The 144179-nt window shown below is 35.7% G+C and overlaps 3 protein-coding genes, 1 long non-coding RNA gene, 1 other non-coding gene and 2 pseudogenes across 7 annotated transcripts in view; 4 read left to right on the top strand and 3 right to left on the bottom strand.

Moving 5' to 3' along the window:
• Positions 1 to 12028: 12028 nt before the first annotated feature.
• On the top strand, positions 12029 to 21652 carry LOC114383988 (annotated as a pseudogene).
• Positions 21653 to 35668: 14016 nt separating this feature from the next.
• On the top strand, positions 35669 to 35775 carry LOC114385585. Its single transcript, XR_003660953.1, has one exon. It is a non-coding gene; the product is annotated as a small nucleolar RNA R71 (small nucleolar RNA).
• An 11556-nt stretch (positions 35776 to 47331) lies between these two features.
• Positions 47332 to 60525, bottom strand: LOC114383177 (alcohol dehydrogenase 1-like). The gene is made up of 10 exons (XM_028342787.1): positions 60378 to 60525; positions 59408 to 59544; positions 58319 to 58365; positions 49434 to 49759; positions 49002 to 49084; positions 48842 to 48917; positions 48505 to 48566; positions 48230 to 48325; positions 47965 to 48126; positions 47332 to 47694 (listed from the first exon to the last, which is right to left on the bottom strand). The coding sequence occupies exons 1-10, from the start codon at positions 60409 to 60411 to the stop codon at positions 47578 to 47580; spliced, it is 1140 nt and encodes a 379-aa protein (XP_028198588.1). The 5' UTR covers positions 60412 to 60525; the 3' UTR covers positions 47332 to 47577.
• Positions 60526 to 68122: 7597 nt separating this feature from the next.
• LOC114384612 lies at positions 68123 to 71560 on the top strand (annotated as a pseudogene).
• A 34996-nt stretch (positions 71561 to 106556) lies between these two features.
• On the bottom strand, positions 106557 to 109327 carry LOC114384596. The gene is made up of 2 exons (XR_003660731.1): positions 107605 to 109327; positions 106557 to 107120 (listed from the first exon to the last, which is right to left on the bottom strand). It is a non-coding gene; the product is annotated as an uncharacterized LOC114384596 (long non-coding RNA).
• Positions 109328 to 127483: 18156 nt separating this feature from the next.
• LOC114383556 (probable calcium-binding protein CML44) lies at positions 127484 to 128376 on the bottom strand. The gene has a single exon (XM_028343248.1). The coding sequence runs from the start codon at positions 128255 to 128257 to the stop codon at positions 127766 to 127768; it is 492 nt and encodes a 163-aa protein (XP_028199049.1). The 5' UTR covers positions 128258 to 128376; the 3' UTR covers positions 127484 to 127765.
• A 1401-nt stretch (positions 128377 to 129777) lies between these two features.
• The window catches only part of LOC114384970, a 21802-nt gene continuing 7400 nt past the window's right edge, over positions 129778 to 144179 (top strand). Inside the window, exons 1-11 of one of the 3 annotated variants that reach the window (XM_028344841.1) lie at positions 129778 to 130143; positions 130242 to 130329; positions 131339 to 131441; positions 132601 to 132685; positions 133345 to 133431; positions 134027 to 134409; positions 135673 to 135754; positions 135844 to 136020; positions 136124 to 136177; positions 138670 to 138759; positions 138849 to 138917. In XM_028344841.1, the coding sequence (XP_028200642.1) occupies positions 130009 to 130143; positions 130242 to 130329; positions 131339 to 131441; positions 132601 to 132685; positions 133345 to 133431; positions 134027 to 134409; positions 135673 to 135754; positions 135844 to 136020; positions 136124 to 136177; positions 138670 to 138759; positions 138849 to 138917 (1353 nt within the window). In that variant the 5' untranslated portion in view covers positions 129778 to 130008. Of the gene's footprint in view, positions 130144 to 130241; positions 130330 to 131336; positions 131442 to 131583; positions 131991 to 132600; positions 132686 to 133344; positions 133432 to 134026; positions 134410 to 135672; positions 135755 to 135843; positions 136021 to 136123; positions 136178 to 138669; positions 138760 to 138848; positions 138918 to 144179 lie in introns of those variants that run through there. The other 2 variants (XM_028344843.1, XM_028344842.1) reach the window with 2 other exon arrangements.

Raw genomic sequence — 144179 nt, 5'->3', positions numbered from 1 at the left:
TTATCCTTCTTAATGTTACTAGATTCAATTAGGCTTTACTACTAAGTTATGAAACTTAAACAAAAGTAAAGCATAAAATTAAAGTACAAAGCGGAAATTAAAAGTGTAGGGAAGAAGAAGACAAACACAAGAATTTTATACTGGTTCGGCAACAACCCATGCCTACATCCAGTCCCCAAGCAAGCACAGTTCTAGAGATTTCTTTCAACCTTGTAAAAACCTTTGCAAGCAAAGATCCACAAGGGATGTACCCTCCCTTGTTCTCTTTGAACAACCAAGTGGATGTACCCTCCACTTGAACTGATCCACAAGAGATGTACCCTCTCATGTTCTCAGTTACAACAACCCAAGTAGATGTACCCTCTACTTGTACCACAAAGGATTTACCCTCCAATGTGTTAAGACAAATAATTCTCAGGCGGTTAGTCCTTTGAATCTTTGTAAGGGGAAACAAAAGATATCTTTTGTTTAAGGGAAAGGGAAGAATCAAAAGAATTCTCAGACTGGGTCCTTTGAATTCTCTTGGAAAGGGAGAAGAGAGACACAAAAGAATTCAGGCGGTTAGTCCCTTGATCTTTAGGAAAAGGGAGAAGAGAGACACAAAAAGAATTCAGGCGATTAGTCCTTGTTGAATTCTTTTTGGCAAAGAGAGAAGAGAATGAAAAGATATAGCACACTTTTGTTTTCTGCAGAATTTTCACTTGCAGAAGAACAAGGTTTGGAAAACAGAAAACTTAGAAAGCTTTTTGGCAAAGGAAGAAGAAGAAAGATGAGTAGCAAAGGTTTCAAGATTTCTCAAAAAGTTATTCAAGAAGTTCTATTCGTTCTTTGAATGCAAGTCAAGGTCTTGCTTTTATAAACTCTTCATGTCTAGTCAAGAAAACCATTGGAAGAGTTATAACCTTGAGAAAATTTTGAGAAAACCATTGGAAGAGTTACATCTCTTGACCTTTTATTCAAAACTTGTCACTGGTAATCGATTACCATAATCATGTAATCGATTACACAATGCATTTTATGAAAAGATGTGACTCTTCACAATTGAATTTAAATTTTAACATTCAGATACACTGGTAATCGATTACCAATATATTGTAATCGATTACACCATTTAAAAATCATTTGAAACGTTGCAAATTCAGTTAAAAACTTTTTGAAATCAAATTTTATCACTGGTAATCGATTACAGGAAACTGGCAATCGATTACCAGAGAGTAAATACTCTGGTAACTTAGAAAAAATTGAGAAATCTCTTTTTGTAAAACAAAACTGTGCTATGTTTGGTTTTTGAAAAATCCTTTTCAATACTTCCCTTGTGAAGTCTTGACTTTTTGCTTCTTGATTTCTTCTCTTGAATCTTGAATTCATCTTCTTTTGAATCTTGATTCTTCTTGATGTCTTTTCTTGAATCTTGAAATCAACTTCTCTTGAATCTTGAATCTTCTTGATTTCTTCTAATGAATCTTGAAATTAATCTTGATCTTGAACTTGTTGACTCAATCTTAACATCATTCTTTTGGGCTTTTTGTCATCATCAAAACTACTTGATTCATACTTGATTAATCATCATGAAGCTTGCTTCTACAACATTGTTTCTGTTTTTCTTTCAGATATATTAAATTATTCATGGTGTTGGGCTTGACGAGTATTCCGTCTATAAAACATATTTTATTGACTTATTTTATGGGAACTGAGCTCTTGATAGGTACTTTGTGCAATGGAGAAGACAAACTTTTATTTTTGTAGCTGAAGGCTTACTTAAGATTAACCTTGTTGCTTCACATAGTTTACATGAACCTGAAGGTGTTTTTATTTCTTTATTATCTGCTATAAATAATTTTGACAAAAAAAATCATCTATATAAAAGGAGAAGATAACACAGAGATTTGAGAAAAAGAGATCCTCTTAAAGAAATAAAGAATAAAGAATGAAAATACAAACAAAAGAGAAATAAAAACATCAATGAAGCAAAGCTACCCAATCTGTACACATATCTATGAGGGAAACCTCTAACAAAACTATCAGCTTTACATCGAGTAGAAGCCAAACACTTTATCCTATCTCAAATAAGTTGCTCACTTAGAGAGCTTTCCTAAAAGATATCATAATTACACTCCAACCAACATATTGCTCGAAATGTTTAGCTTTTCCATAGGTGGTAACCGAAGAATACCATAAGAAATAACTACAACTATTAGTGTCATTCTGACCTAGTAACACACTGTACAAATCAGAGTTGACACAACCTTGTGTGGTTGGGGGACTTGCAACATGTCATTGGTATGGTATTATTTCTATTAAGCCTTTCAAATAAAGGACTTGGCCTTAGAGGGAACTTTAGGCTTCCAAATAGGTTTATCAAGTTGGAGCAAAACTGCATTCCAAGAATGATTTACAAATTGGAAGAATGATTTTCACTATGACAGTATGACACCCTAGAAGGCACAATAGACCAAATCGATTTGTCTGGACCAGATAACAAAATAACAAAGTGAAGAAGACCCAAGATGAACTCACACTCAAAGGATTGTGTATCATTTAAGTGACAAAAAATTTTAAATTCCAAGAAAAATGTCATTAAGCATACAATGTGTATGTTTAAAGTTTGAAAAATTGGTTGTAGCTCTTATAATCTACATTTCTATATTGGAATGACAAGCTAAGTGTTATGCAAAGTATCATAGAAATGATACACAGAAAAATCATAAGTTCTTTCTCAAGATGAGTTTCAAATTACAAAGAGTTTTTCTAGAGAGAATTGAAAAGACTCACTCTTAATCTAAACAGTAGTTAAGCTATTTATACTAGTTTCTATAAATGGATAGCTCACTAATTTCAGTAGTTTGATACAACTGTTTTAACTATCAACTTAATTTTTTAGTTATGTGGACCAACTTATCAACAAATCTCCACCTTGGTTACATAACTAAACAAGGATCAAAGTGGTTGCTCCCTTTTTTTTTACATCAGACTAGTTGTCATTACTTCAAATTTATAAGGTCCAGGCAGTAGAAAAACTTGCTGGTTGGTAGAACTTTAGTGATCATATCAGAGGGAGTATGCTCAGTGGAGACTTTCTTCATAAACACAGCTCCTTTAGCAATAGTCTCTCTCACAAAGTGTAGCTTCACATCTACATGCTTTGTTCTTTCGTGATAAACCTGGTTCTTTGAAAGGTGAACAACACTTTGGTTATCACAATGGACAATGATAACATGATCTTGCAGCTTCAACTCTCGAGCTATTCCCCTTAGCCATAGTGCTTCTTTTATTGCCTCTATCAAAGCAATAAACTGGACAATGCAACCACCTTCAAAAGACTAGCTTTCTAACTAATTGCAGTTCCAAATGCAGTAAATACATAGTATGCGAGGGACTTTCTGGTGTCCAAACAACCAGCAAAATCAGAATCTACAAACCCCTCTATTATAGCAGTGTTTTCTTGGTAACCCTAAACTTCTCCATATATTAGACTCTTTCCAATTGACCCTTTTTATGTACCTTAGGATCCATTTTAGAGCCTATCAGTGTGCCTTTCCAAGATTTGCTACAAATCTGCTTACAAGGCTAACTAAGTATGAAAGGTCAGGTCGGGTGCATACCATGGCATACATGAGTGAACCTACTACATTTGCATAAGGAACTTCAGATATGAACTTCTTATGTTTGCTTTTAGGAGCTTAATCCATAGTAAGTTTGAACTGTTGAAACAAGGGTGTTGAGACAGGTTTAGCATCTAACATACCAAACCGGTTTAGAACTTTCTTTAGGTACATTTCTTGATATAGAAGCAGTAGCTTCTTGTCTCTATCTCTCTTGATCTCTATACCCAATATTCTTTTAGCTTCACCCAAATCTTTCATTTCAAATTCTCTTTTCAAGTCTACCTTAACTTTATTGGATCAAGTGGCCTCGGAATAATTAAGAAGGGGGGGGGGTTGAATTAATTATTAATGTGCCTTGACTAATTAAAAATTATCCTTCTTAATATTACTAGATTCAATTAGGCTTTACTACTAAGTTATGAGAAAGTAAATAACAGAAACAATAACTTAGACAAAAGTAAAGTATAAATAAAAAGTACACAAGAGAAATTAAAGAGTGTAGGGAAGAAGAAGACAAACACAAGATTTATACTGGTTCGGCAACAACCTGTGCCTACATCCAGTCCCCAAGCAACCAACGGTTCTTACGATTTCCAATAACCTTGTAAAATCCTTTACAAGCAAAGATCCACAAGGGATGTACCCTCCCTTGTTCTCTTTGAACAACCAATTGGATGTACGCTCCACTTGAACTGATCCACAAGAGATGTACCTTCTCTTGTTCTCAGTATCACAACCCAAGTAGATGTACGCTCTACTTGTACCACAAAGGATGTACGCTCCAATGTGTTAAGACAAAGAATTCTTAGGCGGTTAGTCCCTTGAATCTTTGTAAGGGGAAACAAAAGATATCTCAGGCGGTTAGTCCTTTGAAATCTTTTGTTTAAGGGAAAGGGAAGAATCAAAAGAATTCTCAGACGGTTAGTCCTTTGAATCTTTTGTCAAGAGGGGGGAATGGAGAATCAAAAGAATTCTCAGGCGGTTAGTCCTTTGAATCTTTTGTCAAGAGAAAGAAGGGATGAAGAAAAAGAATAACACAAGTTTTTGGTCAATCAACTTTTCTTGAAAGAGAAAGTATTGAACAAAAACTTTTAGAAAGATAAAGGCAATCTGTTATGCATAAAAGGAAATCAGTCATTTAAATTCGTGCCATGGTCACATATTTATAATCATTTGATGACTCAAGTTAAAGTTTGTGACTCTTTGCAATTTCTTTAAAACTAGTCACTTTTTAAACGTTGTGACTTTTGAAAAACTCTTCAGAAACAAGTCACTTTAAGAATTGTGACTTTTGGTAATTTATTTTTCGAAATCAGTCACTGGTAATCGATTACCATCATGGTGTAATCGATTACACATCAATAGATGTGACTCTTCATGTTTAAATTTGAAAATCAAAACGTTTAGAAACACTGGTAATCGATTACAAGTATTGTGTAATCGATTACACAAGTTTGAAATGATTTGAAAATGTTTTATCACAAGTTGTGACTCTTGAAATTTGAAATCTAACGTTTTAAAACATTGATAATCGATTACATGATTATGGTAATCGATTACAACTTTGTAAATCAGTTTTGAAAACAATGTTGGCTATTGGTAATCAATCGATTTCTGCCTTCTGGTAATCAATTACCAGAGAGTAAAACTCTTTGAAATTTTTTTTCTTTTGAAAAAAATTGTGCTATTCAACAGTTTTTGAAAAACTCTTTTAATACTTATCTCGATTGAGTCTTCTCTTGATTCTTGAATCTTGAGTCTTGATTCTTTACTTGAATCTTGAATCTTGATCTTGATTATTCTTGAATCTTGAATCTTGATTCTTGATTCTTGAAACTTTCTTGACTCTTGATTCTTTGGCATCATCAAAATAATCTTGGAAGGCATTGCTTCCACAAACTTTGCTTGTTTTATCCTTGTTATTGCTTGCTATTAAGATGTCATCTACATATAGCAATAGAATGACAAAATTATGATGTGAGGCAAACTTGAAATAGACACAGTTATCAAACTTGCTCCTCTTGAACTTGGTGCAAGCCATGAACTCATCAAATCTTTTATTCCACTGCCTTGGAGACTGCTTTAGACCATATATGGACTTGTTTAGTTTACACACAAAGTTTTCCTTTCCTTCCATTATAAATCCCTCAGGTTGCCTCATGTAAATAGTTTCTTACAGTTCTCCATACAAGAAATCAGTTTTAACATCCATTTGCTCCAATTCTTGATCAAACTTGACAACCATTGATAGCAAAATTCTTATGGACCTGTGCTTCACCACTAGAGAGAATACATCATTGTAATCAATTCCCTCCCTCTCAATGAAGCCTCGAGCTACTAGCTTAGCTTTGAATCTTCCTTGTTCAACTTCAGGAATGCATTGTTTCCTCTTGAAAATCCACTTACAGCTGACTAACTTTGACCCTACAGGCCTCTTTACCTGGTCCCAAGTATGGTTATCATGGAGAGACTTCATCTCTTCATCCATGGCCATAAGCCATTTATCCTTCTCTTTGCAATCAATGACAGCTTTGTAATAGTTTGGTTCATCATTCATGACCTCACTAGTTGCAACAAGAGAGAATGCCATCAAATCTGCATAACCATACTTCTCAAGGAGTTTGATCGGGTTCTATCTCGAGCCAACAAATAACCCTCCTCACCTTCTTCCCCTTCATCATCATCATCATCAGTCTGAGGTTGAATATCAAATTCTTCTTTGTGCCAAATTTCAGATTGATCTATTTGGTTTTCTTCATTGAGCTCCACCTTAATGCTATCCTTTTTCTGAGCTTGCATGGACCACCTTATCTTCTACAGTTGCCTTTGTTTCATAAGCCATTTCACACTCATTAAAAACAACATCATGACTTATAATGCATATTCTGTTTCCTAACTCTAGACACCACAATCTGTACCCCTTAACACCTTGAGGATATCCTAAAAACATACACTTGATAGCTCTAGGTTCCAATTTGTCTTGCCTTATGTGAGCATAAGCAACACATCCAAACACCCTGAGTCTATCATAACTTGGAGAATGTCCTGACCATACCTCTTCTGATGTCTTCATGTTTATAGTTGTTGAGGGGCACCTGTTGATTAAGTAACAAGCAGTCATGGCTGCTTCAGCCCAGAAAGATTTTTACAAATTAGCACTCAGCAACATACACCTCATTCTCTCAACAATGGTTATGTTAAATCTCTCAGCCAAACCATTTTGTTGAGGTGTTTTTACTACTGTCTTGTGCCTTGCTATTCCAGCCTTCCTATAGTAGTTAGTGAAAAAATATGAACAAAATTCAAGTCCATTATCTGTCCTAAATCTTTTAATCTTTTTTCCTATTTGGTTTTCTATCAATGTTTTCCAGTTTTTAAAACTATCATGCACCTCATATTTAGTTTTCAAAATGAAGATCCATAACTTCCTAGAATAGTCATCTACCATTGATAGAAAATACCTGGCACCTGAATGAGATGGAGTTCGAGATGGACCCCATAAATCAACATGGATGTAGTACAAAATACCTTTAGTTCTCTATTGTTCAATACCAAACTTGACCCTGTAAGCTTTGCCATAAACACAGTGTTCACAAAAGTCAAGTTTCTCCACCTTATCTCCACAAAGCAGGTTCTGTTTTTCCAGTTCAATCAACCCCCTCTCACTCACATGTCCTAACCTTTTGTGCCATAGTTCAATCTTTGACAACCTTTTGATAGGAACTACAGCAGCTAATTCCATTACCACTTCTCCCATTAGAGAATGCAAGCCATTCTTTTGCATCCCTTTCATGAATATCATGGATCCCTTTAGAACCTTTAGAACTTCATTCTCCCCTTTGAACACATAGCCTTTTTTGTCAAACTCACTCAGAGAAATCAAATTTCTCTTCAAATCTGGGACAAGCCTTACATTATTGATGACTCTCTCAACACCATCATAAAGCTTGAACCTCAGACCTAATTCCGATGATCTTACAGGACTTGTAGTTTCCAAGTAAAACTGAACCACCAACTTGTTCATCAAGCTCCTCAAACCAAGACTTGTTTAAGGTCATATGGAATGAACACCCAGAGTCCAAGATCCATTCTATCTTAGCGTTTTCATGAGACACCATTAAAGCCTCAGCTGACTCATAACCATCTTCAACTAGAGCAACATTTCCAGGTTCTTTAGATCGATCTTTCCTATTTCCTTTCTGTCTATCAGGAAAAAATCTTCGAGTATGGCCTTCTCTTTTACAATGGTAACATCTAATGTTTGGTACATTAGATCCAAATTGAGTTTGTGACTTGAATCTTTTCCCTTCTATCTTATTATCCTTCTTATACTGTCTTCCACGAACTATGAGTCCTTCCCCATGTACAGAAGGCCTTTGTTCATTTCTTTCATTTAATTCCTTAGAGTTCAAGGCTAATTGGACTTCAACAAGAGTGAGAGAATCTATTCCACAGAGAAGTGTTTCTTTGAAATGAGCAAAGGTCTTAGGTAGAGCACACAATAACAGTAATGCTTGATCTTCATCCTCAATAGTAACATCAATGTTTTCAAGATCAAGAATCAATTTATTAAAGACATCTAACTGTCCTTCTGCCATTTTATTTTCTTGCATCTTAAATGAATACAATGCTTGCTTAAGGTAAAGGCGATTTACCAGAGATTTGGTCATATACAAGTCTTCAAGCTTTGACTAAATTCTAGCTGCAGTATTTTCTTTGGAGACTTGTCAAAGCAATTTGTCTCCCAGACTCAAGATGATGCCACTATGTGCTTTTTCGAGCAAGATCTTTTTGTCTTTACCTTCCATCTTCACATCAAGATTGGTTTCACCATTCAAAGCATCTTTGAGACCTTGATGCACAAGAAGAGCCCTCATCTTTAATCTCCAAAGACCGAAATCATTCTGTCCTGTGAATTTCTCAACTTCATACTTTGTAGATGCCATGGCTGATCATCCCACGTTCACCACACCAATTTGTTGTGCAAAGTATCACAGAAATGATACATAGAAAAATCAGAAGTTCTTTCTTAGGATGAGTTTCAAATTACAAAGAGTTTTTCTAGAGAGAATTGAAAATAATCACTCTCAATCTAAATAGTAGTTGAGCTATTTATACTAGTTTTTACAAATGGACAACTCACTAATTTTAGTATTTTGTTACAACTGTTTTAACTACCAGCTTAGTTTGTTAGTTATGTGGACCAACTTATCAACACTAAGTTTGGGGATGCACTGGAAATTCTGTCTGGGAAATTGGGATCACTGTCGTTAGCTTGAAGTTGATAAGCTACAGATGCAGGTTATGTCAATAGTTTTCCTGTTTTGTTATGGTTTAACTTTTGAATTTCATTTTAGTTGTTTGGAGTATAAATGGCCATCCAGTTAAATTAAAGGGATATTGGTACATGGGTGTTGCTCATTGGTTGATGTGGTGAAACTCATGATCAAGTAATAAAGTAAATTTGTATGTTCCAACTTCTGAGTTTAATGGAAAAGGTTCCATTGAGGGGATATTGGTACATGGGTGTTCCAACTTTTAAGGTGAAAGTCATGATCAAGTAATAAAGTAAATTAATGGGATATTGGTACATGGGTGTTACATGTTTGATTGTAAAATCATCCTGTGGGACAACACAAAACAAGTGGTATAGGACAAGACAAAATGATAAAAACTTGTTACTTGCTAAACCATAGAACAACTTTTTGTCCATAAAAAATACAGTTGAAAAGTGAAACTTATATTATATTTCCTCTTCAACTGCATAGTGCTACCCTCTTCCCAAAATGTAACCACTCTTTGATAGTTACTTTCTTCATGCGTGCACAGACGTAATCACATGTTATATATAGGATTAAAAGTTGTTTCTGTAATTTGCAAAATTGTCCTGTACTATTCTCATTGTGCTGTACCTTGGTATGTATCAAATGCACCCTATCGTTCACTATTGAAAGTGCATATTTTTGAAGGAGTGTAGAAAAAAATGTGCAGCTGTTAATTAAACAGACACATTGCATACATATCAGGGCTTAAAGAAAGCTTTGGTATATGTACAAAACTGCAAAATGTCATTAGAATTAATCCTATAAAGTAGTAGTGTCCAATGGAATATTTGACTGTAGAGGCAGCTTTGAACTTCCAAATCACATAAAATATAGAAGTGTGCTCTACTAGAAAACACATCATAAGAATTAGTCTATCATACCCATTTGGGTGTGTTAAAAGATAAATTAATTAAATCAAGCAAAAGGAAGATTTAATTTTCTGAGGTAGAATTCTTTTTGTGGTTTCATGTGGTGGTCTTCACATAATTTGTTTCATGTTTTTCCCCTGTTTAACCTGCATGACCTGCAGAGGAATTGGAAAACTCATGTTTTTCTGTGTGATTCTACTTCTCTCTTATCCTCTTCTTTCCTTCTAATTCCAATATTGTTATTGTTTGATTAAATATAAAAAATAACAGGAATTCAGATCATTATTCATATTTTCTTATTTGACTTTTCATATCAACCTTTATACTTTGACTTTAAGTGGACAGGGGAGACTTCTGGCTCAGGCAGGTGACTACACTGCTGCTGCTGATATCTTTAACAAAATTCTAGAGTAATGGTTTGCCTGGGATATGCCAACTTCTTGTTTGGACAAAAAAATTCCAAATGTTAGATGTGTGGAAATGTGCTAAAAATTGAATTTTGGAATTAAGCTTTTTATGATTATAGATATTCCTGCTACCTTTTGTTTTTGGTAATTCTGTGCTTTTGTATAGGTAAATGTTTAACTTCAGCCAGGTCTTTACGATTAAACTTACGGACTACTAGGAAGGCAGGGTCTGAATTGCTTGATGCATATGGTACCTAGGCTATAGAAGTCCCAAAGCTTGAATGTTGTCCACGATTAAACTTATTATATCACTATTTGTGAAGCACACTTTATTTACGATTAAACTTATTATATCACTATTTGTGAAGCACACTTTATTACTATTTTTTCTATTTCCATTATCTTAATTTTCCATTATAGTACAAATAAATCAGAAACTGTGATGCACATAAATGTGCTAACTGATGTTTTTGTCCTTCAATCTCAATTGCTTTTTGTTTTTTTTTTTTTCTGGCTTTCTAATTGTTCTTTACGCTTCTTTCTTTATCTGGTTTTATTAACCATGCTATGCTGTACTATACGATCTAACTTATAAACTGGCAGTTTATAAATTAAGTTGTACCCTTCTCTATATATTTCCCTATTGAGTTATGAAGTGATTTTTGACTTGTTTGTTTTCTGAATTAAACTCATTCATAGTTTTCTTTTTGCATGTCTTATACTTTTGTTCCCCAACTTTTTCTACCATTGATATTGTTTCATCATTTGGCAGTCCAGATGACTGGGAGAGTTTCCTTCATTACCTAGGTTGTTTGCTAGAAGATGACAGCATTTGGTGTGATGAGGTTGTTAATGATCCAGTTCATCCCCCAAAGCTTGTCAATTTGAAAGTCACACACTTGACACGTGAACACGTGAACGTTTAGTGTATGGCAGCCTTTATTTATGACAGTTATTTATGCATAGAGGGACCATTAATTATTTGCACAGAACTTGATTCTTGTATAATTACAAACTACTATATAAATGCAGCTTGACAGTCAAATATCAATTGCAATTGCATGAAATGGAATACACCTGTAATGCCAAGAGAAAAGGAAAACATTACAAATGAGCCATGAACAGTACCTGAGGATGGATAAGGTTTTGAGGATTCTATCTGCTGTCCAGAAGATCCATGAAAAGAGTAGCTCAAAAAAATTTGAATTATTTGTAGATAAGAGAGTCCTCTGTGGTTCCAAGTCCAAGTTCACTATTTCGATTGCGTCCCCAACTTCAATTGTAGGTGAAAAATGATACAACAATAGTTTAAGTAAAAAAGGTACTAAATAATATTAGAACTAAACATTGAGAAATTTTGGAGATGATAGTGTCAGTAGTAATGCAGGACATGACAAGTTTAAAGGAAAGGAACAAAAGTTTTCTGCCACGTAGAGAAGAGACATATACAATGCAATATGCCACATAGGAAATCAGAATGAAAAAAACTTTTTTTGAACTACTGAAACATAAGACCTGTAACCAGAACCTACATCTAACACTATGTTGCAAAGAACTAATGTATAACTACCTTTTAGCCTTCCAGAAGAAACAAAAGATTTTAATATTGCTTTATCTAAAACAGAATGTTAAATTAGAAGGGGTATCCAGGATATATAAGAGTTAAACTATACTACATGCATGAACCATGGCCAAGGTAGCTGAGGCAATCCATAAAAGGAGAACTTGGGTATGAAATGCTTTAACAGTTACTTTAGTAAGAAAAGATTGAACTCAGCAAGGGCGTGTCTCAAAAATGAAATGGACATCATAAAGCTACAAAGATGGGGCCAAACAATCAGCATGAGCTACAAAGTGACTCTCTGCGAATAGCTATTAGGCTATTAGTGCATGAAAAAAAGGTCGAAGTAGACAAAAAGACAAATAACACAAACCTCAGCACGAGGCTGTCCATGGTAACTGCTCTCATATGACTGTCCCCACAGCCAATATGTTGTATCATTAGACCCTGTAATGCTTTAATGGGATGAGGAATGAGGAATGAGGAAGTCACTATGATCACCATTACCCAACCTAAAGTCACTCACCCCTAGAAAGCCATAATAAGATCTGCTTGAGAACATAAAACATATCCGAAGATACATGTACGTGCATAACAATATAAGCATTACCACTTCACCAAGAAGCACCATATTTGGACTGATCTCATTCCATTAATGTAAATCCTGCATCACAGAAGCCTAAGTATTGTTATAAATAATTAAAAAAAACTTATTAAGAATAGATCTTCTATTAAAAGAATCTTCAAGAAGAATGATAAGGTTGTGATGAAGCTTCCTAACCATGTTCCCATTGCATACGCCTGTGTAGGCAAATTGCCCCCTACGGGGCACTTTAAAAACTTTTTCTTCAGATGGGGTTATTTGTAAACATTTTCCGCCAGGGGGCTGTTTTGCACGTAAATTGCATGCAAGCCCCAAGCAAACCGGCAGTCAAACTGGCAAGTTCGCTGGCAGTGAAGAAGCCGCCATCCCCATTGGCGATTTCGCCATGCATGGGGGAACCGCCAGTCAAACTGGCGGTGGCAGGAGAGGGCAGCTAGTTGCAGGGCTACGTGCAGGAGTGCAGGTTAACGTTGCAGGGACGCAGGAATCGCCATTGGTGCTGGCGAGATGCAGGAAGAACTCGCCAGTTTGACTGGCGAGTTGAAGTTCAATTTTTTTTTTTATAAAACGCAACATATGTGGCTCCCGTATGCATGCATTCCTTTCTTCTGTTTGTATCTCCCTCACTGCATTCGTTTCTTCTCATATTCCTGCTTCCATTGCATTCTTTCTTCTCTTGGTACTACATGTTCTTGTAAGTATTGTGTTAACTGAAAATTTTAAATTTTTGTGTTATATATATGTTAAGTTAAGTTTAATTGATATTTCAATTTTAATTGAGAAATTTTTTATGTGTTCTAGGTGAAGTTTTGAATCCTATTTGCGCTGTCCTACACTACACTGTGTGGTTGCTATTCTTCATACGTGCTTTGGGTTGCTATTCTTAATACGCGCTTCGGGTAAGTTAATTTTTTTTAATGCTGTTTGCCCTATACTTTTCTGTTATATATACATGGGTTAAAATAATTTCAGTTGACATATTAATATTATTTAGGTTAGGTTAGGTTTATGTTAGGTTAGTTTTAGTTGATTTATTAATATTATTTTAAGAATATTAGTTAGGTTAGTATACATATGTTAAGTTAGTATTAATTGTGCTTTCGGTTAGTTTTTGATAATATTATTTTGTTTAGATTTTATAAATTAGTATGGTATTATTTATTTTATATATGTGTAGATGTTGATTAGTATACAAATGTTACATTTGTTTAGTTTAGGTGGTAATTTCAAAATTTAAGTAGTACCTTAAAATAAGAAAATGATTTGTGTTATATGTGTATTTTATAATTTTAGTTGGTATCTAATTATTTGTGTTATACGGTACATTAGTTGTAGTTAATTTGTTAATATGAATTTGTTGAAGTTTTTTAAATTGGTATGTTATTATAATTTGGTTTAGATTTTTTAGATTTGTATGGTATTATTTATGTTATATATATGATATGTTAGGTTTAGTTAGAATGTTAATATTATTTAGTTTACTTTTTTTTATTGGAATATATGATACGTTGTTAATTATATATATTTAAATTTTTGTTTCCATAGTATTTTTTGGATTTATTTTAATTTATTTGTGTAATATATGTAATTTAATTTAAATTTTATTAATCGGAAAAAAATGGTAATATATTTAAATTTTTGTATGTATTTAAATTTTTAATTTTGTTATTTGTATGGTATTTTAGTTAGTATTTTATGTTTTTTATGTAATATAATTTATAATTTAGTTAGAATATTAACATTATTTAGTTTCCTTATTTTTTTATTGGAATATATGATACGTTGTTAATTATATATATATTTTTAAATTTTTGTTTCCATAGTATTTTTTTTTTTTTTTTTTTTTTTTTTTTTTTTTTTTTTTTTTTTTTTTTTTTTTTTTTTTTTTTTTTTTTTTTTTTTTTTTTTTTTTTTTTTTTTTTTTTTTTTTTTTTTTTTTTTTTTTTTTTTTTTTTTTTTTTTTTTTTTTTTTTTTTTTTGTTTCCATAGTATTTTTTGTATTTATTTTAATTTATTTGTGTAATATATGTAATTTAATTTAAAATTTATTAATTGGAAAAAAGTTGGTAATTTATTTAAATTTCTGTATGTATTTAAACTCGGTGACTTCATTGTCTGTATCAGATATACCGTCAACATTGTCATCTTCGTCTAAAGACTCTTCAACGTATGAGTTAGACACAAGATAATCATCATCATCATCTTCGTCAAGATGTAAATTGCTCATATTTGTTGGCGGTTGTGTCTCATCATTAGATAAATAATTTTCACATGATGTAAGCGAATTTGCATAATGAAACATTGAACCACCAGTCACATCCTTTTCTATGTACAATTCTAGAACTGACATTTCTTGTTGTTGTTTAAAACTTTCCAGCATCGTTTCAACGTCTTCGTCATCACAAATTTGCAAGGCAATATATTTTCCTGACACTAAAAATCTACAACTGATAGCAGAAATAATTTCATTATTTTGTAACTTTACCTTGTCTCCAATTTTTTTTCTTCAAAGCATTGAAACTAATTCCATGTTTAATCTGAATCACTTTTTTACTACCTTCAAATATTACACCATCATTATCTTCATATACCCGTCCATTGAAATACAACACTGTTATAACCGAATTCATCGTGTACCTACAAAAATAATATTTTAATTAATTACTCATAATAAATTCAAAATAGTAAAATGTAATCACAAAAAGTCTCTTTAACACAATTTGACATTAAAACTTTATTCTACAAAAAAATTATTAACTTTAAATATTTTTTATGGTAAACACTTAAAAAAATAAACGATTCCAAGGTAGTAATTTTAAAGCCCAAATAAACCATAAACAAAGTTAGTATTATTTATAAATAATTCATTTTCACAATAATAACTTCAACATACGTGCTTCAAATAAATATAATGGAAAAAAATTATTTTTAAATACTGTTCAAGTTGAATGCTCATAAATTTTTAACACACACCAACAAATCATGAACATCAACCTTATCTAATTAAAAAATTACTATAACTTTATATTAAAATAAATTTCCACACTCAAAATACTTACTTCAAATAATTATGATGTTACAAATTTTTTTACTTTCACACACTTTTGACAATACACGCTTGATCAATTTTTAACACACTAACAAAGTATCAACACCAACCTAATCTAATTAAAAATATACTAAAAATTTCATATTTACCAAATTTTTTCGGGACTCAAATATTTTCTTTAAAAAAATATCATGACAAATTTCTTCTATTTTATACACACAAACAAGCATATAAAATATAAAACTAATTTAATTAAAAAATTATTAAAAACTATAAATTCAAACTGCTCTAAAAAATTACTTAAAAATAATTTATAATACAAATTATTTGACTAAAAATTACGAACCTCATTCAGAACACTCAAGAAGCAAATTTCAAACCGTATGCGGACAAATTTAAATCTCAAGAACACTCACAATTTTTTAAAGCTTAAATCTAGTTTTTAAATCTACTTTTGAACACACACCAACACTGAAGTAATTTAATTAAAAATTTGATGACAAATTTCTTATATTTTATACACAAACAACCATATAAAATATAAAAATAATTTAATTAAAAATTTCATAAAAACTATACATTCAAACTTTTCCAAAAAATTACTTAAAAAAATTATAATACAAAGCACGTATGAAGAATAGCAATCACACAGTATAAAATATAAAACTAATTTAATTAAAATTATAAAACTAATTTAATTAAAAAATTAATAAAAACTATACATTCAAACTGCTATAAAAAATGACTTAAAAAAAATTATACTACAAATTATTCCTACGAACCTGATTTAGATATTGAAGCTTTAAGAAGCAAATTTGAATAAACCCTAAACACTCACAGTTTTGAAAACTCAAACTTACTTGTGAACACACAACAACACTGAAACAATTTTCGCGTATATAAAGGTCCTAAATCGCCATCTGGAATGACTATTCCTTCTGCCCTAACTCGCCAGTGGGAGTTGCAACTTGCCCTTAACTCGCCAATGGCAGTTGCAACTTCCCTTTCTCTGAAAAAGCTACCCTACTTGAGAAAGCACATGAAAAAAGCCTGTACGCGCCTGAAAAAAGCCTGCTTTTCAGCAACTTGGAAATCACCAGTTTGACTGGCGGTTCCCATGGATACCGATATCGCCAATAGTGTTGGCAGTTCCTTCTAAAACACCAAACTCGCCAGTTCCACTGGCGGTTTGCGTGTCACCTGCATGCACTTTATGTAAAAAACAACCCCCTGCCGGAATTAGTTTCAAAACTACCCCAGATGGGGAATTAGTTTATAAAAGTACCCCATCTGGGGAAATTTGCCCGCCTGTGTAAGAGTCAACTTTTTGGATTCAATATGAACAAAACATGCACAAAACTATATGGTTTATAAGTAAAAGGGAACAAGGGCTTAACCATTTTACCAGTAAAAGTGGTCATCTTCCACATTTATCCAGGCATGATTACTCCTATAGTTGTCAAAAGTTCCTAAACAGAATCAAGAACCTAAACAAAATTAAGAACCTACACAACAACCATAGCTATTGTTCCAATAATATCTGAAAACCCTATCGCAGAGAAGAATTTTTGCTTTCTTGTGAATGTGACACAAAATCTAATAATCTCACTTTTGTTTTTTTTTGTACTATACCAGAATATTGTCAAATTTAAGAAAAAACACTTAACCTATACATATGAATCTATCGAATAAATGAGTCTTTCCAAACAAACAATTCAAGATTCAATACATTGATTAATGCAAATTATATATATTAATAGTTGTATTGAATCTCAAACGAGAAACTAAGATTCACCCGCAATGCACATAACTGCTTATATAAAACAATAGTCATATATTAACAACCATGAAATAATCACAGGTGTGGGAGAAACAATTAAAACAATACTTTACTTCCTAAGTTTCAATAAAAAAAAGTCGCACCTACAACTAAAACCAATTGTTAAATATTGAAGACTAATTAAGGTAAAAAAAATGTAAATAAACTTTTGTTTGCCTTTAATTGTGTAAAGCCAAGCCAAAATAGTGACAAAAAAGAAAACAAAACAACAAGCATTTAAGTGAAACAATGCCATATAAACATGTCATGTGACTACAAACTCGATGATTTTGATATCAAGTACAGAGTTAGAGAATGAAATGAGCCAAATCCTTTTATTTTGGGTTTTTCCTAGATCCTTTTATTTTTCAATTTTTGGGAGGGATCAAGTATGCAACACTATTTACAGGTGTGCTTAGTAAACTAGTATCATGTGTAATTGGCTTGGAATTATTTTAATTTTCAATAAGTGCTTCTAATGCAGTTATCGTAACACCGGCTATGGGATAGTTCCTTTGTTTATGTGGGAGAATTGTGTATTGCAAGCTATTATTTAGTATCAAAAGGTTGTCCGGTCATGACAGGGAATGTGCATACAAAAGACACTTGAGCAATAAGTTGTTGTCCAAAGGATAATGCACTTTACAAAGCAAAAATCATACATATCCTCTGAAGTTTGTTTGGTCTTTGTAGGGGGTGTTTGATTGGTGGATTGTGTAACAGACCATACAAACGTTGTCGTTAGCATAGATTGCAACTGGGAATCTTCTTTTATCACCATTGTGCATTGATTATTGATCAATATGTATTTAAGCTTTTATTCATGCATGTTGAACCAGCGTTTTGGTTTGCCTGGCTAGGTTAGCAATCATGATACAAATTGGTTTAGGGGGAACAATGTAAGGGAACTTTTATTGGAAGAAATCATGTGTGACGTGACCAAAGATTCTTTCAACCAACGCAAATCCTACAGTATTCCTTTAAACCCTAACCAGATTCACCAAAACTCATTTCCTAAAAATAGGGGAAAATGAACTAAACAAATTTTAACTTTGAGACCATTTAAGCCACTTGGGAATTTCAACCAATAAAAAAGAGTTTTTTTTACCCTGACTTTAACCTGTTTAACTGAAATTATCCAACTCATGTTATTGGTAAAGAAAAAACTCACATTAGGGTTATGTATGACCAACGTTATATCTCACACCCTAATTTGGACTACAAAATCTTAACATCGGTGTCCGGCTTTTTGAGTTGATTTGGTAGCAATGTTTTACAAAAGACAATTTTGAGCATTATGTAATATAAACCAGTGTTGGCCTTTTACAAACCCTAAAACTACTTCTTATTTTTCCTTGTGTATTTATTTCAATTAGACAGATTCACAAAATTCTTGAAATTGTTTTGTGATTTTTGATGTGTAACTAACGCGTTATAAAGCAACTGCATCTGCCAAGGAGAAGGAAGGATTGGGCTAATTGAAGCATCATAGCTTTTGCTTTAGGCCTTCTTAGCTTAGCCCCATAGATGTCTAACAGAAAGAAGGGTGACAATAACCAAAGCAGAAAGAGGAAAAAGGAAATAGAAAATTAAGAACAATGGAGGCTGACTTGACAGTTGTATGAACAACTCCTCTATAATGTGAGAAGTGATGATTGATTGATATGCATATGTTCAAACATCTACCAAAGTCATTCCAATGGAAGATGTGGCCTTTTATTAATATAATTAAAAAAATTATGGGCAACATACACATACTGTGATTTTTAATGAACCCACTATGCCACTAGGCTTCATGTAGAAAGCCTCTTACCCACCATTAGTGCCCAACCAAATTAAGGCAAAGCCCCAAAGACCGGATGATGTGTGTCCTCTTGAAGCATGCAGTAGTTGTTCTTGCGTAATTCTCCCACAATGTTGTTGTTTTATATATTCATGCGAGTCTTTCACAAGAAACATGCTAATTATGTCTTGTGTCTCCTTCCCACTTCCTAAAGCTTAGTTTAATTTATATGTGCTTCTTTACATAGGACTTGTGGAAGAACTTTTCCTGTGTAGATACTGCTAGACAGGTTCTCTTTTTTGCCATACTTCCCACCCCTTCTTCCCTGTTTATTGTAGGTTTGCTGATATCAGCAATATGATACTGGGGAATTTGAAGTCAATCTATTTTTATTCATCCATTTTCTAGTATTTAGTAAAATTTTATAATTTCTAGTGAAGCTAACCCTGATTTTTGCAAAATAGGTGGTCAAGTTGAAAGCATTTTCTAAATTTGAGAACACTTTAGAAGCTCTAGAGGCAGCTACTTTACTTATTGATGGAAAAGCTAGCAAGGGTCTCCGCAAGTTCCTGCGCGTTTATTGTGAAAATGAAACACTAGGTGTGGCAGATTCAAAGCTTGGTGGGTCACTTAAGTTTCCCTTATAAACCTATGATATGACAGTTTACATTCCACTTATCTAATAGCTAACTTGATTATTTATTTTGTTGATCCTTTCAGAAAATTGACTGTATTCACAACAATGCAATTATGAATTTGATGAGAGGTGTTAGAAATCAGTTAACTGAACTCATATCTGGTCTACCTGTTCAAGACATGGCCCCAATGAGTTTGGGTTTATCTCACAGCTTATCCAGATACAAATTGAAGTTTACTAGAGAGAAGGTGTATTTTCTGTTGACTCCTTGGTATTATAAAGCATTGATGTTATCATAGTACTCTTATTCTAAGTATATTGACGTCACTGTAGATTTTTTTTATGTTGAGGTCTATATTCTACTCTGCTATTCACCAAAGAAATTCTCCCAAAATTTGTTCATTGATTGATATGAATAAAGATATCAAGGTATTATTCCAAAGGTGGTGTAATGAATTTGATTTTTGTAAATCACATCATCTGAGGAAAGTAACATACTTAGAGTAAGAGTAATTGTTTGTTTTAACTTGTTAGTAGTTGTCATTTTTTATCTTGAATGTGAATTCCAATAATTTGGCCTTCTATTTCAATTTAAACTCTTTTAGATCATGCTTTTTATGAGCAAAGTATGTTCCATATGGGACTTTTATCATTGCCACAATAATTATATTGCCATATCAGTTATCTAGATTTCATAGTTTGTCTCATACGTTGTTTCCCATTGAAGACCAGTATTTTTTGTATGTTCATATCTTTAGGAGGTTTATCTGGCTACTTTTTTTTGCATGTCTAAATAATTGATACCAAAGTAGCAGTTTAAGCATTTAACTATACACAATTGTTTAGAGTAGGAATAGGATGAATCTTCGAGCATTCATAGGTGGACCTTACAAGCAAGATTGTATCTATTATTCATATTTATAAATCACTGAATTTGATATGATTTAGTTTTGTAATGGAAATTTTGACCAATGAAATGATTGTTCATTGTTTTTTCTCTCCCAGTTTTCGTTAATATTTTTAATAACTATTTCGTGACTTTAAGATGTTTTTTAGGTGGATACCATGATTGTCCAGGCCATTGATTTACTAGATGATCTTGGTAAAGAGTTGAATACCTATGCCATGAGGGTTCTAGAATGGTATGGTTGGCATTTTCCTGAGCTTACTAAAATAATACAGGATAACATCCTATATGCCAGGGCAGTCAAGTTGATGGGTGATTGTGTTAATGCAGCTAGCATGCTACTCCCAAGTATGGTCTTATATACCATGCTTCCTTGATTGGTCAGGCAGCTCAAAAGTTCAAGGGAAAAATTTCTCGGTCACTTGCAGCAAAGACGGCATTGGCTATTAGGTGTGATGCTCTTGGAGATAGCCAAGATAACACCATTGGATTGGAGAACAGAGCTAAGGTACTTGTTATATTTTGTATAGTTATAATCTTGGCTTCCTTCTTTTTTCTTTCAGACTTTTAACCAGTTTTAGTGCAGCTTGAAGCACGATTGAGGAACCTTGAAGGCAAAGAGTTGGGTCGTTTTGCTGGGTCTGCCAAGGGAAAGCCCAAGATAGAAGCATATGACAAGGACCAAAAGAAAGGAGCTGGATGACTGATAACCCCAGCCAAGGTTTGTTTCTTTCTCCTTTTGGCACTGTTAAATAATTTAATTTTACCTTCTGTCTGTTCTGATTAGTATTTTTCTTGCAGACATATAATCCTTCAACTGATTCAGTTATCAGGCAAATGGTTGATTCTGCTATGGATGAAGAAGCATAAGAGCCATTGTGCTAATAGAAACAAAGAAAAGAAGGAAAAGAAGGACAAAAATGAAGAGGATGCAACTATGCAAGCTGATGGTGAGGAACCAGAACCTGAAGTAGCGAAAAAAGATAAGAAGAAAAGGAAGGAAACTAAGGGTGCTGAGTTGCAGAATGGGAATGACAAAAATGACGATAGTGCCCCAAAGGTTAACAAATGTTAAGTTTATTGTATATATGGTATTGGCTATTCTTTCTTACTATAACTTTCATTTCATTACCTCTTTATTCCAAACACACATATACCAGAGAACCTCCTTCATAACTAACAAGTTTAATTAATAATTTAATACTCAACATTTTAGAGACTAATTGGTTTCAGCTTTCAAAATGGTCACAACGGGTTCAAAAATACAAGCAGTTCTTAACTTCAGCTTACGATTGAGTACAACGACTTTAAACTATACACAATATCAACTCCTGCACAAGTAAATAAATATTACTTAAACAGAAAGGCTTTGTAGTTTGTTCGTGCCAAACCAAACTTAAAATGGGTAGTACTGATGTAAGCTCCATTGGAGCTTGTAGGCCTAGGATCTTCTTCATCAATGGATTCATTTACTTCTTGGAAGATGAATGGCAGCGGGATGGAGAAGGAAGAGAGAGAGAGGAGACCCCACTTCAAGGAGAAGATGATTCTAGAAGAAGCTCACCACCATAGGAGGCCATGGATAAGAACTTGGAGGAAGAAGGAGTGAACGAAGGGAGAGGAAGAGAAGAGCACGAAATTTTATACTCTAAAAGAGCTTTGAAATCTGAAGTTTATTTTTCAAATGATCAAAGTTAAAAAAAAATGCACACACATGACCTCTATTTATAGCCTAAGTGTCACACAAAATTGGAGGGAAATTTGAATTTCAATTCAAATTTCACTTGAATTTGAAATTGAATTTGTGGAGCCAAACTTTGGAGCCAAAATTTCACTAATTATGATTAGTGAATTTTAGTTATGGTTCAGCCCACTAATCCAAGATCAATTCCAAGATTTTCCACTAAGTGTGCATAGGTGTCATGAGGCATGTAAAGCATGAAGGACATGCACAAAGTGTGACTATATGATGTGACAATGGGGTGTAGTAAGTAAATGCTCACCTCCCCCTCCAAAATTTAATTGGATTGGGCTTCTATCAATTCAATTAAATTTATTTCCAACCACACACATCAAATATTCACTTAGTGCATGTGAAATTATAAAACTACCCCTAATACAAAAACTAGTCTAGGTGCCCTAAAATACAAGGGCTGAAAAATCCTATATTTCTAGGGTACCCTACTTACAATATGGAGCCCTAAATACAAGGATCAAATATAATGACATCTTAGTCTAATATGTACAAAGATAATTGGACCCAACCTTGGCCCATGGGCTCAGAAATCTACCTTGAGGTTCATGAGAACCCTAGGGCCTTCTTCAGCAGCTCTAGCCCAATCCTCTTGAAGCCTCTTGCTCATGGCTCTAGTGACTGGTCCCTTCCTAGGGAGGATTGCATCAAGTACTGGTAACAATTTTCACAGTGTCAACTACTTCATAACTATGAAACATTTGGTTTATATGGTAAGCTTATGATCTATCTACCAAACATCAGAGAACCCGAACAAAACGAAAAGAAATTAGAAAATGAAACAAAATAAACTACCCCATCCAGAACACAACCAATTTTCCTTTCAAATTTACACCATTTTTACACCGGTTAATGGTTACTTAGTTATTAATTAATCAATTCTATGGTTAATGCCAATAATGATTCAATTGTTGGTTCAGACAGGGTTACTACATATCAGTACCAGATTTGGTGTTCCTTAACCAATTTATAGTAAGTATAATTTGTCAAACATCTACCATGTATTACACTGAATACCATGAATGACCATTATTCATTTGGGATGAAGCTCAAATAAAACACCATAACGACGAAAATGAAGCGCAAATACTAACAATGACCTAGAGAAGAACCTGGCAAAGGAATAGTATCACCTCGAGCTAGGTGAATAAGCCACCACAAATCCAACTGCACGTTTTCGAAGGGTTAGTGATGAAATACCATCAAATAGTTCAAAATACAAATTAGGTGAACATTCAACAAGGCCAACTAATGGTCTATTCAACCCCCAGTAGTTTCTTTCCCATTGAATCCCATAAAGCATGAAAGTTAGAGGCCAAAATGAGAGCCTGAAAACAAATCTTGAACAATGGCAGTGTTACACCACGACAGCAGCGCACGATGTTCGACGATGGGGCGGTTTTCAAAGACACCTACGACGGCCGGTGAGTCATGGAGGATGTGAGTTGAGTGAGGGGGAAAATGTAAGGTGAGTGACTATTGACTTCAGGAACGAGGGTTAGTTACTTTGACAGCGCATACCACAATGGTGGAAATAAGACTCGTCGTTGTATTGTTCATTTCAAGACGGGTTTAGTAAAACCGTCATCGTTCAACACATCATAATTACAAAAATGCCACCGCTTATTCTTCTAAGACGATTTCCAAGAACTAATGTCGAATGTGCATCATAAAAGTCTGTATTTGTAGTAGTGAGATTATCAATTCGTAAGTTTAACCCAAAAAAAAAATCATATCAAACACCTTACCTCCGCTGTTAATGGTCAAACCAACCACTGTCACAACCGTCATTTGCCGAGGAACCACCATAAACAATGCACCTCCACCAAGAGGATACAATAATGAACGAGCAACTCTCACGAAACACCTCTGATCGAGGCCGTACCCGAATCAAATAAACATGAAAATGCAGTAACTAGGAAATAATCCTAGGTCGTTTCCCAATGAGCAATGATAAACCAAATGTTCATAATATACTTGCAGTAACAGTTACGATTGGGGGGGTTTGTTTGTTTTGTGATTTAAAGAACAGAACAAGTAAACTGGAATACGAAACTAATAATATTAAAAACGGGTTGTTTCCTCTAATTCAGAAGCCATTCTCTTGTCCTGGGTTATGGAGAATTCGTCCCTAACAGTTAACCACTTAATCCAACCATATTTCAATTTACTAAGCGAATATCAACTTAGGGTTGTCAATACGTGATTAGGCAACACATACACCAGTTAACCCTTCATCCATTAAGCATGAACGCAAGTTAGGCTCAGAGGAAATTAATCGAACACGAAGCGTGCACAAATTAATAGTAACGAATGTGGGTTAACTGGTGAAGGGAAAACTGCCAGGAAGCCACATTATAAACAAAACCTCGAAGGGAGTTGAGCTTCGTCCTCAAAAGGAAACAACACTAGAATATTTAGCCTTCCATAGATTCAAACAGAAAACGTAAATGAAACTAAAAGCAGAAACGTAAATGAAAGCAGAAGAAGAAACAAGAACGAAATTGTAATTAGAAGCAGAAAATGGAAAATTGCATTACGTGAACAATAGCATTAGAACAGAAAAACGTTAAACCCTAAACAATGCTCTGAATACTGAATAGCCTAACAGAATGGCTTTGCACGAATCCCAAGACTACTATTTAAAAAGAGTCACTCAAAGTAACTGGGCCCTATTACATTATTCTGGCCCAAAACGAAATAAATACTGAACCACATAAAATAAAATTGCAATCTCCTAATTAGAAATTAACTAAAGTAAGCGCTGCTTTATTTGCCCTCTTCAAGTCCACAACCAAAATCCGGATTAAGCCCAATGTTTCATTAATTCCTGAAATTAGATTAAAAACATCAAATTAGCTTAATGGGCCCAAATAATAAAACTGTCTAATTAATTTGACAATTAAGACTAATCAGTAATTAAAATGGTGCAAAAAGGGTTTAAGAAATAGAAGAAAATGATGGCACATCAAAACCCCCCATACTTAGCCTTTTGCACTCCTGGGCAAAATGAAACAAAGAACAAAATCCAAGGATATCAAAGAGAGACAAACAGCAACATTCACATATTCCTCAATGAACATCAAGGAATGGATAACATTTAACATCTAATATAAGGAGATCCGAAAAGTCAAGACATTCATAAAAATCATCCAAGCAACCCAATCATGGCAAAATAGTTAATCAGCTCAAGAATGAAAAGTGATAAAGCCTCACAAGATATACACTCTATCTCTCAAGTGTCTTGGCTACTATTTACCCTCAAAGCACCCATGAAAACAAAAACCACATAAACTTGGCAAGATTCTAAAATTGACAATCAACCCATAAACACAAGCACATGAGGATCAAAAGGTCTTTTAAGGTTGTAATGGGGCCAAGGACAAGGTATGGAAAAATATGGAATAAGTGGCTAAATCCCAAAGGAATAGAGGAGCAATGGAGACTAAGTGCATATTAAGAAAAAATAAAAAAAAATAAAAAAAGAACTAAAGATAAAATTTAAACATAAAGAGTAGAACCAAGAGTCTCATCATTCTTTTGTCATTTAAGATCTTATTCACTCAACTTTATTGCTTTTCTTTTCTTTTTTGATTTTTTTTTACTCTGTAGCCTTTGAGAAACAACATCTCATTCAGCATGTCCAACATTTAACCAATATACAATGTACATCAAGTATGGCCCAAAATACATCATGAAGCATAGCCAACAAAACATGTTATCCAATGAAACAAAAACCCCCCACACTTATTCCTAAAACAATTCCAAAGCTCCAAAATTCCTTAAGGATATGATGATATCATGGTTTTTCACTTAAGGCTTGTAGTGAGCTTCAAAACAAGGAAAGGGAAACAAGGCTCAAAAGGGCTATCAAAGGAATTAATTCAAGGTAAGTCCATTTGGCTAGGAGCTTATAAGAACAAAATTGCCTAAATCATTTCCAAATATGCATGTGAATTAGGAAGCATCAACAAGAATCAAGCCAAGGCTGTTGTGCAAGCAATCAATGGGGCAAAACACACCAAATGATTATGATGATGGATGGCTCAAATTCTCACAAAGGTAAACTCATCACTTTCAAATTGAGCTTTCAAAACTATCATGACATGTAGAGGAAAAGCAAGGATTTCAAATCGCAAAATGTCAAGAAGCTTTTTTTTAAAAAAAAAAAACCATTACCCATTTCTTGAACATATCCTCTAATTCAAAGAAAAAACATGCAAATTTGTACATGCACACAGAATTGACCTAAAATATTAAACTAGAAACCCAACAAAACTAACAACATTAACAAATTAACAAAACCAACAGAACTAGCAAAACCAAAGAACACTCCCCCCATACTTAAACAACACATTGTCCTCAAGGTGGCACAATTAAAAGATTAAAAGCAATTAAACCATCAAATAGAATCGGACAAGTGTAATAAAAGCAAAGAAGGAGATAGGAAAAGAAGAACTCCCTAAGTCATGGTGGAGGAAGAGTAGGGTGGATTAAGGAAATCTCTTCCACCACTACGTCCACTAAAGAAGGGTTTGTGAGGAATGACTTAAGTCGATGTTCGTTGACCTTGAAGCTCTTTGTTTGTGGAGTCGCTTTTGATCTCAACTGTACCATAAGGAAAAACATTAGTAACAACAAAAGGACCAATCCACTTATACCTCAACTTACCACTCATGAGTCCAAGCCTATAATTATACAATAACACTTTTTGCCCAACCATGAAGTCCTTCTTAACAATCATGCTATCATGGAACTTCTTGGTCTTTTCTTTGTAGAACTTGGCATTGTCGTAGGCTTCTAGGCGGATTTCATCTAACTCACTCAATTGCAACTTTCTTTCCTCACCAGCATGATCCATAGAGAAGTTGCAAGTCTTCACTGCCCAATATGCTTTGTGCTCAATCTCCACTGGAAGATGACATGCCTTTCCAAAGACAACCCGATAAGGAGACATTCCTATGGGTGCTTTGTAGGCAGTCCGATGTGCCCAAAGAGCATCATCAAGCCTAGTACTCCAATCTTTCCTGCTTGGCTGCACAATCTTCTCTAAAATTCTCTTGATCTCCCTATTAGAAATTTCTGTCTGTCCATTGGTTTGGGGGTGGTATGGTGTGGATACCCTGTGTACAACCCCATACTTTTTAAGCAAGGCATGCATTGTTCTGTTGCAAAAATGGGTTCCTTGATCACTAACAATTGCTTTAGGTACTCCAAACCTGCAAAACAGATTAGATCTGACAAAATCTGCAACAACCTTAGCATCATTAGTTCTAGTAGGCTTGGCTTCCACCCATTTTGAAACATAGTCAACTGCAAGGAGAATGTAAACATAACCAAAAGAGACAGGAAAAGGGCCCATGAAATCTATACCCCAGACATCAAACACCTCACAGAATAGCATAGGTTGCTGAGGCATTTGTTGTCGCCATGTAAGTGTATTTCCTGCTCCCTGACACTGCTCACAAGTGCTGCAGATCTTCCACGCATCTTTGAAGATGGTGGGCCAATAAAAGCCACAATCAAGCACTTTGCGAGTTGTCCTTTGAACACCTAGATGACCTCCCGGTGCGGAAGAATGACAGAACTGCAGGACTGAGTCAGTCTCATGATCTGGAATGCATCGTCTAATGACCTGATCACTGCACAATTTCCACAAGTAGGGGTCATCCCAAATAAAATGCTTAGCATCACTTTTAATTTTATCTTTTTGGGCCTTAGATGCTAAGGGAGGAAAAACAGAAGAACCTAAATAATTGACAATGTTAGCAAACCAGGGAGTAGAAAGAGAGTCAGAAATACTATACAGTATATACAAATGATCATCCGGGAAATCATCCCGAATGGGTGAATCCGCATCAGATACACGTTCGATCCGACTCAAATGATCAGCAACTAAATTTTGTGATCCGCTCCTATCACGGATCTCCAAGTCAAAGTCTTGGAGCCAGAGCATCCATCGAATCAACCTAGGCTTAGAATCAGCCTTCTTCAACAAGTACTTTAGAGCTGCATGGTCAGTATAAACAATAATGCGGGCACCAAGCAAATAAGATCGAAATTTTTCAAGAGCAAAAACTATGGCTAGAAGCTCTTTCTCAGTAGTAGTATAATTCGCTTAGGCAGCATCTAAAGTCCTAGAAGCATAATATATCACCTTGGGCAATTTATCAATTTTCTGAGCAAGGACAGCCCCCGATGCATAATTTGATGCATCACACATAAGCTCAAAAGGGGTTGTCCAGTTGAGTGCCTGGATGATGGGGGTGGTAGTCAGCGCTCTTTTGAGGCAATCAAAAGCCTCTTTGCATTTGTCATTAAAGTCAAACTCCACCTCCTTTTGCAACAAGTTGGACAGTGGAAGGGCTACTTTGCTAAAATCTCTTATAAAGCGCCTGTAGAATCCTGCATGACCAAGAAAAGATCGCACCTCTCGCACACAAGAGGGGTAAGGCAATTGTGAAATAACAGAAATTTTTGCAGGATCTACTTCAATACCCTTATTGGGAATAATGTGGCCTAAAACTATACCTTGCTCAACCATAAAATGACATTTTTCAAAATTTAGAACAAGATTAGTTTCGATGGATCTATTCAAAACTTTTTCCAAACTATCCGAACAACTATCAAAAGAGGATCCATATACAGTGAAATCATCCATAAACACCTCTATGCAATTTTCTAAGAAATCACTAAAAAAACTAATCATGCACCGTTGGAAGGTACCAGGGGCATTGCACAGGCCGAAAGGCATCCTCCTATAGGCAAAAGTGTCGAAGGGGTAGGTGAATATGGTCTTTTCCTGATCCTCAGGAGCAATAGTAATTTGCATATAACCAGAAAAACCATCAAGAAAACAGTAGTGAGATTTACCTACCAGACATTCTAGCATCTGGTCAATGAATGGCAGGGGAAAATGGTCATTTTTGGTAACCTGGTTCAACCTCCTATAGTCGATGCAGACTCTCCAACTATTTTTCACCCGAGTAGGAATCAGCTCCTCCTTCTCATTTTTTATCACTGTGAGGCCGGTTTTCTTCGGGACTACCTGGATGGGACTCACCCATTGGCTGTCGGAGATAGGATAAATGATTCCAGCTTGCAAAAGCTTGGTTATCTCCTTCTTCACTACATCAAGAATCGTCGGGTTAAGTCTTCTCTGTGGCAGTCTTACTGGTTTAGCTCCATCCTCTAAATTTATTCGATGCATACATGTGGATGGGCTAATACCAGGAATGTCTGCCAGGGTCCAGCCTATAGCCTTCTTATGCTTCTTGAGAACGGACAACAACTTCTCCTCTTGCTCATCAGCAAGGGAGGCAGATATAATTACTGGAAAATTGTTGTTATCATCCAAGTAAGCGTATTTTAAATTTGATGGCAGAGGCTTCAATTCTGGTGTGGCCGGCTGGATAGTGGTAGAAGGAGATGATTTCTCAGCCTGTACCTCATAAAGAAAGTCAAAGGTATGTGTACTTCCTGAAACATGGTTAGTCCTATCTGACTCTATAAAATCAATCTCAAGAGATAAAACACCACCACCACCAGACATGCAATCAATATCAATTTTAGATTCATTCTCAGCATCAAATTCAGACATATGATCTAGTACAATTTCAGACTCAATACATGAAGAGTGAGAGGCATGCAGATTAGAATAAAGATCAGTCATGTATTCATCAACAACATGGTCAATTATTTCAGCACGAAATACAGAAAGATCTTCAGATAGGTGTTTCATAGAATCCAGAATATTAAAATGAACAGTTATATCACCAAACTCTATGAATAGTGTGCCTGCATATACATCTATCTTAGTTCTAGCAGTTTTCATAAAAGGTCTGCCTAGAATGATGGGAACTGATCCTTGAGAAAATCCATCCTCCATATTCAAAATATAAAAATCAATAGGGAAAATCAGTTCACCAACTCTAACTAAGACATCTTCTATGAAATCAACAGGATAGGCAACACTTCTATTAGCTAAATGAATTACCACATTAGTTGACTGCAAGGTACCTAAAGATAGAGAATTAAAAATAGACAGAGGCATAACACTAACAGAAGCTCCTAAATCTAGCATGGCATTGTCAAACTTACTATTCCCTATAATACAAGGTATGCTGAATGTACCTGGATCTTTACATTTTTCAGGAATTTGGGGGACAGATTTACCAATCAATGCGAAGACATTTCTGCCCATGCTAATTCATTCACTTCCTTTAAGCTTCCGCTTATTAGTGCACAGCTTCTTCAAGAATTTAGCATATCTTGGAATTTTCTTTATTGCATCCAGCAGAGGTATGTTTACCTCTACTTTTCTCAATGTTTCCAAGATCTCTTTCTCTGCCTCTTCCATTTTTTTGTTGGGAACTGCTCTTGGAGGGAATGGAAGAGGGATGTGATGCTTCTGCAAATCAGAATTAGCAGTGGAAGATTCACCTGCACAGAAATTGTTATGTAAATTTTTGTCATCACCTTTCTCTGGAGTAGAGTGAAGTTGGGCAGGTTCATTTGCAGATGAGAAAGGTGCTACGGGTTGAGGTCCTTGACACTGCTTTCCCGACCTCAATGAAATGGCACTGACATTTTTGGGATTTTGGACAGATTGAGAAGGCAGCTTGTCAGAATTCTGGGACTGTTGTTGATTTAATTGTGTAGCCAATTGTCCCATCTGATTAGTTAAGCTCTGAATGGAGGCTCTGGTCTCTTGTTGAAACTGCATGTTTTGCATAGTCATTTGCCTCACAAGTTCTTCGAGGGAAGGTTGCGGAGGAGCCTCAACTGTTTGTTGTTTCTGGGGCTATTGTTGTTGTTGGATTGGTGGAGGAATGTATGGTCTGCTTGGGCCAGCAGCATTTTGGAAGGAAGGAGCAGGCTGTTGTTGTTGTTGTTGAGGGCTAGACCATCTGAGATTAGGGTGATTCCTCCATCCAGGATTGTATCTGTTGCTGGAGAGGTCATAATTGTTCTGTTGTGGTTGATTTTGTGGCGTCCCCAAAATAATGACTGGTTTAATAGTAATGATTTAAATAACAGAAACCATGGTAAAAAAAATTTTCTTCTTTTTCTTTTTCATTTCTTTCTCTTTTCACAATAATTAGGTTCAGAAGGAAAATCCTCACTATAGAGTCCTGAATGGCCAATTCACAACTCTATTCGGAGTCATTTCTTTCTTACCACTCGTAATCTCTAAACTATCTTGCTATTTCAAAAGGAAGAGTATACCAGCCATTACTTTAGGTCGTCACGTGAAAATAATAAAATAAAATACGGTCGGTAAACTCTTTTGCAAATAAAGTTTGCTAATGCTTTCTTTTCAAATAACAAGATTAAACATAAATACATTCATCATTTAAAGCTGTCCAAAATATGGGAGTTTTACAAAATACATAGTGTCATCCAAAGCAAAAGTGTCCACAGTGGTGGCTTCAGCCACATGTATACAATCATCAAATTCCTATACAATAGGTCTACCCGTACAAAAACAAAAGAGTAAACCTAACAATCAGTCCTAGATGCACCCACCCTCAAAAAGTATATAAAACTAGTCCATAGAACTGCCTACTATGATGAAGAGCCTCCACTGATCGCCATCTCTCCAGGGCCGCTATCCTCTGTAGAGTCTGCCTCGGATGCCGACATGACGTCCTCGGGAGAATCCACCTCAGGGAGTGGGTCCTCATCACCCTCTAGAAAGTCAAGAGCATCCACGGCAGGCTCAGGAGGTAGCTCCTCGAGATCCTTCTCAAGGTCTTCCTCGGATGACGTTACCTCAATCACTTGGACTGGCTCCACTAGACGGTATGGTGTAGGCGTGGGTAGTATCCACTCCACAGTATGCTGAAGTGTGCGCGCGGGTTCATCTGGATGCACCAATGAAGTAGCCGTAAATCGAATCGTGCCTAGAAATCGACACCTCGTGTTGCCTTCGAGGGTCTCCCAAGCTCCCTCTAGGCACTCCATCTCCACTCGATCATGGATTAGCTGCGCCGCCATCACGATCTACAAGAAAGAAAAGAAAGGGGTAAACTCTTTCACGAGAATCTAACTACGCCGCAACATAATGCGTCTCATAACCACTACATGCAAGTAAAAGGGGTATCTTTAGGCTTTTCATCTCTGGTAATCGATTACACAGCCTTGGTAATCGATTACCAGAGGCTAAACTCGAATTACACAGCTTCAAGACCTGAGAACCTGAAAAAGGCACTGTGTAATCGATTACACATACCTGGTAATCGATTACCAGTGACCCATTCCTCTGTGTAATCGATTACACAGACTGGTAATCGATTACCAGAGGCCTCCACAATCTTCCAGTTCCCTTTTTAAGCCTGGTAATCGATTACACCCCTTGGTAATCGATTACCAGAAGCCTTCTTAACTTCCTGATCTCGTTTTCAAGCCTGGTAACCGATTACACCCCTTGGTAATCGATTACCAGAGGCCATCTTAGCCTCCTGTCTTCATTTTTAAGCCTTGTAATCGATTACACCCCTTGGTAATCGATTACCAGAGGCCATATCCCATATATCAATCAAAATTCACAGCTGGCTAGCCACCACACAAGCCTATTTGCTTTGTGGTCTTTGTTCCTTTTATCTGTTGACTGCCAGGAGCTTGCCTGCTTAGGTACATCACAGGTTCTCACTGACTGACTATGGCCGGGTTGGGTCGGGATTGGTCAAGCTTGGTTTTGGGCAATAGTACCCCACCTAACGTCCCCAAGGTCTCCTGACCCCCGCGACATATCTCCAGGTACCACTCTGTGGTCAACGAATAAAAGTAGGAAGTCTCACCCTTCCACACTTCCTCATTTCAAGCTTGTAGGATTATGGGGTATCCATCACATGTGGTACTAGGTGGCGGTCAGGCGATGGTGCAAAACAAGTTCTCCACATCCACAAATCACGTACAAACCCACCATCCCCTGTTGCCCACCTCCAACTGAGCTCACGTACTCCCACGTAGCCCTTATCCTCGTTCCTCTCAACGCCGAGTCCCCATCAATCCTCCCAAGCTTCCACAACATCCAAGTAATTCAACATCCAATCATCATGAACTAACTCAGCCAAGAAAATAGGGCAGAGGCAGAAAACTCTGCTCAAAACACAAACCAACATCACAGCTTTTTCACACTCAAATACCCCAGTAATATTCTCTTCGTTCCAATTCGTTAACCGTTGGATCGATTCGAAAATTTTATTGGAAGTCTCTAGTACATAAGTCTACATTTTGACCGTTGGGATATGCTATCAAATGTCCAGAACCCCATATGTACTACCCTTTTCACAACCAGCCATACACAAGCATTTTTCTGCACATATACAAAATTCTGCTGCACATTTCAACAGCAAAATTCTGCATAAAGTGCAGATTTCGAAAATCACTCTTGCCTTCATCCAATTTTGCCCAAATTGAATCCTACAAGTCCTAAATCATGTATCAATCATGTCTAAACCAAGGACAAGCTTCAGACCAAAGCAACTCAAAATCTAGGTATCTAAAACCCCTCTATTTAGTGGATTTTCAAGGTTTGAGAAGTGAAAATGAGAATAGAGTAAATTTGGAGCAAACTCTCACCTCACACAAGTCTATAACATCAATCTAAACTTGCTCAAACTGGTTTTGCACCTAAAATTCCAACGAATCAAAATTTGACTCCTCAACACCCAATCTTACCCTAGAAATGGCTCTTGCCTTCACTTTGGTCATTTGTTTTTCTCTCTTGCACAACCCAAGCTTTCTCATAAGTCCTAAATGACATTTCAAACTAGGATTAACTCCCTTTAACCTCCAAATACCACTAAATCCAGATTTGGCCTTCCCACTCTCAAAGCCTCACTTTTTTCCACTCGAAACACCATATTCTCACTTTCTAACCCTAGGTTAACTCTACCCTTCATCTCTAACAGTTTTCCATAAGCAATTTCAACACATAAACATCACAAGCATCGTCATAAAAACCCTAAAACTGAATGGGTAAGCTTAACTCATCCAAACATGGCAAGTTCAACATGCTTTCAACAAATTTCTTCACAAATAACTATCATGACGCAGAAACCTAGCAAAACTACCCATCATATCTCCCAAAACCCAAAACCCACGAAAATCAAGTGAGAAAGAAGTCTACCCAAACCTGAAATTTCGAGGTCCCACACGTAGAGATGCGCTTCACGACTCCAAAAATGCCTTCCTTTCACGATTTGGAGCAGAAATGGTGACCAAAGGTTGGAGCTTTGTTGGGCAACAATGGTGGAGGAGAGAAAAGAAGAAGAAGGCTGCGTGAGAGAGAGGGAGAGAGCTTCTGAAATTTGGGGCTGAGTGAGGAGAGAGAGAGAGTGTTGCTTTTTAGTTTAAAAAAAGGCTTTTCTCTTTTCTTATTATTTTATTATAAGCTATGCCACATGTCTCCATTTGAGTGGAGCAAAAGGGCTCACTTTTTCCTCTTGATGTGACTCATACTCAGTCACAAAAGGGAAGAAAAATCTGACCTTTGCAACGCTAAAATCCTGCCCCGGTTTGCGTGTCGTTTCTCTGGTTCCAGTTCCTCGCGTTTCTCTGCGTCCGTCGGGGCCAATTTTCGAAAGTATGCAATATATATATATCAAAACGCTCAGAATGAAACCCCGAGCGTGGTTCCGAGGTTGGTTTTGTTAAATTTTAAGTCGCACGCAAAACGATGATTTTTAGACCAATTAATTGAGAATTAACCTATAACCTTCCAGTTATGGATTTCTCTTCCTTAATTAGCCTAACCCGCGTATCTTGCCCCCACTATTCCTACTTCTACCAAGAACATATATGCATATACACTGAATAATACTTATATATATATATAATCATTCAAAATACATCGTTTTCAAAAATTTCGAGTAGAAATTTCCAAGATGTCACAAATTTTGCTGTTGAGGTTGAGGAGGTCTATTGTAAATGTTTGCAGCATAAGCTTTAGGCTACTCAATTGCTCCAGGTTGCTGCATGGAAGGGCAAAGGTCTGTATGGTGGTCAGCAGAGGAGCATAAACCACAGACTCTTGCGACAGGTACAGATTTCTGATTCAAGGCCAGCTGGGTTACCAAGTTAACCAATGCATCTAGTTTGCCTTCAAGCTTCTTAGTTTCAGATGATGCAGATGAGTTTGTAGCTACCTCATGCACTCCTCTAATGACTATAGCATCATTTCTGGCGCTAAACTGCTGGGAGTTGGAAGCCATCTTCTCAATTAAATTTTTGGCTTCAACAGGAGTCATGTCTCCAAGGGCTCCACCACTGGCAGCATCTATCATACTTCTCTCCATATTACTGAGTCCTTCATAAAAATATTGGAGAAGAAGCTGCCCCGAAATCTGATGGTGAGGGCAACTGGCACATAATTTTTTAAATCTCTCCCAGTATTCATATAGGCTCTCTCCACTGAGTTGTCTAATACCTGAGATATCCTTCCTGATGGCCGTGGTCCTGGAAGCAGGAAAAAAAAATTATAAGAATACTCTCTTAAGGTCATCCCAACTCGTGATGGACCTTGGAGCAAGGTAATACAGCCAGTCCTTTGCCACTCCTTCTAAAGAATGAGGAAAAGCCTTCAGAAATATATGGTCCTCTTGGACATCTGGGGGTTTCATGGTGGAGCAGACAATATGAAATTCTTTCAGATGTTTGTGCGGGTCTTCACCTGCAAGGCCATGAAACTTTGGAAGCTAATGGATCAGTCCAGTTTTAAGAACATATGGGACATCCTCATCAGGGTATTGGATGCACAAGCTTTCATAGGTGAAATCAGGTGCAACCATTTTCATTAGAGTCCTCTCACGGGGTGGAGGTTGTGTCATGTTCTCGGAATGTTCAAAATCAGAATGCTCAAAATTATAATGCTCAAAATCAGGATGTTCAAAATCACCAATAACAGAATGCACAGATTCACTAGTAATGGAATGCTTTGGATGATCAAAAGGTATAAAATGATGCCTAACTAATCTATGAAATGTCATATCTATCTCAGGATCAAAGGGTTGTAAGTCAGATGGATTGCCTCTAGTCATACACTACATTCAGCATGCACAACTAGTTGCCTTGTCATGTAAATAAAGGTGTAGGTTTGAATTACAGCTACCCTCAAATGATATCCAAATGACTTGAAATTTTGTGAGCAACCTTATAAAATGATGAGAAGATAGCACATAAAATTTCAAACAAAAATTCAAAGTCTAACTATGGAAGATAAAAATGGTAGGTTGAGAAAAATAAGTGAATAAAACTTGAAAAATAAAAAACTTTTGAGAGAATCACTTTTTTTGGACGATGGAGACCTCAGCCGGCTAGGCCAGCTATCAAGGCATAGGAAACTTTTTTCTACCCCAAATACATATATAATAATTGCGATTCTGATAACCAGAGCAAAAGTTATGGTCGTTTGAAGTTTTGACCAAAACAAAATTTGCTACTTTTTTGGAACTTTCAAATCTGACCAAACTAAAGGCTCTAGCTATTTTTCCCACAAAATATAGATTAAAATAAGTTACCACAAAAAAATTCAGTCAAAAATAACAACTCTAGCTACTAAAACAAAAAATCCCAAATAATTCAGCAAGGGTGGTCGCTAAAATCCGTCGCTACATAATTTCTACTACTACTCTGTTTTGCCACAAACAAAAAGTGGTCGCTAAGTCCATTGCAAAACACTATTCACAGCAAAACACCTAAAACTGAAACAGGGGAAGCGCTTAATAGAAAAACTAAAGCAGAACACACACTAAACAAAATACCAGGACACTAAACAACATTAACACACATACTAACACAACATTAACAATTAAACATAAAACACGAAATAATTAAACACTAACACGACACTAGCTATTATGAACCTTTGGACACAGCTTCCCGGCAACGGCGCCAAATTTGATCAAGGCCGTACCCGAATCGAATAAACATGAAAATGCAGTAACTAGGAAGTGATCCTAGGTCGTTTCCCAACGAGCAATGATAAACCAAATGTTCATAATATACTTGCAGTAACAGTTACGATTGGGGGGGTTTGTTTGTTTTGTGATTTAAAGAACAGAACAAGTAAACTGGAATACGAAACTAATAATACTAAAAACGGGTTGTTTCCTCTGATTCAGAAGCCATTCTCTTGTCCTGGGTTATAGAGAATTCGTCCCTAACAGTTAACCACTTAATCCAACCTTATTTCAATTTACTAAGCGAATATCAACTTAGGGTTGTCAATACGTGATTAGGCAACACATACACCAGTTAACCCTTCGTCCATTAAGCATGAACGTAAGTTAGGCTCAGAGGCAATTAATCGAACACGAAGCGTGCACAAATTAATATTAACGAATGTGGGTTAACTGGTGAAGGGAAAACTGCCAGGAAGCCACATTATAAACAAAACCTCGAAGGGAGTTGAGCTTCGTCCTCAAAAGGAAACAACACCAGAATATTTAGCCTTCCATAGATTCAAACAGAAAACGTAAATGAAACTAAAAGCAGAAACGTAAATGAAAGCAGAAGAAGAAACAAGAACAAAATTGTAATTAGAAGTAGAAAATGGAAAATTGCATTACGTGAACAATAGCATTAGAACAGAAAAACGTTAAGCCCTAAACAATGCGCTGAATACTGAATAGCCTAACAGAATGGCTTTGCACGAATCCCAAGAATGCTATTTAAAAAGAGTCACTCAAAGTAACTGGGCCCTATTACATTATTCTGGCCCAAAACGAAATAAACACTGAACCACATAAAATAAAATTGCAATCTCCTAATTAGAAATTAACTAAAGTAAGCGCTGCTTTATTTGCCCTCTTCAAGTCCACAACCAAAATCCGGATTAAGCCCAATGTTTCATTAATTCCTGAAATTAGATTTAAAACATCAAATTAGCTTAATGAGCCCAAATAATAAAACTGTCTAATTAATTTGACAATTAAGACTAATCAGTAATTAAAATGGTGTAAAAAGGGTTTAAGAAATAGAAGAAAATGATGGCACATCAACCTCTCACGAGAATGAACGAGAAGGAAAACAAATAAAAAGCTCACGTGAAGAAGGAAAGCACAGAAGATGTTATAATGGAGGGGTATTATTGGAATTTAAAAAATTTGTTGGATGTACTAACAATTTTGTTGGTGTCCAAAGCAACACCCATGATAGATTAGGTAAAAAATCATTATGAAGTCCATATTATTATTTTTGATGGTTTTAATAATTATTTAATTAAAGAGGCTGTTGAAAGTGATGAAGACTCAGTAAAGTTAGAAGAGGTGGAAGCCAAAAATTTAGGAAATATGGAGATCATGGAACAAACCGTTAGGATCATGGATTAAGTAGTTGTATAGCAACTAAATAGGGACCTTCAACTCAAAATTTAAATCAAATTACTTAAATTTTTCATTTTTTTTTGTTTTAATTGCTTTTTAAATTTATTTTTTCTTGCTCAATATATACCTTCTCCTTTCATCTTCACCAAACGCTTCCTTTAGTGGGTTGAGAATCTATACATGAAGAAAGATTTCCTTCTGCATAACTGATTTTCATACACAATAATATTAGCAGGCCCGATGGAACCAAAATAGATGAATTAATAACCAAATTAGAGTCAGAGATCAAATCTATTAAATAAAAAATATTTATGTCTTAAGATAAATTAGGATTTTAATTATTATGATCAGAGATAAACAAATATAAAAATTAAAAATTATTTCTTATCCACCATGAGATATACGAAATTGGAATGTCATGCCAAATGAGCCAAGCAAAGATCAGATTTGGAACCATTTTATAATAAATACTTGAAATGTTACTAGACAACAAAGTGGAATATCTTCACGGGCTCCTCAGCAAATTGACCCTAGCTGAAATCATGAAGAGACATTTCAATATCTAGCTGAAGCCTTTGGAGGGACCAGTTTACCAAAAGAATAATTAATGTTATCTTATACTTTAGACATGACAAAAAATAACAATAAAAATTTCAAAAAATCTAACACTTAAAAAAAAAAAGAACATAAAGAGTACCATTTAAACATAATAAATGTATTAAGAAGGTGATGAGTAAGTTGAAATATCCTCAAATAATAAAAGAAACCTGCCTAAATGTCAACAACTTGGACAAAATTGGTAGATTTAATATCAATACATGACATAAAGAGCTAATAGTATTTTAATAGCTTTTAATAATTTTAAACGTTACTTAAAATAATTTTTTTAAATATTAGCTTCTAATTTTTATATTTTATTTATTTTCTATCCTTAAAATATTTATTATATTTTCCCTTTTTAAATAAAGCATGGATTTTTATTTTTGCTCATTCCTCTTACACAGTTTTTATATTACACTGTATATTTTATTTTAACCCTTGTACGGTTTATAATATTTAATTTATTATTTTAATATTATACTTCACGAAATTAATAACGATGATTATTAGATTTATTTAATTTAAATTTCTATTATTTTTTAAATAATTTTATATTATGTGATTTATTTTGACTATTATGCTAATTAACATAATAAATAAATAATGTTTACTTAAGTAATGTCAGGCCTTGTACACACTTGAGCATACATGAGGCTTCCAACAACTGAAGCATAAGAAATGTTTTTCATATGTTCCCTCTCAAAGTCATTCTTTGGGCATTTGTTCAAATTAAACTTATCACCCTTTACAATCAGAGCAACACTTGGTGAAAAAATTTTCATCTGAAATCTCTCTAAAATTTTGTTAATATGGTTTCCTGTGATAGACCTAAAATACCTCGAGGTCTATCTTTATAAATCTTAATGCCGATGACATCAAATGCATCACCCATATCCTTCATGTCAAAATTCTTAGAGAGAAATTGTTTCACCTCATGTAGTAAACCCCGATCATTGGCTGCAAGTAAAATATCATCAACATATAATAAAATAAGAAAACATATTTTACTTCCACTGACCTTGTGGTATATGCATTGATTCATGGGGTTTTCATCAAAACCAAATGAAGAAATTATCCCATGAAACTTAAGGTACCACTGATGGGAGGCTCGTTTTAAACCATATATAGATTTATTAAGCTTGCAAACCAAATGCTCATCACTACTAGAGGATAAGCCTTCAAGTTGTTTCATATAAACCTCTTTTTCTAAATCACCATTAAGAAATGTTGTTTTCACATCCATTTGTTGCAACTCAAGGTCAAAATGAACAAATAATATCAACATAATACGAAGAGAATCTTTCTCAATGTTGCCTAATGAATCCCTTTTGGTCTTAAAGACCTATTTACAACCAATGGCCTTTGCCCCATTAGGAAACTCTACAAGGTTCCAAACTTCTTTACTTTGCATGGAATTTATCTCATCTTTCATGGCATCATACCATAAATTTGACTCTTTACAACTCATGGCTTGATCAAAAGTTTCAGGATCATTTTCAGCTCCAATATTATAGTCAAATTCTTGAAAATATACAATATAATATCTAGGAATAGCTGATTTTCTTACTCTAGTAGACCTTCTTAATGCTGCATCAACATTTTCTTGGGGATCATGTTGTTCAATTGGTTGTTCATCATTTTCAGGAATTTGATTATCAACTTGATCTACTGGATTATCAGCAATAGGTTCTGGAATGCCAATTATGTGTTGTTCATCATCCCTTTGAACTTAAAAGGTATGAATTACAACCAATCTTTCACTTGGTGTGGAAGGTTAAGACTCTATATAATCACTTTCAGAACCTAACTCCCTCAATTGATCACTCCCACTGATCAAGTCATTTTCAAGTAACTTTGCATTTCTTGATTCCACAATCCTAGTAATATGATATGGATAGTAAAACCTATAACCTTTAGACCTTTCGGCATATCCAATGAAATACCAACTAATAGTCCTCGAGTCAAGTTTCTTCTCTTGTGGGTTATATATTCTCACCTCAGACGGACAACCCCAAACGCGCATATGTTTCAAACTTAGTTTTCAACCTTTAAACAACTCAAAAGGTGTCTTTGGGATAGTCTTGGTTGGAACACGATTTAATATATACACTGTCGTCTTTAGTGCTTCAACCCACAAGGATTTAAGAAGATTGGTGTTACTAAGCATACTCCGTACCATTTCCAATAATGTTTGGTTCCTTCTTTCTGCCACACCATTCTAATTTGGAGAACTAGGCATATTGTACTGGGCAACAATCCCATGTTCTTGAAGAAACTTTGCAAAATGACCAGGTGTTTGTCCATTCTTAGTATATCTGCCATAATATTCTCCACCTCTATCTGATCTCACTATTTTTATTTGCTTGCCACATTGGTTCTCAACTTCAGCCTTAAAGACTTTGAAGGCATCCAATGCTTCATTTTTGTTATGAAGAAAATAAATATTTATATATCGTGAATAAACATCTATAAAGGTGATAAAATATTTCTGGCCACGTGCATCCATATCTGGACAACAAATATCAGTATAAATTATTTCTAATATACTTGAACTCCTATTAGCACCTTTCTTAGACATGTTGGTCTACTTACCCTTAATGCAGTCCACACAAGTCTTAAAGTCATCAAAATCTAGAGTATTGAGTACCCCATCTTTCACTAACTGTTTAATCCTCTCAATGGAGATATGTCCTAATCTCTGATGCCATAACATAGAGGAATTCTCATTAATATTACACCTTTTAATACCAGTTTGAACATGCATTGAACTATAAGTGGCAAAATTTTGTAAACCAAAAAGATAAAGACCATCAGACAAGATATTATTCCCAACACATTCAAATTGTAAAATAACTCAAATGATGTGTCTTTAAAATTAAAGGAGTATCCAAAAAGGTACAAGTCTAGAAGGAGAAATCAAGTTTCGAGAAAAACTTGGTACATAAAAGATCCTTTCTAATTTCAAAATAAAGCCACTACTTAAAGTTAAAATTCAAGTTCCAATAGCCTTTCCAGGTGAGCCTAGCTTATTGCCTAATAAAATGCTTTACTCACTTCCCACTGGTTTTCTTAGGTTTTGCATACCCTATAAAGAATTTGTAATATGGATAGTAGATCCAGAATCAATCCATCAGGTGTTAATATCAACACTAACCATATTAGATTCATAACATACTAATGAGATTGATTTACCTTTCTTCTCAAGCCATTTCTGGAATTTGGGGCAATTCTTCTTCATGTGTTCCTTCTTCTTGCACAAGAAACACTTTGTCACCTTCTTAATATCAGCTTGAGGTGGTATTTTACCATTCCCTTTCTGATTAGCTCAAGACTTAACTGCTTTGTTCTTCCCACAAGCAGTTGTCAGCAATGCACTCTCACTCATTTTCATTACAAGCCTTTCTTCTTCATGAACACACATGGTCATTAATTCATTGATAGACCATTTGTCCTTATGTGTGTTGTAGGAAATCTTAAACGACCCATATTCCTGCGGAAGGTTGTTCAAAATGAAGTGCAGAAGGACTCAGACATATCAACCTCCAGTTTCTAAAGTTGAGCTGAAATATCTCGCATTTGCATTATTTACTCATGCATAACTTTCACACTGGTGAGCCAAAAAGAGGAGAACTTCATGATCAGAGTGCTTGCTAAAGCCTTATCTGAAGGGATGAACCAGTCATCAATGGCTTTAAGCAAGTCTTGGAACTTTTCATGCTGGTCGATAGAACCACATATCCCAGCCGAGATTTTGGTCTTAATGAACATCACGCTGAGCCGGTTGGATCGCTCCCACCACTCATATAGCGCAACATCAGCTGGACTACTTTCATCAGTAATTGCAGGTGGTTCATCTTTTCTTATAGCATAGTCTATGTCCATCCACCCCAATTGCAGAAGAATTCTCTCTTTCCATATCTTATATTTATCTCCTTTGAGTTCGGGAACATCACATTGAATATCAGAAAAACTAACAATTTGAGAAGCTGCAAAATCCAAAGGCTTATGTCAAAATTTGAGGCATATTAATCTTAACTGTATCTTTTACCAATGTAAACATACCAGAAAATTGAATCTTATGACATAAAAATTGCATGTGTGCTAAATTTTTAATTTATTAAGAAACAATTAAACCTTATAATAGAATAATCAAATTACATACTTAAATTCATGCCTTACAGGTACAACATGAAAATAATTTAATTTTCTATCACAAATATTTACTTTATGATAAAATTGACAAATTATACATATAGCATCCCAATTTTTGTAATCTAGATTAAAAAGGATTGTTATTTATAAATAAATAAATTTTTAGAAAAATGATGAGATTTTATAAATAAATAAATAAGGAGATATAATTATTAATTAAAATAATGATTTTAGAGAAAATAAAAAGGGTATTTCATATATTTGTTTGATAGAAAATAAAATAGAGTTTGTTTTTATAAAATAAATAAATAAATAAATATAGAACAAATAATAGGCTGAGTACCCTAGGTATAAATAGTTATGTTAAGTCAGGTGCCTCTTTTTGGCCTCATTTTCGTTTTTCCCTTCCTCCTCTCAAAACCCTTTCTTTTTCCCGCAGCCCACCAAACCTGTCTTAGAAAAACGACGATCTTGGGCTCATTCACTGTTGGATCATCGTGAAATTTGAGCACCACGTTTGCAACCCAATTTCGAGCATTCTCACCATTGGGAATTTTGATATTATGTCTGAGCTTAGAGGAAAACCCTTCGCATTGCAGCCTTTTATTTTCCCGCAGAAACCCAAAACTGTCTCGGTAAAACTATGATCCCGGTTTCGTTAACCGTTGGATTTTCAGGAAATTTGGATATGTTGTTTGAAATTCAATTGCACACACTTTCGCCGTTTGGATTTTTGAGATAATATTCGTGTAGGGAGAAAAAGGAATCGCATGAAGACAGTACAAGTGGAGGTTTTAATCTCTTCTCCGTCTCTCTGACGTTTGGGAATTCTATCGGAGCAGTCGGAGGAATAACTGAATGAATCTCAGGGAACCCCTAGAGATGTTACTATCGCTAGCTAAAGACACGTGAGTCCGCTCAGAGGTAAGGGATGAGTTTATCGCAATTGGGGGTTATAATAAACATGTGTAGGGATCCTTATAGAACTAAATTTGGGTTTATTTTGGGATGTTTATTGAATTATAATTTTTCTTTATGATTATGAATACAATATTATTGTGTTCTATGTACCAATTGATGTCCTGATGAGAATTGATTGATAAACTTGAGTGCTCTTGATGTCTTTGTGTTAACCCATGATTTTGATTAATTGATTTTGATACAATTGGGAGGAACTATTTCAGAGGTTTTACATTCCATGTTGTGATAAAATCTTTTGTATAAATTGTTGTGTTGAGGTTACGAAATGATGATTCAAACTGTGAGTATGTGATAAATTGAACATGTGACGGATGATGAAATACATGTGTATTGAGATGAGATGTGTGTATTAAGTTGTGAACTATGAACTGTGCAATCACACAATTGTAAGACCCTTTAAGGGCGACGAGTATTGTGATGGGATCCACTATGGGAACCTGACGAGTTAAAATGATTTTGAAAACAATTGAGTAGATGTGTGTATTGCATAGTTCATAGGTAAAGTGTATATGATTCATGAGGTGTGATAACATGTTAAATTGAGATTATACCATTGTGATAGGGATTAAGTGTATGTGATAAATTGAGTATGTATATGATTGAGATATATATGTGCATTGAGTTGTGAACTATGAATTGTTCAATCACACGATCATAAGTCCCTTCAAGGGCAACGAGTTAATGCTAAGTCCCTTTTAGGGCGACGAGTTGATGTTAAGTCCCTTTTAGGGCGACGAGTTGATGCTAAGTCCCTTTTTGGGCGACGAGTTAATGTTAAGTCCCTTTAAGGGCGACGAGTTAATGATAAGACCCTTAAAGGACGACGAGTTAAAATTATTTTGAGAACAATTGAGGAGTCATGTGTTTTGTACAGTTCATAGATAGAGTCTGTGTGCTAAAATGTTTTCTGGGTTGGACCTGAATCAGGAGGGAGAGGCCTTGACGGACTCTTCGGAGTGTAGGCCTTAGGGGTCACACGGTTTGAGTGCTCCTTTAAGCCTATGTTGATCCCATATGGTTAGAGCATTCTCGCAAAACACTGTGACCCTGACTAGTCTCCCTATGATATTACCTAGTGAGAGTGACTTGACTTACTATTGTGTGGTTTGTCTTGTCATGTACTCCTAGGCGCCCGACGAGGTTTTTCACTGACATGGTACCACATTGCATATAGGCTTGAGTCTTAGCATAACTGTTGTATACGCTTGCTAATTGTTTATTATGAAATTGATGTGTTATTATGTCTTGATCGGAGTGTGTGATTCCTGTGTATTGTGATTGATGATTGAAAAGTGTGATTGATGAATGACAAAGTGATGAAATAGTGTGAGATATGCTAAGTAAATTGTATTTGGCTACTATATGTTGTGTTGTTTCTCTCTAGTAGTTAGAAATGTGATAACTCACTCCCGGTTTGTTGTTTGTGTTTGGATCCTGTGATGATCTTGAACTTTGTGTTCGGGGGAGCAGATGAATAGGTGGATGACTATGAAGAACCTCATGCTAGAGGACACAGGAACACCACGCTCTGATAGGATGTGACATTAGGATATAGGTTCTATATTAATTGTATGAAGCTTAGACGACCTTGTTTGAGCCGAGATGACTTTATTATTTATTTGGACAAGTTTGAATATGAAGTAGAAGAAAGTGAATGTGAGCCTTTTACCCATTTGAAAGGCTTGTATTTAAAAATGTTTTAAAAATACTTTTAATTAATATTTGAATTTTTATTCCTTTATTAATATATATGTGAGGGGTAGAGGGTGTCACAATACATACCTCATGATCCTTATGGGTAAATCATGAAAAATAATGTCATTTTATCTCAATTAATTATAAAAATATAATAAAAATTCCTTGTGGGATAAAATTCATTATATAAAGTACAATTAATCACAATACTATGTCTAATTCCTTATATGATCTTTAAACAACTAAATATATAATTTTAATCAAATTATAGATGTTGTGGCTAATCCATAATTAATCAAAATTATAAAGATCACTTAAACATAAAATTTAATCATATGAGAATAAATCATATTATGTATTTTAAGATCAAGATATAATACAATGATGAATAAAATTCTCATATATAATTTCATAATTGAAATAGAATATTATGCATTTGATTTCATATATATACATATATATGTGTGTGTAAAAGTAAATCAAAATTTCATAAATTATAAAGGTAAACAAAATAAGGATATAAGATATGAAAAACAAATATATTTCAAAAAAACTATCAATGTTTCAGTGACTTGTCGGTATTCCGGTATCCTGTACATTATGACCTCTTTGGCATAATTTGAACACCTTTTAAACAGAACTTGGACATAAATTAAGAAAGTGAGCCAACTTGCGCTTAACTTTTTGTTTTTTGACTGCAAGATACTCATCTCATTTAATTAAAAATCATATCATTAATACAATCAGGAATGCTATGAAAAAATATGAACTAGCAAAGAATTTAGATGTCCGAGCTAATGAGTGAGCGGCTAGATTGACATTTTATGAACTTGCACTTAGCTAAACATTTCTCAAACACACGTATCATTAAAAAAAATTAAGAAAAAAATGTTTAAGAAAAAGTGGACTTATATTAAAAATATTGATGGCTTGTAGAAATTTTTTAGACTTATTTTTATAGAAGTTAACTAGTTCTTTTAAGATTTTAGAAGTATGATTCATCTTATTGGGATATTTTTTTCTTTTGCAAAGAATGCATGGTGAAGTATTCTACTTGGGAAGGTCATTATTATATATGCAGGGTCTTGGTGTCTTATATTTTGAATATTAATCCTGTTTCGATATCTGTGTTTGTCCTCAACTACTGTCAAACCCAAAACACTATAATCAAACTGTCAATACCACATATCTTAGAAGGTGTGAGTCTGAGAGATGCCATTCTATTTTTAAGATATAAAGATAGAGTCACAAAAAAAAGATAGAAAGATAGATATCATATAGATATATTGCCGAAAATACAACAAAGTTACAAGACAACATTTGCAATAGAAGTCACAAAGCCACGACAATGACCAAGAAAGTCATCACCCCCCGTTACCTCTTTACACACTCATATAGCATGAATCCAACAACCGAATTGCATGCCAAATTTATTCAATTCTCTTTTCACATAACACAGAAACATTGTTCTCACAGCAGGGAACATCATTCATCATTGATTTACTCTTCCATGCAGATGAGGCACCTTATGCCCTCCCCTTTCAGCATAAGATCAAATGCAGTGTTGATCTTTGAGAATGGCACAGAGTGAGTGATAAATTTGTCTAGTTCCAACTCCTGCATTATTATCATTATTAACACACAATGTCACTTGATGTACCATAAGGACAAACCTTGCATATTCTTATTAAGTGCAGTTTGTGTTGTTCTCCAATTACAAATAAAATTTTTCTTTGGTAATTTGTGTAGTCCTTTAATGCAAACTTTTACCAAACAAATTACCGAAATAAAACTCTAATTCTAATTGAAAAGTAGTATAATTTCTAAAGAACTGTATTTAAGTTTTGTCCTTAATGATATATAGATAAGATCTAGCTTTGTGATCACCTTGTTGAGGTACTTCTCCACAACACCAGGAATGTCAGTGCGGGGTCTGTAGTGACCATAGAAGGTACCCTTAAGAGTTCTCCCTTCCATGAACTTCATAGGATTAGTTTTGAATTCAACATCCTTCTTTGGCACACCAACAAGGACAGCAGTACCCCAACCCTGAGAAAAAGCATTTGAAGTTCAAATTTAATAATCAGATTAATAATTGCATACTAATGTAACCATTAACAAGAATAATAGTTCAGGGGTTATAGAAAAATACATCATGAGTGCATTCAAATGCTGAGATTGAAGCTTGGATGCTTCCAGTGCATTCAATAGCACGATCTACTCCTCCATTAGTCATTTCAGCAATGACCTTAGTGCCACATATCATAGCAAAATAGAGAATTAGTTCTCTTGGATTTGATTAAATTACTTTGTATGGAATAAAGAATATTTGGAAGCTGAATTGAAGTAATGAATATAATGAAACTAGAACTATTTGAGGAATACAGAAATTGAACTTAGGTAAATTGTTTTATGATATGAACTAACCTCTTGGACTGGTTTGTTGTGATCTTTCGGGTTTACAAAATCAGTGACCCCAAATTTTTTGGCTGACCAAGAACAATGAAATGGAGATTTTCATCAATAAGTGAATAGCAATGTAATTAACCATTTAATCTTTAAAATATGCAAAATAATTAAATTAACAAAATTCAAGTGTAATACCTTACGTGTTTTTGGTACTATTCTCTATTCAATTTTGGAGTTTTACCTTAATAATTCTTTAACTCGCTAATTGTCAAGGTAAAACTCTAATATTGATAAAAGAATAATATCATAAACACTTTAAGACATCACATCTAAGTTTTGTCCTAATTGAATCTACCTTGTTCAAATCGATTGGGAAGTAAATCAACCCCGATGATTCTAGATGCACCAGAAACCCTTGCCCCTTCACAGGCCTAAAATGCAAATTACAAGGTAAGAACTATAGCCATTATAGTCTCTTAATTTATTGAGGGAAAAAGCAGAGAAGGATAACATACAGCAAGACCAACAGCTCCTAAGCCAAAGACAGCAACAGTATTATTAGGCTTTGGTTTTGCAACATTCACAGTAGCCCCAAAACCTGCATGCATATGTACAAAATTAATATATACATTAGCAAAATTGTTAATTTGTATGCACTCATATTCATATTATAGAGAGTAAAAAAAGTACTATTAAAGGTTTTACACTGTCAACAAATTTTAAAATCATGTAAGTATTAACTTTTTAAGCATTTTTTTGTTGTTAAAAACGAAAAACATGCCATACATAATGTAAGTTTGCATGTACTCATATATTAATTTCTGATTGAATGAGAATATAATAAAAAAAATTTATAATGTCATTGCATGGATTATTTTCTCTCAAAAGAGTCATCAAGATTGTTTGCAACATTTTGTAAAACTGACTTGAATGTGGATCTTACAAACCTGTGCAGAATCCACAGCTGACAATAGCAACTTTGTCAAGTGGGGCATTAGGGTTAATCTTGGCTACACATCCTTCATGGAGAACAGTGTATTCACTGAAAGTGGAGGTTCCAACGAAGTGGTAAATGGGTTGGCCATTTTTGGAGAACCTTGTTTTTCCATCACTCAGCATAACACCCCTGTCAGTGTTGATCCTGAGTAGCTCACACAGGTTGCTCTCTTCAGACTTACAATAAGTGCATTCACCACACTCCCCAGTGAATATTGGGAGTGCATGGTCACCTGGTTTCAGATGTGTCACACCCTCGCCCACGCTCTCCACAATCCTAGTTCATTCATTAACACAATCGCAAATATATTTTTTTAATAGGTAGGAATCAAACTTAGGTAGCAACAAGTTTATAACAACTCACATAATTGTTCAATCAACTGAACTATATCTTTGTGGTATAATCACAAATAAATGTGTAAGCACTTGTTGCTCATGTAAGCACACACAAATAAATTAATACAATATTTATACATTGATTGTTGATGATTCTTTCTTGACTTCTCTTTTTTTATTTCTTTTCTTTTTTATCTAACTATTGGTTTGGTTGATTGGGTTTTAAACATTATAGATCAATCAAATTTAACCCAACAAAATCTATCAAAAGCAAATGGAATTGAAGAAAGTAGAATGTATACTCAAGCCCAAAATCTTAAGGCAAATGGTATGTATGGAAAATAAATTTATGATCCAAGGCTAATATTCATATAAGACGGGGAAAGTGTCATATTAAAACCTATGTGATAAATCATAAGCCAAGGTATATTCTTGTTAGAATAATTAAAAAACAAAAACACTAGTAGAAAGAATGGATATAACATCATTATGTTAACATCGTTGTTTTTTTTATAAAATCAATGTTAACAAAAACACGATTATTCGTAAATAACACAAGTTCGTTATCGATTTTTGGAAAAATCGATGTTGTGTTAGTTAAATTAAATTTGTCTCTTCCTCTTCTCGCGTTCATTTTGAACTATCTCTCACTCTCACTTATCTTTGGCGCTCTCGTTCTCACTTGTTCACTCACCTCTCACGTTATCCTTCTCACTCTCACGCACTCTCTGTGGTTGCGCAACTACACCATTCTCGTACTAGCTATCATCTTGTTCTCGCTCCCATGGTCTCGTTCTCGCGATCACTCTCACACTGTCATTCTCGTTCTCTCACTCTTGCGCTCTCACTCACTCATGAAAGGTTAGTCTTCTATAAATGTTTGTTTCTGTGTTTGGTTTTGATGGTGATGGTAAGCGAGAAGTTAGGGCTTGTTCTTGGTTTTGATGGTGATGATAATGTTTGTTTCTGTGTTTATGTGCGTATTGCTTCTTGTTAAAGTGTGTATTACTAACATGAAAATGTTTGTTTTTGTATATGTTGTTGAAAACATGTGTTATTTTCTGAATATATAAATATTGATATTGGGATTTTGTGTGTATTACTAACATGAAAATGCTTATTAATGGGGCTTTGCACTAGTGTGAGAATTCTATCACAGTCATAGGCCCCCAAAATAGGAATATCATTCTACCACAGACTTTGTGCTGGTGTGAGAAGTCTTGGTTTTACAAATTTATTGGTATCATATTGCTATGTCAAATGTATCATGCATATTATATTAGTTGCATGGAATAAGCTCTTACATAAGCATGGTGCATGGTCAGTTTATGAATGGATCACTTGGTGGATTTAGTTGGTTTGACAAAATCTACTTAATGTCATGTTTATATTGTAAATGGAGTTTAGAAACGATGGATGAAAATCAAAAAATCTGAAAGGAAATGGCTAACACAATGATGAAGATTAACAAAAGAAAAAAAAAGCAGAGGAAATGTTCAACACTGTTCATGTTATGGATCATGTTAGAAATTTCAAGACTATTCTCAAATAAACATGACATGATATACCAAATTTGCTTATATTACTTTGCTTGTTAAATGTAACCTTATGGTGAAGTTAGTAGATCATTTGCGGTAAGATGGAAGGACGAACTAGACCTTACTTGGCATCTGCTACACTCTAGTGGCAACATGCACTCTGTTACATATAACCAAGATCTGGTGAGCCCAACTCTACTAATTGGATGGACAAAACTCATAGAGTTCTATGGGCTCACTGAAAATCATCAGGTAACCTCGACCCACTTTGGACAGAGTGTTTTCCTCCTCACCATATTCAAAAACAACTCTAAATTAAAAGCTTACCCTAAATGTCACTCATTGTACCACCAAGTTCCTAATTCATTAACTTTTAATCCTGCTAACTGAGTACAAAGTGACTTGCAACAGTTTGGTGGGTAATTAAGCACTCCTATGTTTGTCAAATTTTAAAATCATATACATATATAATATGAATTTTATGATGTGCCGAGTACCATGTACTCATTTATGAAAACTACAATATTCACCCATCTGAACTTGTAAGGAATTACGGAGTGTAGGATAGTTTATAATCATTATAGGAAGACTGTAAAAATTGGAAATGTATAGAGGAATTTTGCACAATTACAAAATGGTACGAAAATTGACCAAGAGGAGTTGAAAATCAACACAAGTGACATTCAAAGGGAAGTTAATGGCGTGGGGGCTGTTTGGAATCCTCATCAAGGGCTGAGTTTAATTACTTGGCTATTTTAAGCATTTTCATCAGTTAAGACAAATAAAATTCAGCCATTCAAAACCTTTCCAAGATGGTTACAAAAGAAGCATAAATGGGACATTCAAGGCCTTAAATAGGCGTGTGGCTAATTATGGAAAAGGAATATCATGAGCTGATTGCATTAAAGTCATTAATTGCATTTTATTACTAGTTTATTGTGTTTAATTAGGCCTTACTGTTTTTCGGCCATATATGGATGTAATTTGATCATTTGCAGATCATTCAATAAAACAAGAACAAATTCAGTCCAATTAGAAATTGTGTTTACATTTTCGCCCGATTATTTGCAAGTGTCGTCTTGAAAATAGTCCGATTAGCTCAATTGGTGTTGAGTGCTAATCTCGTATTAAGCTATTGGTGTAGTTTAATATTGCTTATTTTCCTTGCTGATTTTCGTAAAAAACCCAAACACACAAATACCAAAAATACTTAAAAGAATTCGACTAATAAGGGTGGTACCTAGTACCTTCGTTATTGGTTGTGTGCTTCCGTTACCACACTCTGATTTCGTATCATTAGTGGCATCAGAGCACGGTTCTGATTCCGTGTTACGTGACAACAATGGATTTCAACAGTGATGATTTCATGGACAAATTGCGTGAAGCCTTAAGGAACGTTGACATGAGAGATGAACGATGGAGGCCTAGAAGGGGTGAACCACGTCCAAACGTGGATGAGTTCAAAATCACCGAACTACCTGAATTTAATGGTAGTGCAGACCCGGAGGTTTATCTAGAATGGGAGCGCAAGATTGATAGAATGTTTGACTTCAAGGATCTTGATGATGAGAAACGTTGCAAATATGCTATCCTGAAACTTAGCAAAAGTGCATCGTTGTGGTATGAGGGATTGAAGGCTAGAAGGACACGAGATGGAAAGGAGAAAATCCACTCTTGGGAGTCCTTGAAGAAGAAGTTGCGCAAGAGATATGTACCATCAAATCACCGACTGAATTTGTATAAAAAGATTGCAGATTTGGTGCAAGGCAAAATGAGTGTTACTGAATACATTGATGAGTTTGAGAACCTATGCCTAATGGGTGAAGTGGAGGAAAATGAAGAGCAAAAAATGAGCCGTTTCCTTCGTGGGCTGAATAAGAACATAGCTTTTGCTGTTGAGCTATGTAACTACACAGATTTCACCACTTTGTGCACCTTGTGTTTGAAGATTGAAAATCAAAACAAGAGTAGATATAATGCTGGGAGTTCTAGTGGTTGGTCCAATGTGTCGGGTAGTGCAAATCCAGCCCCTAGCACTAAACCAATGGAGAATCAACCGAAACAAAGTGAGACCGCTCCTAAACAACCCATTGCCACGGCCAAGGAGACTAATCTGTCAAAGGTTAGGTGTTTCAAGTGTCAAGGCTTTGGACACTTTGCTAGGGCTTGTCCTAATCAACGAGTTGTGACCCTCCGAGAAGCAATTAGCATGCGTGATGAGTTGATGAAGGAAGAAGAAGAATCTGGTGGCAATATTGAAGGTGATGGAGTTGAAATTGTTGAAGATGATGATGATGAGGTAGAAGTATATGGACCTCCCATGTATGATACCTTGATGCTAAGAACTTTGCAAGTCAAGGCTGTACCCGTGGAAGGAGATCAAAGAAATCAAATCTTCTACACTAAGGGTCAAGTGAAAGATAAGTGGTGTAGTATCATTGTGGATGGAGGTAGTTGTACCAATGCGGCTTCAACTGAAATGGTGTCTAAATTAGGATTGCTCACAACAAAACATCCTAAGCCTTATGCGCTACATTGGTTGGACAATGGAAGTAGCATAAATGTTACAAGGCAGACGCGTGTGGGATTAACCATGGGATCTTATGTTGATGAAATCTTGTGTGATGTGGTACCTATGGATGCAAGTCACATACTCTTGGGACGCCCTTGGCAATTTGATAGGGATGTGACGCATAGAGGAAGGTCCAATGAGCATGAATTGAACTTCAATGGCAAGAGGATTGTGTTGAAACCAATGGCATCAAATGAAGTCCGTTCCATGATTACAAAAGGAGGTAAAAAGCCTAGTCTCACTATGTTTGCTACTGAAAATGAAGTGAAGGATGCTATTGATAATGGTGAATTAGTCTACATGTTGGTTGCAAAGAATGCTAGACAAGACGATGTAGAGACTCCTTTTAAACAACAATTGGAGGCTGTTTTGGGTGAGTATGAAGATGTGTTTCCAAGTGAACTACCAAAGGGTTTGCCACCTATCCGTGGGATTGAGCATCAAATTGATCTAATTCCGGGAGTCCCATTACCAAACAAGGCTGCATATAGGTGTAATCCGGAGGAGACAAAGGAGTTGCAACGGCAAATTGAAGAATTGATAAGCATGGGTTATGTGCGTGAATCAATGAGTCCATGTGCTGTTCCGACATTGTTGGTTCCTAAGAAGGATGGTTCATGGAGAATGTGTATTGATAGTAGGGCAGTGAATAACATAACCATCAAATATCGTTTTCCCATTCCAAGACTAGATGATATGCTTGATGAGTTACATGGATCGGTTATCTTCTCAAAAATTGATCTAAGGAGTGGATATCACCAAATCAGAATGCGTGAAGGTGATGAATGGAAGACGGCATTCAAGACTAAGCATGGTCTATATGAATGGCTAGTTATGCCATTTGGGCTCACAAATGCACCTAGCACCTTTATGAGGCTCATGAACGAAGTACTCAAGCCTTTTTTGGGTAAGTTTGTTGTTGTTTATCTTGATGACATATTGGTGTATAGCAAATCTATAGAGGAGCATTTCACTCATTTGAAACAAATATTTGAGACCCTAAGAGCACAAAAACTCTATGGGAAGAGGGAAAAGTGTGATTTCTTGGTTGAAAGTGTGGTGTTTCTTGGATATGTGGTGTCTAAAGATGGAGTATCCGTTGATCAAACAAAAGTGGATGCTATCAAGACTTGGTCGAGCCCTACAACAGTTTCGGAGGTGAGATCTTTCCTTGGTCTTGCATCATTTTCTCGACGCTTTATCCAGAATTTTAGCACTATAGCAAGTCCTATGACCGAATGTTTGAAGAAGGGTGCGTTTGGGTGGAATGAACAAGCACAAAAGGCTTTTGAATTGATTAAGTTAAAGCTTTGTGAAGCTCCTGTTTTAGCTTTACCCGATTTTACTCAACCATTTGAAGTTGAATGTGATGCTAGTGGAGTTGGCATTGGGGCTGTTTTGATACAAAACAAAAGGCCTATAGCTTATTTCTCGGAGAAATTGGGAGGAGCCAGATTGAACTATTGCACCTATGACAAAGAGTTCTATGCCATTGTGAGAGCTCTTGATCATTGGAATCATTATTTGCGTTCTAATCACTTTATATTGCATTCAGATCATGAGTCATTGAAGTATATCAATGGGCAGCAGAAGTTGAGTCCAAGGCATGCTAAATGGGTTGAATTTCTTCAATCTTTTAATTTCTCTTCAAAATACAAGGATGGTAAGAGTAATGTGGTGGCTGATGCACTTTCGAGGAGGTATGCTTTAATTTCAATTCTTGAAACTCGTTTACTTGGTTTTGAGACTTTGAAAGATTATTATAAAGAAGATGTGGATTTTGGTGAAATATACTCTAATTGTGAGAATGGAGCATTTGGAAAGTATATCGTGCAAGATGGATTTTTATTCAAGGAGAATCGGCTTTGCATCCCAAGGCATTCAATTCGTGAGTTACTAGTTCGTGAAGCTCATGGTGGAGGTTTGGCTGGTCATTTTGGCATTACAAAGACCTTGGAGATTTTGAAGGAACACTTTCATTGGCCAAAGATGTTAGGAGATGTGCAAAAAGTCATTAGCAGGTGTGTTACTTGTCACATGGCAAAGAGTTCTTTCAAACCAGGGGCGTATACTCCCTTGCCAACACCTAGTGGTCCTTGGATGGATGTGAGTATGGATTTCATTGTGGCTTTGCCCCGAACACAGCGAGGTAAAGATGCTATTATGGTGGTTGTGGATAGGTTTTCAAAGATGGCACACTTTGTAGCTTGTCACAAAACCGATGATGCTAGTAATGTTGCTGATTTGTACTTTCGTGAGATTGTGCGTTTACATGGAGTTCCTAAAACTATTGTTTCCGATCGTGATTCAAAGTTTTTAAGTTATTTTTGGAACACATTATGGAGGAAAGTAGGTACTAAGTTGCTGTTTAGTACTTCCCATCACCCTCAAACCGATGGACAAACCGAGGTGACTAATAGAACTCTTGGTACTTTGCTGCGTGGTTTGGTTAGTAAGACTCAAAAGGATTGGGACTTGAAGCTAGCCCATGCTGAATTTGCTTACAATCGGTCCCCTACATATGCTACTAATCATTCTCCTTTTGAAGTTGTTTATGGTGTGAATCCTTACTTGCCATTGGATTTGATAGTTATGCCAAAAGAGGAGTTAGTTCATCCAGATGCCGAGGCCAAACTCAAAGCAATGATCAAGCTACATAATCAAGTGCAAGAAAGAATCAAGGCCGTGAATGAAGTTTATAAGCAAAGGTCCAAGAATAAGAAGCCTAAGTTATTCAATGAAGGTGATCTTGTGTGGGTCCATTTGAGAAAAGAAAGATTCCCAAGCAAGAGAAAGAATAAGCTCATGCCTAGAGCGGATGGTCCTTTCAAAGTTATATCAAAGATCAATGACAATGCATACAAGATTGATTTGCCCGGAGAATATGGAGTACATGCTACTTTCAATGTTGGAGATCTCTCACCGTATTTAGATGATGATGGTATTCAAGAATTGAGGGCAATTCCTTTCAAAGGGGGAGGGGATGGTACGAAAATTGACCAAGAGGAGTTGAAAATCAACACAAGTGACATTCAAAGGGAAGTTAATGGCGTGGGGGCTGTTTGGAATCCTCATCAAGGGCTAAGTTTAATTACTTGGCTATTTTAAGCATTTTCATCAGTTAAGACAAATAAAATTCAGCCATTCAAAACCTTTCCAAGATGGTTACAAAAGAAGCATAAATGGGACATTCAAGGCCTTAAATAGGCGTGTGGCTAATTATGGAAAAGGAATATCATGAGCTGATTGCATTAAAGTCATTAATTGCATTTTATTACTAGTTTATTGTGTTTAATTAGGCCTTACTGTTTTTCGGCCATATATGGATGTAATTTGATCATTTGCAGATCATTCAATAAAACAAGAACAAATTCAGTCCAATTAGAAATTGTGTTTACATTTTCGCCCGATTATTTGCAAGTGTCGTCTTGAAAATAGTCCGATTAGCTCAATTGGTGTTGAGTGCTAATCTCGTATTAAGCTATTGGTGTAGTTTAATATTGCTTATTTTCCTTGCTGATTTTCGTAAAAACCCAAACACACAAATACCAAAAATACTTAAAAGAATTCGACTAATAAGGGTGGTACCTAGTACCTTCGTTATTGGTTGTGTGCTTCCGTTACCACACTCTGATTTCGTATCACAAAATTGGCTAACTGGAACTCAAATTATACCTTTATTTCATTTTGGATTTGTTTGTAATTAAAATACATTACTACTCTACTATTATCAATTTGTAAATTTTTGTTTAAAGTCTTCCTGATATATTTTGTGAGAAATATTGAAACATGTTGAACACATTTATGGTATATTTTGTTTATAATTACTCTTGGTGCATGATATACTTTATTTATAACTTTTGGTGCATAACTTATTTTATGTGTTTTTTTACATTTAAATGATAAGTTGTGATATAAATTAATCACAAGTTGGTAATTAAAAATGGGATATTAAAAAAAACCAAAAAAAAATATGAATTTTTAGGAAAATCGATATTGTTGTTTATTGACAACATTAATTTTTCTAATCAATATTGGTGACAAGAAAATAACATTGATTTTTTTGTTAAAAAAAATCGATTTTTAAACAAGTGATGTTAATGTTGATACTTTAATATTGATAGTTTTAACATTGATTAATAACCAATGTTAAAAATTCTTAATAATCGATGTAAAAAAAATTATTTTTTTTGTAATAATAAAAAGAAGGGAATCAATCTCAAAGGATTTTTTTTTTTCATTTTGCTTATTCCAGAAATTTTCTCCATTAATTTCTATCATCATGTCTGTTACTGTTATATATATATATATATATATATATATATATATAGGACTCTTTAATAGGCATCAATTATCTCTTGAAAAATAGTTTTATCCAAAAGTAACATACCCTGAAGCTTCGTGGCCTAAGATACGAGGAAACAGAGGAGTCTGGTCCTGTCAAGCAAAAACGGACAAATTAGCATGAATGCCAGGCGTCACGGAACATCAACGGTCAATTCATAAATCATAACTCATAAAAAAAGATTTGGTGTATTATTATTTTATTTATTTTAAAAATTCTTGTTTTTTATGACGATAAAGGAAAGTATTTACAATTTTTTTAAAATTAAATTGATCGTGATATTCAATTTTATATTAGAATTATGCATGATCAAGTTTTGAAAGAAATAATCCTAACCCTAATACTCACATAGGAAGAATCTTCGAATGGATAAAGGTCAAAGATGCTTTGAAGGGTGTGTCGTACGAATCAATACTAAAATGTGCATGTGTCAATTTGCCGCGTTTCTAAACCACTCTAGCCATAAAAGATGGGTCCATGTATTAAAAGATTTCAAAATGTTTTTTTTTATCAAAAATATTAATAATTAGTTAATTAATTTTTGTTAGTCAGATGGATTGTGAAATGTTTTTTTATAACAAAGGTGAGATCAATTTTATCAATTGTCTCCTTCGATTTTGAGAAATTAATTTTGAGATGTGTATATATATGAAAATAAATAAATAAAGATAACATGTTTAAATAATTTTTTTAATTATTCCTGTAATATATAGCTTGCTTTCCTTTTTTGGTTCTATTATAAATAAATAAAGATAACATATTTTTATAAAGATTAAAAATAGTAACCTCGGAGACAAAACACTATGTTAGTTTGTAACCAAAAAAGTTATTTAAGATAATAATATACTACCAGTCTACCATATCTTGATTATATTATATATTGTCAAAACACTCTTCACTTTACCTTTCCTTGTCAAGTAGGTAAAATACAAAAATAGGACACGTGTCTTGCATTATTTTGAAAAGAAATTTGTTGAAATTGTACAAGTAACATTTGTACGGCTTCCATTTTGGCTAGATAATCTTGCAGAAGAGATTTGGGACTCATTGGAATTCAAGTTAGGTCTTAAATCTTGATCTCATACATAGAGAGTATAAAAGTTAAGAATAGGTGTTAATATAATATTAGTATACCTTAGCATCCCACCAATAAACATCACTACGGCAAAGGGAGTTGAAGAGGATCCTCAAACGCACTTCACCTTTCTGGGGTGGTGCCACTTCTATGGTTTCTATTGACAGTGGCTTCCCTGCTTCCCATGCCACCGCAGCTGCACGCATTTTCACATCAAACAAACAAGGCACAAACAATAACGTGAGAAATAAATAAAATGGAAAATTTTTGTTTTTGTTATTTGATCCTCTAAAAGTTTCAGTACTACAAAAATAATTTTTTAAGTCGTGAGATATATAACAGTTCTGGAGAACCATTTTAGTATAAGTCACGAGATCTACGACTGTTTCATTTTAACGTTTATCTCTTCTTCCTATTTTAATTTGGTTCATTGTAGAAAATTATGACATTTTGTTTTTGGTCAGCTGTAAATTTTGACTGTTTTGAAAGTTACAAATTGTAATACATTCTCCAACAGATCGTTTTTGTCAATTATGGCCATTTTTTCACTCATATTAAAACTAAAATAATTTAATTGTAATATATATATATATATATATATATATATATATATATATATATATATATATATATATATATATATGCAGTTAAAAGTTATTGAGTTTTATAACAATTACGTTGAGTCATACGTAAAATGATTATCAATTAATTAAAACTATAAATATATTTACATTAATAAAACATCAAAATTAACTCAAACTATTAAATCAATAAAAAGAATAAATTTAAAATAAAAAAGACATAAAACAACAAAATAAAACAAAAAGTTAGAGCAATGAACTAAAACAAAATTAAAGTAAAATGTAATAAAAAATATATATAACGTACCAAAATAAAAAATAAAGTTAGACAATAAAGTAATAATTTTAACATGATTATATGCCGTACCAGAAAAATGACAATCCAAACTTTGGCAACAGAAGCACATTCAAGAAGAAGAAAAAAGATGGAGAATGATGCATGGCTCACCTCTGCACTTGATGACCTGCCCAGCTGTAGACATGGCTTCTTCAATATTCCACGAGGAATTTAATTAATTATAGATAGTAACTTGATGAGAAATATGAGATGATTCTGCCTTTGGAGTTGATGCCATTATTTATAGTGGAAACAATTAGAGTTTTGTGTACGGAAAATCACTATATATTGAAAGGGATGCGCATTATGCAAAGAGACAATTGTTAGCCGAACAAGCCATGAAAATGGATAAGTATTGTGAAGGACGATTCCCTTTAACTATACTAGCGAAAATAGATGTTTGTGTTTTCAAATTTATATTTTTTATATTATTTTTATATTTATCATTTTTTAATTAATGTTAGTTCAATATATTTTCTAAATACATATTAATTTATACGAATTTTCTTATTTTTATATTATTTTTTTTGCATTGTGCGTTGTCTATTGTATTTTAGTAATATTAAAAAAGTATCTAAGTTTAATAATTAGTGAAATAGAGAGTCATCTTAATTTTTATAAAAAAAATGTTCTATAAAATAACATGAAGGAGAAGAAGAGCATAAGGTAAAAAAAAAACTATAAAATACATATTTGCACACACATACCAAAATTATATAAAATAAATAAATAAGATACCAATAAAGAAAATTGACCAACAAAGATGAGGCAAAAAGAATTATAATGAATCAATGGAGGAAATTATTTTTTTTTTCTAATGCAACAGAAAGTAAAACAAATAATTGGTTTGAAATTGATACATTGATAGACTTAAAATTTTTCACAAATATCCTAAAATATAAATGATTTTCTTCACAAATTGAAGCAACCGACACACGTGAGAGAGAAAAATAAATTATTATGAACAGGAGATCTTAAAATAATTGATCAATTGATCAATGAGTATATATATATATATATATATTTTAAGTACTTGCACAACATTATTAAATTGATATTCAATGATTTGAAATCATATATAATTATTGAAAGCATGGGTGTTTTTCAACAAATTAAAAATACTTTTTTCACTTAGTTAAATTTTGACTAAAGGTATTATAGGATGTGGAGGAATAAACATATTTAAGGATGAAGTATGTATTATGCATTGAGAAATGGAACATAATTGAGATAAAAGTAGAATACATTGATGATGGAAATTATTTGTGTATATAATTATTTAATTTTATGTGAATGGAAATTTAGTGGGAAAATTTGGTGACCGAATTAAGTTAGGATGATGTGAATACCAATATTTTAAAAAAAAACATGTTTTCAAAATAAATAAAAAAAAGGAAACAAAGAGAGAGAAAGAAACTAAAAATAAGGAGTTATGAAGCATTGCAATGTGAGTGTGGCAACAGTCACTGGTGGAAACAAGCAAGTTATCAAGTGCTTGTGAGAGTAATGAGTGAGGAGGTTACAAAACAAGAATCTGAGTAATCGATGAGGAAGTTATAAAAATTAAAATTGTGGACGGTTGCATCATCTATGCAATAGAAAACAGAAGAAAATTAATTAATATGTATGTAATATTTAATATTATCAATGATCTTAAAAAAATGGTGATAAAAAACAGTTAATATAAATAATATCTCTTTTTTTTATTGTTATAGATGCCACAAAGTAACAAGGACGATTGTCTGGTATTTGTTATGATACAGATTTTTTAATATTTAAGTAAAGTTTAAATAGTTAAGTTAAAATGTATTTAAGCATATATATATATATATATATATATATATATATATATATATATATATATATATATATATATATATATATATGCATATTAAATTTATTTAATGTGTACAATTGTTTAATTTTCATATACTGTGAAGATTTATGATCATAAAAAAGGAAGAATTATAATCACCATTACATTATTTGAGTAAAACTGAATCCGTATCTTTTAAGAGAAAAAAAAGTCGGAAAAATAGATCTTACGAAGAACGACCAATTAAATTTTTAAGAAAAAATAGTAATTAGTAAAATCATTAAATATCTAGCACCTATAATATAACTTTTAAAATAATTATAAACATTATATATATATATATATATATATATATATATATATATATATATATATGATTCTAAAAAAATTTAAATTGTCGGTGTGTTTTAATTAAACTCTAAAATATATAAATTGGAGGAAAAATATATAAGATAATAATAATAATAATAATAATAACATGTATTATTTTACTAGAAAGAATAAATTAAATAAAATTTTATCTAAACAAAGGTTATTTTAATTTACTTTTATATTATAAATATAATCTTCATCCTTGAACGATAGTACTTTCAAGAGTTATTGTTGAGTGAAAACATTTAAGCCTAAATTGAACTTTGATATGATTTTTTTTTATAAAAATAATAAAAGTAACAAAAATAATTAGGAGTTCTAAAAAAATTAATCTGTTTTTTGTCCAAAGAGGTTTTGAGCCCCATTATCCAAGAAAAACGACAGCTTATTTGTCACTATACTAGACCATCTAATAATAAAAGTTGTATAAATATTAATAATAAATAACATTTTTCCAAGGTCTAAAGCAAAGACTTCAGCCATCTTATGTTTGGGTGGATTCTCACTCATTGAGTCATACATTTTATCTTAATCTTAAATATTAATAATTATTTATTTATTATTATTTTCAAAAACATTTTTTAATATAATTTTAAATTTAATATTATTTAACAACTAGTGAAAAAAATCTTTCTTAACCATCTCAAACTAACGTCCTTTTATCTTAAACCATATACTTGATTTTCTTATTCGTTTATGATTTTCAATATAACATTTTCATCTTTATTTTCTAAATTTAATTAAAGTCATTTTTAAAATAATATATCAATAATTAAAATAATCTTATATCACAATATAAATTATTTATCATAAATATAAAATATAGTTTATATATTACAATAATTATTTATTATAAATTTTAATATATGAAAATAAACATTTACCATGTTAATTACATAGACTAAAATACTAGCCTAATATAAGTCCAAGTATTTTTATAAGATTTTTGTAATACCACAAATTCTGTTTGATGATACCTTGATAAAATATAATTTAGTTTTTATGATTTTTTCCTATATGATTTTTCTATTAAATTTTCGTTTGTTCTGTCTATTAAGTGTTTTTGTGATTTCACAATATTGGAAGGAGAGTATATTTAAAGAGAGTAAATAAAAATTTGTAGTTTTTAAATTGATTATATGGCCGGGTTAGCGAAAAATAGAATTCAAGAATTACATTATAACATTTTAAAAATAAGAGTTTAAGTGAAAAAATTGGGAAAATAAATAACATATTTCCACGTTTAATACATAGAGATTATCAATTAATCCTATGAAAATCTACAAAGAATTTTAAGCACGGGGCGACAAGGGAAGGTGAAAGATACAAATCATACCGATGGCTGTCTTAGAAGTCTCTAGGCTATTCAATCATGGAGTTGGCAAACAAAATAAAAGCTAAAATCATTACTAACAAAATGCCACTGTCCATTTTTTATCATTGTAAATTAATGTATAGTCTTTTACTTGCATATTTAAATACTTTCAGTTTGTTCATTTTAATTCATTTAAAAATAACAATACATCGTTAAATGATAGGAAAAATATTTTTTTATTCAAGATACGAAAAAAAGTTTACTAACTATTTATCAAACTTAAATTCCTCTTATCAAATAAACAGTTTTTTAAAAATCGGCAAACAAATTATATTATTAGAAAACGGTACCAGTAGTACCATGTTTTAATTAAAGCCAAACATTTTTAGAGGTTAAATACTTTCCTTAGATTGAAATTTAAGAGAGTCTTATTTTTTTATAAGATTTAATCTATAATATTTCTTGTATTAATTACTTTTAGATTAATAAATATTTCTAATTAAATGAGAGAGAGGTTGTACTAGTAAATAATTACAATAAAAGAGAATATGCTAATGATAATTATAATTTTTAAAAAAATATTATTATCAACTAAATTAATTATTTTTCTTAATCTTAATCTATTAGACAAGTCTTATAAATAAAAAAAGTAATAAAATAAGATAATTAATGTCAAAATTGGAAATCAATAATTGTTAATATAAGTAATTCAACACTTAATTCTTAATCAAAGTTTGATGTTTGATTCTTAATTTAGGCACGAATCGTAATTAGATTAGGTAGGTGTTAAATAAGAAGTGACAGATTCTTTCTGTTTAAAAAAAAAAAAGTCAAAACTGGAGTTTGGGTAGGCATTTTACCCTGCCCACATGCTGACATGCAAAAATCATCAATTTTGTACTTGTTTGGTTATTGAGATATCAATTCGAAATCGATAATGAGGCTGGACTTGATTTTCTGGTTCGAAGCAATAACTGAATTTCTTTTGCTTTTTACCTTATCCTTAACAATGGTATTTCAATCTCCCCATAACCATTTTATTAATGATTCTCAGTTTTTTTCCTATTTATAAACTTTAAATTCATTTTAGTAATTACACATTTAAAGTTATTTTTGATAGTTGTCTGAAAATAGCACTAATTTAATCAAAATCAATTATAGATAAAAATATCTAAACATGAAACAATTTATTTTATTTTAAAAAACACTTTTTAACAAAAATCAATATTATAAAATTTCAAGATAATTTATTAAAATAAGGTGAAATGAGAGATAAATATGTACAAACACTTGGAGATTCCACATTGATCGATTAATAACATGATAAAATAAAGTATGTAAATTGGATTAATCCTTATTTTAGAAGTTAATTTCATAATATTGAGTTAATAAAATGATATCAAAGATAAGTAAAAAAATAACAATATCAAAGTTTATCCTAATCATTGTTGTTGATTTATCAAGTTAGAGATAAATTATCCACAAATATTTAATCCTATAACTTTTAGGTTTGATGTTGAGGTGTGAATATGAGAGAGTGTTAAAGATATCAGATTAACTAATCATATAATCAAAATAAAGTATATGAGTGAGAACAATACATACTTTATAAGTAATAAGTAATTATTGTATGATTAATTTTTTTTAAAGATATATGATGTTCTAAGACAAACTTCTCTTAATTTTAATATATGAAGCAAACTATGTCAATTACAAAAATATCCAATAATTTTATATTAAGGGAATCATGTTTCTTGAAAATAGACAAAATTTGTTTAGTTGATTATTAAAATTTTTTAGATAAGTTTTTTAGAAATTAAACAATTACATATATTTTTATCAATTAATTTAATTATTTATCACATCATATAATTTAATAAAAAAATAACATAATATTTTTACTAAAATAAAAATTAAATTCAGGAAAATAAGATTCTAATATCCTCTCATGAGATTTTTTTTGAAAAACTAATTAAAAAATATTCCTTAAAAAAATTATTTCCTAAAAATATTATTTTTTAAAATACACAATAAACATGAAAAACTAAATGTTCTAACTTTTATTCCCCGAAAAATAAAAAACTTCTCTTTTACCCCCACCTTAGTCCGGTTCCAAATCAACTTGAAATTATTCCAATTTTCACAAAATATCCAATTGCCACTATTGATTTTCCAAATTTTCATTTCATCAGGAAGTCAAAATTGGGATTGATTAGGGATGTTTGGTTTAATTGTTTATTATTTTTATTTTTACCGGAAATAGAAAATGATAAAAATATATTTAGTTGAATTTTTAAAAACATTTTCAGTAAAAATATTTTTCCAAACGAATTAAAAAATAAAAACAATAAAATTCTATTTTTAATGTTTTTTTTTCTTTTTTCTCACTCCTTCCAATTTTTCTCATATGCTTCTCTCTCTTTCTTTTTTTTCTTCTCTCCACATACAACAAACCCAACTCAGTCCCACACCCTTATATTTGCCTAGTGATATATTAATGACGAGCGTCAGTTACCTTGTGTTCAGGACGTTTCTTTTGGATAGTTTCTAGGTGTAGCTAAACTGATTTTTCACGAAGAACGTAACCTTTAAGTGTTTTTTAATCATTGTACGTCTGAATGCTAAATTATATACAACGACGTCCTCCGAGGTTAGTGACAATTAATTATGCATAAATATACTTAATCTATAAATTACGTACATCTATTTTCATAATATATTTCATTTGTTTTTATTATTCCGCATTGACTTCTCAAACACCTTCCGTCCCTACAATTATATCTTTTTTCCTTCTTAGTTTTTATAATATTTCCCTCCTTTTTTTCATAATCTAAATATTCCAATTTTGATCTATTCGTTATTAATATATATATATATATATATATATATATATATATATATATATATATATATATATATATATATATATATATATATATATATATATACAGATAGATAGATAGTTGTATTAAATATTTATGCGGTTTATGCGGAGTAATGTCATGTTGCAGAAATACTTGAGTAACAATATCAATTGAGATAGTATAGTAATTTGTACATCTTCTTTTTATTTATATCTCTCTCTCGATTATATCAAAAAATTCTTTCGCTCTTTTAATTGTACAAATATTGTAAATGTTGTTTTACAAGTAACATTTCCTATATCAAATTTTTATAACGAAAATTTAATTTATCGGAAAAATAAACAGTAGAATATTCGAATATCATATGATCATTAAACTGAAAAAAAAGTTAAAGGATGCAAAAAAAAAGGTATATATATTTATATAGTTTCAAAGAAAAAATATTTAAATTTTTAAAAATCATCTTATATATATCAAGAAGCGCAATGAAGGTAGCTGTAAATTCTGAATCAAGCAAAATCTTTGAGTAATTACTACGTACTAATCTTGCATCTTAGAAAGGATTAGTGTAATTATCCATATCACGAAAAGAATAAAAAATCCATGTCATATATATCCTAAAGCGTATATATCCTCTCTTAGTTTCTGGTTGTTGCATAACTAGTTTTAGCTAATTAAAGTGCAGTCAAGTTTTTGTTTGATTCCATTAATATTTTGTGTGCCCACTTCCTCAAATTTCAAGGTTCTTTCCAGCTGTGCTTTCGAAGTCACTCATGCTTTAATCTTTGACGTATTGCACCGTTTTAAAGTGTTGTTTAACTGGTTTTAGTAAAGAGGATAAGTGATGTGTTCAGTAGAACTTTCTAGTATCAATATGTACGTGGCGATGTATGGCTTTTTCTAGCTATTGAATTTCACGACGCGCGTTGTAATCTTGCATTGCATGATATCCAAGTGTTGCTAATTTACAGGTTTTAGCGAAGTAGATAAGTCTTCAAGTGGGGTGTTGTTTTTTATGATCCAATTTTCTAATTTCAAGTGTCTATATATACATTTTTCTTCTTTTATCAAAGCTTGTGATTAGACTAGCTACCTTTGTACCGTACCCTTGTATTATTGCATGGTTTAAGGTTTAATTAATTAATTTGTAGCTGTTGCTTAGAACTGGTTTTGGCAAAGAGCTTGATCTTCAAGAGATTTCTTTGATTCTTCTTTCTAGTGTAAAGTCATGTCCTATTAGCTAGGTACAAAATGATGAAAAGAATGGGCCACCAACGACGACAAAGTCGCGAAGGTGAATGGATCTTGTATGCAAAGCTTTATGTTCATGCATCTTTTCAATTAAGAGAAAATTATTATGATTTGTTACTTATAAAGTAGCAAATGACCGTTCTAAAAGAATTTCTTGTGCATGATATTTGTGAGAAAAAATTACTCCCTTTATCTAGTTATAATTATTATGTAAGAAAAAATCTTAGCAGAAGTTTATGAATGTTGATTAATCAGTTAGAAGTTTGTTCATTAGTTAGTTAGGTAAAAAAGATGTTAGAGTTAGTTTCTTAATGTAACTAACTGAACTACTCGAGCTTTTCTCTTTCCTCTGCAGGAGGTATGCAAGAATATAAATGTCTCATAAATGCAACAATAAAGCACATGCAATATTTGGTCATTTTACGTGTGTTTACTATATTTTCTCTCTCTCATGGCTAGCTACCTATCTTAATATGGTATTAGAACTCTTCTTATGAAGAGTTCAGCTGCATTACCATTTTCACTCTTACGTTTTCCTCTTTTTCAATGTTATTCACCATGAATGAGTTACTACTGAACTCGGAAAGCTATCTCTACCTCCATCCAAGTGAAAATCCAACTGTTGCACTCGTCTCTCCAGCTTTAGATTCCAGCAACTACCATTCATGGAGTAGGTCCATGATAACAACATTGAGCGCCAAGAACAAAGTAGAATTCATGAACGGAAAAGCACCAGAGCCACTGAAAACTGATAGAACATACGGGGCGTGGAGTCGCTGCAACAACATGGTGGTGTCCTGGTTAGTTCATTCAGTGTCCATTTCCATTAGACAAAGTGTTTTATGGATGGACAAAGCAGAAGAAATTTGGAATGACTTGAAGTCTCGATATGCACAAGGGGATCTTCTAAGAGTTTTTGACCTTCAACAAGAAGCTTCATCCATCAAACAAGGTTCTCTTTCGGTTACGGAGTATTTTACAAAGCTGCGTGCCATATGGGACGAGATCACAAATTTCAGACCCGATCCCGTATGTTCATGCATTGTTAAGTGCACTTGCTCAGTTCTCACCACCATAGCTCAACGAAAACGAGAAGATTGAGCCATGCAATTCTTGCGAGGGTTGAACGAACAATACAACAATGTACGATCTCATGTATTACTCATGGATCCAATACCTACAATACCGAAGATTTTCTCGTACGTGGCACAGCAGGAACGACAATTAACAGGTAACAACTCTTTACCAAGCTTCAATCTTGAAACTAAAGAAGGACCTTCCATCAATGCTGTCAAAAGCGTTTGTGAATTTTGTGGACGCATTGGCCATAATGAGAGCGTTTGTTATAAGAAGCACGGTGTGCCTCCGAATTATGATGGAAAAGGCAAAGGATACAACACAAGAAATGGGAAGACATGTACCTATTGCGGGAAACTTGGCCACACAATAGATGTTTGTTACAAGAAACACGGGTATCCCCCAGGATTCAAGTTCAACAATGGCAAAGTAATAGCTAACAACGTAGTGCCAGTAGAAGGAAAGGCCACAGATGACCAAATACAGCGCCAAGAATCCCAAGAATTGGTTCGTTTTTCACCTGAGCAGTACAAGGCATTGCTAGCTTTAATACAACAGCCATCTGCTGGAAACTCAGCATCCACCAAACCACAGGTCGCTTCCATTTTATCTTGTTCCAATAACGATGCAACAGGTATAATCCTATCTTACGAAAAAGCAAACTCTACCTCCTGGATATTAGATTCAGGAGCCACTGATCACGTTTCCTCCTCCTTAACAAACTTTCACTCATATCATCAAATTAATCCCATCACGGTTAGATTACCAAATGGCCATCTTGTCTATGCTACCCACTCAGGCGCAGTACAACTTTCTGCATTCATTACACTGATTGATGTCTTATACATACCATCCTTTACTTTCAACTTAATTTCCATATCAAAGCTTGTGTCTTCTACTAACTACAAGTTAATATTTTCATCAAATATTTGTATTTTACAGGATACCAATACCAAGGCGAGGATTGGTACAGTTGAAGTGAGTCGCGGTCTCTATCAGTTCACACCCGAAACAACAAAATCACATACCATATGTTCCACTATTACTCACCCAAAATGTAAAGTCATTCCCATAAACCTATGGCACTTTCGTATGGGCCATCCTTCCCTCGAAAGGTTACAAGCCATGCAGTCCTATTATCCATTTTTGAACAATAACAAAAACTTCATATGTAATACATGTCATTATGCAAAGCATAAAAGATTACCTTTCTCTTCTAGCATCTCTCATGCATCAAATAAATTTGAGCTTTTACATATCGATATTTAGGGGCCATGTTCAAAGACATCCATGCATGGGCATCACTATTTTTTAACTATCATAGATGACTACTCTCGGTATACATGGACTCATCTCATGCACACAAAAGCCGAAACACGTAAAATCATTACTGATTTCATTGCATATGTTGAAACTCAATTTGATAGTAAAGTTAAAACTATAAGAAGCGATAATGGAGCTGAATTTCTTATGCATGATTTCTATGCTTGAAAGGGTATAATCCACCAAACCACTTGTATCGAAACACCCGAGCAAAATGGCATTGCAGAAAGAAAACATCAACACCTCTTGAATGTCACACGAGCACTCTTATTTCAAGCACAACTTCCACTTAATTTCTGGTGTTTTGCATTACTTCATGCTGCATATCTCATAAATTGTATTCCTACTCCCTTTTTGAAAGACAAGTCTCCTTATGAAAAACTATATGCGTAACCATGTGATATTTCTAATCTTCGCGTTTTTGGGTGCTTATGTTACATCAATACTCTTCAGAATCACAGACAAAAGCTTGATCCTCGAGCACACCCGTGCATTTTTCTTGGTTTTAAACCACATACAAAAGGGTATCTCGTTTATAATCTTCATTCTCATAACATAACTGCATCTCGCAATATCGTTTTTTATGAAGATCATTTTCCATTATTGCATGAAAACCAAGACTCCAATAACATGCATACCCGTATCTTGCCAACTCCTTTTTCTAGCAACACCGAAATCCTTGACACTACAATAACACCCACAGTCAATCCAAACAATCCTACCCCCCTCACGATACCTACTATCAACTCGCCTTCCTCACCTACTAAGAACCCAACCTTGCGTCATTCTACGAGAACAAGGCATGCACCCACATACTTACAGGACTTTCATCGTGCTCTCACTTCACTTGCTGATACCACCTCTACCAAGGTTAAGTACCCTCTCCATTATGTCTTGTCTTATTCTCGTTTGTCTCCTTCTCATAAACACTTCATCATGTCTATAACCACGTCCACAGAACCCAGTTCATATGTTGAGGCTTCTAGATTTGACTATTGGATTAAAGTCATGCAGGCTGAGTTAAAGGCTCTTCAACAGAACCAAACTTGGATTCTAACTACACTATCACCACACAAAATGGCCATTGGTTGTCGCTGGGTATACAAAATAAAGCATAACGCAGACAGATACAAAGCGCGCCTAGTAGCAAAAGGATACACCTAGATGGAAGGCTTGGATTTTCTCGATACATTCTCCCCCGTGGCCAAGCTTACACTGTCCGGTTACTCCTCGCCCTTGCTGCTCTTCGTAACTGGCACCTTTGACAACTGGATGTAAACAATGCTTTTCTTCTTGGGGATCTTAACGAAGCGGTTTATATGAAGCTCCCTCCAGGACTGATTGTGGATAATCCCAACCTTGTTTGTCGCCTTCAGCGTTCCTTATATGGGCTCAAACAGGCAAGTCGCCAATGGTTCACACGGCTCTCGTCATTTCTTCTCTCCCAAGGATTCCGTCAATCTTCAGCTGATCACTCGCTTTTCTTATACTCTAATAATGATAATGATATAACAGCTATTCTTGTTTATGTTGACGACATCATCTTGACAGGAAATAACCTCAAGACTATAACACATATTACCAAGCTTCTTGATCAAACTTTCAGCATCAAGGATCTTGGTATTCTGAAGTTCTTCCTCGGTCTAGAAGTTGCTCGTTCCAGCCACGGTATACAAGGATCTTGCTCGTGCCAGCGCAAATATGTTCTGGATATCTTATCGGATTCCGGTATGCTTGGTTCCCGTCCTACTTCTACCCCCATGGATTATTCTACATGTTTAAGTGCTTCCATGGGAACCCCACTATCAGAGACTTCTGCTTCTTCCTAATAACGCTTGATTGGATGACTCATATATCTTACGAACACCTGACCAGACATTGCTCACGCTGTTCAACAACTCAGCCAATATATGGCTAATCCCACTTCCACACACTCACAAGCTGCTTTTCGGGTCTTACGTTACCTCAAAGGATCCCCTGGTTCTGGCCTCTTCTTTGCGGCTCAAGGTACACTCACTCTCAAAGCCTTCAGCGACTCCGATTGGGCAGGATGTCGTGACACACGACGCTCCATCACTGGCTTCTCAGTCTATCTGGGTGAGTCTCTAATTTCCTGGCGGTCCAAGAAGCAATCTACGGTCTCTCACAGTTCATCTGAGGCGGAGTATAAAGCCTTGGCTTCTACTACATGTGAACTTCATGGCTCACCTACCTCCTTCACGATTTTCGGGTCCCCTTCCTTCAACCTGCAACTCTCTATTGTGACAAATCAATCTGCCATCCAAATAGCCTCAAACCCAGTTTTCCACAAATGTACTAAACACATTGAGATCGACTGTCATATCGTGCGAGACAAAGTTAACAAAGGATTGCTAAAGCTTCTTCCCGTTTCATCTTCAATGCAGCTTGTCGACATCTTCACGAAGCCTCTCTCTCCTGCTCTTTTTCAAGGTTTATATTCCAAGCTGGGAATGATGAACATCCATTCCCAGCTTGCGGGGGGCTCTTAGCAGAAGCTTATGAACGTTGATTAATCAGTTAGAAGTTTGTTCATTAGTTAGTTAGTTAGGTAAAAAAGATGTTAGAGTTAGTTTCCTAATGTAACTAACCGAACTACTCGAGTTTTTCTCTTTCCTCTGCAAGAGGTCTACAAGAATATAAATGCCTCATAAATGCAGCAATAAAGCACATGCAGTATTTAGTCATTTTACGTGTGTTTACTATATTTTCTCTCTCTCATGGCTAGCTACCTGTCTTAATAAAAAAAAGAAAAATTATTTTAAAATAATTTTCTTACTTATATTTCTTATAATATTAATAATAAACAAAAAAAAATTATAAATAAATTAATATTGATGTAAGATTATTTCTGTAAAATAAATATTTTTTTCATTTATTTATTATTTTTATATTGTAAAATAACTTAAAACACCTATTATTTTGAGACGGATATAATACATTATATGTTGAGAATTACCGGCAAAACAAGATACAATTGATCATAGTTGATTCCTTAAAATATGCTAATAGTTAAAAAAAATGTGAAGAGAAATAATGACTACTTCAATAACTTTTACGCATTGAAGGAAGTTAGCTAAGAAATATTTTTGGTGAAAAAAAAATATTTGAAAGAAAAGTGGTGGTATAATAGTGTAAAGAATGATAGTAAATAATATTAAATAATAATATTTTTTAATTATATATCTATATCCATATATATTATTTACTTTTCTTTTTTTGAAAAAGAAGGGAAGCGGGGAGAAAAAAAGTAATTGTGTTTTTGTCTTTTGTTTTCTTAAGAAGGAATGTAAAGTAAAAATGTAGATGAGGTTTTAGTATAGCATTAATTTAACTCGCTAGGTCGGCTTAATGTGAGTTAGGATAGATACACGATGTTAAGAATTCGATTCTCATTATTACCATTATATATATAAAAAAATGAATAACATTTGCTTAATTGATAATGTTTCTAAAGAGTAAAGATTGACTTTCAGAAATATTTATTTTCCTTTCTCAAATATTTTTAACTATTTAAAAATATTAAATAATTTTATGATTTAAATATATTAAGTGAAATTTTTTATGTTTTAAATATATTAAGTGAAATATTTGTAACCAATACTTTGTATTCTTAATTTTATTACAAGGGACTTAAAAAATACCTTTAATTAATAACGAGGTCCAAATTGCAATGTCTTATGATTGAATTGAAATTTTAACAAAATTGGATTGAATAAGTATGTTGTTAAAATGATAAGTTGTTCCTCAAGGGTAATTAGTAATTAACTAGCAAAACTAGTAAATATTATCAATATCATGATGGAAAAATGTTAAGTAATATTTGTAATATACTTTTAAACAATTTAAACATTTATTTGATTGGGATTATTTATAAGAAAATAATTCTTAAATAATTCTTTGAAACTGTTGTTAGTGAAAAACTAGCCGATCAAATTGATTAACACTCCAACACAAATGCTGACAAATCTTATACTATAATATATTTTTACGTACAAAATATACAATTGAAAATATGTTTGTTATATTACAAAGAATGGGTACAAAATTTAAAATTGAAATACGTTTTCGGGTAGAAAAGAAAAGATGTAGATATCTTCCCTAGGCTACTTCTCTTTTTTTTTTTTTTTTATATATATCTTCTTCTAACATGCAAAAATACCCTCATTGTCTATTTATTCTAATCACAGCAAATAATAGTGTTTTGAGTCATAACTCTAGCATGCTAATACATTGTTTATTTAGGCTATTGATGTTTTATTGTTGTGGAACACATGATCAATTGACCTCATTATTCTAGTATCTTCTATATCAATGGAAATATAAATGCACATTACTATATTTGATTTGGTCCATACTACGAGTTGAAAATAAAATAGTCAGGTATTCACGTTTAAGAGACAATGTGCATCACAAATTCTTAAACAGACAAAGTAGAATACAATGGTCTATATGAAGAGCCTATTTAAACTTACAAATATATCTTTGGAGCATTCAAAAATCACTATCACTGTACAACAATAATATATTTCTAATAACCAAGTCACAAATGATCATGTATGTTGTAGAATATCTTAAGATACGACCATTCAAGACCAACATCTGATGTGGTTGCTGAACAGGTGGATCAGGATGATGAAAGGTACGTATTGAATGCAATTCAAATACAATTAGAACTATGTAAAGTGCTCGTTATAGTTTCTAATGTCCAGTCCATTTGACATTTGATGGACAAATATAGAAAAGGTTTAAAGTAACGGAAGTCTTGAATCCACTAGATTCGAAGGTATATTACTTAAAGCTTTTCTAATATTGGAAAAGATTAACCTAGTTGTATATTATTTATTCACTCAACACTTTTCAGACAAAAATAAATGATCATCTGATTGACGAGTATGAATTTCTAAAATCTTATGAACCTCTTGTTAGAATATAAGACGTGGTTATGTCTCTTTTTTATGGAAGGATATAGTAGAAATGTATGATAGAAATGATGGGAGTAGGAAGAGGATGAGTTTTCAGAAAATTGACACCTTAACTTGAATTGTGCTTATTAGCTTCTTGACTTACGTTACATGACTTGCTACAACTTATGTCTTTATATAGGTTACATAGGTAATTTCTACACACTTCTATACTACTTAGTCCTAGAGTCTTCTAGACTCATCTATCATCTACCATCCATCTCTATAATATTCTAGGTGCTTCTATGACTTTAGATAATAAGATATTTTTCTACATCCATCAAGAAGTTTCTACACACTACAACATCTCCATAGATATAGAACTCTGTAGATAATGGACCACCAATTATACATCTACACTTTTCTAGATTAATCTTCAACATTCCCCCTTAATCTAGAAAAGTCTTGAACTCCAAGCATATCTCTGAATTTGATGAACTTCTCTGTTGCAATTGGCATGGTGAAGATGTCTGCTAATTGTTCTTCAGTCTTGCAGAACTCCATTTTGATTTCTCCATGTTCCACGAGGTCTCTGATGAAGTGGTATCTAATCTCAATGTGCTTTGTACGGCTGTGGAATACTGGATTCTTAGTCATTGCAATAGTTGACATATTATCACAATGAATAACTGTTGGAGTCTTGTAAGTCTTGCAGAATTTTTCTAAGCCATGTCGCTTCACACGCAGCGCTTGTTGCAGCCATGTATTATGCTTCTGTTGATGATAGAGCAACTGTCGTTTGCTTCTTTGACGCCCATGATACTGCTTTGTTGCCTAGAAGAAACATATATCCACTTGTGCTTTTTCTATCATCTGTGCTTCCTGCCCAGTAGCTATCTGTATAACCTATCAAGTTAAAGTCTCTATCTGCCTCGTACAAAATGCCAAAATCCTTTGTGCCTTTAACATATCTTAGGATTCTCTTGGCTGCTGCAAAGTGTGCTTTGCTTGGGTTACTCATGAATCTAGACACGATGCTAACTGCATGCACGATGTCTGGCCTTGAGTTGGTTAAGTAGATTAGCGAACCGACTAGGCTTCTATAAACTGTTGCATCAACTTTGTTTTGCCCATCATCTTTTGAAAGCTTCTCGTTCATTGCCATAGGTGTGGCAAGTGGTTTGCAATCTTGCATGTTGAACTTCTTCAGTAAGTCATCTGCATATTTTTCTTGCGAGATAAATATTTGTCCAGGTCTTTGCTTGACTTGCATGCCGAGAAAATATCTCATGAGTCCAAGATCGGTCATTTCATACTCTTGCATCATAGCCTTTTTGAATTCTTCCATCATCTGGGAGTTGTTGCCGGTGTAGATTAAATCATCTACGTATAGGCACAAAATCAAGAAATGATTACCTTGCATCTTCACATATAGTGATGGCTCACTTGGACTTTTGAGGAATCTATGCTCGACAAGGTATTTGTCTATTTTGCTATTCCATGCTCGGGGAGCTTGTTTGAGACCATAAAGCGCCTTTTTCAAGTGATATACTTTGTCTTCTTCTCCTTGAACTTTGTATCCTTGTGGTTGCTCCACGTAGACTTCTTCTTCAATCTCTCCATTCATGAAAGCTGATTTTACATCTAGCTGGTAGACTTGTAGCTTCATCTATGCAGCTAAGGCTAGTACAGTTCTAATTGTTTCCATGTGCACAACGGGAGCAAATGTCTCATTGAAATCAACTCCTGGCAGTTGTGAATAGCCTTTAGCGACAAGTCGTGCTTTGTGCTTCTGAATTGTTCCATCCTCATTATATTTAATTTTGTAAACCCATTTCAGGCCAATGATCTCCTTGTCTTCTGGTTTTTGCATGAGCTCCCATGTATGATTTTTCTCTATCATTTTAATTTCCTCGTCCATGGATTTTCTCCAAACTTCTTCTTTCGATGCTTCCTCAAACTTTTGAGGTTCACAGGCAAAAAATCCAACATTTGTGTACTTTGGATTCGGTTTGTGTGGCCTTCCTGATCTTCGAAGTTGTTGTTGTGGGACTTCTTCTACTTCTTCTTGCTGGTGTTGTTGGTCATGTTGTGTTGGTGATGGTGGTAGTGTGCACGGGCTTGGATTGGTTACTTCTTGCGTCTCATTGACTTCAGTACTCCATTGCCAGCTTGCTCCTTCGTCAAAGATGATATCTTTTGAAATGATCAGCTGCTTTGAATCTGGTTTGAATAATCGGTAACCTTTAGATTGGTCACTATAGCCGACAAAGATGCACTTTTCTCCTTTTTCATCGAGCTTTTCTCGGTTCTCCTTTGGAATGTGTGAATAAGCAACACATCCAAAAACTTTAAAATGATCAACTGTTGGTTTTCTGTTGAACCATGCTTCATATGGCGTCATATTTAAGACTGTTTTAGTTGGAGAATGGTTGAGGATGTATACTGCTGTGCTAACAGCTTCCACCCATAGATTCTTTGGCAGGTTCTTGTTCTGTAGCATCGATCGAGCCATTTCCACAATGGTTCTATTTTTCCTTTCAGCGACACCATTCTGTTGTGGAGTGTGATGAACAGTCAGCTCCTTCTTGATGCCATGATCATTGCAAAAATTGATGAATATGTGCCCATGGAATTCTCCCCCGCGATCTGTTCTCAAGATTTTGAAGGAATGCCCACTTTGCTTTTCCACTAGGGCCTTGAACTCCTTGAAGCAAGAGAATGCATCAGATTTTTGTTGGATGAAGTACACCCACATCATTCGAGTGTAGTCATCAATGAAGAGGAGAAAATATCTTCTTCCACCAAAGCTGGGGGTACTTGATGGTCCCCAGATATCAACATGCACCAATTGAAGTGGAGCTTTAGCTCTCCAAGATGTTTTTGGAAATGGTAACCTGTGCATCTTGCCATAAATGCAGCCTTCACAAACTTTAAGGTTAGATGAAATAAAAGGAAGCCCAAGCACCATATTTTTTTGTTTTAATAATTTGAGGCCATTAAAGTTTAGATGACCATACCTCAAGTGCCATAGTATGGAGTCATCCATATTCTCACATTTCAATGCATTGTTTTGCCCAAATGGCACAAATAGAGGAAATACTTTATTAGGAGCCATTTTGATAGAAATAATTTGGTCCTTTCTTCTATCAATGATATTACATTTATCATCATCAAAGGTGACTTTATAATTTTTATGAATAAGTTGACCAACACTTAGAAGATTTTGAGTAAGACCTAGCACATAAAAAACATCATGGATATATTTTTGGCTACCATTTTGAGTTTTAACAGCAATGATGCCTTTTCCTTCAACTGTTTGAACATTTCCATTACCAAGTGTAACTTTGGATTTTATTGTCTCATCTAGTTGCACAAAACAACTTTTGTTTTTTGTCATGTGGTTTGAACAACCACTATCAACATACCATACATCCCTAGGTTCTTGAGAAGATAAAGCGGAGTACAAAGTATGATCAAGGGATTCTTTATTTTCTAGAAAATTTGCTTCTTCTTTTTGTCGGTAAAAACAATCTTTTTCGTAGTGTAGGTGCCTTTTGCACCTTTTGCATTTGTACCAAAAATCTTTTGTATCATGATTATTTTTCTTGCATAATTTGCAATAGGAGCTTGAAGCATTATTACTCCATTGCTTTTCGCTCCTTTTACCATGATTAGTAAATTCTCCTTTTTTTTGAGGAAATTTACCGTGGTTATTTTTCTTATCTCCATCATTTTTAGAGATATTAATTTTAGATTGGAATGCTTGCTCTAGTGGCTGCTCAAATATTTTCATTCTAGCTTCATGAGCTTCTAAAGAGCCCATTAATTCTACTAGAGTGAGTTTAGATAAATCTTTTGATTCTTCTATGGCAGCCACAATATGATCATATTTTACGGGAAGACTTCTTAATATTTTTAGTATTATTTTCTTGTCTTCAATCGTGTCCCCGTAACTTCTAATTTGATTGAAGATATTAGAGACACGAGAGAAGAAAGATTTTATAGATTCATCTTCCCGCATTATTAATGTATCAAAATCCTTCCACAAAGATTGAAGTTTATTAGAAATTACCTTGTTTGTGCCTTTAAATTCATTTTTCAGAGTCTCCCACGCCTCCTTTGCATTTTTTGCTTGCATGATTCTTGGAAAGATCTCTCTACTAACTCCTTGTTAAATGAATAGCAGAGCCTTAGCATCATTTTGCTTGTTTTGCTTGTACTCCTTTTGCTTTGCTGCTGTCCACGTAGCCAATTCTTCTTGGCTTTCTAGGACTGGATAGCCATTCTCTATAACATACCACAAGAGTTGTTAGATGAATAGAGTTTGCATTTGGATGCTCCAATAATCATATGCTTCCCCATTAAATATGGGAACTAAGGTTTGGTTATAGTTGAAGGTTGGTGGGCTAGGTGATGTAGCAAAGGCCATAGGATCAACACTGCTTTGATTCCACTGTTAGGATATGGGATGTGGTTATGCCTTTTTTTATGGAAGGATATGGTAGAAATGTATGATAGAAATGATTCGAGTAGGAAGATGATGAGTTTTCAGAAAATTGACACCTTAACTTGAATTGTGCTTATTAGCTTCTTGACTTACGTTACATGGCTTGCTACAACTTATGCCTTTATATAGGTTACATAGGTGATTTCTACACACTTCTATACTACTTAGTCCTAGAGTCTTCTAGACTCATCTATCATCTACCATTCATCTCTATAATGTTCTAAGTGCTTCTATGACTTTAGATAATAGGATATTTTTCTACATCCATCAAGAAGTTTCTGCACACTACAACATCTCCATAGGTGTAGAACTCTCTAGATAATGGACCACCAATTATACATCTACACTTTTCTAGATTAATCTTCAACACCTCTACTATAAAGAGAAATTACTATAATATTAATGCTTACTTGTATTTGAATGTGAATAGGCATACAAAGGCACATTTAGACAAGATTTGTGATGAAATTAACATGGACAATAATGAATATATGAGATTAACCTTCATTAAAAAGGACAAATTAAAGTTATACAACAGAAATATGTTTCTGCATATAAAATATACAATAGAAACATCTGTCTATTTTGAATTTTGTATGCACATTCGTATTACAACGAAAATATTGTATTTTGTACAATGAAAATATGTAGGCAAGAACATGACTGATGTGACTATAGAAATCTCAAAAAAGGTTTGGTTTCTCTTTCAAACTTAGTATACAATTTTTTATTTAACACAAAAGCTTGCTCTTCCTTTACTTTTATCCTATACTTTCCTTGATCTCCCCAACAAAATGGGTACTTCATCTTTATTTCTACAAATCAATCTCAATTTTCGCTACTGTTTCTCCCTAATCTTATATCTCTATCCTTTATCTCATGGATAATTTACATACAAGAGTCAAGCAAAAGTTTGTTACAGTAACCTAGTTATAACAGAGATGAAAAAGTTGTGTGCTTTGATCATTGTGTTCAACTGGGGTCTCAATTACATTGACCTTTTTTTCAACTTTTATTATGCTTAGAAACCCTTATTTTTTGTGTATAATTCAATTTCTAGCTTTGTACGTAGAGTGTAATGACCTATCAGCGCTACATGATACCTCAAAACTAATAAAGCAAAAGACATTATTTTAATCTCTTTAAAACTCTTCTATTAATTTCATTATGAAAATGCTTGCAAACTTTCTGCATTTTAAAGGACCAACGGCTAAAAGGCAATATATCAAGATAAAACATCAAAATTGATAAATATACACAACATACCATGTGCCCTATGACACTCCAACATAACATGATCATATACAACATCAGAGCAACTCAAATCTTCTCAAAACATGCATATAAGCTTAAATAAGTCTATAATGATAAACTACCTAAATTCTGAGCTAATAAACACTATACATAACTATAAAGAGGAAACAAGAATGGAAACCATGTCTTCATGTCGAGGTAGGCATATCCATTAAGCTTATGAAAAACATGGGCCACCTCCTAGCCATCTACTCCCCACATATGTCAGATACAAGATCATCATAGGCACAAACCACACATGCAACAACGTAAGGGTAAACTTACAAAAATAAGCATACTTGAAACAATTTAAAAACCTCATCAATTAACATTACATAAGCTCTATCATCTTTTAATCATGGTATTTGAGAATAAATAAAACTAAAAACACTTAACTCACATAAACAAGTCATCCCATACTTAAGCATCATGAAACAATTCAAGAATCAGCATGACACATCCACTATCAAGCATCATCATCATATGAGTCCATCAATCATCATCACCATGTACATCATCAATCATAAACACCAATGAAAGACTCTACTCTATGGAGATATACACTACTTGAGGGATTAACCCAAGTGCATCCCTTAACATAGTCATACCTTGACCAATCTAGGAGACTCGAATTAACCTTAACCTTATGAAAGAAGTGTGGTTTTTATAAAAAATGGATGAATGTGGGTTGTGACTTACCTCAGTAAGGCTCTCAAAGACTTTAACCTATCTTGGGATTCACCCACGCATCCATTCTATAGGCCTTTTCAGCGTTAGCCACCACGATAACCTCCAGCACTAGGTTTAGGGACTTCTTAGCAACCCCAACATGCACGCCTACTCATAATAGCAATAGCTAAACTTGGATTCCTTGAAGTTTAAGATACAACAATTTTGTACCCACCATCTCACTCATGATCAGTCTTAAGGATCCAAGTTTCACCATTAATAAAAATCCATCCCATAATCACTAAAGAGTCACTAAACCTCTTGGGAATTAGTTCTAAAAACTCCTACACACCATTCGAAGTCAAAGCATAAGGGTGGTACTTGGAAAGATATCTCATTAGTGAGACAGTGTTCTGGCGGGGAACTCACCCTCTCATGTATACCATTTTTGTTTTTAATAAAAACCTTCCCAAAGGTCATAACTAACGATTCCAACACATTAGGGATGGTTACAAGGTAAGATTATCATCCATCATTGTCACCTTATCAACATCAACACATTCACCTCATAAAAAATATTCATATCATTATCAACAAAATCAACCCACCATAACTCAAGACATTCATTAATTTACATAATTATCTCATCATCAATATAATGATCTTTTCAATATAACAATATTTCATCAAATTACCATATCATAAATTCACCATTTATATATACATTGAACTTATGAACCCATCAATATTTCATTAAGCATAGCAAGACATCCGACACCATGAATTTTTGCAATCAACGTATCAAAATCCTCATATGAATATAAATTATATGATCTCCATTTATAACCAACTTTAACAAAATTATAAAATCTCACAACATCATCTTATTCTCACTTAGAATAAGTTTGAAAACCCTCAAGGATGTATTAAGAGTAAAATAAAACATCTTGCCTAAATTTAACTTAAGCCACAAAATATAGCTCGACCAAACATTTAGCCTGAGCTAAAAATCATAGCTAGGGCTAAATTCATGTAGACCCAATACTATTGAAATTTAGCTTGAGCTAAAAATCTTAGCTTCGACTAAATTCACGCGGACCCCATTTTATCGAATTTCAGCTACAACAAAAATTTGTAGCTTAAGCTAAAATTGAAAAATATGATGTTCTTTGAAAACCTGAGCTTTTTACCCCATTAATGGCTACCCAAGCATCCAAAATCACAATAAACATATCAATAGTCAACACTTAGGCTTCTAAATACTAAACCCCAACAAAAGAACACAATTCAAATCAAACAACCTAAAATCATCATAAAATAAGGAAAAAAGGATGAGTTCGTTCCCCTTACCTTTATAAATCAAGAAGCAAACTCTGAGATGGAGAAAAGGAAAAAAAAAAGGACTTTGGGTCCAAGATGAGAGCTTTCCTCCACTCCAACGACAAGCTCATCACAACATCACCCTAAACCCAAAAACAACTACAAACAGAATCAGAAACCCATAAACAAAGCTTTTTCATGAGCTCCCATGGGTGCTCTATGAGAAAAATGAAAATGGAGTCAAAGGGAGAATGAAGAGATGAATACCACTCCATGGCTCAATCAAAATTTTAGGTCTGGACAACCACTCTTCTCATCCTCCTTGGATTTTGATGTACAATAAAAAGTATAAATTATTGACATTCTAATGAGTTTTGGCAAGTGGACAGGATCCTTATGTTAAAGGTATTTACAACATTCAGTATCATCCACAATCATAGAAAGAATGCTTTGTTTTTTAACTAGCGTTTAACATGCTATATCGAGTAAGTGTCCACCCTTGTATAAATTACTATAACTCATTGTCTTAAGGAAAACTCGCACGTCCAGTCTCAAAAGAGTGAGTATGACGAAAAAGGAAAGTGCACGTGTTCTATTTCATTCAAATTCAATTTGCCTCTCTTATCTTTTAAATTCTAATGTTTGAATTTAAAAAAAGAACAATATAAAAGGTTATCACAAAATATTCTCTTAAAGGTTGTTTTTGCTATAGACAAAAAACACATGGCATTGTCTAAACAACAGATCATTCCTCTCCATTCAGAGTGTGACACGTCACCTTATTCTTTAGTGTGAGACAACAATCCTATCAAGGAATCAAATTTGATCCTTTAACGGATCCTTCACTGAAGTCTGTAAAATGTCATCTCCATTGAGGAAGCAACTGATGAAAAATAGAACAAGACTGAAAGAAAGTACATGAAGCAAAACTCTGCTAAAATTATTAGACGACTAATACACATTTTTCATTGGCTTATTCTTTGTGAAGCAAAGTTATTTTGTATTTGTGCTTAACTGCTTATTCACTCATTTAGTGTTAAGAATACTTGTATTCATTCAAATATTTGATTGTGAAAGTTAGGAATGACTTAGTGTTAAACAATACTTGAGTTCTTAGATTCAGGAGGAGTCTAAGAATATACCAGAAGTGTTGTTAAGAATACTTAGGAAAAAATCCTATATATCAAAGAAATGGAAGAAGGATTCTCCACCAACAAACCACCTATGTTCAGAGGAATAAAGTATGATTACTGGAAGGAGCGTATGATAGCCCACTTCGAATCAATTCATATAGACCTATGGTACGTGGTGGAAAACGGAGATTATATTCCATATGATGGTCATTTGAGTAAGATTCCTAGAAGCTAGTGGATGGAGCAATAAAAGCTCAGATTTTTTCTAAACTCCAAGGCTCAGAATATGATGTAGTTGCAGTGCGCTCTCTTAGAAAAAGAATACACAAGGTACACAATTTCAGAAGTGTCAAACAAATGTAAGACACTTTAGCTATAACATATTGAAGGCACATCATAGGTAAAGAGGAACAAACTCAGTGTCATCCCTCGTAAGTATGAACTCTTCTCCATGGAAGAAAACACAGACATCCAATGTGTGTTCGTACATTTTCAAATCATTCTTAATGAACTAAGATCCTTAGGTAGAACTTATGATAATTATGACCACATTGAAAATTTTTTGAGAAGTCTATCTAGGAAGTAGAAATCATAGGTAACAATGTTGAGAGCCTTAAAGAATCTTGATTCTATGTCTCTTGAGGAACCAGTCAGTACCCTTAAGGTTCATGAACAAGAAATTCAGCGGGACGAAGGACTCCAAAGAGAAAAGTCTCTAGCTCTCGGTAGTCAAAAGAACAAGAAGACATCATCGTCTAGAGAACATGCCTTGAGAAGTTCATCCAAAGTGCTTAAAGTCGAGATGATTCATTTGAAGAAGACTCAGATGAAGATGAGCTCGCCTTTATCTCTCTAAAATTCACAAGATGTGGAGAAACAAAAGTGGGTCCAAGTGGAGAAAATCCTCAAGAAGAATGCCCCGACAAAAGAAGGATAAGGACAAAAGCTCCATAGTTTGTTATGAGTGTTGTCGCAACCTACGTTACGACGTGATAACGAAAGAAAATAAAAGAAAGCACGTTCATCTCCTAGGGAGAAAATGAGTGGAAGTCGCCACCAATGTTTATTCGAGAAAAATATTAGAAAAACCAAAAGAGATTTGAAAATTTTGAAAAAAAAGGGTTCAAGAGTTTTTTATGCATAAGGAAGATATTAGCACCCCACATGCCTGTCATGAAGAACAATAGCCTTTAATCGAGTGTGCAATAAAAATAATGTGACTACAAAATTAATTATTTTTCCAAGAGCAGTGAATTTCTTTTATTTTACTATATTATTTTTATTTATTTAATATTTTTTTAATCGACAAGGGTGTTGCCCTTGCTCCTATGTATCCTTAGGTGCAATGAGGAAATCAGACCTATGTAGTTTTTTAAGTCTAAATGTTTGTGTGTTGAATTGATTTTATGTTTTTTTTAAGATTTATTTTAATTGCAAACAAAGATTCATTAAGGCATTGGACCTTAAAACGATCTCAAGTGATATTTGAGTAGAAAAGATTACATATATGATTTCGAGAGGGATACATAAGGGTACAAAGATTACATCAACATCTTAAGGAAAAACTAACCGACTGTTGCACAGGGTACAAGGCTTGCAAGAGAAATGATGTAGGAAACGATCCACGGTTTGACTCGGCAAGCCTCGAATTTTCTTTTTTTCTTCTTCTCTTTCTCCTTTCTGCGTTTTTCCTCCCCTTCTCCAATTTTTAGAACCCTTAAACCCTTCCCCTAAATGGCTATTTATAGGAAAAAGCCATTTGGTGTAGGGGAAGCTTGCCCAGGCAAGCTGGTTGCTTAAAGTTGAAGGTATCAGCTCACTTAGGCGAGTGGCTTGCTTAGGGCTGAAGAAATTTCATGGCCCAAGCGAGCCAAATGCTAGCCTAGGCGAGTTTAGGTCCAGAAAATTCTAGGAAATGATCATTTTGCCCCTTTCCTTGTGGTTTTTTCTTTATGGATCTGACAAACAACCATCAAAACCCTGTGCGACCCCTTGGCCTTGCACTGTAACTGGTGTAAAACACCGTAATTCAATTAGCAATTATCAAAACATCATATCCGAATGATAAAAACATTATACCCGGATGAAATTAGGGTTTGACAAGCGCAAAAAGCATAGACATTTCAAGTCTGAATGTCCAAATCTGGAGAAAAGTCAAGATAAGTAGAAATTCTTTAAGACTAAAAAAAAGAATGGGTCTTATGAGCACATGGGAGGACCTGGACGATACCTCGTCTGATGAAGATGATAAAGAAACCAACATATGTCTGATGGCAAATACAACCTTTGATGGGTCTTAAGAAGATTAGGAAGATGAGGTAAATTTCGATGACCTTGAATCACTTAGAAAAGCTTATCGTGAGCTTTTATCTAACTCATTTATTCTCTCAAAATCTTACAAAAACCTACGAAGATATTTCAAGAATCTATCCAAAGATCATTTAAAACTTGAGAAAACCCTTTAGGATCAAGTAGATGTTTCACTGGACGATTCCACCCAGACATGTGAAGCATGCATAAATCTTAAAGAAAAAGAGTCCAAGCTATGCCTTGAGAATAGGACAAGTGCTAGCGAAAAAGTTACCCTTTTTAAGAACTTTCAGAAGTTGGAAAACAAAATAAAAGATCTTCAAAAGGATCTGAAAGAGCTTAATGAACTTCATAATCACAAAAAGAAGAAAGATATTATCTTTAGAGAGAATGTGCACAAGCACACAAAGATTATGAAGTCCTCAAAATGAGTAAACGTAATCTTTGGGTGGAATGTGAAGAACACAAGAAATATGTGAAATTCTTGAATAATGAGCTTTTGAAGAATCGTGAATTTAAGGGTCAACCTCAAGACGTCAAACTTCATGAGGAAATAAGAACCTTAAAAACTACATTATCCAAATTTGTCAATGAAACATATAATCTTAATGAACTATTAGGATACTGTAGAAGTTCTTTAAACAAATCTGGAAATGAATATGATGGGAAAGTATATGCTCATGACAAAAATACTATTGTATGTTATTTCTATGGGAAAACTAGACATATGACGTCCATATGCAGGGATCATCCCAATAAGGGTTCACCCAATCCCTTCATGGCTAACACAAAAAGACCCAAAAAGATTTGGGTACCTAAGATAAAGGTTATTCTTGTTGCAAATGTTGTTGATAGCAAGAAGCAAGTGCCTCTCATGTTACTTGGATAGTGGTTGCTCATGGCACATGGCAGGAGAAAAGTCTATGTTCCAATTCTTGACTCCCTATCATGGTGGAACAATCACTTTCGAAGGGAACCAAAAATGCAAAATAACTAATATAGGTAAGATAGGTATCCATCCCTATCCCTTTATTGATAACAATTATTTTTGTTGAATAATTTAAACACAATCTACTAAGCATAAGTCAATTATGCGACAATGGATATGGTGTCTCCTTCAACAAGGATGAGTGTGTCATCTTATGTGATGACAAGTCCCTTTTATTTTTTGCCAAGAGAAAAGGCAACATCTACGAAATAAGACTAGGGGAACTTTCAAATCGAAAAGTGTCATGCTTATTGTCTATAAAGGAAAATAACTGGCTATGGCATAGAAAACTTGGTCATGCAAGTTGGAGGTTAATCTCCAAATTGTAGAAAAACAACCTTGTAAGAGGTCTACCAAGTATGTCATATAAGGATGATATACTTTGTGAGGCATGCCAAAAAGGGAAAAAAAATTAAAAACTCTTTTACCAGTAAAAACATTGTTTCAACCTCTAGACTTCTCCAGCTACTACGTCTTGATTTATTTGGTCCAACCAAAACTGGGTCCACTAGTGGAAAGAGGTATGGACTTGTCATAGTGGACGATTACTTTAGATGGACATGGGTTATGTTCTTAAAATACTGTCGCAACCTACCCTTCGGCGGGAGGGCGACGCGTGACTCGCGGGATGCGTGTTCCACGAAAGGAATACGCGCGGAGTCGCCACCAACGTTTATTTGAGGAAAACGTCGGGAAAACCGGAAAAGACGCGATCTACGAACTTTTTAGTGAAAGGTTCGGGAGTTGTATTTACGCACGGGGAAGGTATTAGCACCCCACACGCCCGTCCCAAGGGACGGCAGCCTTTAATCGAATGTGCAAACATGACTTGGATTTTTATGTTCCCTTTTATGTTCTTTATATCCTTTATACCCTTTTTATATTTTTTCTTTTTTGTGGTCGACAAGGGTGTTTCCCTTTGCTCCTACGTATTCCTCAATTTGGGATGAGAAAATCAGACCTACGTAGTTCTTTTTTATCAAGTGATTCTTTTTTACTTAAGTGGTGATCATTTTAAGGCGTTGGACCTTAAAAATGATCCATTTTACTTAGTGAGAAATTGAGATGACAAACTTCAAAAGCCTATTTTTGTGGACGAGCTTGACTAGGCGAATTGATTTTAGCCTTTAGTTTCACTTTAGTTATTAATCAATTCGATTAAGAATGAGAAATCCCAAAGAGAAAACGTCCGATTGATTTTCCGCTTTATTTTACTAAAAGATGTCTTTTTGATTATTATATTATTTTTTTACCTCTTTTTGATTTCCAACGTGGTTACGGCACGACCGAACGGTCGGAATTTATTTTAACCGAAGTTAATGGATAATACAATTCAAACGTTCGGTGGAAATTTATTTTATTTTTAAGTTAAGCGAGAAATGACTTAAGTAAAATGGCTTAAGCACAACAGGGGGTATAAAAAGTAAACAAAACGAGAATAAAAATGCACGAAACACAATGTGGACCATTACGGGCACATAGAATGAATCGAAAAGCTTGGTTCGAGGTACTTACCCGTTGAAGATCGAAGAACGATGAAGAACGAATGAAGAACGTCGAAGAACGGTTGAAACCTTTGCGAGATTCCTCACGGAAAACGTTACGGAAACGTTTCGGAAGCGCCTCGGCTTAGATTTTCTTCACGGAAACAATTTTTCCAAGCAAATTCGAAAGAGAGAGAAGTGCCAAAGGGGCTGAACCCTTTTCTTCTTCACTTCCTCCCCTATTTATAGCAAAATAGGGGAGGTGGTTGCCGCCCAGCTCGCCCAGGCGAGCTCAGCTCGCCCAGGCGAGCAGGGTTGCTTCCTCCAGAAGCAACCGCCTTCTGGAGGAATATTCCGGAGGGCCCAAGTGGGCCTGGGTGCTATTTGCACCCCCATTTTTACTAAGTACACCCCCCTCTGCTGTTTTTTGGTGATTCTTTTTCCGTAAAGTTACGGAAACTTACGAATTTCGTAACGATACTTGTTTTCTTTCCGTAATGTTACGGAACCTTGCGGATTACATAATCATCCCCTTTTTGACTTACGGAATGCTACGGAACCTCACTTAATTATGCAACGATGCTTCCATTTGATTTCCGGTGTGTCACGGAAACTTACAGATTGTGCATCAATATTTTTTTTGGTTTTTCGGCATGTCCTGAAATTTCACAAATTGCCTAATGATGGGTGCCAAGCACCTCACGAGGACCAAAGAATGGTCGCACGTCATCGAGCAAAGGTCCCCGGACGAAATTAGGGTATGACAGTTGCCCCTCTTTACTTGTCTTTTATTGGAGATAAAAGGAAAGTAAAGACAAGACACTAATTTCGTTCCTCTCGATTTGGCGAGAGTCGCGGGTGACCATAAAATCTCCACATGCAAATGACTTGTTGTTCCCAAAATTTCACAAATTGCCTAATGATGGGTGCCATGCACCTCACAAGGACCAAAGAATGGTCGCATGTCATCAAGCAAAGGCCCCCGAAAATCAGTGTATGACACTAATTTCGTTCCTCTCGGTTGACGAGAGTCGCGGGTGACCATGACTTGTCGCTTCCAGAATTTCACAAATTGCCTAATGATGGATGCCAAGCATCTCACAAGGACCAAAGAATGGTCGCATGTCATCAAGCAAAGGTCCCCGAAAATCAGTGTATGACACTAATTTCGCTCCTCTCGGTTGACGAGAGTCGCGGGTGACCATGAAATTTCCGCATGTAAATGACTTGTTGTTCCCGGAGGAACAAAAGGTGCAGAAGACTATGTCAGCCTCTGCATGCTATCAAGCGTTCTGTCTTACAGATAGCAAAAGAATGTTTATACGGATAACCACTCGGGTATTTCCGCGTATCATCAGGCCCGCCGCCTCTGGATGATACAAGGGTGCATAATGACCAAACTTGGTCTCTGCTTGTCATCGGGCCCGCCGCCTCTGGATGACAAAAGGGTGCGAATAACCGTAAGGTATCTCCGCGTATCATCGGGCCCGCCGCCTCTGGATGATACAAGGGTGCAGAATGACCAAACTTGGTCTCTGCTTGTCATCGGGCCCGCCGCCTCTGGATGACAAAAGGGTGCGGATAACCGTAAGGTATCTCCGCGTATCATCGGGCCCGCCGCCTCTGGATGATACAAGGGTGCAGAATGACCAAACTTGGTCTCTGCTTGTCATCGGGCCCGCCGCCTCTGGATGACAAAAGGGTGCGGATAACCGTAAGGTATCTCCGCGTATCATCGGGCCCGCCGCCTCTGGATGATACAAGGGTGCAGAATGACCAAACTTGGTCTCTGCTTGTCATCGGGCCCGCCGCCTCTGGATGATACAAGGGTGCAGAATGACCAAACTTGGTCTCTGCTTGTCATCGGGCCCGCCGCCTCTGGATGACAAAAGGGTGCGGATAACCGTAAGGTATCTCCGCGTATCATCGGGCCCGCCGCCTCTGGATGATACAAGGGTGCATGTCACATGACCTCAGGGTCAGTATGACAAAGATTATGGGGCGGCCGACAAAAGCAAGGCTCTTGCTCCTACGTATCCTCCAATGAGGAATTCAGACCTACGTAGTTCTGGATAACTTGTGAGACTTGAAAAGTCTCCATCGGAAAATGCTGACATCTCCGGAAAGGGCGCAGATGACCATATTGGTCTCTGCTCGTGAATCACACTTGGGGTCACTGAATGACGAGGTGCGGATAACCGTAAGGTGTCTCCGCGGGCTACCAGCTCTTGAGTCATGGCGACAAAAGGCGGTGTGGTCGACAAAAGCGAGGCTCTTGCTCCTACGTATCCTCCAATGAGGAACTCAGACCTACGTAGTTCTGGATAACTTGTGAGACTTGAAAAAGTCTCGGTGTTTTCTCCACTAAAATGCAAACATGCTTTAGCAAAGAGACAAATATTCCAACTGATTTAGAGCAGCATATGCTTTTTTGAGTGAAAAACAATGCGTCTACCGGGGAAGGAGAGTCTGCTGATGAAATCCCCCATAACCATAAATGAGATTTTGGATGTTAGCATTTCGTTTCTAAATGACCATTTAGAGGAAACACCGGGTTCGACAAAAATAGAAGAAAATCACTCAAAGTGTATCAATCTTGCACAGGTAAGTGTTTCATCCTAATTCCGAACCATAGATATGTCATGACTTGACTTTGCAAATTACTTCCTATCAAATCAAAAATTACATGCGTGATCATGGATCAATAGGGCTTCCCTTGGGAATGGGTTCTTTTGGTGGTTTCTTCTTTCGGCTTTTGTGTGTTTTTGGCTTTTGATTTTTCTGGCTTTTTCTTTTTCTGTTTTGTTTTTTTTTTTTTGTTTAGTGCGGGGCGAGGAAAAAAAAGGTCGCTAGCGCACGGGATTTTGGTTGGTAATTAAAGGGAGAAGACCATTTTAGGTCGTGGTTTCCTTTCCTTCCTTTTTTGCTCATTTGGTGACAATTCTGTATTGTTTAGATATTTGTCCGGTCCAAAGACCTCTCTGCACATTTCTTCTGTTTTCTTTCTATCCTTGATCAGGAGCTTTCTTTCCTTCTTTTTCTCTTTTTTTTTCTTTCTCCCATTCTTTGATTGGGAATTTCCTTTCTTTTCTTTTTGCTTTCTCCCACTCTTTGATTGGGAATTTCCTTTCTTTTCTTTTTGCTTTCTCCCACTCTTTGATTGGGAATTTCCTTTCTTTTCTTTTTGCTTCCGAGGGTAAGGATTATGGTGAGTCAGGATTTTGGCTCAAGGTTTGTAGAATGGCTAGACATGATACATGTCAGGGTTTGGTTTGGTTCAAGGATAAAAAGGGATGCCCCACATTATTTCCATGACACAAATGCAAAAATGATGATTTGGAAACTTCATGCAAAACTGGTCATGCATGCACCTATGTGGACGCTCAAGTGTCAAATTTTTATGGTCATGTGATGCTAGGGCTCAGGATTCATTTCCTCTATTTTAAATCAACCCAATGTTTCCAAAATATGTTCTTTTATCAATTTGTGCATTCATCCGAGTCCATTTCGGGCGTCCGGGGAAATTTCACAGCATTCACCCTTCAGGTGTAGACACATTTTCCAAAAAAATGGTTATGATCAATGAATTTTTTCAAAGAAAAGTTGGAAATCGTCTCTTTTCAAAAGCATGTCGTTTTTTAGCTAGACAACTTATTTTCTCTTTTTCCACCTTTTTCCTTACTTGCCTTCTTCTTTTTTCTTATTTGCTCTCTTTTTCTTTACTTGCCCTCTTCTTTCCCTTTTGTTCTCTTTTCCATTTCATTTTCTTTTCTTTTCTATTTTTATTTTTATCATGATTTTTTTTTGTTTATTTCACCTATATACTTTTGGACGATGTTCCTAAACGAAGAACTCTACACGGTTCCAGAGTTTCAAACATCATCGATAGTAATGATATATAAATACTAACGCAACAATCTAAACAAAAACGTATGCGCTGTACAAATGACAATCGAAACAACAAAAACAAACGTTAGTCTCTCAAGTCAAAACAATAACATAGAATAAAAATGACAAAAGAAATATGAAAGAAAACATGAATCTGGGGATCTCCCAGTCACGTATCTCCACTCCCTCCCAAGAAGTCAAGCAAATCGGCCATCTCCTCATCCTCGTGGGCTTCTTCTCCATCGCCGGGAGCTTCTGGGGGTGCCTCTCCTGCTTGGGCCTCGGGCCAATCTCCGGGCCATGCAACCTCTGCCCTGAACTGGTCTGGAGTAGGGCATGAAAAAGGAGCGAAGCCCTGGCTCTGCATGCTAAGGCTCATCTGGTACAGACAATCATGGGTCCGTACATGTGCTCGGTGGTTGGCCGCCTGCTGGCGAACCAAATGCCGTAAATACTGCTCCATGTCAAATGCCCCAGCCTGGCCAGCCTGATGAGGTGGTGGTGGCGCGCCTGCGGCCTGTGGAGCATCACCCTGAGCCTGTCTCTGGGTACAGTACTTCTCAATAAAAGCCCGGGTGATGGGCGGCCGAATCACCTTGGTAGGTGCAACGGGGACTCCGAACGACTGGCAGAGTCCTGTGATCAGTGCGGGGAATCCCAGGGCCCTGTTGGACTTATCTGGGTCCAAAGGGTGCCTAGTGGGCGCCATACCTGCAAAAATATAGATGGCATCAGCGATCAACTGAGCCACATGGATGCTCATCCGTGACAGGATGGCGTACACCAGCTGGCACTTAGGCATGGGGAGGTCGGAATTATGATCGGTGGGCAGGATGTTGCTGAGGAGCAACGTCATCCATATCTGGGTCAGGGTGGTCATGTTGGTGCGCATGATTCGCACTCGCCTCCCTGCAGCAGTCTGGGCAAAATCCTGCCCCGGTATACATAGCAGCTGGGCGATGGCCTCCTCATCGAACCCATCAGACCGGTTCCTCCTCTGGCCATACTCGCATTCCTGGCCCTCTTCCAACACCATCGGATATCCCAGGAGCTGGCTGATAGCGTCGGCATCGAACGGGATCCACTGACCCCTAACCCAGGATCTCATGTCACGCACGCCCTCCTCTGTTGGCCAAGCATTGGCATAAAACTCAAGGACTATCTCTGGATCAAACTTGGCCATGGGAGTAACCAGTGGTGCCCACCGCCGGCGCCCTATTTCCTCCTGGAAATCAGTATACTCGTCGTCCCTGAGCTGGACGCGTCGCTCCCGGAGAAACGACCATCCCTTGATGGCTTCGAAGCGCTGCTGGTGTACAACGCTCCTAAAGCGGTGACTGTCGTACTCCGGGGCGGAACTAGTTCCTTCGGCCGCCTTGTCCTTCCTGGACCTCTTTGAGGCAAGCTTCCTCGGGGCCATTCCTGCGAAGGCAAACATTTGGAAGGTTAGTTTTACCAGTGGGACATTACTCTTAAAGCAAAAATGGCATATAACCTCCTCCCATAAATGCAAACATCAATGTAAATTTAGAGCAAGCTTATGCGCATATTTCCTTACAAACGTTCTCCTGCACAAGACATTCTATTAACCGAAAAAATGCACCCATATACAATCAAGGCAGCTTCGTCACCTAGATTATTTACACGTACTTCCAAGGTGTATTTGTTACTTACATCACACACATCTCCTTGGCTAAATTCACATACATGCATACTCAAAGCATTTTGGGGTACCAAAAATTGCACATGCGCACATCTTGGTATTTCTAATACCTATACATACACAAACTTCATGATGAATCTTGACTATCTACACAATAAGGTGCTACATTTCATGCTCTTTTCAAGTTTTTGCTACCTAAGGCCGCATGCAAATTCAAGTACATCTTCCTTCGTTGGCTAAAATTGTATTCAAATTAAAAGGTATACACTTTTTTGGTAATGTATCTTCTTTACATAGCATGCAACATATTTATGTATATTTTTTGTGAGACATTTTGACTACCAAAAATTATATGTACATACATCCAAGTATTTTGCTATTATACCCAAAGCGTAAATTGCCAAAGGTATTTTGCTACCTATTCTAAACCTACACATTTATGATGAGCAGAATTCCTAACCCTCTAGGCATAGGGAAAATATTGTAGCGTGGCCCATAGCTGATTGCTGGCCAAAAAAGGGTAACTTTACCCAATATGCACCTCCTTTTGTGTTCTTTTGCATAAAAACTTTGGTTCCTAGGCCTAGGACATATGCGTGGCAATTACTCTAGCTCTTTCGAAAATGACTGCATGTCCCAAAAATATGTGCAAACCAAATTGCCCCATGGGTGTTGCTTGTTAATGTTAGGATTCAACAAGCGATTCTCCTCAAATTTCAGCCAGCCCGTATCAATTAGGCCTTGCACCTTACGCTTCAGAGCCCTACAATGCTCAATGGAACGCCCCGGGGCTTCTCCGTGACAAGCACACGTTGCGTTCGAGTCGTATTCTCGGAGAAACGGAGGTTGATGAACCTTGGCTAGGGTTATGGCTACCATTGAATTATCAAGTAGATATGGGATCAAGTTTAGCATATGACAACGGAATTTGGGGTGAACCCTACAGGCTTTTTGCTGCAAAATTCCTTTTTGTTGGTGTGTTTTTTTTGTTTGTGCTAAAAGTGGTCTTCGTCATTGGAAGTGCGGTAGACAGACTTTGTGGTTGATTTAGGGATGGCCTTTGTGGATAACTGGGTGGTGGGTAAGGAGGAGGTTTGTTATTGGCTGAGTAATGACATTGTTGGGTTGGTGGGAAACTTGGCCGTATAGGAATGGCAGTCACAGCATGGGTTTCTCCCTCTTTCTCACCCTCTTCATTTGCCCCAGTTTTCTCAGTCATCCTAGTAGGATGATCAAATTTGCCTCTTTTCGGACCCACATTGATCCTTTCACTGGCGAAGACCAAATCTGCAAAGCTTTGAGGGTGCGCAGCCCACCATCTTTTCATAGTAGAGTACTGGTTACGTGTCTACTATCATTGTGATAATCTCTTTCTCTATTTTTGGGGGTGCTACTTGAGTTGCCAAGTCCCTCCATCTTTGGGCGTATTCTTTGAAAGATTCGTGCCCCCTTTTTGCACACTTTTTGTAGTTGCATCCTATCCGGAGCCATATCAGAATTGTACTGACACTGCCTAATGAAGGCAACCATTAGGTCCTTCCAAGAATGGACTCAAGAAGGTTCCTAAGTTAGTATACCAGGCGACAGTTGTCCTAGTAAGACTTTCTCAGGAAAAATGTATCAGCAGTTTCTCATCTTTTGCGTATGCCCCCATCTTCCGACAGTACATCTTTAGATGGTTCTTGGAGCGAGTAGTCCCCTTGTACTTGCCAAAGTCCGGCACCTTGAACTTGGGAATGACCATGTTTGGGTATTAGGAACAACTCTTCTAGGTTAGCAAAGGCATAATCTTCACCTCCTTCAATGGCCCTGAGCCTTTCCTCTAGATGATCCAACTTTCCCATTCCTGCCATAGTCATGAGGGTTTTTAACCGCTGTGGAATGCAAGAGGTGCAGTTGTGGGTGATACTGAGGGCCCTCCAAAGGGTTTTGTAGGGGTATACCACCAACTGCTTGCCCTTCAGTGGTATATCCGAGCCAAGGCTCGAAGTCGGCTAGATTGTGATGGGGAATTTCATGAGTCTCTTCCACGGTTTAAGAGACATGTGCATGATCAGTTTGGGGTTGCTGGCTTTCAATGGGTATAGGAGTGGAGTTATTGACATTCTTATTGGGAGTGTACGCCACTTTGGGTGGCGTATAGTTGAGACGCAAGCCATATGGCGGGAAGGCGTGCTCGTTTTGAATTTGTACATTATGGGGGCTGCGCGTACTTCCCAAATCTTTGCCTACCATATCTGAGGTTGGATGATTCATTTGGTTGATGCCGGATGGGGACATCAGGTTCACCTTAGCAACAACGCTGGTAGCGGCAATTGCAACCGCATTGGCTTCCATTATCTTCTTCACGCTCATCATGGCCTCCATCATTGTGGCCATTTTCTCTTTAATGGCCTCCATGTCGGCCTTCATCTTCTCTTGTATCTCCTCTACTTCACCCATTACTCTAGCTCTAGCACGAGTTTGGTAAGGGCGTCGTAAAGCGTGTCCCTTTCTTTTTTATAACAATGATTAAGTTCATTTTATTTTATTTTTCAAGGAAAGAATGCAACGAGCAATGTAACCAATGGATGCATGCGAATGATGTACAGTTGAAGTATTGCGAATTTTTACGCAAGATATGGGGTTGAATCAATTTAGATTTTCAACATGGTCCATGACATCTTTGTCAAGGTGAAACTGGAAGTAACAAGGACATCAATAATCCTAAATATGTTTGGCAGTAGACGAAGCAGTGATGTGACTCAATTCATCTTTTGCCCCAATTTTGCAAGACGGTTACTTCCATATTTCAACTTGACTTGATGAACCTTTTTGTAAAAGCATGAGCTTGGTTCAACCCTATAATCCAAGGAATGGCAATTCTGATCGCCAATACTTCGACAACATCTCATAGGGATGAATGACTCGGGCATACTTTAAGCTTATGCACGGAAAATGTAATTATGAAATTGAGATGCCTGAAGAAACACCATTTCCTAGTTAACCATGCATTAGGTACCATGTTCAATTATTTTTTAAAGTGAAACGGGTTTATGATCCCAACATGGTTGGCTCGTGGTGCCTAACACATGAAACTAAGAATGTAGTGTGAAGTTTCACGCTTCCCCCCTTTTTTGTTTTTGTTTTGTAGAGGAAAACGCTAGGATGAGCAAACATGAAAACAAATGATATGCAATTTTGCAGCTCAAAAAGTTTGTTGAATGCATATGCATGATGATGCCATGACTCATGCAAAATTTGAGGCTGGAATATGATAACGGACAAATGCAGGATATGTCCATTATGATGTTATGAAGAGATGCTTATGTGATGCATGATATGAATGCATTTTACGGACACGAGAGCCCGGAAAATTATCTCTTCTTACTTGTGCATTTGGGGGCGCAGTGTCCCATGTGTACAATTAAGAAGGTGATATGGACCTTCCGGCTTCCCGTGACAAAGGACGAGACCAACATACAATGCATGCTAGAGATAAAATGCGGGAGTGACTTGATTTGCATAAGCTTTTTGGAGTAGAAACATGGGACCAACTCATTTTATTTCAAAAAGGAAGTCGTATCTAGTCAAGGTCTGAGAGACCATACAAGTTTCCTAACGATTTCTAATTATGTGGGCCATTAAGTCTATCATATGCTGACAATAGCCGAGAAGCCCATGAATCTCTTCGGGGGCGGAGTAGGTGTCTGCCATCGCCTTGGCCTTGGCTAACAATCGGGGAAGTTCTTGACTCCCGTTCAAGGTAAGAGCAAACCGGTCCATCCACATGGTTGCCTCTTGGTGTAAAGAGTCGATCACCCTTCCTCTAGCCTCTTTTTCCGCATATACTTGAGCATACTCATCCGCGATTCTATGCTCGTGGGCCATGGCTAGACCTAACTCTTCTTGGTACTTGGCGATGATAGCTAGCATGTTGGTCTCTGTCTCGCATAAATGCTGAGACAAGCTTCTTTTGGACCTTGAACAAGCAATTAACTCCTCTTTCAGAACCATGCTATGTGCTCGCGACTGGTCTCTTTCTTCCCTTCGCAACTTGAGTTCACTATTGCTACCCCATAGAGCTCCGCGAAATTTGTTCCGGCCATACTCTTCCTTGCGAGCCCTCTTGGTCTCTTGTTCAAGGGCTCTTGCAGTAATTGCATTCTCTTCCCGTAACCCGGCACACTCCTTCCGAACGTGTGTAGCGGCCAACTTGAACTTCTCCTTGGCAAGTTTTGCCTTTCCTAACTCGCTTTTGAGAGTTTGGACTTCTTCGTCCTCTTCCGGTGCTTCAAAATTCTCTTCACTGACGACTTTTAACTTGGCGAGCCAATCTAAACCTCGTATGCGAACTTTCAGCCATTCGTGGTACCCACCAATGATGCCATTACGAATGCCTCTAAGCTCTTGATCTTTCCTTAACGAGGTTTCCCATGCCTTATGGATTCTTTGTATAGTCTCGGAATTTTGTGCGCCGAGATCCCTCACCAGGAAAGGAGACATGCTTTCTTCCGTCGGTGCTCCCCTCATGGGGTACCCTAGTTGTCTTATAGCGAGTGTGGGATTGTAATTAATACAACCCCTCGTTCCTACCAGCGGAATGTTTGGGTATCTTCCACATGAGAAAAGGACTCCTTCTTTTCCTTCCTTCCATCGGGGGAACCAACTGATTGTTCTACCTCCTATCCCGGCCAAGAGCTGGTCCCAATCTATTCTCCTCTTTTCAGTACACGAGCGATGGCTCAGGAGCGGACATGGATGTCTTGTGTCTTGTTGGAACAAATGGGAAACCAACCAAACACAGAGGGCGGGTAAGCAACAGATGATCCGTGCGCTACTCTTTTCGCACCTTCGGTCAAATGTGTCAAATAGATCTGCCAAGACAGCTACCACCGGACTCTCCTTGCTATGGTGGTAGGCAAGGAAAGCGTCGATTGCTGCTAGGTCTACCAAACCATCCACGTTTGGAAAGAGGACGACCCCAAAAATTAGCAAAGCTAACACATCCATAAACGGGACCCAGTCTCCTTGATTGGCCATACCCCTCGCCTTGTCTTCTAGGTACTTATGTGGTAGGCCCGCTATGCCGTTCCGAGTCTGTTTTATGCGGTCCAAACCTCTTGCTGAATCCTTGATCACAGTTGCAATTCTGCTCAAAGAGGGGAGACATCCGGAGGAAAGATATGGCTTTCTTCCCCCGAGAGGACATCCTAGAATTTCCTCAAATTCTTCAATGGTTGGTACTAATTGGAAGTCTCCGAATGTGAAGCACCTCAAAGGCTGGTCGTAGTATTGGGTAAGCGATACAATGGCTTCTATGGATACCTCTGCTATGGTCAACTCTAAGATCTTTCCGTAAGTCTTGCGGAAGGCTTGCATTTGGAGGGGTTCCATCAACCGCCCTAATTCCTTGATGCTGGTGGTATCTAGGCTTTTGACCTTGACTTGGTAGAACCTCTTGCCGGTTTGACTTGTTCCCATGCTTACTAAAGTGAGACAAAAGCTGGTGCAAATCAAAACTCCGATATCTCATGGGTGGGATGGATGAATGCATGAAGAAATGCATATGACACAGATGCAATTTACGAATACGGGGGTCCGGGGAATTTGTCACCTTCTTAGATACGACATCTAGGGGTAGCGAAATGCCCCAACGCACGTTTTTAAGAAGGCGACACGGACCCTCCGTTGGTTTGTTTACAGTAGGGATCAAGACAGAACCCATATGCAATGCCTATGCAAAAGACACAATGCGGGAATGTGCACAGTATGACAATATTTACCGAACATAAGCAAAAGGGTATATGATACTCATGCATGGCAGTGCGAAAAATGGCACGCAGCGTGTTTGCTTCGTGCCCCTATTTAAGGGACCTATAAGGGAGAGAACTAACTAGGCTTTTAGCAATAATCCCCAAGGTAGTTATATCTCTCTTGATGGTTTCTAGAGGTATCATCCCCTTTGAAGAACATATTGTAGCAGTAGGGACTACTAGCAACAATAGGTTTTCAAAGAGAAAAGCTCTAGATGAGGGTTCACTGTAATCAAGCAAGTCGGAGACCTAGCATGATCACAGATTCACCTCCACTCCTTATGCTCCCATGAACCCGGGTATAGGGCCCTTTTTCACTCACAGTGTGTGCAAATAGTGTTAGTGTTTGTGTGCATCAAATGAATAAATATTTTACCTCATGCATACATTCTAAAACACACTAAAAGCAACAAATAGTTTATATACACAAGAACATAAGACAAATAAAGGGAAACCAACAAAGGAGAAAGTCATGATAAAACATTGCACAAGATTAAATGGCCTAACTCTCTAAAAATAGTCCCCAGCGGAGTCGCCAACTGTCGCAACCTACCCTTCGGCGGGAGGGCGACGCGTGACTCGCGGGATGCGTGTTCCACGAAAGGAATACGCGCGGAGTCGCCACCAACGTTTATTTGAGGAAAACGTCGGGAAAACCGGAAAAGACGCGATCTACGAACTTTTTAGTGAAAGGTTCGGGAGTTGTATTTACGCACGGGGAAGGTATTAGCACCCCACACGCCCGTCCCAAGGGACGGCAGCCTTTAATCGAATGTGCAAACATGACTTGGATTTTTATGTTCCCTTTTATGTTCTTTATATCCTTTATACCCTTTTTATATTTTTTCTTTTTTGTGGTCGACAAGGGTGTTTCCCTTTGCTCCTACGTATTCCTCAATTTGGGATGAGAAAATCAGACCTACGTAGTTCTTTTTTATCAAGTGATTCTTTTTTACTTAAGTGGTGATCATTTTAAGGCGTTGGACCTTAAAAATGATCCATTTTACTTAGTGAGAAATTGAGATGACAAACTTCAAAAGCCTATTTTTGTGGACGAGCTTGACTAGGCGAATTGATTTTAGCCTTTAATTTCACTTTAGTTATTAATCAATTCGATTAAGAATGAGAAATCCCAAAGAGAAAACGTCCGATTGATTTTCCGCTTTATTTTACTAAAAGATGTCTTTTTGATTATTATATTATTTTTTTACCTCTTTTTGATTTCCAACGTGGTTACGGCACGACCGAACGGTCGGAATTTATTTTAACCGAAGTTAATGGATAATACAATTCAAACGTTCGGTGGAAATTTATTTTATTTTTAAGTTAAGCGAGAAATGACTTAAGTAAAATGGCTTAAGCACGTCAACAGGGGGTATAAAAAGTAAACAAAACGAGAATAAAAATGCACGAAACACAATGTGGACCATTACGGGCACATAGAATGAATCGAAAAGCTTGGTTCGAGGTACTTACCCGTTGAAGATCGAAGAACGATGAAGAACGAATGAAGAACGTCGAAGAACGGTTGAAACCTTTGCGAGATTCCTCACGGAAAACGTTACGGAAACGTTTCGGAAGCGCCTCGGCTTAGATTTTCTTCACGGAAACAATTTTTCCAAGCAAATTCGAAAGAGAGAGAAGTGCCAAAGGGGCTGAACCCTTTTCTTCTTCACTTCCTCCCCTATTTATAGCAAAATAGGGGAGGTGGTTGCCGCCCAGCTCGCCCAGGCGAGCTCAGCTCGCCCAGGCGAGCTCAGCTCGCCCAGGCGAGCAGGGTTGCTTCCTCCAGAAGCAACCGCCTTCTGGAGGAATATTCCGGAGGGCCCAAGTGGGCCTGGGTGCTATTTGCACTCCCATTTTTACTAAGTACACCCCCCTCTGCTGTTTTTTGGTGATTCTTTTTCCGTAAAGTTACGGAAACTTACGAATTTCGTAACGATACTTGTTTTCTTTCCGTAATGTTACGGAACCTTGCGGATTACATAATCATCCCCTTTTTGACTTACGGAATGCTACGGAACCTCACTTAATTATGCAACGATGCTTCCATTTGATTTCCGGTGTGTCACGGAAACTTACAGATTGTGCATCAATATTTTTTTTGGTTTTTCGGCATGTCCTGAAATTTCACAAATTGCCTAATGATGGGTGCCAAGCACCTCACGAGGACCAAAGAATGGTCGCACGTCATCGAGCAAAGGTCCCCGGACGAAATTAGGGTATGACAAATACAAAGATAATTCTTTTGATATCTTTTTTAAATTCTGTAAATGTGATCAAAACGAAAAAGGAGTATGCATTACTTCAAGCAGAAGTGATCATGAGGGCGGATTTGAAAATAACAGGTTTCAACTATTCTGTGAAGAAAATGGAATTCTTCACAATTTTTCAACACCAATAACTCCTCAACAAAATGGGATAGTTGAAAGAAAGAATAGATCTCTACTCGAGATGGCTAGAACCATGGTCAATGATAATTCAACCCCTAAGCACTTCTGGGCTAAAGCAGTGAATATTGCGTGTTATCTTCAAAACAAAATATACATAAGACCTATACTAAAAAAGACTCCTAATCTATCGTGGAAGGGACGAAAACCCAACATATCATATTTTCATCAATTTGGATGCAAATGTTTTATTCTCAACACATCGCTCGGGAAAATTTGATTCAAAAAGTGATAATGGGATATTTTTGGTTACTCTGAAAGTTCAAAGGCATTCAAAGTGTACAACTCAATAATCTTAGTAGTTGACAAAGCTATTCATATAAGATTTGACGAAAATCAGCCTGATAAAGATTTATTAGAGCTAGATGAGTCTTTTTCCGATTTATGACTAGACGATAACATTATAGCAACCAACTCATCCAGATAGAACCTAGAGATAGAAGCGTTTACTCAACAAGAAGTTCAAGTAGAAGTAAGAGAACCCACTGGACACATCATGAGAAGAAATCATCCAAAAAGTCAAATCATTGGTGATCCAACAAATCATGTCAGACAAGATCATCACTTTGAACATAAGGACATAATGCACTGATTTATGAAATGGAACCCAAACACATTGATGATGTAATGCAAGATGACAATTGGGTGAAAGTGATTCAAGAAGACCTTGACTAGTTTCAAAAGAATGATATCTAGAAGCTAGTTGAACTTCCAAAAGGAGAGAAAGCAATTGGAGTGAAATGGGTATTTCATAACAAACTGGAAGAAAATGGTTGTGAGAAATAAAGCATGGTTAGTTGCTAAAGGTTACTCACAATAAGAAGGTATAGACTACAAAGAAACTTATGCACTTGTTGCATGTTTAGAGGCAATATGCATCTTACTTTCATTTGCATCTTATAACAATATGAATTTGTATCAAATGGGTATAAAAAACGCATTTCTAAATGGCTTAATCTAAGAGGAAGTTTATGTTGAACAACCTCCAGGGTTTGAAAGTGAAATCTTTCCTCAATATGTTTTTAAACTCAACAAAGCCCTATATGGACTTAAGCAAGCTCCTAGAGCTTGGTTTGAAAAACTTGTGGAAGCAATGCTTTCCAAGTTTATTTTGATGATGCCAAAGACTCAAGTCAAGAATCAAGATTCAAGTGAAGATTCAAGACTCAAGATATGCAAGAACTTTAAGAAAAGCATCAAGATAAGTATAAAAATATTTTTTCAAAAGAAAAGATTGAATAGAAAAATTTGTCCAAAAGAATTTTTCAAAGAAAAATATTTTACCAGAGTTTTTACTCTCTGGTAATCGATTACTAGAAGGCAGTAATCGATTACCAGAAGCCCAAACAGTTTTATAACTGTTTTACAAAGTAGTAATCAATTACCATGGGCATGTAATTGATTACCAATGTTTTTATACGTTGGATTTCAAATTTCAAGAGTCACAACTTGTGATAAAACATTTTCAAACTTGTGTAATCGATTACACAATATATGTAATCAATTACCAGTGTTTCTAAGCGTTTTGATTTTTAAATTTAAACATAAAGAGTCACATCTGTTGATGTGTAATCAATTACACTATAATGGTAATCAATTACCAATGACTTATTTTGAAAATTAAATTACCAAAAGTCACAATTCTTAAAGTGACTAGTTTTTGAAGATTTTTTTCAAGAGTCACAACTTTTAAAGTGACTAGTTTTCAAGAGAGTCACAACTTTTAAAGTGACTAGTTTTGAAGAAATTGCCAAGAGTCACAACTTTTAACTTGTTTTTTCAAGAGCCATCAAATGGCTATAAATATGTGACCATAGCACGAATTTCAACTAACTAATTTTCATTCAATTATTCTCAACATCTTTCTAAGAGTTTTTGTTCAATACTTTCTTTGTCAAGAAAAGTTCATTGGTCAAAAACTTGTGTTATTCTTCTTCTTCATTCCTTCTCCCTTTTGCCAAAAGAATTCAAAGAACTAGCCATCTAAGAATTCTTTTGATTCTTTCCTTCTCCCTCCTGCCAAAAGAATTCAAAGAATTAACCATCTGAGAATTCTTTTGATTCTTTCCTTCTCCCTCTTGCCAAAAGAATTCAAAGAACTAACCGTCTGAGAATTCTTTGCCCAAACACTGAATTCAAAGAACTAATCATTTGAGAATTCTGTGTAAGAAGCGAGTAGCTTCTTGGTTGTAATAGTGAACACAAGGGAGGGTACATCCTTTGTGGTTCACTTCAAGTAGAGGGTACATCTACTTGGTTGTTCAAAGAGAACAAGGGAGGGTACATCCCTTGTGGATCTTTGCTTGTAAAGGATTTTACAAGGTTATTGGAAATCTCAAGAACCGTGGGTTGCTTGGGGACTGGACGTAGGCACGGGTTGTGGCCGAACTAGTATAAATCTTGTGTTTGCTTTCTTCTTCCCTACACTCTTTACTTTTCCGCTGTGCACTTTTTATTTCTGCTTTACTTTTATCTAAGTTATTGGTTCTATTCTTTACTTTCTCATAACTTAGTAGTAAAGCCTAATTGATTCTAGTAACATTAAGAAGGATAATTTTTTAATTAGTCAAGACACATTAATAATTAATTTAACCCCCCCTTCTTAATTATTCCGAGGCCACTTGATCCAACAAAACTAAGTTCATTTCTCTTGAAAAATGGCTTTGAGCAAGGAAAGGTTGGCACAACACTCTTTCACAAAAAGTATGATTCTTAGTTTTTATTAGTGCAAGTGTACATGGACAATTTCATTTTTAATGCTACTAAATAAATACTTTGTGGAAATTTTTCTAAGTTGATGCAGACTGAATTCAAAATGAGCATGATGCGAAAGCTGAAATTCTTTCTTGGATTGCAAATAAGGCAAACATCCCAAGGATACATTCATCAGACCAAGTACGTGAAAGAATTACTAAAGAAATTCAACTTGAGTGGCACAAAAGAGATGCAGACTCCTATGCACTTCATACCTTGGGTTGGACGAGGAATTAATGAAGGTGGACAGGACTCAATATAGAGCAATGATTGGTTCACTGCTCTATCTCACTGCGTCCAGGCTTGATATTATGTTCAATGTTTGTTTATGTGCAAGGTTTTAAAAAGAACCAAAGGAACTTTATCTAACTACAGTTAAACGTATATTCAGATATCTATTTGGAACTCCTAACCTTGGTCTTATGTTCAAAAGAAGAGAAATTTTAAAACTCACAAGCTATTGTGATGCGGACTATGTTGGTGATAAAGTTGAAAGAAAAAGTGTTCAACTCATTGGCAAGTGCACCAATTCGTTCAAGTAGTAATTAAAACGGTAAGACCGAGTATCGTATCCACATGAAATTTCTTGTACTTCAATGACGCATATTCAGTTTGTAAACAATTTTTAATTGAAGTAAAGTGAAATGAGGCAGCTCATGCATGTCATCAAGTGAACTATAACCATTTTTCTTAACTTAGAAAAACAAATGCTAGAAATAAACGTTGAGTTTTGAAACGAAACAAATACCAAGGTGAATATATCGGGGACTTGACATGATTAATGAAGCTTTTCTCTATTTAACATTATCCTAATGTTCTTTGCACCGTCAAACTTAATCTAATTGCAATCCCTCACATGAAAGAGCCTAGCCCTCCTAGTTTCATTCTTGATTCCTCAACAAATTCAATCTATGTGAGTCGCATTACGGATTAGATGGAATTTCTACTAGATTACTTCACACTATTCCTAGAAATGAAGGTTTCTAGCTGTTCTACCAAGTTCTAAGGACTAGAAGAATTTCCCAACACTTAAATCCTAACAAAGCATAAAAATAGATGATCAAGTCACAAATATGATAAATAACCACAGATAGAAGCAGAGAACACTAGCAAATAATATTAAATAGATAGTTAGAGTTTTTACATCAAGAGTGCTCAGTGGAAAAACTCCCCAACAATGAAGTGTTTAGCCTTCCATTAGCATGGAGAGCTCATTACAAGGCTAAAAACAAGATAGAAATGGAGTGGTGAAGTAAAGGTATGGAGAAAGCAGCTTGCTTTCCTTCCCTTAGCCTTGGTGCTATGTTATCTTCTCACTCATGTTGCATGTGTCGTTTGGTTTCCCCCTCTCTTCTAGCTTTATTGACTTTTGGGATTCTCAAATTACGAATGTGTGCTCAGCGAGCATGTCTCGCTGAGCGAGAGTTAGTGACTGAGCGCTTAGCGGATGCAAATGTGCTAAGCGCGAGAAGCGACAAAGGCCTCACTGGGCAGGCTGGCTGCATGCTTAGCGTGCTGCTCTCTGAATTTACATTCTCTAGGGTTCTTCTCTCGCTGGGTGAGCTGGCTTCCTCGCTAAGTGGGTTAGCCTCACTTAGCTAATATGGCTCGCTGAGCGAGTTCTTCAGCAAAACTTCCATATCTTCCTTTCTTAAACCTGAAAATCCAAATAATAACAATATCAATCATCAAAATGAAGCCTTCACTATGTAAAACTCACACAAAATCAGTTATTTACAAATCTCACAAGAAACCATAAAATTAGATGCACATTGCTACTTTTTATCTATTTTTTAATGCACTTTGTACTCTTGAATAACAATTATCAAAAAGAACAAGTGGAAGCTGTCACTTTATAGGTGGTAACTTAGTAACTTGGATATTCAAGAAGCAAGGCTCAACTACATTGTCTACTGCTGAAGAAGAATACATGTTAGTAGCAAGTTGTTGCGATTAAATTCTTTGGATAAAAAATCAAGTTGAAGATTATAATGTCTTTGAGAGTAAAATTCCCATATTTTGTGACAATAGAGTTGTTATAAGTCTTTAAAAAAATCCACCATTGCATTCTAGAGCAAAACATATAGAAGTTAAACATCATTTTATAAGAGATCATGTTCAAAAAGGGACAATGGACTTACAGTTTGTACCCACACAATGTTTACATGAGGGCAATACTTATCAGGAGGACTAAGAGAAGAACTGTGACTCCCATGTAACAAGAGCTCTTTAACGAGAGAATGCTGATAAGGCTGGTGACCAGAAGATGATTGTGTACAACCTGATGTGCAACAAAGCAAAGAGATAGGTCAACAATCTGAACAAAAGTGTTCTTCACAAAGCAGGTTCTAAAACAACCTTGTCTGATCTCCACAAGTTCATGTTATTTCACTTGATGGAGAAACTCCCATTTGACCTTCCACATGCCACATACATTAGTATATTGAGGAACCTGAAGGGCTTAGGTGGTTTGAACAACATCTACTATGCAACTCTTATCAACAAACTTCTATGGGATCAAGAAGTATACCATATTTTCAACAAGATGGACGAAGACTCTAAGCACACCCTAATAGCCAAGGGCTCAGTTGTTACATAACAACAAAAGTTTAGCAAGACAAATCTGAAAGCTATGAAGGTTGATTTAGAGCATAGTTTGAAAGAGGCTCATTTAGTGGACCTAGACGCTATTAATAAAAGGAAACAAAAGAGCCTAGTCAACGCCATTTTTGATAAAGACCAAGGGTTGAACAACTTTGGTATTTATAGAAAGATTCAAAAGATCATGGTTGAGCAATAGAAAAGAAAGAAGACTAGAAAACAATCTCAAAAGGATGATGAAGAAGAAGAAGAGCTTCTAGCCAGGGAGCATAGGACGAAAAAAAAGACATAAGACTAATGTGTCCGCCTTTGTATGCCCACTTGCCATAACCTTAATAACACAAAGGTTGAAAGACCTAAGTGAGATTGATGAAGATTATGAAGGTCTGGTTCAAGTGGCTTTGCAAAAGAGGATAATAGCTGCTCTAGTTGCCCTTGCACCAAAAAGGGCTAAGAAAGTCCAACCAGTCTCAAAACCTCGGGCATCTGTCATCCTTTCTGTTATTCCAAGACGTATCAAGACATGACTATGAGCATACTCCATCTAAGGCCTTTAAGGCTTTATCATTAGACGTCATCTCTTTCACAATGGACTCGTCCAGTGCAGCCCAACTTTGTCAAGATGTCTTCCCACTGGCTCGCACTTGGAACTCAGCAACGAGTTCTACCATCTACGGAGGTAACCCCCACTCAAGCATGGCATATTTTTTAGAAGTTAAAGGATAAAAATAGCTCTCAAGGATGCATCTCTTGAGATTTGTTAGCAAAACACCGAAGGGACCCTTCACAAGAAGTGGAACCCCCAAAGGTAGAGTTTCAAAATAAGGTGCAACTGCGAACGCCCATTACCAAACTCTTTGCAATGCATCCAGCTGATCTCAATCTTTTCTAAAAAGATTGTTCATCCCTTGGAAAATTGCATGAATGAATGTACTTGAGAGATCAAGCCATTGCCTACCCTCCTGGTCTGTACATCTCGAGGGCCACTGATATCAAGATGGTTGCTGATAAAGTGAGTCTATGTCTACCAATTTGGGATGTTGCAAAGAAAAATGGATTTAAGCTTTACTACATTGAAGATATGCCCACAAGGAATATGAAGGTGGAGATTGTTAACTTTCCCCACAATTGGAGATCACAATTTAATGGGAAGCAGCTTATTCACACTCTCAAAACTCTCTGGAACTTGGACCTTTCTCTCTCTAGAAACCCTAGACATGCAAAGCTCTGAATCCCAATCCAAACTCCCTTCACAAAATCTAATTTCAGGCTTAAATAGGTGGCCTTGTTCGTGCTCGTGCGCTTACCACAGGTATGGACCGCTTAGCGCATGTTAGTGATTTTTGGCTTAGCGCGCCTTTCTCGCTTAGCGGACGAACTGAAGCGGTGCGCTTAAAGAGATGAAGCGGTGCACTTAGCGAACCTGTACAACTCATCTTCTTCCAGAGTCTTCCTCGCGCTTAGCCCAAGAGTGTTGCGCTTAGCGGATGCTCGCTAAGCCAACATATTGGCTTAGCGAGAAGGTGAAAAACAACACTTTCCAAAGCTTGCCTAATTAACCTGAAATTGAGAGAAAATGATTATTAAACACACAAAATGAAAATACTAAGTATTTATTACCTATACTTAACAGAAAATATTTATAACACTACAAAATAACCATAAATTGGGAGAGTTTGATACAATTTATACAAGTTTTATACACAAAAGTTAGTCGTTTTCACTGACTAACAATTATGCATGGGTTTTGGGAATTATGACTCTTTCCATTCCCTTTCTTTGTAGCCCACAACTCACTTTACTAACCCACCTCATTCCCATCACTCAAGATCGGCTCACACCTAGGCCTAAACACTCTAAAAATCTAATAATCACACATAGAACATGGTTTAAGCATAAAAATAAATATAAACATCACAAATCATCATCTCATAATTAATTATAGACACTTAAATTTAAATTTTAATTACCCTTGCTAATTAATTAAAACCACTTAATCATACATTATGCAAACACAATGTTACAGAGAGGATAGGTCCTTCCATGTTAGTACTACCATTGTAAATAAGTACAAGTCTATGATAACAAATAAATTAATGTCCCAACACCAATCATAAAATCTTGCTACTTCCCTAAGGAACTAAAGCTGCCCAAATGTACACCGATGAACTTTTTGAACATGTAAGTATTAAAGTAAGCTAACTAGGGACATATTGGCATATTATCCCATACTGTGTTACAAAATATAATGCACTAATCCTCTTTGATATTAAAACTATTATACTAAGCATGGTTGTCAAAATCGTATTTTAAATCCTAGAATCGTACAATCCTATAATTCAGTGGAGCCTCTACGAGTTAAAACGGTAGTAGAATTGAAATCTGAGTAGACTCCAGTGAGTTTGCACAGACTCGAGTGAGTTAACATAGACTCACGAGTTTGTGTCGAGTTTGCGGGTTTGAGGAAAAATGAAACGACGTCGTTTCATTTGTTTCATTTTTCCTTCTTCCTCCTCCCTTCGTGCCTAGGCCAGAGTTCTTATTGTTTGAGGGTTTGTGATGTAAACCCATTTGCAGAACGGTTAAGGATGGATCTTCAAAGGTTTTTCTTGTTTTTTACTAGTATGAAATTCAGAAAATGGGATGGATAAGGAGAGAGAAAGTGGCGAGTTTATGGAAGGCTGAATGGAAGGGATTTGATTCAAAGTCTGAATGTGTTTGGATGGAGAATGATGATGATAACGAAGGTGTTCAAGTGGGATTAAAGGCTGGTTTAGAATGATGAAGAAGGAGAATGAAGAAGGCGATTGGAAGAATTACTCCTCCAGAATTGGTGTCAGACACAAGGTGGTGTTCCTTGATAAACCAATTTCTTGAATCACTCAAGTAACTAAGGAGATTCACTCTCACACTTTAGAAGGTGATTAAAACTCAATTCAAGGTTTCTTTTTATTAGAAAATGTGCAGCCCATAAATAGGAATGACATCAAGTTGGTTACACAAGTGAGAAGATGAAATGATCACCAATAACAACAATTAATGGTGTCATTATACCTAATTAAAACTAGAATTAAGACAAATGATCACCAATAACAACAATTGATGATGTCATTATACCTAATTAAAACTAGAATTAAGACACAAAAACATGTGGGAAAATGCTTAACTCCTGGTAAGCTAAGAGGCAGCCACAAGCCTAGAGTTTCCACCTTATTAAACCTTAATTTCTTCAAATTAAAACAATCCCAAAGGTGGTGCAAATCCAAAGAGAATTGACAGCCACTTTAACACAAGTTTGGGCCTTTATTTCAACTAACAAAATGCTAATAAAACCACTCAACAAAGTGGCACCCTTTACTCTTCTTGGAACAAGGTGCAATTGACAATCCGAAGCTTCTCCACTTGTAACTTAGGCCTAAATTCAAATAGCATGGTTAACACTTGTTGAAGAGCTTCCTTGGCCTTCTTTGTTCTAGCCCTTGCCATAGGTCCTCCTAGTCCTTCTAAAGGTTCCTTGCCCTTAGTCCTTTCCATGTTCTCATCACTCTCTCCCTCTTCAAAAGGATTTATCCTTAAATTGGCTTCTCCATCTGTATCAAAAAGAGTTAAGTCAGACACATTAAATGTAGTACGCACGTTATACTCACCGGGCAATTCAATCTTGTATGCATTCTCATTTATCCTTTCAAATACTTGAAATGGACCATACCCTCTTGGTTGAAGCTTGGATTTCCTTTGCTTTGGAAACCTTTCCTTTCTCATGTGAACCCAAACCCAATCTCCGAGTTGGAAAACAACCTTTTTGTGCCTCTTGTTTGCTTGTATAGCATAGCTCTTATTCCTCTTTTCAATTTAGGCCTTGACTCTTTCATGGAGCTTTTTCACATAGTCTTCTTTGGCTTGTCCTTCCTTATGCCTAAAAACTGAAATACTTGGCATTGGCAACAAATCAAGAGGAGTTAGTGGATTGAAACCATACACAGCCTCAAAAAGAGAACAACTAGTGGTGTTATGCATAACCCTATTATAAGAAAATTCAATGTGAGGTAAGCAAACTTCCCAATTTTTAAGATTCTTTTTCAAAACGGTCCTTAGCAAGGTACCCAAAGTCCTATTCACGACCTCCATTTGTCCATCCGTTTGAGCATGACAAGTAGTAGAAAATAGTAACTTAGTACCCAAATTTCCCCATAAGGTCCTCCAAAAATGGCTTAGGAACTTGGAGTCCCTATCACTAACAATTCTTCTTGGTAATCCATGGAGTTTCACCACTTCTTTGAAGAACAAATCCGCCACATGATTAGCATCATCAAATTTCCTACAAGGAATAAAATGAGCCATTTTAGAAAACCTATCAACAACAAAAAATGTGGAATCCTTACCACTACTTGTTCTAGGAAACCATAAAACAAAGTCCATTGATAAATCAATCCATGGAGAATCTGGAATTGGCAAAGGTGTATACAAACCATGAGGTATTACCTTTGACTTGACCTTTCTGCAAACAATACAACACTCACAAAATTTCTGCACATCTTTCTTCATGTTAGGCCAATAAAAATGCTCTTTCAATGAATCTAAGGTCTTTTGGACCCCAAAATGCCCCATCAATCCACCTTCATGGGCTTCACACACAAGCAAGTTTCTAGTAGAACACTTGGGCACACATAATTTATTTTCTTTGAAAAGGTAGCCCTCATATCTATAAAAACCATCTTTAGAAAACTTTTCACAATTTTTGAAGATTTCACCAAAGGTGTCATCTCCTTCATACATTTCTTTCAAGCAATCAAATCCAATCATTTTTGTTTCAAGCATAGAAAGCAAAAAGTGCCTCCTTGACAAGGCATCCGCAACAATATTTCCTTTTCCCTTTTTATAATAACATAAGGGAATTACTCAAGAAATTCTACCCATTTGGCATGCCTTTTGTTTAGTTTGCCTTGTCCCTTTAAGTATTTTAGGGACTCATGGTCACTATGGATCCCAAACTCCTTGGGATAAAGATAGTGTAGCCATATTTTCAACGCTCTCACTAAGGCATACAACTCCTTATCAATAACACGAAGAGAAAATGAAGAGAAAAAATAAATTTGAGTGAGTTGCATGAAGAGAAAAAAACCATCACTTTTTTTTTATTGGTGTCTCTTCAAAATGGAATAGAGAACAATAAATCGCTTGGCACATGGATAGCTTTGACCTTGGATTGAGAACAATAAATCAAACTTTTAGGTTCAGGCAACTCTTGGATAGCTTTGACCTTTTCTTCATCAACTTGAACCCTTTTGGAACTCACTACAAAATCAAGAAACACAACATGGTCTTTGCAAAAAATGCATTTTTCAAGGTTGGCATACAATTGTTCCTTCCTAAGCACACACAACACCGATTTTAAGTGTGCAACATGCAAATCAAGGGTTGTGCTATAAACAAGGATATCATCAAAGTACACCACCACAAATTTACCAATGAATTCTCTCAAAACACGGTTCATTAATCTCATAAAAGTGCTTGGTGCATTAGTCAAACCGAAATGCATAACCAACCATTCATATAATCCATATTTAGTTTTGAAAGTAGTTTTCCATTCATCTCCTTCTTTAATCCTTATTTGATTGTAACCACTTTTCAAATAAATTTTGGAAAAGAAACAAGCACCATGCAATTCATCAAGCAAATAATTAATTCTATGTATTGGATACCTATATTTAATGGTAATATTGTTTAAAGTTCTAGAATCGGAGCACATCCTCCAAGCACCATCTTTTTTTGGAACCAAAATTATCGGGACAGCACATGGACTCATGCTATCTCTTACCCATCCCTTACCAATGAGTTCTTCCACTTGTCTTTGGATCTCCTTGGTCTCTTGTGAGTTGCTCCTATAAGCTGGCCTATTAGGCAAAGAAGCTCCCGGCATGAGTGTTAATTGTTATTCATGAGTTCTTAGTGCATTGAAAATTTGTAAGAAAATAGCAATATGCCTCCAATTTATGGTTCTTTTTGTGCAAATTGTAAATATTTTCATTCTTGTGTGAATTTATAGAGTAGAAACTCCATTTTTGTGATCTAATGTTGAATTCAACCCAGTTTGAAGGCTTAAGAAGAGAAGGTGTAAAAAGAAGCTGATGAACTCGCTTAGTGAGGCGGATTGGCTAAGCGAACCTCATTCGCTTAGCGAGGCAGTTAGCTCGCTTAGCGAGGCAGTTAGCTCGCTTAGCGGATGCAAAACCATAGAAGAGGATAAGTCAGAGATCAGCACACTTAGTGCGCAGCCAGCTCGCCCAGCGAGGACGTTGTCTCTTCCCGTGCTTAGCGCACCCAAGCTCGCTTAGCGGGTTTTCACTTTCTCCCGCTCAGCGAGACATGCTCGCTGAGTGAGCCTTCATGTGTTGAGAATTCCAAGAGCCTTTAAAACACTTAGTTGGTGGTAAACCAAAGGTCACCAAGCTAGACACAGCTGAAGCTATGTGAAAACAGAGAGAAGAAGGCATAGAGGTTGGAGAGAAGACATTCTTCCTCACCCTTTTCCATTTTCTTACACAAAACATTCATTTTTATAGTTGTATGAAGCTTTTCTTGTAATGGAAGGCTAGGAACTTCATTGTTGGGGAGTATTCTACAGAACACTCTTAATGTAAACCTCTAACTATCTATTTAATGTTATTTTTTGGTGTTCTTTGCTTCTATCTGCACTTATTTTACATACTAATGGCTTGATCACCCATTTGTATGTTTAGTTAGGCTTTTGAGTGTTGGAAAATGATTTAAATCCTTAGAACTTGATAGAGCAAGCTAAGGGCCTGTGTATCTAGGAATATAATGCAGTAATCTAGTATGTTTTGTACAATGTGCATATTGCAACTCTTTTAGAACGAGTTTGTTGAGGAATCAAGAACAAAAGCTAAGAGAGTTAGGCTCATTCTTGTGAGGAATCATGGTCTGAGTATATACTCGGTGCAAGAGCGCTAGAATAACATTAAATAGAGAAAACCTTTTTATACGACAAAAGAAAGTTCAGTAGAAGGCTCCCCAACGCTTTTATCTTGATATTTATCGCATTTTTACAGTTTTGAGTTTATTTCCTAAAGTTGATAAATCGAATAGTTGATTGCAAAAAATTAAACCACCATTGAATCTTTATTTTATTTCAAAAGCTAAAAAGTGTTTGCATACTGAATATACATATTCTAAGTGAAACAAATTCCCTGTGGATACGATACTCGGTCTTACCGTTTAAATACTACTTGTGCAAATTGGTACCCTTGCCGATAGGCGAACAATGAGATCAATTTGATGCTCAATTACCCTCAATGGTGGCAACCTATTCGGAACACTTGATGGAAACACATCCTCAAATTCCTGCAAAAGAGTTTTCACACTAGAAGGCAATTCAAAGTTGTCAAAAGTGTTAGTGGTCAAAACATAATTTTAGCAAATCAACAAGTATAGGGGTTGTTTTCAATGAAACAACCCTTTGACCTCTCCTTTTGTAGCTATAAAATTCTCCCTCACTTCAAGTGTTTCACTCATCTTTTTCCTCTATTGTGTTTCCCTCTTTTTGTCCTCACATTTTGAACTCTCAAGTGTTTGTGTCTCTTTTTCTTTTTCTCTCTTTTCCTGAAGAATTTTCTCTCTCATTTTCCTTTGATCCTCACACACTTTTTGTGGACTCAATGGTTTGAGCACTATCTTTTTGCATTGATACGTGAAAGAGATCTTGTTGGTGAAACCATCATGATTATCCCTCTTATCAAAATTTTCATGGTCTCCCCAAGAGTATGTGGCTGGCCTCCATAGGAACAACATCACAAAGCACCTTATCATTATACTTTCCAATGGAAATATCCAACTCCACTTGCTTCCTTACTTGCACCTCTCTATCCTCACTAAGCCATTGAAGCTTATATGGCCTAGGATATGGTTTTGAGACTAAATTCAATTTAGACACAAGTCTTGCACTTGCCACATTGGTACAACTCCTTCCATCAATGATCACCATGCAAACTTTGCCATTGATCAAACATCTAGTGTGGAAAATGTTTTCTCTTTGAATTTCCTCCATAGACTTCAATTGATGGCCAAGTAACCGCCTAATCATCAATAATTCTTCCTCCGGTGTTTTCTCCACTTCCTCCTCATCATCTTTACTCTTTTCTCCCTTTTCAACTTTGGACTCACTAATGTACTCTCCATCTCTAAGAATCATGACTTTCTTGTTAGGGCACTCATATGCATATTGTCCTAAGCCTTGGCACCGAAAACACTTCACATCCCAGCTCTTTTTTTAGGATTGTTCTTGGAATTTTGGAGGAGTTTTTGATGGTATAGGTACTGCATTGGAGGTGGTAGCCCTTTTACTCTTGTCCTAACAACTAGAAGAACCATAATTAGTGGAACTGCTTTTGGCCACACCTTTCCTCTTCAATTGTTGCTCCACTCAGATTGTTTGGTGAAGCAAATCCTCCATTTCAACAAATTCCTACAACTTAACAACATCACAGATATCACTATTTAAACCATTAAGAAATCTAGCCATAGTTACCTCTTCATCCTCTTCTATCTTGGCTTGAATCTTGAGCACCTCCATTTCTTTATAGTATTCCTCAATGCCTTTGCTACCTTGGTACAACTTTTGAAGTTTGAATTTTAAGTCCCTAGTATAGCTTGTCGGCACATACCGCTTCCTCATGATCTTTTTCATCTCAACCCAAGTTTCCACCAAAGGCTCCTCATTTCTAGCTCTCTCCCTTTGCAATTTGTTCCATCACACAAGAGCATAATCTGAGAATTACGCAACTACTAGCTTCAATTTTTGGGCCTCCTTATAGGTGTTACATGAGAAGATATGATCTATCTTGAGCTCCCGCTCCAAATATGCCTCTGGATCACTTTTTCCTTTAAAGGGAGGAATGTTGAGCTTGACTCCTTCACTTCGGTTTAGCCTTGGACCACCACCATTTCCTTCTCTCCTTTCTTCTTTATGACATTCACGATTCTCTAATCGCTCAATTCTTTCATACAACTCCTTGTTGTTCTCTCTCAATAGTCTTTGCATTTTGTTGGATCAAGTGGCCTCGAAATAATTAAGAAGGGGGGGTTGAATTAATTATTACTAAACCTTTACTAATTAAAATTTACCCTTCTTAGGCTTTTACTATGTTGTTAAGAAAGTAAAGAACAAAAATATAAACTTAACCAAAAGTAAAAGCGGTAATTAAAGTGCACAGCGGAAATTAAAGAGTGTAGGGAAGAAGAAGTGATAACTGCTAAATAATTGTGAATTAATAGTAAAGAATTAGTCAAATTTTGGCCTGAAATTAATTATTTAGCAGTTATTTGTGATTAAAAGTTAGAAAATTAATTAAATTGAATTTTTGGTTGTAGATACGAAAATTGAAGTTACATTAAGCAAAAAGGCAACAGGAAGTGAAGAAAAAGAAGAGGTTTGAAGTAGGCCCAGCCCAACACGCGCACTAAGCGCGCGCCACGCGCTAAGCGAGTAAAGCAGCATAGGCGCTAAGCGAGGCGTTAAGCTCGAAGATGCAGAATCTGTTACGCGCGCTAAGCGCGAGCCACACGCTAAGCGCGTGATCCAACAGAAACACATGCTAAGCCTGCAGCGCGCGCTAAGCGCACGATCTGAACGCGATAAGCGTGAGGTGTCGCGCTAAGCGTGCTTATGAAGGCCCAAAGCCCACTTCAGCAGCTATAAATAGGGAGCTAGTCCAAGGGAAACAACACACCTTTCCTCAGAGCAATTCTCTTATCATTCCAAGCCTGAGCTCTCCCTTTTCTCTCTATATTCTTGTTTTTATTACCCCCATTCTTTCTTTCACCCCCAATTGTAAAGCCCTCAATGGCCATAAGTGGCTAATTCCCTAGCTAGGGCCTAACAGGCCTAAAAAGCCAACGATGTATGGTGTACTTCAAGAGTTATCAATGCAAAAGAGGATTCTAATTCTTTTCTTTTTATCTTGCATTTATGTCTTAAATTGCTTTTGGGTTTTATTCGCTCGAGAGAGGGTATTTCCTAGTAAGGATTTAAGAATTAATGCATGCATCAGTTTTAGGGGTTATACGCTTGGGAAAGGGTAACACCTAATAGAACATCTTAAGAAAAGGATCATCGGGTTAGCATTGCTAGGCATAGAATGATAACTCAATGCCCACACATTTAGCAACATCTAGAATTTAACCTTAATGCATTTTAATTATTGAATCTTCGCAAAAGCATTTGGGAGATAGGTAGTTAAAATAGGCTTGTCATCATGAGGCATCAGGGGCAAGTAAAATTAATAGATGTGGGTAGAACTAATACAATTGCATTGGTAATGAATATCATATTTACATGCATCGTAGGCCAATTGGGTTTGTCCGGTCTTGGCATTTTCATCAATTGTCTTTCTAAAACTATTTGATCTAGTAATAGCAATTTACTCTCACATTTATTCTTGTTTTTACTATTTATTCCTTACTTGCAAATTGAAAAGTATTCAATAAAGTGCAATAAAATCCCTGTGGAAACGATACTCGGACTTCCGGGGATTACTACTTAGAGCGATTTGGTACACTTGCCAAACACCTCAACAAGAAGACAAACACAAGAGTTTTATACTGGTTCGGCAACAACCCGTGCCTACATCCAGTACCCAAGCGACCTGCGGTCCTTGAGATTTCTTTTCAACCTTGTAAAATCCTTTACAAGCAAAGATCCACAAGGGATGTACCCTCCCTTGTTCTCTTTGAACAACCAAGTGGATGTACCCTCCACTTGAACTGATCCACAAGAGATGTACCATCTCTTGTTCTCAGTTACAACAACCCAAGTAGATGTACCCTTTACTTGTACCACAAAGGATGTACCCTCCAATGTGTTAAGACAAAGTTCTCAGGCGGTTATTCCTTTGAAACTTTGTGAAGGGGAAACAAAAGATATCTCAGGTGGTTAGTCCTTTGAAATCTTTTGTTTAAGGGAAAGGGAAGAATCAAAAGAATTCTCAGACTGTGTTGTTTTGAATTCTTTGAAAAGGGAGAAGGGAGACACAACAGAATTCAGGCGGTTAGTCCTTTGTTCTTTTGGAAAAGGGAGAAGAGAGACACAAAAAGAATTCAAGCGGTTAGTCCTTGGCGAATTCTTTTTGGCAAAGGAAGAAGAGAGACACAAAAGAATTCAGGCGGTTAGTCCTTCGTTCTTTTGGAAAAGGGAGAAGAGAGACACAAAAGAATTCAGGCGGTTAGTCCTTTGTTCTTTTGGAAAAGGGAGAAGAGAGACACAAAAAGAATTCAGGGGATTAGTCCTTGTCGAATTCTTTTTGACAAAGGGAGAAAAGAATGAAAAAGATGAATATCACAAGTTTTTGATCAAAGAACTTTTCTTGAAAGAAAAAGTTTTGAACAAAAACTTTTAGGAAGATGAAGAGAAATGAAACCAGAAAGTTCTATTGAAAGAAATGAAAGAAGATGTTGAAAGATAGAATGATTGAAATAAAATGATGGATCATTATTCAAATTCATGCCATGGTCACATATTTATAATCTTTTGATGACTCAAGTCAAAGTTTGTGACTCTTGGCAATTTCTTTTAAAACTAGTCACTTAGAAAAGTTGTGACTTTTGAAAGAATCTTCATAAACAAGTCACTTGAAGAATTGTGACTTTTGGAAATGAATTTTTCAAAAATAGTCACTGGTAATCGATTACCATTAAGGTGTAATCGATTACACATCAACAGATGTGACTCTTCATTTTGAATTTTGAAAATCTTAACGTTTTAAAACACTAGTAATCGATTACATGTTTACGGTAATCGATTACAACTTTGTAAAACAATGCTGGCTACTGGTAATCGATTACTACCTTCTGGTAATTGATTACTAGAGAGTAAAACTCTTTGGTAAAAGATTTTGTGAAAACTTCATGTGCTACTCAATGTTTTGAAAAACTTTTTTAATACTTATCTTGATTGATTCTTCTCTTGATTCTTGAATCTTGATCTTGATTATTCTTGAATCTTGATTCTTGAAACTTGATTCTTGAAAACTTCATTCTTGAATCTTTGGAATTTGCTTGACTCTTGATTCTTTGGCATCATCAAAATAGCCTTGGAAGGCATTGCTTCCACACATTTGAGCATTGAGAGCATCCAACAAGAATCTTTGTGCCCCATCCAATTGATATTCCCCACCACCAAACACATTCAAAATAATAATAGTTATAAAGAAAATAGAACCTCACCATACTCAAGTGTATCTCTCAAATATGACTTTTTTTTTTTATTTTGTACACTCTTGCCTTTTTCCACTCTAGAATTCTCCTTGAGTTCTAAAGCAGTTCAAGAGAAAGTTTACACAAAGTTCAACCACCAATTTGTGACAAGGAAAAGGCTTAGGGTTAGGCTAACAAAGGCTTAGAACAAGGACAAAAAATTCCAACAACTACACAATGGGATTTTTTTGAAGGAATTAAACTTCAGAATTTGGTAATTCAAACCTTCTAATAACCAATTAAATTACCTTCAAAAAAATTTTAAAGCTATTATAGCATGAACCATTCAGCCCAAATAATTTTTTAAAATAAGTTTCTGCCTTTTTTGTAACAAGAAATTAAAGGCCTAATTTTTGCAATGGTTTAGCCTCAATAAAAAAAATAGCATGAACAAGGTAATATAAAATGACAAAGAAGAAATTAGAAGGATGTTACCAAGAAATTTTAGCTCAAGCAGTCATGATAAACCCTTGAACCGGAGCTCTGATAACCAAAATGATGTAAACCCATTTGCACAAGGGTTGAGGATGGATCTTCAAAGGGTTTTTTTTACTAGTATGAAATTCAGAAAATGGAATGGATAAGGAAAAAGAAAGTGGCGAGTTTATGGAGGGCTGAATGGAAGGGATTTGATTCAAAGTCTGAATGTGTTTGGATGGAGAATGATGATGATAACGAAGGTGTTAGAGTGGGATTAAAGGCTGGTTTAGAATAATGAAAAAGGAGAATGAAGAAGGTAGTTGGAAGAATCACTCCTCTGAAATTGGTGTCACACACAAGGTGATGTTCCTTGATAAACCAATTTTTTGAATCACTCAAGTAACTAAGGAGATTCACTCTCACACTTTAGAAGGAAATTAAAACTCAATTCCAGGTCTCTTTTTTATTAGAAAATGCGCAGCCCATAAATAGGAATGACATCAAGTTGGTTACACAAGTGAGAAGATGAAATGATCACCAATAACAACAATTAATGGTGTCATTATACCTAATTAAAACTAGAATTAAGAAAAATGATCACCAATAACAACAATTGATGATGTCATTATACCTAATTAAAACTAGAATTAAGACACAAAAACATGTGGAAAAATGCTTAACTCCTGGTCAGCCAAGAGGCAGCCTTAAGCCTAGAGTTTCCACCTTATTAAACCTTAATTTCTTCAAATTAAAACAAGCCCATAGGTGGTGCAAATCCAAAGAGAATTGACATCCACTTTAACACAAGTTTGGGCCTTTATTTCAACTAACAAAATACTAATAAAACCACTCAACAAAGTGGCACCCTTTACTCTTCTTGGAACAGGGTGCAATTGACTATCTGAAGCTTCTCCACTTATAACTTGGGTCTAAATTCAAATAGCATGGTTAACACTTGTTGAAGAGCTTCCTTGGCCTTCTTTGTTCTAGCCCTTGTCATAGGTCCTCCAAGTCCTTCTAAAGGTTCCTTGCCCTTAGTCCTTGCCATGTCCTCATCAGTTTGTGTTTTTCTTTCTTCCTCACTCCATCTTGGTTATTCTGTCACTCCATCATGATGGTGCGGCTACGAAAGCAAAGGCAAGGTGCTCCATACTTGTGCGTGGTGGCCATGATGACAGTGCGAAGTGGAAGTGCAAGTGGCTGAGACGTCGAGTGTGTGTTTTTTCCATGAGACCGCGACTATGCGAGTGCGTGGTGGCTGCGACAACGATGAAGCGTGTGACCACGATGAGATTGAAGGGAGTTAGACAGAGTCACTAACTACTATTCTCTTTTGTGTTATGTTTTCCCTTTTAATCCTCTGCGACATGTATTCTTCTTTTCCTATTCTTTGTTTGAAGTTCTCTTTCATTGTTAAATTTTTAGGTTATTTTTAAATTTGTAGTCTAACTCTTTTGCTTACCTTGATGTGGCCAATCTAATGACACTCGACCTCATTGGTCTTCTCTTTGCGTTTACGTTTCTGCTATTTCCTTGTATGGAGAAATGCAACATCATTTCAAGTCTTGTGCATTTCCGAAACTTGCTTCAATTGTCAAATCCAAATTTATGCAATTGTTTTTATTTGTTTGTGTTTTTTTATATTTTCTGAATGGATAATCATGTTCATGTCCATTAATGGTTTGCATTTTTGTTAAAAACAATAAGTATTATTGTGGATAAATATTACTTAAAATCTTAGACTAATAATAGAATATGTGTATATGTGCAGGTTGCAACTATAAAAATTCACTTCCCTCTCCCTCTGCATTCATTCATGAGTGTGTATTATTCTGCATTCAACTGCAGAATCACAAATAGCCATTTAGTGAGGCATTGAGTGTTATACCTGCAACATGAGTAAGATCTGACTCCAACAAGTATAACAATTCTTAAGCGATAGATATAAGGTCAGTTAAAATATCTAAGAAACATCTCATAATATGATGATTATATTAAGAGTATCTTAGATGAATTATTGTTAAAGCTTATTATTTTGATTTATTTTAGGATTAAAATATTTAGTTATGATTTTATATATATGAATATTAATATATTTTTTAAATTGAGTAAACTCTTACGAGTTTATGATTTGATTCTATGAGTCGGGTTTACGAAGCCTAAACGAGTCTATGTAGAATCATGAGTCTAACAACCTTGATACTAAGTCACGATTCCATTTTAATAAGGAAACACATCATGAAATATAAACAAAACTAATAATCAACCCTAAGAGATGATCTATTAGATTCTAATTCCTCTTAATTACTTATGATACAATCAATATATTATTGGATATATTTTTGTATATTCTAACCATTATCAACGAGGATGGGCTTAATTGGTAGTGTCAATAAAAGATATGGTGGATTTAGTTCTTGTTAGTAGTAAGTCCTTTATTGGTAAGAGATCTCTGTAACCACTATTAGCTCCTACGGATGCTAGTGGCATATCTTGATTTTGGTATTGGGCAACCTTTCTCCCCCTAAATTTCATAGACCAAAACTAGGAGTTCAATTCTGTTAATAAATCTATTGGGCTCCATTTTGGGATATATTGTGGTGCACTGTATAAACACAAGTGATGTGTATAGTGCACACAAAATAGAAGAGAGGGAAGAATAAATTACTATATGCTATGTTTGGACGGAAAATTTTAATTGGGGAAAGTAATTTTATAAGTACAATTTAAAATTTTGGAATTTTAAAAAAGAATGTTAAACAATAAAAACTTAGAGTGTGTTTGGATGAGGCAATTTAAAATTCTAAAGAATTTTAAATTCTAAGAATTTCAAATGCTCTAATTTAAATTTATTTATTTTTAAAATTTTGTGTTTAGATTCCTTTATTAAAAGTCGAAGCTATCTGTTTCCAACGCGTCCACACGTGAGAACAAAAATGGCGAAGCTAATGGACAGAGCCATTGGTGGCGTCGTCGCGATTCTTGGAGGTCGTCATCATCATCTTGAACTCCTCAAAGTTGATGCACCCGTCGACGTTAGTGTGTGGAATCCATAGTTGAGGTTGAAGTGTGAAGAAGAGGAAGGATTATTGGCGGTGAGGAAGTCAATCTACACAACAACGCCTCTATGATTTCGCCAGAATGGCTCTCATCAACATCTTCGCTCACCCCTACGCTGCAGTTCGTTGTAGCTTTTTCCCATTTAATTCGCTTATTCCTTTCCCCGTTCTTATTCTCACTCCCATTCATTCAAGGTGTGCAACTTGTACTGTGGAGATGACGACGCTGATAAATGGGTCGACGCTCAAATTGGCCACTACATTGGAATTGGTACTCCCTTCTTCTTCTTCTCAATCTCACCTTTCATTCTCATTAGTCAACTGTTCTTGTTGTTGTTGCTGCTTCTGTAGATGCGCCTTCGTCTAGGATAGAGCAAATGCTAGAAGCTTAGGAGATTCACAGGAAATCCTACACTGTCGAGTTCTTTGAGCTTGATCCTTGCACGGTGAGCAAACAAACATCATCTTCAATTCTCTCTTCCATTGGAGCACGTTGTCGAGCTCGTCGGCGGAGATCCTGTCGTCGCCGTTGGCATCGAAGCGGTTGAAGACTGTCTCAAGTTCGTTCATGTCTTCGAAGTACGGAAAGAACTTGCTTTTGAGAATTTGAAATTCGCTCTCTCGAAGATAGAATTTGAAATTCTATTCTTTCAACTAACTAAAATCCTTTTTAAAATTCTAAAATTTTAAATTCCTTTTACTAAAATATCCAAATAGTTACTTTTAATAAAAAAGAATTTAATTCCCTATAAAAATACATTAACTAGTTAAATTACCCTATCCAAACACACTCTTATGAAATTTAAAAAAAGTGAAAATTTGACAATTCTCTTCTCGGCGCACACACTCACTTCACTCGCAATTCTCTCATGTTGCGATCATGCACTGTCACTCTTTCCCTAGCAACCTCAAACTCTCTCTTTGGTTTGTCTTCTTCACAATCTCAAGTTATATCTGGTTTTTCTCTTTCTCTTTCTCTCCTAGGGTTTGATTGGGGTTTCTTTAATTTCTAGGTTTGACCGAAGTTGAAATGGTGAATATCCTGTGATTCTTGTTATCATGTGTTATTCATGTTTTATGACTTGAGTTAAACCTGTACATTTTCCTAATTTAATAAGACAATTGACGATGTTCCTCTTATTATAGAAAATCAAAGTGATTAAGTTTTTGAATTTGTTGTTTTATGTGCAGCACCAGACTTGAACTCCTGTTCAATTCCTTTCTCATACGATCCATCTCATTTCATATCACTATATAGTAATTTTTGCTTGGCATTTTGTTCTACTTGCTTTACTAGTGCTAATTGCTGTGAGTTAAGATTATGAAACTAAATTTTTGGAATGAAGAAACTTTGCATTCATTCACAAACAACACTGAAGTTTCTTCTCCACAGTTTATATAAAAAAATTAAAAAGAAAAAAAAAACACCATGTGTCGGTCAACTTGACTCCTACTTGCTTTTATGTGTCATATTCGAACATTTTCAGGACCATGGTTGAGAAGAAAGTAGCCATACTTTTGTGTTGGACATCATATATATGTAGGAAAATAAAATTAATAAGTTCATAACGAAGCAAACAAAAACAAAAGCATTAAAAAAAACAAACGTAACTAGGTCTCTGAAGACTTCTCGCTCGCTGTGCGAAAGTATAGAGAAGAGTCAATGTAAGTAGACTTACCTTTGCATATGCAAAGAACTCGTTTTTGAATTGAATCCATGACCAACTGATCAAGACACAACTTTACTACTGGGTTAGGGAAGCAAACAAAATAAAGACATAAAAAATAATACTAAAACAAACACGAAAGAAGACAGATGGATGGATACATACAATACAAGGATGCAAATTAAGCAAATCTCATAATTGAAATTTAAAACCTGATTCCGACTATGTATAAGCCAAACTCCTGAACTCTATAATAGTACCATCCACAAATCAAGAGTAATAAACTTTGATGAAGTGAGAATTTTTGGAATCACAAATTTAAAGTAAAACTTATTACCATAAGAGTCTGCTTAAAATTTGATAACGTTCTAGCCAGAAGAATCTGCCTTGTTCTTGTTGGTCTGAATTTTTAAAACTAAAAAGAAGAAGAAAAGAGAAAACTCATAGGAGGGCACGCAGATGGAAGATAAGCAAGGCATGGAAACATTAGGAACTGAAGAAATTAAGAAAAAATATATTGTGAAGGTTTCAAAAAGAATATGATCAGAACGCTAGAAATTAAGGCTTTAGATAATTAAAAGAGTTAGGACAAAAAAGCCCTTCAATTATATACTCAATAATGGTGAAGAAGTTACAGAGGAAGTGCTGCGTTGCAAACATGGACACCATATACCCACAGTATTTTTACACCATGGTTGTGGATGATAATAAATTGCCGTGGACGGTCGAAGATTTCTCATACTGAAATGACAAGTTGAATTATTATCATATAAAAATATTGAAACTTAAGGATGAGTACACTGTCTATTGATTTTTCATAATAATTATCACAAAATTTCTTATGATAAAAACCTTGACTAATGACTATACAAACTAGAAGGTCAAAACTAATTCGTATAACTACTAACGAGAACTTCTCGTACGGTACACTCCCTGTATACATAATATATCATTATCAGTATTTCATTTACGTGACATATGTGGCACGCATTCACCGCCCAAGGGTTTAGAAAAATTATTATCAATAATTGACGGTTTTTTTTTATAAGAAAAAGACTTGCTATGTCAACCTAATATTCATTTTTCAGTTGCAGTGTCTTTTGCGCGCTATGACTTTTAAAATAATCCTTTTGGTAAGTTTCATTGATTCATAGCTATACTAAATTAGATTTTTCCACCGGGTAATACTGGACTTTTTCCATCACTCACAAAATTAATCACCATTGTACAGTACTTCATCATTTAGTTGGAGTCAAATGAGAAGCTCTAGATACCCTGGTTCCACCAAACATAATTACAAAAAAAAAATTCACAATAATTCTACGCGTACCAAATTCACGGAAACCATGTAACATTTCAAATCCTTTGAAAACATAAGATTTGTTGGGCGGTTAAGAAAAAAAAATCGCAAATTCGATCTCTCTATTAACAAAAACTAATAAATTAACAATTAAGTTTTGATAAAAATAATTTCAAATCCTCTTTAAAGAAAGACTTGTAATAATAAAGGCAAAAGGTGAGGAATTGCATGACTATAGCAATGACTACACTCTTTTCCCCGTTAAATCTTTTCTTTCCATTAACAGGTCACTAATCCAAGTAAAATTAAGTTTAGATTCCTTATACAAGGTTTTCAGTTTAAAATTTATGATAAAAAATACAGAGAAAAAGTGTCTCTTAAAAAATGATCAATCAAATTTCATCAACAAAACTAGTAAATACTTCCTTTGCAACTGTAATATAATATTGTCACTCAAAAAACTTTTATTCCATAAACAATGTGCATAAAGAAAAGATCAATAAGAAGCCTATTTGCGGAACTTCTGTAATATTTCGCATATGAAGGTAACAATCTGCATTAACTAAGACTTTTAGCAGGGTTACATGAAAAGCTCATTTTGTCATATTCATATATAACCTCGAAAAACTAATGAAGCTGCATATTCTCTGTTCTGTTTCTACCTTAGTCAGAGTATTCGTAGTTTATTAGCTAAAAAAAAGTATTCTTAGTTTCGTAACTACAGAGTATTGATCATATGATAGCCTATACAAATACAACTTTGCATTACTATTTTAATGTTCAGCACTTGTTGAACAGTTTCAATTTACAAACAGTAGCAATAACACACTTTTGTATGCCATAGCACGTGTAGCGATTGATTATTATCACTAATTACAATAAACCACAAAAAGTAAAGGCCAGGAAGAATGTCCACTACCATACATATCTTAATAATGACTTGGTAGTGAAACTTGCAAACTGTAAAACTTGGCACAAAATTAAACAATCATGAAGTTGTAAGAAGCATCATGCCCTTAAACTCCTGAAAATCAAGCTTGCCATCAAAGTTAGTGTCATAGGAGCAAATCATGGATGCACAATCCTTGCCACACCTTTCATCATCCCACATGCCAAGCCTCTTCAACACACACTCAAGCTCTTGGCTTGTGATGAACCCATCATCATCCAAATCAAACACCTTGAAAGCCTTGACAAGGTCCCTCTCCACTTCCTCAACCTCATCACTATCATCCCCCCCACTAGCCCCTAATTCCTTCTCCCCATTATTGTTCTGCTTCAACCTAGATTCATAAAAGAACAAGAACTCACTGAAGTCGAGGCTTTTCTTTCCCACCAAAGACTCCAATTCCTCAATGCTATAACCGAACCCTGTCTTCTCTAGCAGCATCTTCAACTCCTCAAGGCTCAAAAACCCATCGCCATTCATGTCCACCTTCTCGAAAATCCGCAGCAAGTCACTCGGTGTTAGTGGACACATTTTGTACACAAAACAAAAGGGTATTTGAATATAGTGAAGTTTTTTGTTTATAGTTAGTCAAACTCAAAGCTCGCAACAGTTATATTATATGCTCAATTGCTGATACATGTATGCAAGACATGAAGTGCTTATATATATACACACAAATATGCAGGGACCACTTTCTCTTATGTGTGCAGGAAATTGATTATCGTAGAATAATTCAATTCAGACTTATGATATTATTGATGATGTGGCTGAGAATGATGCAAGTCTGAGGCAATTTGAAGGAAGTTTCACAGCCTTTGCCTTGAAAGCAACTTTTCGGTTATTCCAAGAGGATATTTATGAGCTGAATTTTCTAGAATTATGAGTCTAATTGATCTAAGTCTTTAATTTTTACTGTTAAATACTTCCGTAATTTGGGTACAACAATACTGCCATTTTGTATGTATGTTTGTACTGTAGATGGTTTTTTTCTCTAGGGTCACTTTGAAGTTGATTTTGGACTGGGTTTTGTAAATACGGGAATTTAACCGACAAAGTGTGCATTCAAATGCGTGTTCAGTGCGTGTGTGGTGCAATTGTTCCGGACTTATCTAGATGTTACACGTGTCAGATAGACGTAGACGTGGAGACTTCTGGAGACAGACATTACTATATGCCCATACACCAAATATTGTGTGCTATCTTTGGTTTTTTGCTATAATATTCTCTTTCGTTCGTTATTTGTGTTTAGAAATTACTTTTTTGTATAATTTAACTGTAGATTTGTTTTTGTATAATGTAATTGTAGAATTGAATTGGAATCTGTTAATAATGTAATGATGTTTCATATCATCATTTAGTTTTAAATTGTTATATAATTAAAATTTATTATTGACTTTTCATAATAATTACTTTAAAAAATATAACTAAAACAGATCTTTTCTTATATGGCGGTATACTGTAAAATATATTAAAAGTGTACAATAGAGGATCCAAGTCCAATTATATTAAAAGTTATTTCTAATTAATTGATAGAGTAAAAATATCTAAATGGAAACAAATGGAAGAGTGTACTAAAAAAATGATATAATATTAAGAAAAGGAGAGAGAAAAAAATCAATAAAAAAATATGGTAAGAAAATATTATAGAATAATATAATTTTCCTAACAGTTTTAAGCGTTTTGTTCCCGTGCTAATGTTTTTCAGGCGTCCTGTGGCATCTTTGAAGGGATAAGTCTCTTACTTCTTTAGTAACAAAGAAAAAAAGAAAGTAATCTCATAATGGCAGACTTAAATTATATTTTCACATGATGATAAAAAAAATTATATTTTCACAAAAATCATCTCATTTATTCTAATTGAATCCCTAGCCTCCCCGATTCTTGCTTCTTCACCCATCGTCCCAAGTCCAAACTTTAGATACATATTTCCGATATAAACAAAATTAATTAGTTATACATTAATTTAAAAAGTTAATTCTCATATTTAATTTTATTGAAGGATTTAATTCTGTCATAAATTAAAATAATTCTGACGGATTTTACTGACGGAAAATATATCCGTCGAAAATTAAAATTTTCCTAAAATAAAACCATTCCAGCCATAGTCAGTCCCTCATTCCCGTTGCTTTCTCCTTGAGTAGACCCTTGCCGTCGTCGCCCTCTGTTGCCGTCGCGCTGTGTCCACCACCCTCGCCGTCGCGCTTTGTCCATCGCCCTTTCCGTTGTGCTCTGTCCACCACCCTCAGTCATTCACCTTCACTTTGTCTAAAAAAACACACAGAATGGCGCGTCCCGGTCCCTGTCCCTGTCCGTTACAACCTGCGTTGCTTTTGGGCTCACCGTCTTTTCCCAACGCCATTGCTTGGTCTGACGACAACCTCATTGCCGTTGCTTCCGGTCACCTCGTTACCATTCTGGTACCAAATCCATGCCTTCACACCAATTTAAAAGTGCTATTCACTTTTTTTTTTGTTAGATAAGTTTGTTTATTTGGTTTTTCTTTCTTCTTTTTCAGAGACCGGACTTGCCTATTGGTGCGCCGCGAGGCGTGATTAAAGTCTCCCCGAGTGAGCCTCTTCCCATAGGGTTTGTAGAAAGAAAAGGTACTGCCATTACTGCAACCTTGTAAGTTTTGAAGATTACTTGTTAATAGTAGTCATGAGTCTTTTACTATGGCTGCTAAGGGCATTAGTGATTTCTATGAGCTATTTTATGCGTCCTATCTATAGTAGGAGTGTATTTGTGTGCTGTGTTTGTTACGTGTTGGACACCTGTTAGGAAGTCTCACATCGTCAGTCTCGATTCTTGGGGTGCAACTTATATATGTGTTGGACAACTTCACTTAGTGCCAATTGATTTTAAGCTGAAATTTAACATGGTATTAGAGCCTATAACCCATCTTGGTTCTTGGCTATTCTAGTAGGCTTGCCTGGTTTGGCTGGGATGAGGGGTTTTTTAGGAAGTCCCACATCACGTACCTTAGTTCTTGGGATGCAACTTGTATATTTCTTGGGCAACTTATAAGTGGAGGTACCCTTCACTTCATGAGCTAGTTTTTGAGGTTGAGTTGGGTCTAAGATCAAATTCTAAGATGGTATCAAAACCCTACAGGTTGTTTGAGATGTCTAGTTCTCAGTTTGAGCTTTGTGTTGAAAATCCCACATTAACTAGTGATATGACTCTAAATAATGTATATAAGTGGGTTTAACTTCAACCCTCACCTCATGAACTAGGTTTTGAGGTTGACTTAGGTCCAAGTTTAAATTATAAAATGGTATGAAAGCATATTCTAGTGGTTGTTATTGGGCCTGTTGTGCCACCCATTATTGATCATCTATAGATACTTAGTCCTACAAACTTCATGCTTGAGATGCCCAACCTTCCGTGTGAGGGGTGTTTGTTGGACATTCCACGTTGACTGATTATATGCCAAAATAGTACATATAAGTGGGGAGCCACCCTCATTTTATGAGTTAACTTTTGGGGTTGAGTTGGGTCCAAACCCAAATTCTAAGATCATGTGACATTATTATTATGAATCTTGTGCTTATAGTTAAAAATTTCATGTAGTGTTAACATGACTTTTATGTGTTGGAATTGAGATGTGCACAGATTTACTCTCTGGATGCCTCCTGCCGACGGCTTTGTATCGGGATGATAAGCCTGTTGCCCGATCAATATCATGGTCTCCGCTTGGCATGGCTGCAAATTCAGGGTATAAATTTTAGTTTTCCTAAATTCAGGGCATGGCTTCTCGAAGTAAACTATTACACTAGGCAGTCCTAATCTGCAAAATCAGATATTCGGAACCCAGAATCACCATTTCATGTGTTTTTTCTTCCACCATTTTGTTGTAGTAAAGTGTTATCAAATGGCGGCCATGGCGGAAAAGCGTGGCGGATTTTTGAAAAAACGCCACCGAATAGCGGTGGCGTTGCGGGTTGCAAATGGCGGCGCCATGGCGGAATAGCGGGAAAGGCGGAATAGCGGCCTTTTTTGTTTTTTTTCGTGGTAGGTGTTGGGCTGACCCGACCCAACCCTACCTGGTAATATATTTCAAAAGCGCAGCAGCACGACCCCGCAGCAGAAACAGAACAGCAGCACGACCCTGCAGCAGCCACCAGCAGCGACGACCGGCAGCAGCACGACCCCGCGAAGCAGCGACCAGCAGCACCACGAATGGCGGTGACGAACGGCAGCGCGAACGGCAGCACGACGCACGGAAGCACGATGGCGAAGACAAACGAACGTGGACGACAGAGTGGTGTGTTTTCTTTTTTTGTTTTTTGTTCTTTTGTTTGCTGTTTGACACTCATTTTTGATGTCTGCAGCTTTTTTTCACTTTTCTATTTGACACCCATTTTTTATTTTGTTTTCTGTTTGACACCACTTTTTTAGTTTATTTGAATGCAATCCATTGTTTTTTCAATTTGAATGAGTTTATTTGGTGTTGGTACTTGATAATTTTTAATTATATATATATGTATTTTTTTTTGTTCGCCATGACATCTGTCATTTTCCGCTACGCAATCTGCCATATTTTTATGGCGGATTTTTGGCTTTCCGTCATGAACCGCCATTCGCCATTAACAACATTGGTAGTAAGACTCTATGTACCTCCTAGAACTAGAAGGCAACGATAGAGTCATAGTCTTTTTGGTACTTATTGAATTGCTCTTGTAATTCTGGAGTAGGGGTTGTGTTGTGGCTAGGTAAGACTATCTTTGAAATGGTGATTCTAGGTTTTGAATCTCTGATTTTGCAGATAAGGACTACCTGCTGTCATAGTTTACTTCTAGCAGCATCACAGTTTGTCCATTCATGAAAAATGTTTTTTTTTTTTTTTATGGATTTAAAGATTTAATTTGCTACAGGTGCTTGATAGCTGTTTGCAACTCTGAAGGACATGTGAAGATTTATCGTCCACCTTTTTGTGATTACTGTGCTGAATGGATTGAGGTATGTGTGGTGGAAGTGGTTAACACTGCAGAGTTGTGATTGATGCCATCAACAAACTTGATTTTGAAACTGTAAACTATTGGATTCAACTATGATAATTTGGATAGGACTAAAACTACATATGGCTCTATATTTTCCTCTATATATTAAATCTATAGTACATAGATGACAATTATATAGAGCCAACATTTCATTGGAATAGGACCAATGCGGCTTATTGTGACACTTTTGACATGTGCTGGGGAAAGTATGTAATAGTTGTGACATGTTTATGGGGAGGCAATATTTTCTGATATGGGCATGGAAAAAATATGTAAGCATATAACTGGTTTTTGTGTAAATTGTTTTCATCATTCACTGGTAAAATCATGTATTAATGAGAAATGATCAATATTTCTTTACAAATATTGTGAATTTATTTAAATTATGTCATTTTTAAAAAAAAATTAATGTTGATGTATTTATGCTGTATTGTATCTTTAATTTTTAAGAATTTATGATATTCTGTATTTGTGTCGTATCATTCCTATGTTGTATTATGTATTTGGGCTTCATTCTATTTCCCATGTATGGATTTGTGCAATATAAAGAAATGAATATTTTTAATACTATGTGTACATTGTTGTAAGTAAATATGCCATTCTTCGTATTCTGTTCAGGTGGTGGACATAACTAAAAGTTTGTATGACTATTTTCAATGTACTGAGTTTCGAGGTACAAGGTTTGCTTCATTGGATGTATCTGATGTAAGTTATCTTATTCATCCATGTTCTTGGCTTTTATTGGTTTTCTTTTTGTAAATATCCTTCGGGTGAATTAGTTAGCAAGACAGGTCATGCTTGTGATCTGTTTCCTCTTTATTCCTTATTTATCAACGTCTGACATCATCCATTAGCTGCCAGTAGAAAAGCCAAGATAAGCTTATAGCATGTGAAAGACTGTTTTAAGGGACACATGTGAAGTGTGCATGAACTAGTTTTATATTACTTATATTATTTATGTACCTAGTTTAATGTGCATATATACAAGCATTTGTATATTATATTTGTGCATAAATTTTGTTTCTCCCTTATAGGCAATTAAGTTTTATCGCTGTTTCAATGTTTGTGCAATGGCATTTACTGGATCCGGAGATTCTAATGACGGACTTTTATTGCCATCAAATTGTGAGCATGAAAATGCTTGCTCTAGCCCCTAACCTTAGTTATCTTTACAACATTTTTTCATGCAAATCAGGTGTTAAGTTCTACTGGAAAAAATTCATTAAAGAGCCATCTAAAACATCCCTATGATTTGTGTTTATTTGATTGTTAGGTGACTAATATTGTATTGTTCCTTCAGAAAAATTCATCAGATCAAACAGATTCTATGTATGAAGAAAATGGGACATTGTTAAGTGCTGATCAATATGCTTCGCGTAGTGCAATGCTATGTTCACTTGTTGTTTCATGGTCTCCCTTGCTGCGTTTAGCATCTGAATTGTATCCAGTTTGTGATTCTGTTAGTCTGCTTGCTGTTGGCGGGAAGTCTGGTAAAATTTCTTTATGGAGATTTCACCCAACAGATTGTTATACCATTGAGGACAGAGAAGTCCCAACTACTGTGAAGTTTGTTGGTCTTCTTCAGGCACACAATTCATGGGTTACAACTATAAGTTGGCTGTTGTTTGCTTTTGATTCTTCGAATCCTCAAATTTTATTAGCTTCCGGAAGCTCTGATGGGAGGTGAGTTAAGTATACTTCTGCAAATGTGTTATATCTGTGGTCAATCTGTTTTTATTGTTTTATCTTGTTAAGCTACTGATTTACACATGGATCTTGTGCCCGATTTTTTATTGGTGCTTTATCTGCATCATTGTAGTAAGGATTGGAATGCACTCAATGATACCCAATTTTTTTTATCTATGTGAGAAGAGAGAAATAAAGATTTTATATTCTGAATTTGCTTTAGCTCATTTACCACTCAGTCAAGTGATCTATTTATAATAGGAATAATGAATAACTACTATTTTCAAGAGAACTACTTCCTAAGATACAATGAACTCAGCTTAACACAATTACTAAGCTACTTTAAAAAGTAATAATAAAAAATGCTCTTATTTCCAACACTCCCCCTCAAGCTGGAGAATAGTTGTTTTCCATTCCCAGCTTGCATATAATTATTTCAAAGTCTGAATTGCAATCCTTTGGTAAGAATTTCTGCAAGTTGACCTCGTGAAGGTACATATGGTGTGCAAATCCAACCACAATCAAGCATTATGTACTCAGATAAACACAATAGCTGAGCTACTTGGAAAGTAATAATCATTAAATGCTCCATTTCCGGCAATCTAATCAAAATTCATCTGGTTTCTCCTTATCTATATAATAATCACTTTGATATTAGCAATATTGATATTACTTGACAGGAAAAGGTACTTTCAAAAATTGATATGATAATATGTTAATTCCAACTATTTCTGGTCTTTTTGATATTAGTGTTCAATAACCTGTTCTTGGGACACATGAATGTTAACATTTATATCCTACATATATTGAATGCTTTGAAACTTGTCTCGTTAACTTGAAACTGAAAATATGTCTTTCATTCTTGCCATTCATCCATTATAACTGTTCAAGCATTCTAAATCTCTTAGTTGTCTCACGAAAATAGATATTCATGCCTTGATTTTAATGCTTCTTAAAGGAAGAAGCTAAACTTGTCTTTTATTACGTAAGGGCAGAGAAAGATTATATGATGTTTGATTAATCAACTAAATCACTCATGGTTTACCCTATGTATGCTTAGAAGATCAGATGTTGTAGACTAATCCCTAGAAAAATCCACTTTCAAACTTTTGACCTTGATATCATTCATTCAAGAATCTCACATTGGCAAATGACAGTGCATTTCCCTCATACTCCTAATTGGATTGACTTTTTGTGGTGTATTACATTTTGTGCCTAATATCTTAGTTTAGCTGAATGTATCATGTATGTTCTTTGCAGTGTGAAGATTTGGTTGGCTGACAATGACAAATTGCTGAAATCATCAAAAGTGGATCAAACTTCCTTCTCATTATTGAAGGAGGTACTTGCTATGTGTATTTTCAGCATCACTTTTCATTTCTCACTCTTTATTGTGAATAATTCCTTTATGCAACTTTCATTCCAAAATAGGTTATAACTGTCAATGCTGTCCCAGTTTCTGTACTTTCAGTAACCACACATGTTCAATACCCTTCCAAGATGCTTTTAGCCACGGGCAAAGTTTCTGGTTCATTTGAAATATGGCTATGTGACATATCTTCTGGGGAATTTGATAAGCTTGGCTCATATAATGCACATGATTTGGTTGTAAGTTTTTTTTCCCTCTTTTTATTTTTATTTTTTTGGGTGATAGTTGGAAAAAAAGGCCATATTCCTATGCTGATTTCTGCATTTTTTTAAATTTCTCAAGGTTACAGGTTTGACCTGGGCATTCGGTGGAAGATTTTTGTACAGCTGTAGCCAGGTTATAATCTTTTCCTTAGGTGATTTGACCATTTTCCTATCAAAGTATGATTGAATTTAACTACATGGCAAAAAAGAAAATCATAGTTATGTGGACATAAATATGTTGCATAGTCCTTACCAAGTTTCCTCACCATTTGTATCTTCTTTTTTATTTTCTACCTGTGTTTAAACTTGATTTGTTAATTGTCTTGATTATGGATTCCAGCTGGGTCCTTGCTGATTAGAAATTAGAAAGATAAAAGGAAAGGGGTGGTAGAAATACAGAAATTTTTTGGAGAGAATTTGGAAAGTTACTTAATTTGTGATTTTGTATTTCTGAACTGATTCCTAAGGTATCTGACTACATAAGTTCCACATATAGCTACAGAGACATTTGTCAGATTTGTAAGTGTCTGAAGTCTGTTACAACAAATTCCAGAACCTTAGAAGTTAGAACCTTATATAACTAACTGTGGTTAACTAAAACAGCTTTACGACTGGCATTATGCATAACATGAGCTACACAAAACTCTTCGACATCATGTAAGATATACTCCATAATTGCCCCCCCAAAGTCAGGTTGGGTGAACAAGTGCAAGCTTGTCAAACACTATTTGTTTCTCGTGAAGGGACAACAAATGGCAAAGGAGTTAGAGCTTTAGTAGTAAGAATATTTGCTTATTAGTCTGGAGATGGATCATGGTACACTAACATGCTTTTATTTAGTACCTTTCTGCACATAAAAAGTGCCCAATTTTGTATGCTTTGTCCTGGAGTGACGAACAAGATTGTGCGAGAGACTGTACTAAGGTTGTCACAGTAGATCTTTGGAGTCTGAAAAAACTCAGAAGAGATTGAATCCATAGGATTTCAGCTTCAGTACTCAGCCTCAGTGCTGGACTGGGCCACTAAATTCTGTTTCCTGGGCCACCACAAAATTAAATTGGGGTCAAGATATATACAAGCACCTAAAGTGGACATCTTATCATTCATCTATATATGAGGCCTAGTTTTCATCACAGAATGCAATAAGAGGTGGCTGTTGAGCAGGAATAATTTGAATTAGTGGACCATTGTTAACTGTTCCATTGTCTCAGTATTCTCTTCACTGCTTTTGAGTGTTTGTCCAATATCTGGGACAAAAACTGACCTGCTTTGTTCACTGCAAAGCTAATTTCTAGTCTAGTAATAGTGGCATACTGTAGTGTCCCCACTAGGGACCTGTATAAAGTTGGGTCTTCCAACATAACTGGACCCAAAACAGGACAGTTTGTTGTTGCCCACCATAGGGGTAAAGATGCCTTTTGCCTGTCATCTTGGCTTCCACTAGTAAGTCTTGGATATACTTGGATTGGGATAGAAGGAGGGAGCCATCGCGGAGATGCTGAACCTCAATCCCAAGGAAATAGTTTTGAGAATCCACACACTTGTCCCTTATGAAGATGGAGTAACCTAGGAAGACACATCCATTTGATCTGAAGGACATTTTATTTGGATTATAAGGTCCAAGTCTGAGAAATGGAAATCAAGTGAAGCCAAAACACCTTTAAGAATGTGTAATTAGGATATTGATTATAAAGTTTGAAATATGGGGATTGTGATTGAAGTGCAGAAGAGGGCAGTCTGTTAATAAAATTGCAGTGAGAATTGAGAAAGGCATGGTACCGAAACTGCAAGGGAAGCTTAGCATGAGCCCGGAGTAGGATAGCTGTTTCTACTATAATTATGTGTTTCCTTTTTACTGACTCATTTTGAAGATGAGTGTAGGGACAATTGAGTCTGTACAATTTCCAAAACTGAACGGAATGGGACAAAACTCCCCACCCCAATCTGTTTGAATGGCCCGAGTTTAGTGTTAAACTACAATTCAACTGTAGATTTAAACTAAGGAATTAGTTGGAATGTGTCAGATTTGTGTTTTCAAAAGATAAATTTGCATGTGAGAAAATAATAGTAGCCACTAGTGACCCAGTGGTGCTCCCCATAAAATCAGTAAAGACTAGTTCAAGAGGAGCACTATAAACAGTAGTTGAAGCAGTGGAGGGCGGTGTGCCTTACCAAAACAATATGAAGAACAACAATCATTCGAAGTTTTATTAGGTATTGTCATGTTACAAGTTTTGAGAGTTCCCCATAAGGCATCATGATGGGAATGACCTAATATATAATGCCATACGGTATACATGCTTACTGTTCTAGAATTTGAAACTCTCAACTCATTTCATGGTTTCAACTGGTTAGTTTTCATAATGAAGCAAAAAGTTGTCATCAAGAATGACTAGTTTTATGTTTAACTTAACTGGAGAGTTTTAAAGCAAGAATAGATAATTAGATTATGCATTAAACTTTTTACAGTCTAAAATACAATAATACATTCAGCAAGATGTTGCATGTCCCTCTTTCATTTTTCTTGTATGGTTGCCAAGATATCTTTTAATTTTTATTGGTGCTTTTGATGTGCATTGATTAGATGTATTTATGATGGATGAATTGCTGTTTAAATGTTGATAGGATAATTTAGTGAGGAGCTGGATTTTGCATGAGAATCGTCTTGATGAAGTAACTCTCGTTTCTGATATGCCTCATGACAGTTCAATCTGCGTATGTTGTTACTATCCTTTTTAGTTTCTATCTCCTTTTCAGTATGATCTTTGTTTTTTTCCTACTATATCATTTTTTTTTTCTTGCAGATTTCAAGAGAGGCATTTGATTCATGTTTTGGTGTCGCAGTGTCCCCTGGAAATCTTGTCATTGCTACTGTATGATATTTTCTTTCCATTTTAGCTTTTGCATTTGTATATCAATCCTTGAACTATTCATATATTTTAATGCATCAAAATGATGTGGTTCTTAAATACCCAGATATTGTGTATTAGAATGCCACATATGTACAACTTGTACTGATTAACATATAATACAATATTATTTTCGCTGAGTGAAAAAAAAAAGAATGCCACATATATCTAGGAAACTAAAGAAAGGGATAAATTCACAAAGTTTGTCAGTAGTAACTTATTATTTATTCCTTTATTCTTTGTAGCTAATAGGTGACTTTGTAGTTCACCATTGATTCTTTAACCCTACTTAAGAGAGGGCCTACAATTTATGTTAATCTTAAGTTCCAACCTGCTAACTATGTTTAAGTTTTTTCAAAGAAGCATTATGTTGAATGGGTTGATTGATAATTCTCAAATTTAGAAGGAATAATATTTTATTTTTCTCATCAGAATTATGAGGTCATTGGACCTATATGTACATGAGTCTGCTGGCTATTTTAGGATATATGGAAACTAATTCTAGGGAGACAAATCCTTATAATTATGGGATTTATTCTAAATACATAATCCTAGTATTAATAGCCATATACAGCTGTGATAGAGAATAAAAATACAATCAGGGATAAAATATAAACTTTCCTAAAATACACACTAAGTAACACGATTTTGACACTCCCCCTCAAGCTGGTGAATAAATGTTCTCCATTCCCAGCTTGGATATAATTCTTTCAAAGTTGATACAGTTCAGCCCCTTGGTGAGTATATCTGCAAGTTGATTTTGAGTGGACACATATGGAGTGCAAATCAAGCCATTGTCTAGCTTTTCTTTGATAAAATGTCCACCTCAATATGTTTGGTTCTATCATGTTGCACTAGATTGTGGGCTATACTAATTGCAGATTTATTGTCACAATATAACCTCATAGGTTCATCCCACCTTATCTTTAAGTCTTCCAATATAATCGTCAGCCATAGAAGTTCACATATTCCTTGGGCCATTGCTCGTAATTCTACTTCAGCACTTGATCTAGCTACTACACTTTGTTTTTTGCTCTTCCAAGTCACCAAGTTTCAACCAAGGAAAGTGCAGTATCCAGTAGTTGATCTCCTATCCACAACTGACCCAGCATAATCTACATCCGTATATGCTTCAAGACTTACAATCTTGTTTCGTTTGAACAAAATCCCTTTTCCTGGAGTCCCTTTTAAATATTGAACAATTCTAAGGGCAGCTTGTAAATGTGCTTCCTTTGGTTGGTGCATAAATTGACTAATTAAGCTTACAACAAAAGCAATGTCTGGCCTAGTATGGGATAAGTAAATAAGTCTGCCCACAAGTCTCTGATACATTTCCTTGTCCACGGCAATATCCTCCTCTGCACTTCCTAACTTGATGTTTGGATCAATTGGAGTACTTGCTGGTCTGCAAGCTGTTTTACCTGTTTCTTTAAGCAAGTCAATGATGTATTTTTGTTGAGATATGAAGATTCCTTTTAGAATGAGCTACTTCAATTCCCAAAAAATATTTAAGTCTCCCTAATGTCTTAATCTCAAATTCTGTGGCAAGGCATTGACTTAACTCTTGCTGCTCCCTTTTGTCATCCCCAATTTCAGGTCCAAATGTCATATTCGGAAGCATTAGAGGCTCATCTTCCTCTATTACATTCTCCCCCTAAAGATGAGGTTGCTTGAAGTAGCTTTCTTGTTCGTTGAATGTGACATCCCTTGACACATAAAATCTTCTTGATGGAGGGTGAAAGCATTTGTATCCCTTTTGTGTGATTGAGTACCCTAAGAATACACACTTGACAGCCCTAGGATCTAGTTTTCCCCTTTCATTACTATGAACATGTACAAAGGATACACACCCAAATATTCTAGGTTGGAGTTTTTTTTTTGCACAGCAAAAATACTTAATATTATAAATATGGTTCAGCACTAGATGTACTAAAAAGTACAACATATATCATAGGCAGTGGGAGTCACTGCCCAATAAAGGGATAATACAATGACAGAATATGTCAACCCCCCCTAGAAAATCCCTCCCTCAAATTAGATGACCATTGGTTGAAGTGGACATTAAAGTCCTTCTCCATACATCTTAACCACGACCAGGTATGGAATAGAGCCTCGTCCATGACTTTTTCGGGAGAAAAGAGCTGGTTGTTGAAGACCATACTGTTTCTATGCTTCCAAATGGTCATAGGCAGAGCTATCCAAAGAGCTTCCCATCTTTTATCTGTGCTTCTTTGCAAATTCCAGTGTGAGAACTGCAAGAAATGATTCTTTGGATCTATAGGGAAAGGACCCACCCTATTGACCCAGCTCATGGCCTCCCATCAAAGGATCCTAGTTTTTGAACAGTTGAACATAACATGACTGGTAGTTTCCTCTTCAGAATCACATAAAGGGCAGGTATATGATGGCAGGTCCACCTGTCTTCTTCTCAAATTAGCCCTGGTAGGTATCCTATTTTTGAAAAGTCTCCATGAAAATGCCTTTGCTCGAGGAGGGATATGTAAAGACCAAACTATCTTCGCTGCACTGTCATCAGGAACCTCCCTGTCATGCTGCTGCAACAGTCTATATGCTGACTTTGTAGAATAGACACCGTTAGGGTCAGGTTTCCAAGTTAGAGAATCCCCACTGGTCTGGATAATTAGAACACTATCAAGCTCTGCCAGGAAATCTGCTGCCATTTGGATTTCATGGTCGAAAAGATTCCTCCTCCAATTTAATTTCCATTCCCACCTCTCTGCTACCAGAGTCCCCATTGAATTGATAGTAGAGGATTGTTGTCCACTGATATGATACAAAGTGGGGTATTTCTGTTGAAGGGTCAGATTATGATGTAGCCACTTATCCTTCCAAAAACTAATTTTATCTCCCGATCCCAGCTTCCACTTCAGGTGATTGCAAATTGTGTTGCTCTGCTGCTGCTTGAAGATAACCTTGAGGTCTTTCCACCAAGGAGAGTCTAAACTGCAGTTCCTATCAGAAATCAAATCCCTCCAACCACCATATCTAGACAATAGAATTCTGGCCCACAACTGATTCTGATTATTTTCCAACTCCCACCCCCATTTAGCAAGCAAAGCCTCATTGAATTTAATCAAATCTTTGATCCCTAACCCACCTTTACTCTTAGGTAGGCAGACTATGTCCCACCTCACCCAGGGAATCTTGGTGGAGTCTTGGAGGCTGCCCCATAAAAAATTCCTTTGTATAGATGTAATCTTTTGCACCACAAGCTTAGGAATCTTGAAGAAGGATAGCAAATAAATGGGTAAGGCTTGTTAAGACTGAATTAATGAGGGTTATTCTACCCCCCATTGATAGATTTCTTTGCTTCCATTTTGTAAGTTTAGCCTCGAATTTGCTAATAATGGGCTGCCACACAAACCTACTTTTAGAGCTCACCCCTACAGGAATTCCAAGGTAAGAGAATGGAATATCCATTTGACTACAATTGAGAGAAAATGCTGCCTCCCTACACCAGTCCTCCGATTTGCCCAAACACCCAAATTTGCTCTTATTGTAGTTTATCTTAAGACCAGAGACCAATTCAAAGCTTTTCAGGATACACTTTAGAATTTTAACATTATCATTAGTGGCAGCCCCAAAGAACAAGGTGTCATCAGCATATTGAAGAATATTAACTTCCTCTTTTTTCTTTCCCACTTGGTAGCTGCTGAAGAGATTTTTTTCTACTGCAGATCTCATCAATCCAGTAAGGCCTTCCACTACTATATTAAATAACAAAGGTGCAAGAGGATCACCTTGCCTTAAGCCTCTCCTAGGAACAAATTCCTGAGAAGGACTTCCATTAATTAAAATGGAAATAGATGCAGAAGATAAACAAACATTAATCCATTTCCTCCATTTTTCACAAAAGCCCAGCCTCAACAGCATATAATCTAAAAAACCCCAAGAAACCGAGTCGTAAGCTTTTTCAAAATCCACTTTGAAGACCATGCAAGGTTTTTTCTTTAATTTGGCCTCAGCTATGACTTCATTGGCAATCAATACACCATGGAGAATGTGCCTCCCCTTCATAAACGCTGTTTGCCTTTCATCAATAAGATGAGGCAGCACAAGGGCCAGCCTTTTAGCCAGAATTTTGGCCACAATTTTATAAGTACAACCAATGAGAGATATGGGCCTATAGTCATCAAGGGATTGAGGGTCTTTGATCTTTGGGATGAGAGCTATAAACGAGGCATTGCTGCCTTTTGGAAAGGAGGCATTAAAATAAAACTCATCCATGAACCTTATAAGGTCAGGTTTCAAAGTCTCCCAAAAAAGCTTAATGAAGTTGAAATTTAGCCCATCCGGACCAGGGCTTTTGTCCCCACCGCAGTCCCACACAGCTGATTTGATCTCCTCTGCTGAAAATCTAGCTACAAGACTTTCCTTTTCTCTTTGAGGAAGAGAAGGAAATTGCACCCCATCTAGAGTTGGCCTCCTAATGTTCTCCTCAGCAAATCTGCTGTTAAAGTAATGAACAGCTGCAGATTTCACACTTCTAGGATCCTGCACCCAAACTCCATTTATGAGAAGCCCTTGAATAGCATTTTGACTCCTTCTGTAATTAATCAATCTGTGGAAATAATTGGAGTTGCTGTCCCCTTCTTTTAACCACTTCACTCTAGCTTTTTGTCTTAGCATAGATTCAACTGCAAAGGCTGCATTCCAAAGTTGTTCCTGGAGAGATTTTCTGAGGTTGACTTCATCTTGAGATAAGATTCTGTTAGTGAATCCATCCTCCAAAGCATTGAGCTCCTTCAAATCAAGGATTTTCCTAGAATTGATATGACCCTGAGAAATACTCCACTGCCTGATTTTCTGCTTAATGAATTTGATTTTCTGTTTCAGGGCTAAGCCCCCCCATCCTGGAGGGTGATAATTACCCCATTCAAGATTCACCAAATCCTGGAACCCTTTATCCTTTAGCCACCAGTCCATAATTCTGAGCGGTTTAGGCCCCCAATCAATGGTTCTAGCCTTCAAAAGGATAGGACAATGGTCAGAGAAATCCCTTTCCAACACGAATTGAGTAGAATCCGGCCATTGGGACAGCCACTCATCAAAGAGTAAGAATCTGTCCAATTTGCTCATAACACTGCCATTAGGTCTACACCATGTGAATCTCCTCCCAACAGACCTAACCTCCTCAAGCTCCATATCTGAGATCCATGAGTTAAAATCAGACATGCCAAGAGTAGCATCCCTTGTCTGAGATGA

Source organism: Glycine soja, chromosome 14 (genome assembly GCF_004193775.1).
Source record: "Glycine soja cultivar W05 chromosome 14, ASM419377v2, whole genome shotgun sequence".
Lineage (NCBI taxonomy): Eukaryota > Viridiplantae > Streptophyta > Magnoliopsida > Fabales > Fabaceae > Glycine > Glycine soja.
The sequence above is the reverse complement of the archived record's forward strand: the minus strand, read 5'-3'. Positions and strand labels throughout refer to the sequence as shown.

What these genes read in the sequence shown, in the direction of transcription:
- LOC114383177 (XM_028342787.1), bottom strand. Translation starts at nt 60,411, where the DNA reads ATGTCTACAGCTGGGCAGGTCATCAAGTGCAGAG. An exon ending in CAGCTGTGGATTCTGCACAG is followed by an intron (nt 49,085 to 49,433) that starts GTTTGTAAGATC and finishes ATATGCATGCAG; the next exon opens with GTTTTGGGGCTACTGTGAAT. An exon ending in TAGGAGCTGTTGGTCTTGCT is followed by an intron (nt 48,918 to 49,001) that starts GTATGTTATCCT and finishes TTTGCATTTTAG; the next exon opens with GCCTGTGAAGGGGCAAGGGT.
- LOC114383556 (XM_028343248.1), bottom strand. Translation starts at nt 128,257, where the DNA reads ATGTGTCCACTAACACCGAGTGACTTGCTGCGGATTTTCGAGAAGGTG.